This window comes from Salvelinus namaycush, chromosome 16 (assembly GCF_016432855.1).
Source record: "Salvelinus namaycush isolate Seneca chromosome 16, SaNama_1.0, whole genome shotgun sequence".
NCBI lineage: Eukaryota > Metazoa > Chordata > Actinopteri > Salmoniformes > Salmonidae > Salvelinus > Salvelinus namaycush.
The window spans coordinates 11,426,726-11,570,904 of NC_052322.1; the positions used below are offsets into that span (position 1 = coordinate 11,426,726).

General features: G+C 42.2%; 3 protein-coding genes across 3 annotated transcripts in view; 2 read left to right on the plus strand and 1 right to left on the minus strand.

The window, feature by feature from the left end:
• Window positions 1–8,195: 8,195 nt before the first annotated feature.
• Window positions 8,196–8,612, minus strand: LOC120060933 (LHFPL tetraspan subfamily member 4 protein-like). The gene has a single exon (XM_039010372.1). The coding sequence runs from the start codon at window positions 8,607–8,609 to the stop codon at window positions 8,196–8,198; it is 414 nt and encodes a 137-aa protein (XP_038866300.1). The 5' UTR covers window positions 8,610–8,612.
• Window positions 8,613–15,003: 6,391 nt separating this feature from the next.
• On the plus strand, window positions 15,004–105,458 carry cpne5a (copine Va). The gene is made up of 20 exons (XM_039010377.1): window positions 15,004–15,080; window positions 21,066–21,106; window positions 40,681–40,727; window positions 46,038–46,141; window positions 56,824–56,863; window positions 57,989–58,065; window positions 71,936–71,999; window positions 84,821–84,924; window positions 85,124–85,228; window positions 85,597–85,638; window positions 85,727–85,802; window positions 86,692–86,745; window positions 86,862–86,923; window positions 87,208–87,254; window positions 87,421–87,602; window positions 99,795–99,922; window positions 103,378–103,480; window positions 103,615–103,672; window positions 104,555–104,628; window positions 105,276–105,458. The coding sequence occupies exons 1-20, from the start codon at window positions 15,004–15,006 to the stop codon at window positions 105,456–105,458; spliced, it is 1,668 nt and encodes a 555-aa protein (XP_038866305.1).
• Window positions 105,459–132,993: 27,535 nt separating this feature from the next.
• LOC120060980 (Krueppel-like factor 15) overlaps window positions 132,994–144,179 on the plus strand; it is a 14,324-nt gene continuing 3,138 nt past the window's right edge. Inside the window, exons 1-3 of the mRNA XM_039010439.1 lie at window positions 132,994–133,183; window positions 135,316–136,591; window positions 143,606–144,179. The exon at window positions 143,606–144,179 is cut by the window's right edge and continues 3,138 nt beyond it. Coding sequence (XP_038866367.1) covers window positions 135,402–136,591; window positions 143,606–143,774 — 1,359 coding nt within the window. The 5' untranslated portion in view covers window positions 132,994–133,183; window positions 135,316–135,401 and the 3' untranslated portion in view covers window positions 143,775–144,179. The remainder of the gene's footprint in view (window positions 133,184–135,315; window positions 136,592–143,605) is intronic.

The following is a 144,179-nucleotide window of genomic DNA, read 5'->3' on the forward strand; positions in this document are numbered from 1 at the left end:
TATTTGAACTTTGAGAAATTAAGCTTATTGATTGCACCCAAATTGGCCATTTCAATTCATAGGATTCATATCATATTCAATAAATATAGTACCCAACATCCGATTTGGACCAAACATTTTCTTAACAATGACTAATACGATGTCATGTATTCTCTGGGAATTTTGTGATGCTTTTTTCCCCTCTGTTCAGAGAAATTAGCCATTCAAGTATGAATGCGTTTCCCTCCATAAATCACTGTGAAAGTACCAGGTTTTGCACACTATATGCTGCTCTTCCGGCTGTTACTGCCACACAATTTTATACATTTTTCTGGTCTCTTGTATTTATTAAATTGATCACAATATTATTTTTCAACTTTGGGTAGAAAACCAATAGCTTTTGCTCATGATGAAAATACATTGGTCATCCGCACAAGTCAAGCCAGTCCTCCATGAAAGCAATTCAGTTTGTCATTCTCTCAGCAACCTAATGCTTTAACCCAACTCTTCTCGAATAGTCCAACAAATGACAGCTCTCTGAGAGGGCTATCCCTATGATGCAATTATCATATTAAGACTTTTCCTACAAGACCAAAAATGTGATGGAGAAATGGGCTAGTGACTAAAATGTTGTGAAAACCCAAATAAAACAATTATAAACCATTACATAGTACGTGTTCATTCTCTTTATTTATTTAACGAACACCGACAACAACAAAACAAAATACGAACGTGACGTTCTGCAGGGCAAAATACCAACCAATGCAAAAATAAGAACCCACAAATGAAAGAGGGAAAAAGGACTACCTAAGTATGATTCCCAATCAGAGACAACGATAGACAGCTGCCTCTGATTGGGAACCACACTCGACCAAAAACAAAGAAATAGAAAACATAGAAATAAAGAAACTAGAATGCCCACCCTAGTCACACCCTGGCCTAACCAAAATAGAGAATAAAAGCCTCTCTATGGCCAGGGCGTGACAAGCAGTCTTATGTTTTTCCCTAAAATGATTAGAAAACATCTCCCATATGTTGTTTGATGAGTGAAATGTACCATTAAACCCAATACATTCCATTACCATTACAGTGCTTTCAGAAAATATTCACACCCCTTGACTTTTTCCACATTTTGTTGTCTTAATTTAATCCATTTAAATGATTTCTGTGAGCATTTGTTTTGTCACTGGCCTACACACAATACCCCATAATGTCAAAGCGAATGATGTTTTTCTACATTTTTACAAATTAATAAAAAATGAAAAGCTGAAATGTATTGAGTCAATAAGTATTCAACCCCTTTGTTATGGCAGTAGTAAGTAAGTTCAGGAGTAAAAATGTGCTTAATAAGTCATATAATAAGTTGTCTGGATTCACTCTGTGTGCAATAATAGTGTTGAACCTTTTCCTCCAGTGGGCTAAATCAGGCTCACACAGAGCTCATGGGACTATGAAGTTGTTGTGAATTGTGACAATGGCTCGAATTGGCTTGTGTTTTAAAATGGAGGCAGATGTCCGAAGGTGGGACCAGATGTGTTTTAACGATGGTGTGCTCTACACCTTTTTAGCACGTTCATATTAGAAGTATTACACGCTCATATAAAAAAGATGACTGCTATGGTGTGTGGTCATCCACACCCCCTCCCAAAATGGCTGCTGTGCCACGCAGTTGACACCCAAAATAAATACAAGGCTTTAAAAAAAACGTTTTGTGTGTTTCCTGAAGATTTCTTGCATAGTCTTACTATTATTTTTGAAAAGAGTGTTTCTTGGTAGTCTTAGTCACATCTACTTTGAAACAAAAGTATACACCTCACACACATGATTATGTGCTTAAAAATATAAGACACCTGTTGTCACGCCCTGACCTTAGTTATCTTTGTTTTCTTTATTATTTTGTTTAGGTCAGGGTGTGACAAGGGTGGTACAGTGGGGCAAAAAAGTATTTAGTCAGCCACCAATTGTGCATGTTCTCCCACTTAAAAAGATGAGAGAGGCCTGTAATTTTCATCATAGGTACACCTCAACTATGACAGGCAAAAGGAGAAAAAGAAATCCAGAAAATCACATTGTAGGATTTTTAATGAATTTATTTGCAAATTATGGTGGAAAATAAGTATTTGGTCAATAACAAAAGTTTATCTCAATACTTTGTTATATACCCTTTGTTGGCAATGACAGAGGTCAAACGTTTTCTGTAAGTCTTCACAAGGTTTTCACACACTGTTGCTGGTATTTTGGCCCATTCCTCCATGCAGATCTCCTCTAGAGCAGTGATGTTTTGGGGCTGTTGCTGGGCAACATGGACTTTCAACTCCCTCCAAAGATTTTCTATGGGGTTGAGATCTGGAGACTGGCTAGGCCACTCCAGGACCTTGAAATGCTTCTTACGAAGCCACTCCTTCGTTGCCAGGGCGGTGTGTTTGGGATCATTGTCATGCTGAAAGACCCAGCCACGTTTCATCTTCAATGCCCTTGCTGATGGAAGGAGGTTTTCACTCAAAATCTCACGATACATGGCCCCATTCATTCTGTCCTTTACACGGATCAGTCGTCCTGGTCCCTTTGCAGAAAAACAGCCCTAAAGCATGATGTTTCCACCCCCATGCTTCACAGTAGGTATGGTGTTCTTTGGATGCAACTCAGCATTCTTTGTCCTCCAAACACGACGAGTTGAGTTTTTACCAAAAAGTTATATTTTGGTTTCATCTGACCATATGACATTCTCCCAATCTTCTTCTGGATCATCCAAATGCTCTCTCGCAAACTTCAGACGGGCCTGGACATGTACTGGCTTAAGCAGGGGGACACGTCTGGCACTGCAGGATTTGAGTCCCTGGCGGTGTAGTGTGTTACTGATGGTAGGCTTTGTTACTTTGGTCCCAGCTCTCTGCAGGTCATTCACTAGGTCCCCTCGTGTGGTTCTGGGATTTTTGCTCACCATTCTCGTGATCATTTTGACCCCACGGGGTGAGATCTTGCGTGGAGCCCCAGATCGAGGGAGATTATCAGTGGTCTTGTATATCTTCCATTTCCTAATAATTGCTCCCACAGTTGATTTCTTCAAACCAAGCTGCTTACCTATTGCAGATTCAGTCTTCCCAGCCTGGTGCAGGTCTACAATTTTGTTTCTGGTGTCCTTTGACAGCTCTTTGGTCTTGGCCATAGTGGAGTTTGGAGTGTGACTGTTTGAGGTTGTGGACAGGTGTCTTTTATACTGATAACAAGTTCAAACAGGTGCCATTAATACAGGTAACGAGTGGAGGACAGAGGAGCCTCTTAAAGAAGAAGTTACAGGTCTGTGAGAGCCAGAAATCTTGCTTGTTTGTAGGTGACCAAATACTTATTTTCCACCATAATTTGCAAATAAATTCATTAAAAATCCTACAATGAGATTTCCTGGATTTTTTTTCCTCATTTTGTCTGTCATAGTTGAAGTGTACCTATGATGAAAATTACAGGCCTCTCTCATCTTTTTAAGTGGGAGAACTTGCACAATTGGTGGCTGACTAAATACTTTTTTGCCCCACTGTATGTGTGTTTTTGTCTGGTCTAGGGTTTTTGTATGTCTAGGTTGTGTGTGTAGTCTAGGCTGTGTGTGTAGTCTAGGCATACGTAGGTCTATGGTGGCCTGGATTGGTTCCCAATCAGAGGCAGCTGTTTTTCGTTGTCTCTGATTGGGGATCCTATTTAGGTTGCCATTTTCCAGTTTGGTTTGTGGGTGATTGTCTATGTGATGTTGCATGTCTGCACTCGTTATATTTAGCGTCACGGTCGGGTTGTTATTTTTGTATTAGTTTGTTTATTGTTCTTCGTTTTCAGTAAAGAAGATGTATCCACATCACGCTGCGCTTTGGTCTCCTTCGTATGATGAACGTGACACCTGTACCATGTCAGATATAGAGTTGAAATGTATTAAATGTAGAGTTGAGACTGAAATATAACAAAACCTTTTCATATAGAAACACCAGATTTTCGGCGGGTTTATTTAAATCATTTGTATTAATTATGAAATTATTAAAAACATTAATAACATTCCACCCATGAGGCCACTAGAGGGCTATTTGGTCATTTGACTGCAGGATATGGCTACCTGTACCATACACAATTATCTGTAAGGTCCCTCAGACGAGCACTGAATTTCAAACACAGATTCAACCATAAAAACCAGGGTGGTTTTCCACGGCCTCGTAAAGAAGGGCACCTATTGGTAGATGGGTAAAAAAAGCAGACATTGAATATCCCTTTGAGCATGGTGAAGTTATTATTAACACTTTGAATGGTGTTCAATACAGGAATAGGAGTGGTTGTCTTGCTAATTGCCTATAATTTCCACCTTTTGTCTATTCCATTTGCACAACAGCATGTGAAATTTATTGTCAATCAGTGTTGCTTCCTAAGTGGACAGTTTGATTTCACAGAAGTGTGATTGACTTGGAGTTACATTGTGTTGTTTAAGTGTTCCCTTTATTTTTTTGAGCAGTGTATTTATTTCAATTGACTGATTTCCTTAAACGAACTGTAACTCAGTAAAATATTTGAAATTGTTGCATGTTGCGTTTACGTTTTTGTTCAGTGTACTTTCTGAAGGCATTGTATTTGGGATTTTTACCATTGAAGACCATAACATTTAAACCATTAGAACTGCTGTAGCCTATTGGTTTGCTTGTTCAAAAGGAATGGTCTAACTAATACAAACCTTTATTGAAGGGAATAAACAACACACACTTGGGCCATTTCCCAGATACAGCTTAAGCCTTAGGCAGTCAACCCAACACTAGCAGATCTCTGTTGGTGTGTGGGCACACAAAAAAAGGTGCTATCTAGAACCTAAAAGGGTTCTTCGGCTATCCCCATAAGATAACTCTTTGAAGAACCATTTTGGGTTTCATGTCGGGTTCTACACGAAACCCAAAAAGGTTCTACCTGAAACCAAAAAGGGTTCTACCTGGAAACAAAAAGGGTTATCCTACAGGGACAGCCAAAAAACCCTTTTGGAAATATTTTTTCTAAGAGTGCAGCTAGTTACACAGATTGACTTCATTGAGCAGATTAGATTCAAGAGAAGGAAAGTTTGTATGTGTTTGAATTGCTTTCATGGAGGACTGGCTTGAATTGAACGGATGATCACACCATTTATTTCCATCTTGAGCAAAAGCTATGGGTTTTCTACCCAAAGTTGCAAAGGGTTCCATTTAATACATGGATAAAAGGGTGTGGCAGTAATAGCAGAACAGCAGCATCTAGTGGGCAAAACCTGGTACTAATTCACTAAGAATACATTACATAGTATGAATAAACAATACTCCAAGCCACAGCTTCATATAACTTGTCAAACATAGAGAACTGATACTGTTTACTGGCCGTTGGGGTGGGCTTGGTGTGGAGTTGGGGCGTCCGCAGGTGGCTTTCGACCATTTATTTGGATCCCTGAGATCTTAGTCATTGTTAAGATGTGGTTTGTTCCAAATCGGATGTTGAGTACTATATTTAATGAATATTAAACAGTGCCTTCAGAAGGTATTCACACCCCTTGACTTTTTCCACATTTTGTTCTATTACAAAGTGGGATTAAAAGTGATTTTCAATTGTAATTTTTTGTCAATGATTTACACAAAATACTCTGTAATGTCAATACATGTTAGAATCACCTTTCACAGCTATAACAGCTGTGCGTCGTTCTGATTAAGTCTGGAAGAGCTTTGCACTCCTGGATTGTACCATATTTGTCCATTATTCTTTAAAATATTCTTCAAACTTGGTTGTTGATCATTGCTTGACAGCCATTTTTAACTCTTGCCATATATTTACCGATTTAAGTCAAAACTGTAACTAGGCCACTCAGGACCATTCAATGTCGTCTTGGTAAGCAACTCCAGTGTATATTTGGCCTTTGTCACACCCTGATCTGTTTCACCTGTCTTGTGCTTGTCTCCACCCCCCACCAGGTATCTTCCATTTGTCCCCATTATCCCCTGTGTATTTATACCAGTGTTTTCTATTTGTCTGTTTCCAGTTCGTCTTGTCTCGTCAAGCCTACCATCATGTTTTTCTGTACTCCTGTTTTTCTGGTCCCTGTTTTCCAGTCCTCCTGGTTCTGACCATTGCTGCCTGCCCTGACCCTGAGCCTGCCTGCCATACCATTCTGCCTTCCCTGACCTCGAGCCTGTCTGCCGTCCTTTACCCATCTGACTCTGACCCGGTTTACGAACTTCTGCCTGTCCTCAACCTGCCTCTTGCCTGCCCCTTGCCTATTAATAAATATCAGAGACTCGAACCATCTGCCTCCTGTGTCTGCATATTGGTCTCATCCTGTGATGTTATAGCCTTGTGTTATAGGTAATTGTCCTGCTGAAAGGTGAATTTGTCTCCCAGTGTATGTTGGAAAGCAGACTGAACCAAGTTTTTCTCTAGGATTTTGCTATGCTTAGCTTTATTCCATTTCTTTTTATCAAAAATAACTTCTGAGTCCTTGCCAATGACAAGCATACCCATAACATGATGCAGACACTACCATGATTGAAACTATGAAGAGGTACTCAGTGATGTGTTGTGTTGGATTTGCCCAAAACATGACGCTTTGTATTCAGGAAAATGTCATTTATTTGCCAAATGTTTTGCAGTATTACTTTAGTACCTTATTGCAAACAGGATCCATGTTTTGGAATATTTTTATTCTTTACAGGCTTCCTCCTTTTCAATCTGTAATTTATATTAGTTGATCCTTCCTCAGTTATGTCCTACCACAGCCATTAAACTCAGTAACTGTTTTAAAATCACCATTGGCCTCATGGTGAAATCCCTGAGCGGTTTCCTTCCTCTATGGCAACTGAGTTAGGAAGAACTCCTGTATCTTTGTAGTGACTGGGTGTATTGATACACCATCCAAAGTGTAATTAATGACTGCTCAAAGGGATATTCAATGTCTGTTTTTTGTTTTGTTACCGCCCTACCAATAGGTGCTCTTTGCGAACCATTGGAAAAGCTCCCTGGTCTTTGTGGTTGAATCTGTGCTTGAAATTCACTGATCGACTGAGGAACCTTACAAATACTTGTATGTGTGGGGCACAGAGATGGGGTAGTAATTGAAAATCATGTTTAACACTATTGTTATTGAATCCATGCAACTTATTATGTGACTTGTTAAGCACATTTATACTCCTGAACTTATTGAGGCTTGCCATAACAAAAGGGTTGAATACTTATTGACTTGAGACATTTCAGCTTTTCATTTTGAATGAATTTTTCAATCATTTCTAATAACAGACTGACATTTTGACCTTATTGGGGTATTGTGTGTAGATCAGTGACACAAAATATAAATGTAATCAATTTTCAATTCAGACTGTAACACAACAAATGCAGAAAAGTCAAGGGGTGTGTGAACTTTCTGAAGGCACTGTATGAATCATATAAATTGAACTGTCCGAATTTGTTAAGAGTTAAAATTGTCTTTCAACAAAATAACATTGCAGGAATGCTTACCTTATATTTTTCTAACTACATAAACCATTTAAAAACAATCTGAGATGGTGGGTGTCTTGCTGAAATGAAATGGAACGACCCGCATTGATGAATTTATAATCCACTCTGGGAGGTCCTTGAGGTATAGATCTGAGTGGGAGTGAGTGAATTAAGTTCCATAAATGACCTGTTTTCATTTCCCCCCTACCTCTTTCTTCTATTTATCAAGAGGGCAACTCTCTATGTGGTCAGGTCATGGTTGAAGGAATGCATCCACCCAACAGACAGAGGCCTTTTGTAGTGGGTTGGCTGTTTTTGAGACTGATTTGTTGAGCAAATGAATGCTTCATCTGCAATCGCTAGAGCTCAATGTGGGTCCGTGTGGCAGCCTATAGTATATCTGTCTTCCTCCCACAGTTCCATGACTCTGAGTGACAATGGAAAATGACATGAAGTCATCCAACTTCCACTCCCAGTAAGCCCGGAGAGTTTGGAACCTGTGTAGAAATGTGGAGTCAAAATGATTTTGCAGCGAGGTGAATCTAATCTGCCTGTAGATATAACCCATCATCCTTAGCAATAGCAACAGCACAAGCAGCATGTTGCAATTGTTTTGACAAGGTTGTTTGCATGTAACTTGTAACCAGTAGATCCATGTGTTTGCAGTCGCCTGTGACATACCAGTGAAAAATCCTATCCACCAATATATTAATGTGCTGAAACAATATTGTGTAACTGAGTTTCCATTGGTTTTACGTACCACATAGGAGCTGCATCCAGGCACAAGTCTTGTAGACGGTAGCGGTGTTGCAGAAGAAGAAGAGCGCCATGCAGGCGATGCAGCCCAGAATCAGCACCATGGACAGAAACACGAAGACCGACGCCGATTTGAAGGCGCCGGAGGGGATGGAGCTGAACTCGGCGAAGCTTCCGGTGCAGGTGAGCTCTCGGTTGGGCGGTCCTCTTCCAACGCACTGGTGAAACAAGCCGAAGTAACCCACCTGCGGCGTGCTCACACTGTCCCCGATCCAGTAGGGCTGAATGAAGACCACCACGTTGATGATGGCAAAGCATATGGTGAATATCGCCCAGAGTACCCCGATGGCGCGGGAGTTCCGCATGTAATTATCATGGTAAATCTTGGCGGCTTCTTGTGAAGGCAACATGTTTTCCACTATACTGTAGCTTTCTTTTCGTTATTTTAATGACTCACTCAGTCTTTGCGCGTCTCCGTTTGTGAAAGCTGTGATTGTAAATTTGGTAGCAGTGTAGCTATTCAGAATAAATCTATTATTAAAATACGTTGATTAATTATTATTATTGACTAGCCTTTATTTATTTTTGGCTACCATATCATTGTAGATTCATCCTGCGAACCTACAAGCCTACACATATATACATGTATGTATAATACTGGTAATTAATAATGTATCGTTCCTTAGAAAAGAGAAGTGGAGTCCGAAATAGGATATTTCACGGTAAAACGGTTTTGCAATATCCTCAACCAATGCTATCTTAAAAAGATGTCCTTTAGTATCCTCATCCAAGCCCACCAGAAATGATAAGCTGTTGCCTAGTGCCAGTGGTGGATCCCCCGTTTACGTGTAGCATCTGAGGCACCCGTGGAGGGCTTCTTTGAGCTGGAGATATTGGTGCACAGTCCCTAATTATAGAATTTACATCCAATTTTGAGAAAATGAAAACGTCAACTATGACCAGTCCGAGCTCGCGAAAACGACCTCCTCCGCCGCCACTCCATTATTGGGATTTTCCCTATTTGTCTCGCGCCCTCTTCCTGCCTCTCCCCTCGTCGTCCTGTCTCTCCGTGGATCTCTCGCGCGCTCTCAGAAGACGCTGAGCACTGTTGATTGCGGCGCGTTCACGTACCGCACAATAACCAACAGAGATTTGCATGAAAAATGGTATTCTCCCCTCCTTATTCTTTTACTACAATTATAACGATTGTTTGTGTGCAGATTTAGGTTAACCATTTTGATTAGACATAGGCCTACGCACAGAAGACAGAATGTTTATTTTCTAAAGATGATCCCACTAAAGATCAGCAAGTAATATGGGAATTGATTGAATTGAATGTTGTTTTAATCTTGTTGGTGATTGAATAGTTGTTTTCTCTCAAATCGAAATCTGGCACTAACATTTTCATGAATATCTAGGTCAAGAGATCATGCCTCAGTAGACCTACACAGAGGGGTTGATAAGAGAATCACACAATAATTTGAATCTTTGTGTTAGGAAAAGCCTAGAATGTCTTTTTTATTATTATTTTTTATTTAACTAGGCAAGTCAGTTAAGAACAAATTCTTATTTTCAATGACAGCCTAGGAACAGTGGGTTAACTGCCTTTTTCAGGGGGAGAACGATAGATTTTTACCTTGTCAGCTCTGGGATTCAATCTTGCATCCTTATGGTTACTAGTCCAACGCTCTAACCACTAGGCTACCTGCCGTCCCACAAAAATTGGTCAGAGGCGCCCCCTTCTGAGACAGCACACACACGGTTTATTAACAAACAAACAGGACATAGCCAATGGAGTTCCACTGCACCGTACACACACACACACACACACACACACACACACACACACACACACACACACACACACACACACACACACACACACACACACACACACACACACACACACACACACACACACACACACACATACACACACACAGGGGAATAACAGAGTAACGGAGTTTCCAGTGTGAAGCTTTGCTAGCCAGTGTGAGAGAGGCCTGCAGCACAGCAGTTGATTTAAAGGACAGGACACAGAGTGGTGGGATGCCTTCATCCTTCACAGAGGTTGTTACTACTTTTGTGCATAGCATGCACTGAGAGATCCGACTGCAACACACACTTGTGTTTCTGTGCCACTGTGCACCATACAACATTTAACAGCATCTAATATGAGATATTGTCTGTATATATATGTTTTTGGTACATTTGTGTGTGCTGTGCTCAGGTTTTTGTCTTGAGTGTCAGTGTTATTATGTATGTGCGTGTTTATCCTTGAGTTATCTGTGAACTATATTTGTGTGTCTTTACGTTTGTCTGTGGCTACTCTGGGGTCTCTAGCTACATCTGAAACACGTTCCCTCAGTGTGAATTCACACTAGTCTTGACATACGCTGCCATCTGCTGGATATAAAACGAATTGCAAGAATATTGTGTCTCACAGAGATACAAAAAAGAGGCGCTTGTGTTTTATAAAACCAGGGGGCAGTATTTCATAACATCTATTTCAGTAAATGTCTGGTAACAATTGGTTTAATCTCGACAACAAGAACCGAATCTGCAGCTTGATTTTGTTACGGCTGTGATCAGAGTCTGAAATTTGTCTGGTATCTTTTCTTTAATTGTTCATGACTCAGACTGAACTGCTTGATGGAAGAAAAAGTTAGTACAACAAAAGCAAGGGCATGTTGTCTTTATGCATGACAGAAGTAAGGAACCGTTAGATAACGTCCAATCTCGATTTTTTTGCTGTACAAATGGAGCTGTAGACTCTTTCCTCATACCACTTCTGACCTTAAGCTCTGAAACAATATTACTTCCAAGAAACCAGCCATCAGAATATTGCTTCCTCTAAGGCAGCATTCAGGCAGCCATCCTAATAATGTATCATACATTGCTCACTTTCCTCAAAATCACAGTCAAGTTTCTGTAGTTCGGACAACAGAAGGCATGGTGAGTCATTGTTATCCATGTGTTTGACTATGCCAGTCCAGATGCTGTCTGATAGGATAGTGATGTTGGTTGATGCCGAATCTGAAGTGTCAGAGGTAGGCACGCTATCAGACACGTTGTCTTGTTGCCTTATTCCCATGCAGTCCCCTCCAACTCTTATGTGCCCTAGTGTAACCGATGTGAAATGGCTAGCTAGTTAGCGGTGGTGCGCGCTAATAGCGTTTCAATCGGTGACGTCACTTGCTTTGAGACCTTGAAGTAGTGGTTCCCCTTGCTCTGCAAGGGCCGTGGCTTTTGTGGAGCGATGGGTAACGATGCTTCGTGGGTGACTGTTGTTGATGTGTGCAGAGGGTCCCTGGTTCGCGCCCGGGTCGGGGCGAGGGGACGGACTAAAGTTATACTGTTACACTAGAACTGGTGCCTGATTTCAGAAACAACCCACAGTAGATCTGAGATCATCTAGACACTTGGGCTGTCTGCATTCCCCCCCAGAGATGTGCACTGCGTCTCAGATTACTTGTATGGTATGGAACACCAATGTAAAAAGGTAATTGATTGTAGATATATATATACTGTATATACCGTCAAAGGTTTCAGAGTCCATTTCAGTATCATGCTGTGAATTGCATCAGATCATTCTAGAAATGGATCATAGTACAAACTTGTTGTCAGTGATGTATTGGGGGAAACAAAGGCATCTTGAGTCCGTGCTTAGAGGACTTGTGTGGACATTTGCATCTAGCTTCTGTGTGGCAGTGCCTGTGGCACTTGATGGGACCTGACCAGCATTTTCAATCTGATGAATAAATGAGGTAAAGTCAGGAAAGCACCCAACAGAACCCAGTGCAGCCAATAGAACTTTGTGTTTGTACATTACTTCATTAACTCTGATTCACGAGCTCCACTCTCCTAACTTAGTCCTTGTCATTATACTATTCATGCCTGATTGCACTTTACCTTGTTTTGTGTGTGTGTGTCTGTGTGTCTGTGTGTGTGTGCTTCATTATCTACCCTGTGGAGATTGTAGTGGAGTGCCCTATTTTGAGCATCCAAACTGGCCTAAAGGGTACTAGAAATTAAGCTGTATTAAAGCCCTAAAACATCTGTGGGTTATTGTTTGGGCACAGTTTTGTGATATAATGTGATGACTAGTAACTGTAATGTGCTCCAGGCTATCCTCTGACAACTGCCCATGTTGCCATTATGATATCATTTGACCTCAGCAAGACTTGTGTGGTTGCATTGTACGAGTGCACAGGACGATGAGGACAATAAGGACCAGGGATAGTCTTTCTCCCTGCTGTCTCGATAGGGAATTAGGCTTCTTTGGAACATGGTTTACCTCCTCTATCAGGGTTAGGAACTAGCTGGTGCATTGGCATCTCAAGGGTATAAAGACACTGCACGTCCTTTGTTTGCAGGTGTAATGACAGTAACTTTCAGCCCATGCGTTTTCTCTTCCCTGGCTAGCCCCTGGTCTGTGACAGGAAAACTAAACAGGAATTCACCCTGAGGGCAATTAAGTATTCCAGCAGCCAGTGAGGCCAAAGCAGAGTTTATCATTCTTTCACCCAGAAGATATAGAGGCTCCCCAAAAAGAGAGGAGTGGAAAATGGGCAGATAATTATTCTCTCTCTCTCTCTCTCTCTCTCTCTCTCTCTCTCTCTCTCTCTCTCTCTCTCTCTCTCTCTCTCTCTCTCTCTCTCTCTCTCTCTCTCTCTCTCTCTCTCTCTCTCTCTCTCTCTCTCTCTCTCTCTCTCTCTCTCTCTCTCTCTCTCTCTCTCTCTCTCTCTCTCTCTCTCTCTCTCTCTCTCTCTCTCTCTCTCTCTCTCTCTCTCTCTCTCTCTCTCTCTCTCTCTCTCTCTCTCTCTCTCTCTCAAAATGTTTTTCCTGCGTGAAGAAAATCAATTTCTGCCTGATTAGCTGCCAAATTGAGTGTGCCAGCAGGTATAAATAACATTTTTCCATCTTCTAGTTGGCGACTGGAGCAAAGATACCATCACATTCGCTGAAGTGGACTAAGGATGAGGGAGTCTATTACGCTTAATGGATCAATACAACAATTGGTCCTCTTGTATGTGTAAGTCATTAAATGGTCCGGGTGTTTCAGAGGTTTAGCTTCAGTCTCTTATCTCTGGCTGTTTCTATTTTAGTAAGGTCTAATTGATTATTTCTGTCTGATTGTTTGTAGCAGTGAAAGGCAAGTGATTCATCTCAACAATCCTGCTACATACATCACTCTGTAAATGATTAAGTGAAACTAAATTGTAGTTGTGTACCTTGTTGGAACTCTTTAATTTGGAAAATAAATAACTCATAAAGGGAAACGTATTTCCTCTAATGATGGATGTGATTAATTTTCTTCCCCTCATACAGAGCTTCTGGACACCTTTATCTTCATCCTCAAACCCTTCCCTCTGGGTTCCCTTGGAGCAAACGGTGTGATAAGAACCAAAACACGCACAACTGAGCCTTCTCTCTACCAGCCATCCTCTCTCAGTTCAAGTTCCATCCCCTCCTTGCATCAGTTGATGTATCATAATGCAAACCAAGTCACGTAGGGTGGCTTTCTTACCAACTTATAAAAACAACCTACAGGGAGGTTGCTGGATTCAATGAAACCTGTCTTACTGAGCAATGTTTCTATTTGTTTATGAAAGGCTTTGGTGTGAGCAGAAAATACGTAAATGTGATTATAGTAAATGCCTCTGTGATCCATAACTTTGATTACCTCTGAGACTAGGCTGCCTGTGAGACTTTGCTCCTGAATTTAGGTTATTTGAATTTTCTTCATTAAATCTTAGCCGTAAACATACCTAAGTTTCAGTATTCTTTAGATTGATCAATCACAGACAACGGTTTTTGTGACCAATCTGCCTCAACAGTACTACATTCTGTGAAAAGTACAGGTAGGCCTACAAAATGGCTCCCGAGTGGCGCAGCGGTCTAAAGGCACTGCATCTCAATGCTAGAGCTGTCACTACAGACCCTGGTTCGATCCTGGGGTGTATCACAACCGCCCATAGGGTGGCGCACAATTGGCCCAGTGTTGTCCGGGTTAGGGTTTGGCCGGGGTAGGCCGTCATTGTAAATAAAAATTTGTTCTTAACTGACTTACCTAGTTAAATTAAAAATATATATTTTAAAAAGAGGTGATTGGAAGAGAAACAACAATCCATTAAAACAAATACAAATATTTCAACAAACAAAGCACAAGGTCTGCATTACTAGGTGGCCTGTCTTAGAGGAGGGAAATTATAAACAATTCAAGATACTCAAGAATAAGTTCTCAAATGAACGAATGGGTTTCAGTTATAGACTTATTTTTTGTTCTGTATCCAGGACAAAAAATAAGGTGTACATTTAAATATGCTTTGATTCGTTGCATAATTGCTGGATACAATGTATGTATCCTGTATATTTGTGTCAAGCAAGCCAATAATAATATAAAATAAAAATAGATACAACAAACAAATAGATTGAAGGTTGAAATAGTATCAGAGAAAGAAACAAATAGTATAATCCAAAAAAAATCCTTCTGCAAAAGTGTATCCCGTGCTTCTAACACCACCTGTCGAAAGCACTGGAAAAATAGAAGTTGGTGGGTGTGGAATCCCTCTGTACCGAGACGCTCGCGCTTAATTTCTCCTGTAGGCTACACTGTGAAGGATGAATTGCTTCCTCTCCAATGCAATGTATTTTACTCTAGGACTCGCTTCTTTCCAAAACTCAATGAAGACGGATATGGCTCTACAACTAACATGTGGTTTGATTTAAGTTTTTAATGGTCGAGAATATACTTGAGATATTTCACCAAAAGAGCTTGAAACGTGCACATTTAAAGAGATGATGGCATCAATAGGGGAGTTCGATCCGCTGAACAACATCGTTCCTGCAACTAAAATTGAAGTAACCGTGTCATGCAGGTAAGATCATGAATGTATCATAAAATGTTAAATGGCATGATTATAAGTGAAACATCTTGTATTGAAAGGATGCAGATGAGACACTTGTGTGCTAATATAATATTTCAATTATTTACAGCAAATTTTCTGTATTCATATGAAATAAGTGTGCATACCAAGTTAAATATTTATCTTAATTTAGGCAACATTCGTATTGTTTTAGAATACCAAGCATAGAGTAGAAATATGATAAAACCATTGTTTCACCTCATGCATGGATTCTCATTCACCTCCTTCCTGATACACCTTCAAAGGTGCGCCGAGACGTGCCTGACCGCAGTGCATCAGCCCGGTGTAGTCAACAGTGCTAATGCATACTTTTCAGGCACTGAGACTGGATAGTGTTGTGGTATGGCTATCGATTAATCACCTCTCAAGCAGGTGTAGCCTATGTAGAACCATGTCTACAATAGACCTTGGCTACTTGTGAACAAACCATTACATGTGTGGAGTATACGTAATTGTCTTCATGAAAACTTTTGTCACGTTATGTCTTTCTCGTAATATAGTACTTCATAGAAAGCAGACTCCTCTGCCTCTATGCAGCCCTCAGTATCAAATGTGCCTGTTGTTGCCCCCTCGACATCCTTTTCACGGTCAAATGTTTAATCCCATCAGTTTACAGTGAGTGTACATGTGATTAAAAAACCCTGGCACTGTACATAATCTGTAAAATCGGTTGATTAATTGACACAGCAATCGATTTGGAAAAATATTCATACAATGGCAGGTCCAATATGATCTATACAGTCAGGCCCTAAGCCTTTTTATATTCATACAATGGCAGGCCTTAAACCTTTTTATATTCATACAATGGCAGGCCCTACCTATGGAAAACTTCTTGTTTTCCATAGAAGTATGTGTTTGTTTTCATATGCATGTTATTTCCAGGAAAGGTCATCAGATAATCGCACTGAGACACTGTGAACTGTCAACCACAGATACAATTTGGTGTAGCATAACCTACGGTATGTACCGTAACCTACAATGCTACTGTACAAAACCAACAGCACTTATAGAGGTTTCACAAGGGATCTGCAATATGACAAAATAATGTGAGTTTATAACGGCCTCTAATAACACTTAAACAGGTGACGTGTGTTCATGAACTTTCAACTAAGCCTACATACAAAAAGAAAAAAAGAGATAGCAGGTAGGTATTCTGTATTGGCCCTATAAGCTGTTTAAGGGTCCCTGAGCTCCAGAGGAGGTTGGTGGGAGGAGGTATAGGTGGACGGGCTCTATGTAATGGCTGGAATGGAATGAATGGAACGGTATTGAAAAACATCAAACATATGGGAACCACGTTTGACTCCATTCATTACAATGAGCCTGTCCTCCCGCTAGCCTCCACTGCTGAGCTCACAATCATTAACCTGTAGCTACTCATATCCTACTAGCCAGGTTACATTCCTCATATCTGATACTGACATAGAATGTCATACTAACTGTTTCAACTTCATTTGTCAACGTATTGTGACGTGGAATCTACGTGGAAAATACATTGGATTTGAAAAAACTCATCAACATAAACTGTTGTTTTGAGGGTGAAAACCAAAAACCAATATTCAACATAGACAAACCTTGTATAACAAACTGTGCATTTGGAAAGTATTCAGACCCCTTCCTTTTTTCCACATTTTGTTACGTTACAGCCTTATTCTAAAATGGATTAAATAAAATAAAAAGTCATCATCAATCTACACACAATATCCCATAATTACAAGTAAAAAACAGAAAAACCTTATTTACATAAGTATTCAGACCCTTTGCTATGAGACTCGAAATTGAGCTCAGGTTCATCCTGTTTCCATTGATCATCTTTGAGATTTTTCTACAACTTGATTGGAGTCAACCTGTGGTAAATTCAATTGATCAGACATGATTTGGAAAGGCACACACCTGTCTATATAAGGTCCCACAGTTGATAGTGCATGTCAAAGCAAAAACCAAGCCATGAGGTCGAAGGAATTGTCCGTAGAGCTCTGAGACAGGATTGTGTCGAGGCACAGATCTGGGGAAGGGTACCAAAAATGTTTTGCAGCATTGAAGGTCCCAAGAACACAGTGGCCTCCATCATTCTTAAATGGAAGAAGTTTGGAACCACCAAGACTCTTCCTAGAGCTGGCCACCGGCCAAACTGAGTAATCGGGGGAGAAGGGCCTTGGTCTGGGAGATGACCAAGAACGCGATGGTCACTCTGACAGAGCTCCAGAGTTCCTCTGTGGAGATGGGAGAACCTTCCAGAAGGACAACCATCTATGCAGCACTCCACCAATCAGGCCTTTATGGTAGAGTGGCCAGACGGAAGCCATTCCTCAGTAAAAGGCACATGACAGCCCGCTTAGAGTTTGGCCACTAAAGGCCACTAAAGGACTCTCAGACCATGAGAAACAAGATTCTCTGGTCTGATCAAACCAAGATTGAACTCTTTGGCCTGAATGCCAAGTGTCATGTCTGGAGGAAATCTGGCACCATCCCTACAGTGAAGCATGGTGGTGGCAGCATCATGCTGTGGGTATGTTTTTCAGCGGCATGGAATGGGAGACTAGTCAGGATTGAGGGAAAGATAAATGGAGCAAAGTACAGAGAGATTCTTGATGAAAAGAGTGCTCAGGACCTCAGACTGGGGTGAATGTTCGCCTTCCAACAAGACAACAACCCTAACGCAGAAGTGGCTTCGGGACTTGAACCCGATCGAACATCTCTGGAGAGACCTGACATTGTCTGTGCAGCGACACTCTCTATCCAATCTGACAGAGTTTGAGAGGATCTGCAGAGAAGAATGTGAGAAACTCCCCAAATACAGGTGTGCCAAGCTTGTAGCGTCATACTCAAGAAGACTCGAGGCTGTAATCGCTGCCAAAGGTGCTTCAACAAAGTGTGCTGACACCCAAACACAGTTCAATTACACTTTTGAAATACAGTTAACAGCCTATATTACAAATTCTAGGCTCCAACTAAACCAAAAATAAAAGTTAAAGAATAGGATTAAGCCAGTGGCTCAGATGAAACTATCTAAGCATTAGATATCCTTTAAATGTTGATATTTGGCTGTGTTGTCAGCTAAGCAAAATGTAATAATACTTTTGTAATACAGTAAATAGCCTACATTTAAGGATATCTTACAAACGAATGAAACAGGATTCAACCTTAAAACGAGTAACCATGGCCACACTTTGAGGTTAGCCAACTGTAACTATAAATGTCTTCTTATGTAATCATAGAAAGTGTGCATGTTCAGGATACCATGCAACGGTTGCAGGTCTGTGGAGATCTTCACAATTGCTTAAATAATCTGTGCAGAATCTTAAACAGCTTGGATCACTTGCACTTTCTGCAATCCAGATCATTTGGTTGGGCTATTACATGAAGCACAGTGATAACACATTAAGTTGTTGTATAAATACAAACATCTGACATTGTATTCCCATTTTATCTTTGTTGTGCTTTAAAATGGTTGAAAGCGCAGTAATAACACATAGGGAATTCAACAAACTTCTGGCAGACTTTTTGAGTGGTTGAATAAAGGTTGAAATCTCATTGATCAATGCCTTAACCAAATATTACCCACCAAAAATGACATGGTGCCCCCAGTGGGATGGGATTATACACTTTTGGCTGAGTGGCCTTCGTGTTGTCTGTCCAAAGAAAAGAGTCACTGGGATGGTCAGAAATCCATGGTCACAAACCCAGCCACCACTGGCACCAAACAATAATCCTCCCTGCCTCTGAATAGCGAAGGGAACGGCAGATGGTGCCACCTTGGAGATTACAAAGCCTTAACTCTGGATTTCCTCCATGCTTAGAAACAAGTGGGTGGTTCTCTGTGAGACACATCTGCAACTTCTCCTCTTATCACAGCTAATAAAACATTGCAAGTCTCAAGCGGACTACACAATCAGCCACAACATTGATTTCATTCGTCTGCCTCTCAACAACCCATTTCCTTGACGTGTTGTGCATCTGGCAAACTGCCAACCTAAAATGAACCTGAGGTATGAGTTCAAAAAAATGGAAAAGAGTTGAGGGATTCTCAAAGTAGTGCAGCCAAACAAAAAGGTGTAATGGGTTCGCATTCAAAAATATGTCACATAAAGCTTACTTAATTTAAAAAATATATATTTTCACTGCATCAGGGATAACATACACAGACGTTTCGGATTCACAACCTTCTTCAGACTCACAGAGACAGACACTAGCAAGCACAGACAGTTCCCTTCTCTGAAAAACATGTCAGCTGGGGAGTGCAAATGTACCTCAGCTCAGTGGTCCAGAGCTCCTCAGAGAGACTCAGTGTTTGTGCCATTTCTGTCATTGGGAGTAGTTGTTTCCCCTTTGATATAATATGAAACATGAACCCAATGGCAGTGACTCAAATACTGACGATATAGAAATGGTCCCACGAGACTGTCCTCATCTGCGGAGGAAAGAGTTGGTTACTGTGACTGATAATTTTACACTTATCGCACCATGCATTTTATCCTATACATAGGGGATGATGTTGAACTCAGACCAATTATTGTACTATAGTAGTGACAGCAAAATCTTATCTCCTACTCAAAGGTACCTTAATCAGGATACAGTACCTGTAAATGGACCAAACTAGTGCTATTATCTTGGGACTGTCATTAGTGGAGGTTTACACTTTGTGTGCCTCTAGATTGGGTTGTTAGTCTATTTTGTCCTGTAAATACCTTATTTTACTGACATTTTCTTTAGGTGTGTAATATGAAATAAGGTCGTTATTATTCATGCACTGGGCCAAAATTGGTGTAGGAACAGTTGTTCATGTGTCACGTTCGTTGTTAGAAATGGACCAAGTTCCACATGTTTTAATAAATGAAACTCACCAAAAACAATACAGAACAAACTAAATGTGCCGTAAATGCAGTGTTCACAGGCACTATACAAAAACAAGATCCCACAACAAACAGGTGGGAAAAGGCTGCCTAAATATGATCCCCAATCAGAGACAACGATAGACAGCTGCCTCTGATTGGGAACCATACCAGGCCAACATAGAAATACAAAAACTAGAGTACCCACCCTAGTCACACCCTGACCTAACCAAAATAGAGGATAAAAAGGCTCTCTAAGGTCAGGGCGTGACATCATGTTCCTTATCAGGAAGTTCAACCCACTGATTACGATGCTGTGTGATCTAATTGATTATGTATGTCACTTCAGTCTTACACATATATTTAGCCAAAAATGTTCTGGTGTCACCCTATGCACACTGGCTGATTTGTTATGTATTTTGTTTAACAATACATTTTTCAGTTGTGCTGAATATTACATTAAGTATTATTAATTTGTTGTCCTCACAGAATAAATATATTTCTACAACAGAGGAAAACACTAAACATAAGCAAAATGTTAAAGGGATACTGCGATTCTGGCATTTAAGCCATTTTCCTACTGATGCTGTTGGCTATCATTGAAGAACTGGAGGCAGAATTCAAGAGAGAAAACAATAACGCTGAACTTACTTACGTAACTGTAGACTTCCAGTTATTGTGCTAATGCTAGTTAGCATTGGCTCTGGAAACTACCTCTAACCTCCTTCATACTGTACGCAGAGGAATAAAAATGGTATCCATGAGTTCATCTGACTCTGGCTAAGTAGAATCTCACATAATGACAATAATGTTAATGATAATCAGTTCAGTCTGTTTAGCGCTATTGTTTTCTCTATTAAATTCTGCCTCCAGCTCTTCAATGATAGCCAACAGCATTTGAAATGATGTATACAATACATTTTGTTTTGAGGAGGGAAAACTACCTAGTGTTTTCCATGAGAAATGATGTACTAACAAGTGAACAAAGACTCCATTGAAATATGTTCAAGTGGGTGCTGCAGTGACATTGAATACATTCTATGGAAAGAATAACAGCCTGATTAAAGTATTATTATTTTATTTCCCCTGTATATTATTTCCATAGGGATCTTCTGGACGTGGACAAATTTTCCAAGTCTGATCCTGGTATGTGCCTCTCTTTTTGAGTGAATGTTTATCAGAATGTGTGAAATTCCATGCATGCATTTGTCCTATCTGTCCTGAATGTACTCATGTAAATTCTAGAGAGTTGATTCCGTCATTTTTACAAAAACTTCAGGGATGTTATAAACATTCCGTTATGCAGTTAAGCTGCATTCGTTTCTTTTGTAAAGCAGTTTATTTTATCCGGATACAAACATTTGTAAAAAAAATTATAAGGACGATTCTGAGATTTGGAATATGATGACATAGGATAAATTGTAGCGGTTCCACATCACAAGTTCATAGTCAGTTTTAGCTGTTTTACTCAGCATTTCTCCTATATTTTGGTCTTCAAAGTCACATAGGTTACCTTATCTATTCCCTACATCTCAGTTTGTCACTCTTTTCTGCTTGTCTCCAATATTTAGTCTCAGTCACACAACCACAGCTGCAGTGTTATCTGTTTGCGTCCTTAATAAGAGTTTTTGATCATATCTATTTCATGTGTAGACATGTGTTCATGGCCTCTCATTTCACTGCGTTGTGAGTATGTCTTATTGCTCCCCAAACTGGACTTCCAAAATGCACAGGTCGCTTTGGAGCACAGGAATGAAATCACCTTCCACTTGGAACTATATTTTGTTCCGTGCTTCAAATGCTTTATACAACACATACATTATTATTGCTATAGTGTTGTTTGGAGAGCTCTACTATGTGTTTGTCAAAAGTCTGTCAGGTTGAAGTCATACCAGGGTGAAAGCTTTGAGCTGTCAGGACAGGGCTCAAGGGTCTCTGGGTTGAAGGCAGGGAGAAATGGGATTCAGCTGGACAAACAGAGCCAGGCTCAGAGTGACTCGTATTAAGGCTACTATCACAACTGCAGTCCCACAGAGCCAGAGAGACCAGGGCTCTGATGAAATTTCACAATAGCAACAGCCATCTAAAGATGGAGCTGGAGAGAATGGCTGCCGTTTCATGGGCTCTTAACCAACTATGCTATTTTGTTTGTTTTTTCGCATTTTTTGTAACTTATTTTGTACATAATGTTAATGTTACCGTCTCTTATGACTGAAAAGAGCTTCTGGAAATCAGAAGAGCGATTACTCATGTTGAACTGGATGAAGAATTTCTCTTTAATGAGTCGGACGAGAGGGATTTACTCCAAACACCCGAACAGGCACCCATCCCTGTCATTCGCAGGAGAAAGAGACGGAAAAGATATTGTGGAAAGAGATCGGGGTGCCTTGGGATGCAGGGAAACTTAAATCTGTTTTAAATTATTTCTATCAGCATGTTAAATGTGCAACCCGAGTGAAAAAAAACTCTAGACCACCTTTACTCCACACACAGAGACGCTTACAAAGCTCTCCCTCGCCCTCCATTTGGGAAATCTGACCATAATTACATCCTCCTGATTCCTGCTTACAAGCACAAATTAAAGCAGGAAGCACCAGTGACTCGGTCAATAAAGAAGTGGTCAGATGAAGCAGATGCTAAGCTACAGGACTGTTTTGCTAGCACAGACTGGAATATGTTCCGGAATTCTTCCGATGGCATTGAGGAGTACACCACATCAGTCACTGGCTTCATCAATAAGTGCATCGATGACGTCATCCCCACAGTGACTGTACGTACATACCCAAACCAGAAGCCATGGATTACAGGCAACATCCGCACTGAGCTAAAGGGTAGAGCTGCCGCTTTGAACGAGTGGGACTCTAACCCAGAAGCTTATAAGAAATCCCGCTATGCCCTTCGACGAACCATCAAACAGGCAAAGCGTCAATAGAGGACTAAGATCGACTCATACTACACCGGCTCCGACACTCGTCGGATGTGGCAGGGCTTGCAAACTATTACAGACTACAAAGGGAGGCAGCCCAGTGACACGAGCCTACCAGACAAGCTAAATTACTTCTATGCTCGCTTTGAGGCAAGTAACACTGAAACATGTAGCCATAAAGTGCTTTGAAAGGCTGGTCATGGCTCACATCAACACCGTTATCCCAGAAACTCACTCCAATTTGCACACTGCCCCAACAGATCCACAGATTATGCAATCTCTATTGTACTCCACACTGCCCTTTCACACCTGTACAAAAGGAACACCTATGTGAGAATGCTACTCATTGACTACAGCTCAGCGTTCAACACCATAGTGCCCTCGAAGCTCATCACTAAGCTAAGGACCCTGGGACTAAACACCTCCCTCTGCAACTGGATCCTGGACTTCCTGACAGGCCACCCCCAGGTGGTAAGTGTAGGTAACAACACATCCGCCACGCTGATTCTTAACACGGGCGCCCCTCAGGGGTGCGTGCTCAGTCCCCTCCTGTACTCCCTGTTCACTCATGACTGTACGGCCAGGCACGACTCCAACACCATCATTAAGTTTGCAGATGACACAACAGTGGTAGGCCTGATCACCAACAACGACGAGACAGCCTGTAGGGAGGAGGTCAGAGACCTGGCCGTGTGGTGCAAGGACAACAACTTCTCTCTCAATGTGATCAAGACTAAGGAGATGATTGTGGACTACAGGAAAAGGACAACCGAGCATGCCCCCATTCTCATCGACGGGGCTGTAGTGGAGCAGGTTGAGAACTTCAAGTTCATTGGTGTCCAAATCACCAACAAACTAAAATGGTCCAAGCACACCCAGACAGTCGTGAAGAGGGCATGACAAAACCTATTCCCCCTCAGGAGACTTTGATTTGATTTGAGCAACAGCCCCGCAAAGTACTCATTACTCAGAGCTGGGGGTCTGGGATTCTGAGTTTGGTCCTTAATTGATTTAGGTAGTTACTTGGTTTGATTATATTCATCTGCATGATGTGCCTAATCTCCAACAAGTTCTGTGATGAAGAAATGTGATATGGATGTTTTACCTCTTCTAGTTTGTGCTATCTACATAGCCAATCACTTAGATTAGATTCACTTTGTGTATTTGTGTGCAGGCTTTGTGTAAATGGACGAATATGTTCTGAATACACAGTAAGCTCCCTCCCCCTGATCTAATTTAAAGATGGCTCAGACATCAAAGTACTTTATCCTTGTACTTTTCTGTGAAAAGTAAATAGATTGTGGTGTGTGAGTGTCCATGATTACCCATGTGTCTAAGAGCTTTATGTTGTGTTTGTGCCAAATCAAATGTTATTGGTCACATACACATATTTAGCAGATGTTATTGCCGGTGTAGCGAAATGCATGTGTTTGATGCTGTATAATTTTGTGTTCATGAGTTGTTTTAGTTTCTTGAATTTTAGAAACCAGTTATACAGAGTAACCTACAGGACGTTATTGGCCATGGACTTTTTTTTGTCATGGACAGTGCTGTCAAAGTGTCATATAAATTCCACTAAGATGTTCATGAATTTGTTTGGTTAACTCACCTAGGGGTTGATGCTCCATGGAGAGAACATATACCATTAACCCATTGTCACACTATATTCTTGGCATGCGTAGTGCTGGCACATTTCTACCATATAACCACGTAACCGACTGTTATGGTTGATGACTGCCATGAAAATAATAAAACTTTTCTTTTGGTGGAATGAACTACGCAGCGCCCCCCTCCCTGCAGCAGAAGCACACATAGAAATAGAATAAATAGAACGTGCTTGGAACCTCTAAACCTGGCAATTTGACTGGTAAACTCATGGGTACACTCGCAATGGCTGCCTGGGAATGTGATGCAATAATTTCCATATGTAATGTAGAATGTTCATTCAAATGATGTTATCTGATGTGGCTCATGCAATGGAATGTATTTTGTTTAATAGTTGAGTTGAATCAACAAATCACAGCACATATTGATGGGTACACATCTTGCTTTTACTTCCTGCTTTGCTCCTATCCACCTAATTTGCTAACGTTAGCTAGGCCTACTAGTAGGCTACTTCTGTTGTCATAATAACATTAGTTGTGTTGCGTCAGTTAAGTGCCATCCACCAAGCCAATAATGATAACTATACCGAACAAAAGTATAATCGCAACATGCAACAATTTTAATCAGTTTCAATTCATATCAGTAAATCAGTCAATTGAAATAAATAAATTAGGCCCTAATCTATGGATTTCACATTGGAATACAGATAATAATCTGTTGGTCACAGATACCTTAGAAAATTTGGGCCTCACATTGGGTTCGTCATGGCATCTCTATGCATTCAAATTGCCATCAATAAAATGCATTTGTGTTCGTTGTCTGTAGCTTGTGCCTGCCCGTACCATAACCCCATCGCCACCATGGGGCAATCTGTTCACAATGTTGACATCAGCAAACCGCTCGCCCACCCAACGCCATACACGTGGTCTGCGGTTATGAGGCCGGTTGGAATTCTCTAAAATGACGTTGGAGGCGGCTTATGGTAGAGAAATTAACATTCAATTCTCTGGCAACAGCTATGGTGGAAGTTCCTGCAGTCAGCATGCCAATTGCACGCTCCCTAAAATGTTTAGACATCTGAGGCAAAGTGTTGTGTTACAAAACTGTACATTTTAGATGTACCTTTTATTGTCCACAGCACAAGGTGCACCTGTGTAATGAGCTTGCTGTTTAATCAGCTTCTTGATATGCCACACCTGTCAGGTGGATGGATTTACTTGGCAAAGGAGAAATGCTTACTTAGGGATGTAAACAAATTTGTGCATTTGAGAGAAATAAGCTTTTTGTGCGTATGGAATATTTCTGGGATCTTTTATTTCAGCTCATGAAACATTGAACCAACACTTTACATGTTGCGTTTATATTTTTGTTCAGTGTATAATGATAAACTATAGACTACATACAGTAACTGCCTTAATGTTTCTGGACCCCAGGAAGAATAGCTGCTGCCTAGGCAGCACCTAATGGGGATCCCTAATAAATACAAACCTCTGGTATTGACTTTTTTTTGTTCACCTGAAATTATGCTTAAGTAATAATAGTCTACTTGTTATTAAGATGTCTAACCTTTACTTATGAGTTAGCTTACTTGTACACTTTGAAATTATATGAACACAAGTGTTGATTCTTTGAAGTAAAGTGTTTAAACGTTTAATTGTTTTAATTGTTAACTTAAAACTATTATTCAAGATGAACTAGTGTCAATGTGGATTAATCACAGATCACAATCCTGCAATAAGGAGGGGAAGGGAATCTGTCTTTAATTTGAATTTCTGTTTCTGTGTTGTATTTTCAAATGAACATGACCTTTTTGTTTAGTTGAAAACTCTCCAGTTAGTTTTATTTGTTTGTCAATCTTTCTCAGGATATCAGCCATGTGAACCCATTTTGCAGCTGATAATGGCAGTCAACGGCAATGTAGCCATAGGCCTACAGCAGTGGTTCTCAACTCTAGTCCCCGGGTACCCCAACAGCACACATTTTTGTTGTAACCCCGGACAAACATACCTGATTCAAAACATACACACAGCTGCTACTACCAAGTTCAATGCCAGATACTGAGGTCTGAGTGGCACTTGGATGTGCCACTGTGATAATGAAGATTGTTTGCCTAAGACTACCACAAAAATTACATTGTCTATGCTAAATGTGCTTAAATTGTAAAAGAAAGAATAGTTAGCTATAAAAAAATAAATGTTTTCAATGGGGCAAGGCAAAGCAGGGATGACAGACGAAAAAAGTTTCATTTCACCCATACAACAATATAACTTATTACTTAAAGTACGGTATGTTTCTAATATGATAAACAATAGTATTTTACATGTTGTTGTAAATTATTGTGGAACCCTTCATCGGTTTAAGGGGGCACTTTTGTCATGACGACAAGGAGAAGTTGCTCTCTACTGAAATGGCACAACAGAATCATTCAGATTGACCAAGGCACAGCACATGACAACCATTTTGTCTAACTGAGGGACGACTCCTTTCATATCTGGAAAATAATGAGGTAGTAGAAGTAGAAACTGATGCTGCTGCAGAATTGCTCATCTTCACGGTGGGAATCCACTCGATATGGGTGTCTTGATAGAGTTCAGCTGGTGAACCTACAGTACATAAACAAATACAAAGTACACTTGATGTTAAAATATCCCTTCCTAAGGTCACCTATACCATCAGGGCTCTTGAATGTTTGGTTGTGTTTAATTCATTCAGCTATTTTAGTGTCATATATAAATATGTCATATTACATCTGTTGTTGGGCTAATAGTCAACACAGCAGGTTGTTTTATCCCACTGAGGCCTTTGTACTATGCTGTAATGTCCGTACATTTGACCTCCTTATGAATAAAGTTCTAAACAAATTATCATTGGATGAGTGCGACTGGAATTTTTTGGGACAATAATGTCCTCTTCCAGGCTAGATGGACGTCATATTGTACCATTTGTGTCTCCCCTTTTCGTGGGCCTAGATTAGATAGTTGCGTTGAAGACAAGGTCGTTTTTATTTATCTGTTTGTCATTGTCAGTAGAGTAGGCCCAGGCTACCCCTTGATTTGTCGGATTAAAAAAGATTCTGCTAACGTCTCCAGTCATATAAAGTGTAGTAGAATTATGAAATGTGTTTATCAAAGGCCACATTTTTTGAGAGCAAAGGAAAGAAAAGAGACGTCTCTGATATAGCCTATAGGTCTATGCCACTAGACGATCAGCCATGCATGGTGAGTAGATTGAGTTATATTAATAGCCTAATAAATTATGACTATCCAATCTGCTTATCACATTAGGAATAGTAGGATTAAATTTGTATGCAAATGTGATGATAGATGCATGCATTGCTTTACTATAAAGTTGTATTTTTATGGTGAGAGTGATGCATGCTAGACTACAAGCTATTTAGCTAGCTAATGTTGGCTAACTTAGTCTTGTTGTTAACACCTGGTTAGCAAAACAGCTAACAGCTAAACTCAAAATTGATCAGACTGACCAGTGATGAAGTGATCGGTGCAGACCCTGTACTGACAGGGTTCAGGTCTTTACAGGCAAAAATGTTTCTTCACTTTTCTGACAGTTCTCGAGTCTTATTTCCTTGGTTTTTCATGATTGCGGGTAATCTGTAAAAAATATTTCTTTCCCTCTTATTTCCCTCTTGTTTCCCTCTTGTCACAGAAATTCCCTCTACACAGAAATTGACCATGGTGATGAATCAACTAGTTTTTGGCACTGTTATCGTGCAGCTTTGGGTAGCCACTCAGCTGTTGTTGGAAGAATTGATGCAGTGGTCTTCCAACATAGCCACCAATATGGCCGTACGTCACCTGGCAACCCTCTATGGCAGTGGTCACCAACCTTTTCTGAGTCAAGATCACTTTCGCAGTCAAAAAGCAAGCCGAGATTAGCGCTCAGATGTTTTTTTAACATTACAAGTCAGAGATTTCCCAGTTCCAAGTTCTCAGTTGTTTTTAACTTGGCATTTGTCTCAGAGGAGGGAGGGAGAGAGCAGCAGATGGTCCGCCTCTCACGGTCTCTTCCTTTCCTCCGGTGAGACTGACCAGAGACACCGTCTTCCACCTGATGGGGAAACTCGAGTTGCACCGCATCCGCATCATGCACAAATTCATGTTGTTCCTATGACCAGAGAAAGTGAAATACTCCTAAATATTAAAATAGACAAGATGAGCTGCTAATAATAATACAAACGCAGAGCTATCAAGACACGTGGCTACTAATTCATAGTAGCTGCAGCGCGAGTGGAAGTACGGAGAAGCGCGTTTTGTAATAGTGTTGACAATGCTGAATAAAAACTTAAGCATGGACTCATTCATAAAAACACCAGCTCTTTGCTGTATTCTTTGACAGTCTCTCTCTGGTCATGGTAAGTGTTATGAAATAAAATGTAGGCTAGTATCAAACTTAACCTGGAAGCTGTAGGCACTGATGATTTAAGCTATCCGATTGGCCAGCACAGTAGGCACATTCCACTGCCAGATAGGTGGAGTTTGTCTTTTCAGACATATTAAAAGGTTCAAAATGGGAACACTTTGCCTACTCAGTGCGCAGGGCTTCTGAATCAAGCGGGCTCCCGAGGCACGCAGCGGTCTAAGGCACTGCATATCAGTGCAAGAGGTGTCACTACAGTCCCTGGTTTGAATCCTGGCTGTATCACATCCGGCCGTGATCGGGAGTCCCGTAGGGCGGCACACAATTGGCACAGCGTTTGGTGGGGTAGGCCATCATTGTAAATAAGAATTCGTTTTTAACGGATTTGCCTAGTTAAATAAAGGTTAAGTAAAAACATGTAAACATTTAAAAATAAATAAAGTGCACCTACCGCCAACTGCGCAACACAAATATTTAAAAAAAAGGAGCGCAAGCCTTTATCGTTGGCTTTTTTACAGAAGTGTTTGGTGATCGACTAGAAAGGTTATCGCGATCGACTGGTTGGTGACCACTGCTCTATGGGTACACACGCAATGGCCGCCAGTCCACCCATTATGCCATCAGTGACTTGAATCGGGACTCCCGTTTACTTTATTCTATTTCTATGCCAGCACATGCAGTCAGTAGCGGAGGAGAGGAGAAAATGTGCGTCTTACAAAAAACGCTATTCAAACGGTTATTATGGTAACCACAGTTATTTGGCTAACCAACAACCATCATCCAAAATTCCATGAGCGTCACAGCCCTAGGCATACACTTAACCCAAGCATGGAATTTGCTCTTCCAAATTCCTCTAATTGACTTAAATCCATTCTGCGTTGTGATTGCTTCTTAGAGGAGTTGGGATCCCGAAAAGAAAATTGAGTGCCAAGTATAATCTCTTTCATTGGAATGAGATATACATAATGTGGTTTGAGATATTTGATGTTATTGTTTGAGAGCTCTTCACTGTACTGTATATTGCTCGTACTTGTCCCATTGTACTTCCTTGCATTTAAAAGGCCTCATTTATGATATCACTTTCATCTCTGTCCAAACTAGTTAATCACTATGACAGTCAAGAACGAGTCAAAGCTTTAAAGGAACAGTGTTGAGATTTCTCTCTTTACTCCACGTCAGGGACCACAAACAGCGTTTGTCAGCTACCCGTTGGTCCATTTTGGAACGAGTCGTTTCTATAACAATGATTTAAAGATTTCTCATTTTGCATATTGTAAATTGGCCAGAATGAGTCAATTGCTTTTAATTGCTTACAAAAGCTGATCTGTATGACTCAAGTAATTGGACTCCCACACTGATGCAGAACCGTCAGCCTCTTGAATATGAAGGGAGTAGGCAGTGTGGAAAACCCTATTGCCCCCAATATGCATGACCACCTCAGTCCATTTAGAAGGTAAGCGACCCAAGGACTGCTTCCCTGCTGAGATCCTTGCCCAAAATAAATTAAAGGTATTATAAGGAGGTCCAGTACTGTATTTGTTTCCTATCACAAACCTATAATTCAATTCATTAAGTTATACACTCTGATCGAAGCTTGGAAACGCTAGTCCCTGTAGCGTGAGTCGATTTGAGATGGTAATGATGTGCGTTCATTTATTAAATCTTATTAAGTCACTCAAGGTGCTTTTCAAAAGGTAATATTTGAAATTGTAGTGAATAGGTCTCCCCTGCAGATTAATATAAAATCTGCAATTTCACCCACACAGACTCTGTCATTCATCTCTGTTTTGCATGGCTCTTGTAAGTGGGAATAAATCTTTTATGAAACTGAATCGTGCAGGCATGGTAATTTATATTTATAAAATGTATATTGACTCCTCCACTCTTAGAAACATCACTCAGCTATAATGTACCCTTTCTAGCCACCTACTGTCACGTCCTGACCATAGTTCTTATGTGTTTTGCTTGTTTTAGTGTTGGTCAGGACGTGAGCTGGGTGGGCATTCTATGTTGTGTGTCTAGTTTGTCTGTTTCTGTGTTCGGCCTAATATGGTTCTCAATCAGAGGCAGCTGTCAATCGTTGTCCCTGATTGAGAATCATATATAGGTGGCTTGTTTTGTTTTGGGATTTTGTGGGTGGTTGTTTCCTGTGTCAGTGTTTGTGCCACACGGGACTGTGACGGTTAGTTCGTTTGTTATTTTGTATAGTGTCTTATCTTCGTGTATATTAAATCATGGAAACATACCACGCTGCACATTGGTCCTCCGATCCTTCTCGCCTCTCCTTGTCCGAGGAGGAGGAAGAGCTAGACTGCCGTTACACCTACACCACCCTTTCATTGGCAGCCTTACACTACCGTTCAAAAGTTTGGGGTCACTTAGAAATGTCCTTGTTTTTGAAAGATAAGCAAATTTTTTGTCTATTAAAATAACATCAAATTGATCAGAAATACAGTGTAGACATTGTTAATATTGCAAATGACTATTGTAGCTGGAAACGGCAGATTTTTTATGGAATATCTACATAGGCGTACAGAGGCCCATTATCAGCAACCATCACTACTGTCACGCCCTGACCATAGTTTGCTTTGTATGTTTCTATGTTTTGTTTGGTCAGGGTGTGATCTGAGTGGGCATTCTATGTTGTATGTCTATGTTAGTTGCTTGTGTCAGCACTATTCTTATTATAGCTTCACGTTCGTTGTTCGTTTTATTGTTTTGTATAGTTCGTTCAGTGTTCTTTGTTTATTAAATTCATGATGAACACATACCACGCTGCATATTGGTCCTCCGATCCTTCAAACTTCTCCTCCTCAGAAGAGGAGGAAGACGAACGTGACAACTACTGTGTTCCAATGGCACGTTGCGTTAGCTAATCCAAGTTTATCATTTTAAAAGGCTTAATGATCATTAGAAAACCCTTTCGCAATTATGTTAGCACAGCTGAAAACTGTTGTCCTGATTAAAGCAGCAATAAAATTGGCCTTCTTTAGACTAGTTGAGTATCTGGAGCTTCAGCATTTGTGGGTTCGATTACAGGCTCAAAATGGCCAGAAACAAAGACCTTTCCTCTGAAACTCATCAGTCTATTCTTGTTCTGAGAAATGAAGGGTATTCCATGCGAGAAATTGCCAAGAAACTGAAGATCTTGTACAACGCTGTGTACCACTCCCTTCACAGAACAGGGCAAACTGGCTCTAACCAGAATAGAAAGAGGAGTGGGAGGCCCCGGTGCACAACTGAGCAAGAGGACAAGTACATTAGAGTGTCTAGTTTGAGAAACAGACACCTCACAAGTCCTCAACTGGCAGCTTCATTAAATAGTACCCGCAAAACACCAGTCTCAACGTCAAAAGTGAAGAGGCGACTCCGGGATGCTGTCCTTCTAGGCAGAGTTGCAAAGAAAAAGCCATATCTCAGACTGGCCAATAAAAGGAAAATATTAAGATGGGCAAAAGAACACAGACACTGGACAGAGGCTGCTCATAAACTGCTCCAGCTACGTCAAAACGCCCATAGAGTAGCAGACTACGCAGTGAATTTTCACACGTTGGCGGCTCAGAATGCCTGGAACCCGGAAGCATTGTTCGACATGTTCCTTCACGGATTATTAGAGGTGATCAAAGATGAGCTCGCAGCTCAGGAGTTGCCAACGGACCTCGACTCCCTCATAGCCTTGACCATCCGGATCGATGGGCGGCTACGAGAACGTAGGAGGGTGAGGGAATCTGTCCCCTGTCGCCTTTGCTCGCCCTCGATTCCCAACTCGACTCAGAGGAATCCCCGAAACCCCCGAAGGCATTTCCGAGAGACTCCGATGTCACCCGAGTGCTCACGGGAATTGCTGAGGGCGGTAGACTCCCCTCCTCCAGAGCCCAAGCTACTGGGAAGAGCTTGATTGTCTCCGGAGGAACATTTACGCAGACTGAACACCAGAAGCTGTCTGTGTTGCGGGACTACAGGACATTATATTTCCACCTGTCCATTGAAAAGACCAGGCTCATCAGTAGGCCCGAGTACTCTGGTTAGCCTTACGAGAATTTTCCAATCTCCCATTACCCGCACCCATCTCCATTCCACCCTGTTATGGGGTGACCAGGCCAAATCACTTATCGATGCTACCTTGGTGTCAGAGCTTGGTATCACAACACAGCCCCTCTCCATTCCCATGGACGTCAGAGCGCTGGATGGGCGCTCTATTGGCCGAGTCACCCGCAATACGATTCCTATCGACCTACGGGTATCAGGGAATCACAGTGAGTGTATGCAGTTCCTGCTCATCTAATCTCCATATTTCTTTCCAAGATGGCGTAGCAGTCAGACGTCTTTGTCCTTGTCTTGTCCCGTGTATATATCTTTTTTCTTCGCATATCTTTTTTATATTTTTTTCCTAAACATCAACTTCAATATACTCTCCTGCAACCCACCTCACCCAATGTGGAATGCTATTTTCTAAAGTATTTTTCTGTACTTTCGAACCGGATTCCCCCAACAGAAGCTAGCCAGCTAACTAGCTACTAGCTAGTAGTCAGCTCACCACTGTTAGCGGTCATCAGCTAACCTCTAGCTAGGAAATCTCTCGCCAGTTTGCACAACGCGATTCAAACCAGAACATACCAGACTTATTTTCTCTCCATATTCCTGGATTCCTACCGCAAGCTCTGAACCTTTTCACCTGGATCATCGCAGCTAGCCAGCTGCAATCCGAGTTGCTACTCCTGGCTAACGTCTCTGTCCCGAAGCAAGCACCAATTAGCCTGGAGCTAGCCGATGCTAGGCCCATCTCCCGGCTAGCTGAAGAGGTCCATCAGCCACTCCTTGGGCTACAATACATATTATGGACCGCTTTTACTACATAAAATCCTGCTAATCCATTACGACTGGACTACTGACATAATCTGCCCGAGGGTTCTTTTTGCAACAGGCCCCTCTGTCTTCGACGTCCCCTGAATGCCCATCTGCTAGCCGCGGCCCGCTAGCTGAATAGGTCCATCAGCCAATTTCTTGGGCCATTATACCTATTTTGCCAATTGGACTGGGCAGCTTTACTACACGGAAACCTACTAATCCTTCACGGCTGGTCTGCCGACGGAACTGCACGAGGAGGCTACAACAGACTTCTTCAACAGACGCTCAAGGTCCTAAACGATATCATAACTGCAATCGATAAGAGACAATACTGTGCAGCCGTATTCATCGACCTGGCCAAAGCTTTTTCAAACAGAAATTTGCATCCTGTAGCACAAACTCAAAAAAGTTATTGGACACTGTAAAGTCCATGGAGAATAAGAGCACCTCCTCCCAGCTGCCCACTACACTGAGGCTAGAAAACACTGTCACCACCGATAAATCCACAATAATTGAGAATTTTGATAAGCATTTTTCTATGTCTGGCCATGCCTTCCACCTGGCTACCCCTACCCCGGTCAACTGCCCTGCACGCCCCACAGCAACTCGCCCAAGTCTCCCCCATTTCTCCTTCACCCAAATTCAGATAGCTGATGTTCTGAAAGAGCTGCAAAATCTGGACCCCTACAAATCAGCTTGACAATCTGGACCTTCTCTTTCTAAAATTATCTGCCAAAATTGTTGCAACCCCCAAAGATTGGAAAGCTGCCGCGGTCATCCCCCTCTTCATAGGGGGAGAAACTCTAGACCCAAACTGCTACAGACCTATATCTATCCTACACTGCCTTTCTAAGGTCTTCGAAAGCCAAGTTAGCAAACAGATCACCGACCATTTTGAATCCCACCGGTATTCTCCGCTATGCAATCTGGCTTCCGAACTGGTCATGGGTGCACCTCAACCATGCTCAAGGTCCTAAACGATATCATAACTGCAATCGATAAGAGACAATACTGTGCAGCCGTATTCATCGACCTGGCCAAGGCTTTCGACTCTGTCAATCACCACATTCTTATCGGCAGACTCAACAGCTGTCACGATCGTTATAATGAATGGACCAAGGCGAAGCGTGCGTAGAGTTCCACATGTTTATTTAAATGAAACTCCCAGAAAACAATAAAGCGCAAAACGAAACGTGAAGCTAATGTAGTGCTCGCAGGCAACTATACATAGACAAGATCCCACAAAGCACAATGGGGAAATGGCTGCCTAAATATGATCCCCAATTAGAGACAACGATAAACAGCTGCCTCTGATTGGGAACCATACCAGGCCAACATAGATATATAAAAACTCCGGACCGTGGATCGTTGCCGGGGACTCCGGACCGTGGATCGTCGCCGGAGGCTCCGGACTGGGAACCCTCGCAGGAGGTTCTGGACTGGGAACCCCCGCTGGAGGCTCTGGACTGCAGACCGTCGCTGGAGGCTCTGGACTGCCGACCGTCGCTGGAGGCTCTGGACTGCCGACCGTCGCTGCAAGCTCTGGACTGCCGACCGTCGCTGGAGACTCTGGACTGCAGACCGTCGCTGGAGACTCTGGACTGCAGACCGTCGCTGGCATTGCCAGATCTTCCGGTGACAGTTCCCAGTACAGAGCTTCCGGCGACAGTACCCAGTCCAGAGCTACCGGCGACAGGACCCAGTCCAGAGCTTCCGGCGACAGTTGTTCTATGTTTAGTTGCCTGTCTGCACTATCCATATAGCTTCACGATTCGTTTTGTTATTTTGTTAGTTTGTTCAGTGTTCATTCGTTAAAATAAATAAGAATGTACGCATATCACGCTGCGCCTCCTCCTTACAACGGCCGTGACAGGAACAAAGACACAGCATTCCCTGATGTCCCTCTGCAATTACAGCCTTGCTCTGAGTTCACAAAGTTTATTTTCCAGCGATTGGACATTAGCCATCAGGATACTAGTAAGAGGAGGAGGTGTAGCCCATCTTGTCAGCCTAGCTTTTGTCTTCCTCTGCCTTTGGTCATCTCGGTCAGGAGCAACAAGTAAGCCCGCAGTGCGGGAAACAAAGGAGTGGATGTAGTATTCCAGATCTGGGAGGCTGAGAGATAAATGTATAGCTTCCGATTCATGTTCCAAAAGTGTTTGTCAGTCATAGGAAATGATTGCGCAAACATTCTGAGCAAACAAGGTAATAATTAATGCAAAAAGAGCAATAAAAAAAGCTAGGTCGAGCAGGTGCCTCAGTGCCCCAGGTTCTACTGTAGATACCATGTTTTTTTCTAAGCGTGTAAGATTGATTGAATTTAATTTCAGTTCACCTGGTTACCCGGTCCTGAAGCCAGAGTAGAAAAGTTGGCGTGCAGCTCCTTTTGATTTGACTCTGCACTTTCCCACCAGATGGGGTATCCTCTACCAGTCACATTCCATAAAGCAGACTATCCGTCTGATGCTGGGAGCCAAGCTATGGGTTTCTCTCATCTGTCCCCAAATTTAGATTAATCTGAAGGAGTACTACTTTCTCTCTCATCCTGGATGATTCCTATAGCACGGGGATACACTTCTCATCTTCTCAGAATGATTCCCTCCATGTTGTGGATCAAACTTTAATGGCTGTTTCTGTAAGGCACCCCCGATATCCACTGAAGCTGTTTACTTTGTTGACTGGGAAATACCTGACAGAGTTAAATTTTTGAATGGGCTGCATTGCTAGGCGCTAACTAATGCTCAATCAGGCCCTGTAGCATTTTGGAATTAGACTATTTTAGTCATTTATTACAGCTTTTCTTTTTACTTAAGAGACAACAGGGCACTACTGGGAGCTCTCATATATCTGCCTTGTCCTGTCTATCTCAATCTCACTTCCTTTACCTGGCATGCTTACAAACAGAGTCAACTTTGGTAGACTTTATTTGGTAGACTTCTTCATTGCACTACCAGTGATTTACATGATCAGAATACCCTTTATTAGCCAAGTACACAAAGCCAGAACTTGACTTACTGTGAAGGTGCTGCCAGCTATATGCAATATACAAACAGAATACAGACAGAATATATCATATCAGTACAGGAAACATAAAACATAACATTCTGCAGTATAGGCTGGTGTCAGTGGGAATATACCATTTATAGAGGGGATATCTCTATATAAGCAGAGGGAGGGATGCTGCCATGGTGAATATATACAGTGTTGTGCGAGGTGTACATAGTGTACATGCAGTATAATGCAGATTAGATTACAAGGTGCAGTAATCGGCCCAATTCAAAGTCACATAATCCCTATGAGCCTGATGGCCGGTTGGTGAGGGCCACAGCATGTGGGAAGAAACTGTTCAGGTGTTGAGCGTTTTTGGTCATGATTGACCTAAACCGTCTGCCAAAGCGATGTCTTTGAAAGATGGGAGGGCAGGGCCGGCGATGATCTTACCTGCATGCTTCCTTATCTTGGAGGTGTGCAGGTCCTTGATGTTGGGCAGGTACAGCCGATGCCCTTCTCCACAGACCGGATGATGCACTGAAGTTTGCCCTTACAGCGGGCAGACGCAGACCTAAACCAGACGTTGAAAGAAGGGGTGAGGATGAGCTCAATGATGGACGTGTAGAACCGAACCAGAATTGTCAGAGAGAGTTTGAGTTTCCTCAACTGGGGCAGATAGCACATTCTCTGCCAAGCCTCCTTGGTCACCTCTGTGATGTTGTCCTCCCACTTGAGGTTGTGGGAGATGATAGTCCCCAGGAATTGTAATGACTTGGCCGTATATTTCTTGAAGCCATTTCTTGAAGTCAACCAACATCTCCACTGTTTTGACTGTGTTGAGTTCCAGGTTGTTGTGACTGCACCAAGCCACCAGGCGGTCAACCTCTCCATAGTACTTGGACTTGTCGTCGTCGGAGATTGACTAGTGTGGTGTCATCAGCAAACTTCAGTAGTTTGACAGATGCGTCGCTGTAGGTGCAGTCATTGGTGTAGAGCGAGTAGAGGATGGGGGAGAGCATGCAACCCTGTGGCGCCCCCGTGCTGGTAGACAGGGAGCCTGAAAGATGTTTTCCCATCTTAACATGCTTTGTTCTCTTGGTCAGGAAGTCGGTGAGCCACCGACAGATGGAGTCCGAAATGTTCAGCTTGGTGTGTTTGTGCTGTAGCAGGTCCAAAATGATTGTGTTGAACGCTGAGTTTAAGTCCACAAACAGTATTCTCACGTATGTCCTTGGATTGTCGAGGTGTTGAAGGATGTAGAGAAGCCCATGTTGAAGGCGTCGTCCACAGACCTATTGGCTCTGTAGGCAAACTGCATGGGGTCAAGGAGGGCGTCGGTGGTGGTTTTGAGATGGACCAGGACCAGGTGCTCAAAGGTTTTCATGAGCGCTACAGGTCTGTAGTTGTTCAGGCCGGTCAGCTTTTGTTTCTTCAGGAATGGGATGATGGTGGAGGATTTGAAGCGGGCAGGTACAGTGCATAGTTCTAGAGACTGATTGAATATGTGCTTGAAAACGGGAAAGCTGGTCAGCACAGTTCTTTAGTGTGGCTGAGGAAATCCGGTCTGGACCTGCAGCCTTCTGAAGAGCTTGTTCACCTCCTTTTCGGTGATGACAAGGAGGAGGGCAGTCTGGGGTAGGCTAGAGGGAGGGAGGGAGGGAGGGAGGGAGGGAGGGAGGGAGGGAGGGAGGGAGGGAGGGAGGGAGGGAGGGAGGGAGGTGACAGGGAAGAAAGTAGTCAGTGGGGGAGTGCGGGGAGGGAGAGTCCAGATGGCTGAGGGTGTTGTCAGCTGAGGACCAAGATAGCTGAGGAGACTCTTGATGGCTGAGGGCTCTTTGTGATTCAAAACGACATTAGAACTCAGACCCTTCCAGACAGACAAGCAGTCGTTGGTGGCGAATTGTTGTAACGACTTTTGGCCACTTTAATCTCCTTGTTGTGCAGCAGTTTAGCAGTTATATATTTCTCTTTGTTGTTGCTCCTATGTGTCACCTCTTTGGCTGAGTGCAGTACTCTGAGTTCAGCAGTGAACCAGAGTTTGTCGTTGTTGAATTTGAAAAAAGTGCTGGATGGAATTCAGTTTTCCTCACAGACACTGATGTAAGATGTGACACTGTCTGTGTAATTGTGAATGTTGGTGTTTTCATCCCAATCAGTGTAGGCCAGGCAGCCCTTTAACTCCTCTATGGCCTCACTAGTTTATTTCCTCACTGTTTTCTTAACAGGCTTGGTGGGTTTCAAACTTTGAAAATGTTCAATGATATTCACTATGCCCTGGATAGGAAGCTGCATTGTTTATCTGTTTTCATAGACTTGACACTGTGGACCATAATGTCTTGGTGCAGAGATTGAAGTGTGTTGGGATTACTGGTCAAACCTGTCAAATCAAACCCAGATGACACTGTTCTCTATTCAAGTGGCAGCAGTTTGGCTTTTGAAAAAACAAAAACATCATTCAACATAATTTGTACGATTTGTAGCTCGTTCTGAATTCCTCTAAAACAAAATGCATTGTATTTTCCAATACTAAATTCTCAGAAAACCATGTAATTACTACCTTGGAAGGACGTTCTATAGAGCAAGTGTAGGTGGATGACAAGTTGAGCTCCACCACCCATATAGAGAACTTAAACTGCGTATTGGGTTTTATTCCCGGCACAAAGTTAGTTTTTCCTTTGCTGCCAAAAAGGAGTTGATTCCTTGTACTTTTCTCTCTGTATTGGACTATGGTGATACTATTTATGTTGCAAGCCTCAAGCTCTACACTGAAAGCTCTTGACTGTGTATCATGCAGCCCTTTTATCACCAATCAGAGATGTCTAACTCACCATTGTGATCTCTACTGTGCTGTTCGGTGGACATCACTAGCAACACGCAGGCTCAAACACTGGTACATTCTTATTTATAAGCCCATTTTAGGAAAGTTGCCATTTTGTCTCTCCTCTCTTCTAGCTCGAAATGAAAACACATACAAGCTCAGATCTCAATCTTGTTTTTGACTAAGAGTCCCGAATGTTTTAACCGAACAGGAAAAAGGTCCTTTCATTACTCAGCCCCCTAGTCTTGAAATTGTGTCCTGGAGTTCAAAGCATATATAGATGAACAGGTTGTTGAGACATGTACTGTAAATGTTTCTAGTTGTCACCCGATGTCACTAGTTTGCGTTGCCTTATGTAAGGAAGCATGTTGTTTTACTACAGACACACACACACACACACACACACACACCACACACACACACACACACACACACACACACACACACACACACACACACACACACACACACACACACACACACACATACACATCCACTGTTTGTTTCCTGTTGTATTTGTGCTGTTGCCAGTGTCTTCTGTCTGTGTTGTCCGTTTGGTCTTACATATTTAATTTAATTTTTTAACCCCCGTCCCTACAGGATAATTTTTTCTTAATTGACTTGCCTGCTTAAATAAAGGTTAAATAACATTTTTTTTAAACTATTGTCCAAGGGATTTTGCTCTCTAGTGTGGCATTTCACAAGTGGTTTGTATCCGGGCAGCTCGTTGGCATAATCGTTGCCAAAGTGGTTTCTAGTTGCATTAGCTAGCAAAAATCCTCAGCGTGACAAACCTACCATGAGTGCAGTGAACAGCATCTACAAATACAGTAACGTTGCCAAGGTACCCGTACACTTGCCCTGATGCTGTTATCTCAATGTTCTTAATTGGTCATTAGAAGAGATCCTTTTTTAATTCCCTGCACGAAGTCAGAGCGAAGTGGATTATACCGCTAATGCCCAAAATTCAACCGCTGATGAGCTGTTTTAAATGAATGTGACCAACCTGAACCTATTCTACCAAATTAGTTTTCTCTTCTAAGTTAATGTTTTGACATTTTGGTTTTAGTTTGTTGAAGACTGGCCCATTATTGAATACTCTACATTCAGAAGTTCTCTTATGGCCTTCTTTTAACTCTGTCTCTTTCTATGCAGTGGTTGTGCTGTATGTTCAGGGTATCGGGACCAAAGAGTGGATGGAGGTGAGTGGAAAATTAAGTTCTATTTTCAGCTTTTTGCATTTTCGTCTTTAGTCACTGTTCTGCTAACTTACAGGTTCTGATTTCTATGATTGGGGGAAAATGTAAGAACCCTCCGGACTGAGACTCATGTTGTTCCATCTTCTTCTTTTCCCACTGGTCATAAACTGGTTGAATCAACGTTGTTTCCACGTCATTTCAACCCCCAAAGAATTGATGTGATGATGTTGAATCAACGTAGAAAACTCTTTGGATTTGCAATAAGTCATCAACATAAAGGCATTTTGTCTTTTTTTCACCTAACTTTTAACCTAAATGTGAATCAAAACTAGACTTTGAACTGACACCTATTCCCAGTAGGTAGCTGAGCCACTGACACTGAAATGATTTCCTGATATTATTCTATTCGGATTGTTCCAAAATCACATAAGTATGCCGAAGGTGGTTGCATTTGTATATCAATGAGCAGTATTAATTAGAAAACATTTGAGAAATGAGTGTCACTTGCCCGAATGCCACAAGTCCAAACATCCTGCACTGTCCAGCACATTTCCCTAACTAACTAGTGGGATAAGGCACCACTAGCCATGATCAGTAATTGGCATGGATTTTACCATCCTTCCTATTAGTGTAGAATGGCCTGGGGTAAGAAGCAGACAGGATAAGATAGGTTCAGGTAGTGAACAAGCCACATTTTCCCAAATGTCTAGAGCTCTAGAGGGGCTCATTAAATATTTCTCTCTCTCTCTCTCTCTCTCTCTCTCTCTCTCTCTCTCTCTCTCTCTCTCTCTCTCTCTCTCTCTCTCTCTCTCTCTCTCTCTCTCTCTCTCTCTCTCTCTCTCTCTCTCTCTCTCTCTCTCTCTCTCTCTCTCTCTCTCTCTCTCTCTCTCTCTCTCTCTCTCTCTCTCTCTCTCTCTCTCTCTCTCTCTCTCTCTCTCTCTCTCTCTCTCTCTCTCTCTCTCTCTCTCTATATATATATATATATATATATATATATATATATATATACACAGCAAGACGTCTTCCACCTGCGTATTCAATGCGAGGGCATAATTATTGTAACGCAATCAGCAGAGTAAACTTCCCATAACCAACTGCAGACATATTTGCACCATTCATTTAGTGAAGACTCACAAGCCAAAGCACCTTGCCTGATTCCCCTTCTCTCTATTTCTGATCACTACCACATACACTGAGACACCAACGCTAAGGGTTGAAAACGATACGCACTTAAGTGTTAGTGTAAACTAAGATTAAAAGGGTGTTGAGTAAATCTATTTGTTTCCTCTGTACTGTAGTGTTGACATACCATAACTAAGACCTCTTAGTTTCAGTCACTTCACAATAATTGAAAGCGTTTCCCCTTTAACAACACAATTTAAATTCTAACATTCCCAGCAGGGCTCCACTACCCGTTAACCAATCGTACCTCAAAGAACTCCGCCCAAAATAGTAGAGGTGGAAGTGTATCATGGGACGTTCCTTGGTCGATCGATACCAGGTAGGCTGGTAGGGTTCCAATAAACTAACCTCCCAGGCCTAATAATGGCTTGGGAGGGACAGAGTTGATAGCTGGAATTATGTGCACTGGGCACTAAGGACATGAGCTGGGTATTGAGGCAGTGCAGGGTGTCTGATTGTCAGGCAGATAACATATGCAGTTATTGCTAGTGAAGTAAACTTTCATATGTTTAGATTTATAGTGACATTGTGTCATTGATTATCAAATGAGTTATACTGTGTGGTGGCTTATTTCTGTATTTACCAAATGAGGAGAAACAAACTTCACACACCAGTCAGAGTTATACTTAAACTACATTTTTAATAATAAGAGCTTTGCAATAGCATTTTGACTTTCAATGGTGCGCCATGTCGAATGAGCCATTGAAAGTGACAACAGAAAATTACAAATATCTTTCATAGCCAAGATACACCCCTCTCAACCTACATGACAAACCACAGATCTTAGGAACAGTTCACAAAGAAAGACTTTTACTTGACAGAGAGGAGAATCCCATAGCCAGATAGCATTCGCTATAAATTATCATTCAGTTTGGTCCCTAAGACGAGGTTCTAATCTCGTTCCTGGTACTTCATAGCACAGAACCATTACCTCATCCAATGACATAACAAATGTTAACTCCAGATACTCCCATCTCAAGTAAACCCCCTCTTGACCCCACTCCTGGACAAGCTCACTGAGGGGAGTGAGCCTCTAGGTCATACACTATCCCAGGATATGTACAACATCAGAGAGGACATATAATGGTTCCAGACACTGCCATAATCCTCCCCCAATGCAAAAGGAGGGAGTGACTTGCGCACAGGCATTGTGGAGACAAGTAATTGGTTCCCCATTAATCACGCCATCCCTTCACATGGTTTAACAGATACATTCACATATGAAGACAATGTTCCATGCTGTCCTCTTCCCTTTCTGATATTCTGCATAGCACCAGAGACATGTAAAAGACAAGCCTGACCTCTCCCCTCTCTGGGCCATAAGTGACTGAGCCCCAGCTGAGGGAAGAAATGCAACTGCCAACACTAGAGTCCATTAGAAATACATTCGAATAAAAAATAGGGGTTAGATCATCTTTAATATTGCAGATAGATTGTGGGTTCTATCAATGCAATTGTCTGCATAATTTCCAATACCTGATGTGTATTATTTTCCCCTAACCCTACCACCCCTCCCCTTATTTAAGTAAACTAATGAACAACAATACTTAGGCTTCTACTTCTAGCTTAAACATACTATATACATTTTACGGACACAGTGTAATTTACATGAGGTATCTTTTTTGTTTGTTTTTAGTCCCACACTTCAGCTACCCTCAACCCCTCCCATCTATCTCTAAAAACCATCCAGTTTTGATTTCTAATTGCCATATATTTTTCAACTGTACTGTAATGTTTCACAAAAGTTCTGAGCCTTTTTTATTATCATAATTTCTACAGATTGTAAATTAAAGATGAACATTTTTACTAAGAGTGTTATAATATTATTGATCGATTGACTATGGATTTTCAAGTCACCCAGTAGTGCTATTTGGAGAGTTAGCTCCAGGTAAATGTTGCAATTCTTCAGCTATTCCTGAACCTGCGACCAAAAACAAGCTACAGTGGCTTGCAAAAGTATTCACCCCCCTTGGCATTTTTCCTATTTTGTTGCGTTACAACCTGGAATTAAAATTGATTTTTGGGGGGGTTTGTATCTTTTGATTTTTACAACATGACTACCACTTTGAAGATGCAAAATATGTTTTATTGTGAAACTAACAAGAAATAAGACAAAAACACTGAAAACTTGAGCGTGCATAACTATTCACCCCCTGAAATCAATACTTTGTAGAGCCACCTTTTCCAGCAATTACAGCTGCAAGTCTGGGCTATGTCTCTATAAGCTTGGCACATGTAGCCACTGGGATTTTTGCCCAGTCTTCAAAGCAAAACTGCTCCAGCTCCTTCAAGTTGGATGGGTTCCGCTGGTGTACAGCAATCTTTAAGTCGTACCACAGATTCTCAATTGGATTGAGGTCTGGGCTCTGACTAGGCCATTCAAAGACATTTAAATGTTTCCCCATAAACCACTCGAGTGTTGCTTTAGCAGTATGCTCATTGTCCTGCTGGAAGGTGAATCTCCGTCCCAGTCTGAAATCTCTGGAAGACTGAAACAGGTTGTAATGAAACAAAATAGGTAAAATGCCAAGGGGGTGAACACTTTTGCAAGGCACTGTACATATTAGCAGTACCAAAACAAGTGATCTAGTAATGATTCTGCAGAGCTGGGATGGTGGTATCCCACATATACATAACATTCTATTGGTTGCAAGAATTTTGTATAATCATTTAAATTGAAAAACTAAAAGTTTTGAATCCGGCGATGTTTTGTGTATCAGGTCATAAACCCTGTGCCATTGAATTGGCACATCAAAAATCTCTTCCCAACTATTTTGCCACATGTATGGCACAGCTGTACATGTTTTGGTCCTTAAATGAAACAGGTAAACTTCTTTATTTATCACAATATTCTTTAACCAATTTTGGATAAAGAAAAGTTCATCACCTTCTCCCACTTGCCTCCTACATTTTTACGGTAATGCTGCAATCAGTTGGTTGTATTTTGCATAGAGCAGACATTTCCATATATTGTTTTTAGCTGCATGTGTGACATAACTCCACCAGTACTTTTTATGAGATCATTTGCAAAGATTATACAGTAAAAAAGATATATACACTACCGTTCAAAAGTTTGGGGTCACTTAGAAATATACTTGTTTTTGAAAGAAAAGCACTTTTTTTTTGAAAGAAAAGCACAAGAAAAGCACATTTAAAATAACATCAAATTGATCAGAAATACAGTGTAGACCTTGTTAATGTTGTAAATGACTATTGTAGCTGGAAACGGCAGATTTCTAAGGAAATATCTACATAGGCATACAGAGGCCCATTATCAGCAACCATCACTCCTGTGTTCCAATGGCACGTTGTGTTAGCTAATCTAAGTGTATAATTTTAAAAGGCTAATTGATCATTAGAAGACTCTTTTGCAATTATGTTATCACAGCTGAAAACTGTTGTGCTGATTAAAGAAGCAACAAAACAGGCCTTCTTTAAACTAGTTGAGTATCTGGAGAATCAGCATTTGTGGGTTCGATTATAGGCTCAAAATGGCCAGAAACAAAGACCTTTCTTCTGAAACTCGTCAGTCTATTCTTGTTCTGAGAAATAAAGGCTATTCCATGTGAGAAATTGCCAAGAAACTGAAGATCTTGTACAACGCTGTGTACTACTCCTTTCAAAGAACAGCGCAAACTGGCTCTAACCAGAGTAGACAGAGGAGTGGGAGGCCCCGGTGCACAACTGAGCTAAAGGACAAGTACATTAGAGTGTCTAGTTTGAGAAACAGACGCCTCACAAGTCCTCAACTGGCAGCTTCATTAAATAGTACCCGCAAAACACCAGTCTCAATGTCAACAGTGACTCCGGGATGCTGGCCTTCTAGGCAGAGTTCTTCTGTTCTTTTGCCCATCTACACTGTATTTCTGATAATTTTATGTTATTTTAATGGACATAAAATTAGCTTTTCTTTCAAAACATGGACATTCCTAAGTGACCCCAAACTTTTGAACGGTAGTGTATATCCAAATATAATTGTTTTGTGTCAATTAGTATATTTGAGTTTAACCATGAATATTTGTTGTAATATTTGTTCTGTCTTTTCTGGTGGATTAAACAGAAATTCGAGGTTCTGTTACATGTAGCATCACTCTGTCACCTCTATATTTTCTTTCCCTGCTGCTGTTTTAGTTTGGCAGAACAGAGGTGATTGACAACACGCTGAATCCAAACTTTGTGCGGAAGTTTTTCCTGGACTTCTTCTTTGAAGAGAAGCAGAACCTCCGCTTTGATGTGTAAGTGACCAACCTCTCGGTCTCCATGCCAACTGGGAAATACCTACTTCTAGACACTTGGAACCGGTTGCACCAGTTGTGTGTAAACAAATTGGTCTTAAATGCTAGGTCGGGCATAGCTACAGCCGACTTTGGGATCAGAATTTACACCTGTTGCACCAACCCAAAGTAAGACTCGTCGTAGCTAAGTCTGGCTTAAGCAATGCGGGTTCATGAGATGTGATGCTTCATAATGATGGTATTGGTAGTGCCCATTACTAGGTTGTTACCATCCTTGTGGCAGTTCTAAACTTTACGAGGCAGGTCCTATCACTTCGCAAAGCCCACCACTACGCATGCACGTTTTCTCAACCACAACTGGATGGATCAATCAATAAATACTGTGGGAATGAATATAAAAAAATATTGGAATAAAGTAGGCTAATTCTATTGTAGGCATTTATCATTATGTTGCTTACTGAAACTACCAAAGTTATCCAAACGTTTGGTTTTTGTTTCATTGAATCTCCGTCTGTATATTTGGTTCCTTGACATCTGGCTGGGCAAATAAGTGGAGGTGGCAGCTCATCTATTAATTTGCTAATATCTGATCAGACACAAGTGTATTATTTTGCGATTGACTTGAAAAGATGAGGTTGTGAAACACAGTTGAAGTTGGAAGTTTACATACACTTAGGTTGGAGTCATTTAAAATTGTTTTTCAACCACTCCACAAATTTCTTGATAACAAACTATAGTTTTGGCAAGTCAGTTAGGACATCTACTTTGTGCATGACACAAGTAATTTTTCCAACAATTGTTTACATTTCACTTCATTTAGATTATTAGATTATTTCACTTCACTTAATTATTATTTCACTTCACTTACTCAAATGATGTCAATTAACAGAAGCTTCTAAAGCCATGACATCATTTTCTGGAATTTTCCAAGTTTAAAGTTTAAAGGTTTGCAACTGCACATGGGAACAAAGATTGTCATTTTTTGGAGAAATGTCCTCTGGTCTTATGAAACAAAAATAGATCTGTTTTGCCATAATGACCATCGTTATGTTTGGAGGAAAAAGGGGGAGGCTTGCAAGCCGAAGAACACCATCCCAACCGTGAAGCACGGGGTTGGCAGCATCATGTTGTGGTGGTGCTTTGCTGCAGGAGGGACTGGTGCACATCACAAAATAGATGGCATCATGAGGATGGAAAATTATGTGGAAATATTGAAGCAACATCTCAAGACATCAGTCAGGAAGTTAAAACTTGGTTTCAAATGGGTCTTCCAACTGGACAATGACCCCAAGCATGCTTCCAAAGTTGTGGAAAAATGGCTTAAGGACAACAAAGTCAAGGCAAAATCCTTCAAGAAAACCTTGTTCAGTCTGCTTTCCAACAGCCACTGGGAGACAAATGTACCTTTCAGCAGGAAAATAACCTAAAACTCAAGGTTAAATATACACTGAAGCTGCTTACCAAGACTACATTGAATGTTCCTGAGTGGCCTAGTTAGTTTTGACTTAAATCGACCTGAAAAATCTATGGCAAGACTTGGCTGTCTAGCAAGGATCAACAACAAACTTGACAGAGCTTGAAGAGTAAAAACATTAAGTAATTGGCAAATATTTTACAATCCAGGTATGTAAAGCTCTTGATGTGAACATGTATAGACTCAGGGGGTTGAATACTCATCTAATCAAGATATATTAGTGTTGTATTTTTCTGGTTCGATTCCAGGCTGTATCACAACCCGCTGTGATTGGGAGTCCCATAGGGCAGCGCACAATTGGCCCAGTGTCGTTGCCTAGTTAAATAAAGGTTAAATAAAAATATGTGTGTAGCCAGTTGATGTGATAACTGTCTTGTTGGTTGACAGAAATACTTTCCCCAAAACCTTGTCAATTAAATGTTAACTGTAAAGTAGGCTTACCTGGCAGAAGTACATAATTAGTTATTTGCAAACTTTGCCATGAATGAGTAGCAGCAGTACAGAACCATCGCTAAACCGGCACATTAGACGGCACATTCATCACTCGCTAGATGCTCAATAAAGGGGGATTACACAAAAAACAAAATTAGTTAGTTTTCTTCCAGACCTATACATTATTTTATTCTGATGTGATTTAAGTATTGACTTGGACTCAGAACATCCAATTTCGTTGTTTCTCTATGAACAATTGTAAGTTGGGGCGTGAAAAAATAACATTCTAAAACCAGGAAAAATAAAACTGAGAACGTATTTTGGGAAAATATAAAACAACGTGGGGGAAGAAATCACAGCTTTTATAAGGTCCCACTTAGAGTTTTTTAATAACCATTATTTTACCAGGTGTATTGACAGAAAACATAGTGCATTACTTTCTCTTTTACACTAAAGACTTGGGGAAGAGAAGAATGTGCTTATCTGAAAAGAAGAAAAAAATTAGTAGCTCTCATGCTAGAAAAGGTTGGAGACCCCTGCTTTAGAATGCCTGAAGCTGTAACAGTATGTGTGTGTGTGCGCAGAAGTGTTCAACTTCAAATGGGAAAATCTTTCTTTAGGGCCAAATTTGAGCAAATAAAAAAATTGTGATGAAATGCGATTAACAATAGAAATTCATGTTATTAACCGTTTGACAGTCCTAGTAAAGACCCATCCCAATATCATGTTGTGGATAATACTGACAATATAAATAGATTAACATGTGTGACATAGAATGTAAATGGAATTGTGCAGCCAGCCAAAATAATTAAGGTATTTTCTTTTTTGAAAAGAATAACGCCAACATCTGTTATTTACAAGAAACTCCCCTATCACTAGTGCTGTCACGATACCAGAATGTTGACTTCGATACCAGGTTTAGTATATCGAAATACTCGATACCATAATGATTCTCGATACCAAAACGATAACACAGCAAAAAAAGAAGGCATATTAGCCAAAGCCACAGAATGGAATTTCTGTTGTCACGGCCGTTGTAAGGAGGAGACCAAGGCGCAGCGTGGTAAGCGTACATTCTTCTTTATTTAAAGAACGAACACTGAACAAAACGAACACTGAACAAAACGAACACTGAACAAAACGAACACTGAACAAAACGAACACTGAACAAAACAAAAAGAAACCGTGAAGCTAATATGGATAGTGCAGACAGGCAACTAAACATAGATCAAGAACCCCCAAAACCAAAAGGGAAAATGGCAACCTAAATATGATCCCCAATCAGAGACAACGATAAACAGCTGCCTCTGATTGGGAACCAATTCAGGCCACCATAGACATACATATCCCTAGACTTACCAAAACCCCTAGACATACAAAAAACCCTAGACAATACAAAACAAGCATACCCACCCTCGTCACACCCTGACCTAACCAAAATAATAAAGAAAACAGAGATAACTAAGGTCAGGGCGTGACATCCGGACAGATAAACGCAGCTACTGCTCTGTTTTACATAAACATTTTTCAGACAGCCATGTATGCATTCATTAATTAATTATACAATTATACAATCAATTTGACATTGTTTTTACCTATCTAACTACATCTATTTGAGTGGTAAATCTCTATTGATAAACTGGATACATCAAGATATAGCCTAGGCCTATCCACAATACAGTTGAATGCATATGCAATAGGAGTGTGTTCGTGCATTGAGTTATTGAGCTTGTTTTGGCTTATTTCATGGGGATACAGATGACAAAAATCTGTTTCCCTTCCATTTGGGACTTTTTTATTGTACTGATCAACAACATTTGGATAGAAGAAGCTTCTTTTATAAAAAAATGTGTGATGTCTCTTTCACCAGTAATGACTTTATTCACCATCATTTTTGGGAGAGGGGGAAGACTATAAGTACACAGTTGACGCTTAAACAGACTAGCAAAAACCTAAAACGGACCCTTACCTTAACTCTAACCTTAACCAAACCCTTAAATCTGACCCTAACCCTTACCCTAACCGTAACCTAATTTTGATCAATTCTGAAATGATATATTGGTTTATGCATCAGGCGTGTCATTATAGCCTTTTCCTTGGGAGAGATGTGAGAGAGACTGAATAAGTGAATGAATAAAGGTTTTGGTGGCAATTAGCTTTGAATCAACATATTTTGCTTTATAGTTTGCATTATGGTTATCATAAACAAAGTACTAGGGTAGTGAATTAATGTTAGCTTTAGCTGTAAGCTAGCAAGGAAAGTTAGCCTACAAAGCTGGAAGCTACCAGTATCATGTTCTATTGTAAAGTGTTCTAGCCTGTATGGACATTGTTTTGCAGACAGTAATTAACAGTTTCAACATTTCTACATGCCCTGTCCCATTATTCAAGTGTATTAATTCAAGTGTGTTCTGTGCAGCATGAGTGGGGCGCTATCATGATGCATCACAGACTCCCAGTGCAGGCTAGCAATGAGTAAGTGGAGCAGGCATGATGCGTGCTATAATAAGGGGTCGTCTGCACTGATAGACAGGCTTGATCCGTGAGACACATTTGACAGAAGTACTGAAAGTAACAACAATTCTAGTACCGAACCGTTTTTCATGTTCAAGTATTGAATAAGTACAGACGTTTCGGTATACCGTGCAACACTACCTATAACCAATAGAAAGTGAAAGGTTTGGGCGAGCTTGGGATGGGTTGGCATTTTCCTCCACCTACTCTTCAAGATCCAGAGGCGTATCATCAATTCTCAATGATAAAAAAAATGACAGAAATTACTACAGGCCCAAATGGACGTTGTATAATGGTAAAAGGAAACCTGGCGCAAGAAAAAGTAACTTTACTGAATTGCTATTGCCCAAATGAAGACAACCCAAAGTTCATTAACGACCTTACACTGAGTATACAAAACATTAAGAAAACCTGCTCTTTCCATGTCATAGACTGACCAAGTGAATCCAGGTGAAAGCTGTGATCCCTTATTGATGTCACTTGTTAAATCCACTTCAATCCATGTAGATGAAGGGGAGGAGACAGGATAAAGAAGGATTTTTAAGCCTTGAGACATGGATTGTGTATGTGTGCCATTCAGAGGGTGAATGGGCAAGACAAAACATGTAAGTGCCTTTGAACGGGGTATGGTAGTAGGTGCCAGGTGCACCGGTTTGTGTCAAGAACTGCAACGCTACTGAGCTTTTCACGCTCAAAAGTTGTGTATCAAGAACGGTCCACCACCCGAAGGACATCCAGCCAACTTGACACAACTGTGGGAAGCATTGGAGTCAACATGGGCCAGCATCCTCGTGGAACGCTTTCGGGCGGGTGCAACTCTATATTAGGAAGGTGTTCCTAATGTTTGGTATACTCAGTGTATATTAAAACTATCTCAATGTAACATCAATATTATATGGGTGGTGACTTTAACTGTGTGCTGGATGCAACACTAGAGAAGTCATCAGCTGAACTATATCATCTTCCTAATATGTCTAAGGTATTCAACCACAACATCAAAGAGATGGGTCTATGTGAACTGTTGAGCTATAAACATCCAACTGAATCAAAATACTATTACTCTCATGTCCACAACTTATATTCAAGAATTGACTTTATTGTAAACTTTCCTTTAACTGACTGTGTCTCTGAATGTAAATACTACCTTCCTAGAATAGTTACAGACCATAGCCCATTGTCCTAAATGTTTAAGGTCAAGCCTCCTATGTCAGTAACAAAGACATGGCGAATGAACACAATGATACTTGGAGATAAAGAGTTCACCTCATATCTCAACACACAGATAGACATGTTTTTGGAAATAAATGTAGATAATGAAGTATGCCCAGCTGTTGTCTGAGAAGCTCTTGAAACTTATATGAGAGGTTGTATCATGTCTTACTCTTCTCATAAGGAAAAGAAGACCAATAAAGAATTATAAATACTAGAACAGAAAATGCACAACTTAGAAAGAAAACACAGCTTAGATAGAAACAGTTGAAAACTTTGAAGCTTGAATATAGCACAATAAACTCTCGTTCTGCAGAGATTGCTGCTCTGAAATCCAAACAACACTATATTGAGCAAGTTGAAAGTGTGGGAAAATGTGGGTTATCCAGGGCCAATTTCTTTAAGTTCTTACAACTAATAAATTGTATTCAATTGCTTCAACATAATCTGGATGAACCTAAAGCATCTAGCATTGAAACAATACTGAAAGAAGCTGCTATGCCAAAGAAGTTGATTGCCAAGTTATATCAAGGGTTACTAAATCTCTACCTGATAGCTCAGAACCTATAAGGAAAAAATGGGAAACAGATCTGAAGGAAGAAATTGATGAGAACTATTGGTCACATATATAGTATGTGAGAGTGTTCATATCTGCTCCTACAACTTCAGACATAAATTATTGCAATTTAAGATAATCCATAGGATTTACTACACCCCTGCCAGGATGCATGTAATGCACCCAGACATGTCATATACTCTGTTGGAGATACAAAAAAACTAAAAGGAACCCTATTATATATGCTGTGGTCCTGTGACAAACTGATGCCATTTTGGGATAATGTCTGTGCCATTATATCATTGTGTTGGAATTTATATCCATCCATCTCCACAGTCATGTTTGTTGTAAAATGTCTACCAATATCAAAGAAAGTTTTGTAACCTGGATCTTATTGCTGCAAAAAAATGTATAGCTATCAATTGGAAAGCATCACACTCACCTTCAATAATGAACTCGAGGGCGATGTAGACGATGTACACTGTTTACTATGTACACTGAACATAAATAAGAATGCAACATGACACAATCTCAAAGATTTGACTGAGTTATAGTTCATTAGGAAATCATTCAATTGAAATAAATAAATAACGCTCGAATCTATGGATTTCCCATGACTGGGAATGCCGATACAGTGGCAAGAAAAAGTATGTGAACCCTTTGGAATTACCTGGATTTCTGCATAAATTGGTCATCAAATTTGATCTGATCTTCATCTAAGTCACAACAATAGGCAAACATAGTGTGCTTAAATTAATAACACACAAAATATTGTATTTTTCTTGTCTATATTGAATACATAATTTAAACATTCACAGTGTAGGTTGGAAAAAGTATGTGAACCCCTAGGCTAACTTTTCCAAAAGCTAATTGGAGTCAGGAGTCAGCTAACCTGGAGTCCAATCAATGAGACGAGATTGGAGATGTTGGTTAGAGCTGCCTTGCCCTATAAAAAAACACTCACAAAATTTGAGTTTGCTATTCACAAGAAGCATTGCCTGATGTGAACCATGCCTCGAACAAAAGAGATCTCAGAAGACCTAAGATTAAGAAATGTTGACCTGCATAAAGCTGGAAAGGGTTACAAAAGTATCTCTAAAAGCCTTGATGTTCATCAGTCCTTGGTAAGACACATTTTCTATAAATGGAGAAAGTTCAGCACTGTTGCTACTCTCCCTAAGAGTGACCGTCCTGCAAAAATGACTGCAAGAGCACAGCGCAGAATGCTCAATGAGGTTAAGAAGAATCCAAGAGTGTCAGCTAAAGACTTACAGAAATCTCTGGAACATGCTAACATCTCTGTTGACGAGTCTACAATACGTAAAACACTAAACAAGAATGGTGTTCATGGGAGGACACCACGGAAGAAGCCATTGCTGTCCAAAAAAAATCTTGCTGCACGTCTGAAGTTTGCAAAAGTGCACCTGGATGTTCCACAGCGCTACTGGCAAAATATTCTGTGGACAGATGAAACTACAGTTGAGTTGTTTGGAAGGAACACACAGCACTATGTGTGGAGAGAAAAAGGCACAGCACACCAACATCAACCTCATCCCAACTGTAAAGTATGGTAGAAGGAGCATCATGGTTTGGGGCTGCCTCAGGGCCTGGACAGCTTGCTATCATCAACGGAAAAATTATTTCCCAAATTTATCAAGACATTTTGCAGGAGAATGTTAGGCTATTTGTCCGCCAACTGATGCTCAACAGAAGTTGGGTGATGCAACAGGACAATGACCCAAAACACAGAAGTATATCAACAACAGAATGGCTATATCAACAACAGAAAATACGCCTTCTAGTCAGAGTCCTCACCTTAGCCCGATTGAGATGCTGTGGCATGACCTCAAGAGAGCAGTTCACACCAGACATCCCAAGAATATTGCTGAACTGAAACATTTTTGTGAAGAGCAATGGTCCAAAATTCCTCCTGACCATTGTGCAGGTCTGATCCGCAACTACAGAAAACGTTTGGTTGAGGTTATTGCTTTGGTTGAGGTTCACATATTTCTTTCACCCTTCACTGTGAATGTTTCCACGATGTGTTCAATAAAGACATGAAAGCGTATAATTGTTTGTGTGTTATTAGTTTAAGCAGACTGTGTTTGTCTATTGTTGTGACCTAGATGAAGATCAGATTACATTTTATGACCAATTCATGCAGAAATCCAGCTATTTACAAAGAGTTCACATACTTTTTCTTGCCACTATATGCATTATATGCATTTGCCACTATATGCATTTTTTTCGTCACAGATACTGTACCTTAAAAAAAAAGTAGGGCCGTGGATCAGAAAACCAGTCAGTATCTGGTGTGACTACCATTTGCATCATGCAGCGCGACACATCTCCTCGCATAGAGTTGATCAGGTTGTTGATTGTGGCCTGTGGAGTGTTGTCCCACTATTCTTCAATTGCAAAGAAAAAGCCATATCTCCGACTGGACAATATAAAGAAAAGATTGGGCAAAATAACACAGACACTGGAAAGATATGGCTTTTTCTTTGCAACTCTGCCTAGAAGGCCAGCATCCCGTCGCCTCATCAAGGTTAACGTTGAGACTGGTGTTTTGGGGGTACTATTTAATGAAGCTGCCAGTTGAGGACTTGTGAGGCATCTGTTTCTCAAACTAGACACTCTAATGTACTTGTCCTTTAGCTCAGTTGTGCACCGGGGCCTCCCACGCCTCTTTCTATTCTGGTTCGAGCCAGTTTGTGCTTTTCTGTGAAGGGAGTAGTACACAGCGTTGTACGAGATCTTCAGTTTCTTGGCATTTTCTCGCATGGAATAGCCTTCATTTCTCAGAACAAGAATAGACTGACGAGTTTCAGAAGAAAGTCCTTTGTTTCTGGCCATTTTGAGTCTGTAATCGAACCCACAGATGCCGATGCTCCAGATACTCACCTAGTCTAAAGAAGGCCTGTTTTATTGCTTCTTTAATCAGGACAACAGTCTTCAGCTGTGCTAACATAATTGCAAAAGGGTTTTCTAATGATCAATTAGCCTTTTAAAATGATAAACTTGGATTAGCTAACACAACATGCCATTGGAACACAGGAGTGATGTTTGCTGATAATGGGCCTCTGTATGCCTATGTAGATATTCCGTAAAAAATCTGTTTCCAGCTACAATAGTCATTTACAACATTAACAAAGTGTACACTGTATTTCTGATCAATTTGATGTTATTTTAATGGACAAAAAATTGGCTTTTCTTTCAAAAACAAGGACATTTCTAAGTGACCCCAAACTTTTGAATGATAGTGTATATGTATTGACATTGTATGAATTTGAAATGTCTGATTTATATGCCATGGAAAAACAATTGTTCTGCGCTGTGACAAAGTTCTTACAAACAATCAGTGTAACTCAGGTGTTAACAGGGTCAATATTCATTTTTAATTAACAAAGGGCAAATAATCAATCAGTCTACTTGTCAATGGTGTGCGTACTGGGAGCGGAGACAGGTGCAGGAGAGCAGAGAGTTGTGAACAGGCGCACACTTTATTTAGGCAGGAGAAACCAACAGACAGACGCCACTGCGTCAACCTCCAGCCAATTGGCAAAAGTGCAAAACGCGCAAACAGTCACAATAATTATGTACAAACAAATAAACATACCTCGTGAAATAAAACACGGAAATAAACACATACCATTATAGTGCGTCAAAATAGACACGTAACACAAAACAATCTCACACAAAGACATGAGGGGGAACAGAGGAATAAAATCATGTAGTGTGATTGGGGAATGAAAACCAGGTGTGCAGGAAACAAGACAAAGCAAATGGATAAATTAAAAATGGAGCGGCGATGGCTAGAAAGCCGGTGACGTCGACCGCCGAACACCGCCCGAACAAGGAGAGGAGACGACTTCGGCGGAAGTTGTGACACTACTCCAGCATAACAGTCATGCTACAGACAAACAGATAACTCCCAAATGATGGGACTCAATAATGTTCTATACCATTGAACCAATGAAAACAAGCGAGTTCGAGCAAGGGAATGTTTAAGCAAGCATCGAAGCCCTGAGCCCGAGGTGGAGGATTGGCTTCATATCCACAGTGAATAGGATTCAGGAACAGTCAATGGACGTTGACTAGTCCAACAGTCAATGGATGTTCTCGTGTTGGGAGACAAGGGATGCATCCCAAATTGCATTCTATTCCCTGTATAGTGCACTACTTTTGACCACAGTCCAATGAACTCAGGTCGAATGTAGTGCACAATGAAAGGGAATAGGGTACCAATTGGGACTCATGCAAAGAGAATATTCTCAGCCCCTCTACTGTGTATCCCTCCTTCATGCAGAAACGTCCCTGTGAAATGTTAAGGTTAATTTAGAGATCATTTGATTTGCTCATTTAGTTCAGGACGACACATACAGTATCCAATACTTAAACTGATAGTTAAGGACATATTTCCCTAGCTCACTAGTTATTCACACGGATTTTGTCATTTTAAGTGATTTATACCTAACTATGTTTGGTTTCTTGCAGATACAATGTGGACTCCAGAAGTTCAAATATTTCAAAATTTGTAAGTGTCTCCCCTCACAGTATAAAACACGCTGTTAATGTTATGTTGTTAATTATGCCATCGTGACTCAATACTGACAGTACAGAGGAAGGATAATTATCAGAAGGATGCTTGTTGTCTTTGTATGAATACAATAGTCTACAATATTATATTCTAGATTTGACCTCTGACTGTGTTTTATTGCCTTTCTGCTCAACAAAATACGGGAGCGTAGAAGGTTAGTATTGATACAACTAGTAAATACATTTACAGCTGTAATGTCAGTCATTATGGCATGTTATGTATCGTCTCCTTATTTGCATTTAGAGACAGCCATTCATGATGTGAGATTGGTGTGTTTTTCTGTACTTCTGCAGTCACTTGTCCAATATCTGTGTGTGTTTTTTTCTTCCAATCAACCATAGTATCAACCATGGTATCATTAAGCCATCCCATTATATCAAATGCTCAGCTAAAGCACTTTGAGAGACGACTTCAAAGCCAAAGCTACCGTAGGCTAGTTGCTTTTTGAGACAGCATAATGTAGTGTGTCAGAGAGCGAACACAGAGCTCTGTTGTTTTTATGTGTCTTGCCATGTCTGTGCTTCTCAATGTCCTCATCTGCTTCTCTGTGTTGTGTGGACAGATGTAACACCAGCTTGAAATGTTAGCTTGGTAAAAAAACAACTTTGGACAATGAGATGTATCGGGTTTATAAGATACACCTGCTAGATTGGATTATTTGAACCTTTTTGATAACACACTGTATGCCCATGTTTAATTGTGGAGTTTTCAGTGTCACAATAGTTTGCAATGTCTTCAGCCACTTTGTATATGATATGTACGCATATACTGTATTCTACTGTATTTTAGTCAATGCCACTCCGACATCGCTTTAGATTTGTGTGTATTGTTGTGAATTGTTAGTTACTTCTAAACTGTTGGAGCTAGGAACACAAGTATTTTGTAACACCCGCAATAACATGTGCTAAATATGTGTGACCAATAACATTTGATTTGATTTGTATCACTTAGCTTTCAACCTGACATGTGGGATGTATGATAAAGCATTGTATGTACTGTACTACTGTGAACTGCCTGGCTGTCAGACGTGTCAAATGACTAACCCCAGGCTCTCTGCACCAGGACTTCCTGGGTCAGACCTTCTGCACTCTGGGGGAGATCATTGGCTCCACGGGCGGACGGCTGGAGAAGAGCCTCTCGTAAGTCTTTTATTTGATTTATTTAACTAGGCAAGTCAGTTAAAAACAAAATCTTATTTACAATGACGGCCTACCAAAACCCAAAAGGCCTCCTGCGGGGATTTAATAATAAAAATATAGGACAAAACACACATCACGACAAGAGAGACAACACTACATAAAGAGAGACCTAAGACAACAACATAGCATGGCAGCAACACATGACAACACAGAATGGTAGCAACTTAATATGACAACAACATGGTAGCAACACTATATGGCAGAAGCCCAACATGGTAGCAGCACAAAACATGGTACAAACATTATTCGGCTCAGACAACAGCACAAAGGGGAAGAAGGTAGAGACAACAATACAACCCGCGAAGCAGCCACAACTGTCAGTACGAGTGTCCATGACTGAGTCTTTGAATGAAGAGATAAAACTGTCCAGTTTGAATGTTTTTAGCAGCTCGTTCCAGTCGCTAGCTGCATCGAACTGAAAAGAGGAGCGAGGCAGGGATGTGTGTGCTTAGGGTATCTTTAACAGAACGTGACTGGCAGAACGGGTGTTGTATGTGTAGGATAAGGGCTGCAGTAGGTATCTCAGATAGGGGGGAGTGATGCATAAGAGGTTTTTATAAATAAGCATCAACCAGGGTCTTGCGACAGGTATACAGAGACGGCCAGTTTACAGAGGAGTATAGAGTGCAGTGTGGTGTCCTATAAGGAGCATTGGTGGCAAATCTGATGGCAGAATGGTAATGGCACCCTTACTTGCCGATCTATAAATTACGTCTCCGTAATTTAGCATGGGTAGGATGGTCATCTGAGTCAGGGTTAGTTTGGCAGCTGGGGTGAAAGAGGAGCAATTACGATAGAGGGAACCAAGTCTAGATTTAACCTTGATACGTACTGAGAGAAAGACGGTGAACCATCTCGCCATACTCCCAAGTACTTGTATGAGGTGACTACCTCAAGCTCTAAACCCTCAGAGGTAGTCAGAGTAGTATTCTCCCTCCTTGACTCTCCGGCATTTAGAAGGCCACATTCCTGGGGGACATGTAGCAAGCTGTGACAGAGAGAGAGAGGGGGACGGGTACAGAAGAACCAACAGCATACAGAGCCTGCCATCCCAGAGGGGATCTGCAATGACAAAGCCTGGAGACAACTCCTCTGCATGTTTAGTGTGTTTCACATGGCTGTCAAAACCACCCCAAAAACACATCCTCCCTGCAACATTTACTTGGAGTTAACTCTGCAAATAGCACTGCTGGGTGGTCTGAAAAGTCATAGTCAATCGATCAATAATATAATAATACTCTTAGCAAAAAAATGGTATCTTTAATTTACAGTCTGTAGAAACTATGAGAATAGAAAGGTTCAGAACTTGTGAAACATCACAGCATAGTTGAAAAATATCTGGGGAATAGAAATCAAAACTGGATGGTATTCAGTGATAGATTGGAGGGGTTGATGGATAACTAATGCATAATATACTGTGTCCATAAAATGTACAGTGCATTCGAAAAGTATTCAGACCCCTTGACTTTTTCCACATTTTGTTACGTTACAGCCTGATTTTGAAATTGATTAAATTAAAAAATATATCAATCTACACACAATAACCCGTCATGACAAAGCGAAAACAGGGTTTTAGTCATTTTAGCAAATGTATTAAAAATAAAAAAACAGATACCTCATTTACTTAAGTATTCAAGATATATTCAAGTATTCAAGATATAGCCATCTCTTAGCCGATAGACTGACCTTTGTTGCTTACAGACACTTCTGGATGTTGTTCAGGACGTCTTCGTAGACAGCGTTGTACAGCTGTTCCTTTGACTTAGTTCCATCTTCCATCACCTGTGGGGAGAGGGGTATTCTTCTTACCAAACCACATGACCTTTGTTTTGGAGGTGTTCAGAACAAGGTTAAGGGTAGAGAAAGCTTGTTGGACACTAAGAAAGCTTTGTTGTAGAGCGTTTAACACAAAATCCGGGTAGGGGCCAGCTGATTATAAGACTGTATCATCTGCATATAAATAGATGAGAGAGCTTCCTACTGCCTGAGCTATGTTCTTGATGTAAATTGAGAAGGGCGTGGGATCTAGGATCGAGCCTTGGTGTACTCCCTTGGTGACAGGCAGTGGCTGAGACAGCAGATGGTCTGACTGTATACACTGCACTCGTTGAGAGAGGTAGTTAGCAAACCAGGCCAGACTCCTCAGAGACACCAATACTCATTAGCCGGCCCACAAGAATGGAATGGTTTACCGTATCAAAAGCTTTGGCCAAGTCAATAAAAATAGCAGCACAACATTGCTTAGAATCAAGGGCAATGGCACTCTCTCTCCCACTATCCATGGAACCACTACAGTCCTAATGAAGTGAGAACTGGCCATACCTCTCTTTGGCTGGATGTCATGGCCCATGTGATTGGCAAATGTTGGTTCGGTCTTGAGGGAGGGACTATCTGTCTGTAGATTGGAAATGGAGCACAGCACTGTAGCTGAGCAATACACGTTGAGAATGTATTATGCTATAAACCCGTGGCAATATTCCATACTCTATAGCCTCAGAAAGAAACTAGTGAAAAAGCATTGATTGCCAAAGCACCTCTGGTGCACGACATAGTAACATCTTGTAATCAACTTCTTGATAGGGTCATTTTGTGCAGAAATTGTCATGTGAAGCATAATTTCTTTTTCTACCGATTTCAGAAATCGACATTAAGGTGTTGTTTGTGCAGTGTGCCTGTATGTTATGAGTTCGCCAGCTGGAAAATATGGTAATTGCAGAATCGGAGATGAATTGTTGAGACCTATTTTCTCTCAGACTGAGTGTACTTAGCTTTTTGTCTGTGTGTTCGTGAAGAGGTATGTATGTTCTTATTTTGGGGGCATAAGGAGCGACAACATTTGTAAAAACAGAGGCCAGTCATTGACTTTACACATGACCATGGGAGCCAATGTTCTCGATTACCATAAAAGATCCCGTTGGACATCTTCATCCATTTGTCTATTTATACGTTTTCGGGCGTATCGTCCCCATGCAGCCAGCACTGTGTATCTCCCAGTTCAAATGACATAGCCTTGGCAGAGCTGAGCTGAGCTGAGCTGAGCTGAGCTGAGCTGAGCTGAGCTGAGCTGAGAGAGAGAGATGTATAGCCTTTGGAAGATGCCACTGGGTTTGGGCCTGCTGCACTTTCTCTATTGGCGAGATAAAAATGTGCTCTGCCTTCTTGGCGTTACCAGAGTGAAGCGTTACCCTCCCCTGTGCCTGTGCACACACACTTATACACAAGCGCACATGCGTGCACGCAGGCACACACACACTCACCAATGGTCCTGCTCACATACTGTACCGCCACATTCTGAAAAGTAAAGCATGCAAGTTGCATCCTCCATCACAAACTAAAAGTCTTGTTCAAACAGAAATTATTTGCACGACATATAATTTTGAGAATCCTTTAGAAAAGCCTTAAAAAATGCTTCACCCTGAAGAAAAGCCTTGCGTTCAACAATAAAAACAATCGCCATTCAGCCTGTCTGGTTGGTCACTCAAAAGACAGCTATTTAAAACCGACAATGGATGAAGCTACAAAGATGCCAAGAGCAGCGAAGGAAAAGGATGTGGGTTTTGTTCCAAAATGTGCCATTCTCCCTCCTTGACTCTCCGGCATTTAGAAGGCCACATTCCTGGGGGACATGTAGCAAGCTGTGACAGAGAGAGAGAGGGGGACGGGTACAGAAGAACCAACAGCATACAGAGCCTGCCATCCCAGAGGGGATCTGCAATGACAAAGCCTGGAGACAACTCCTCTGCATGTTTAGTGTGTTTCACATGGCTGTCAAAACCACCCCAAAAACACATCCTCCCTGCAACATTTACTTGGAGTTAACTCTGCAAATAGCACTGCTGGGTGGTCTGAAAAGTCATAGTCAATCGATCAATAATATAATAATACTCTTAGCAAAAAAATGGTATCTTTAATTTACAGTCTGTAGAAACTATGAGAATAGAAAGGTTCAGAACTTGTGAAACATCACAGCATAGTTGAAAAATATCTGGGGAATAGAAATCAAAACTGGATGGTATTCAGTGATAGATTGGAGGGGTTGATGGATAACTAATGCATAATATACTGTGTCCATAAAATGTACAGTGCATTCGAAAAGTATTCAGACCCCTTGACTTTTTCCACATTTTGTTACGTTACAGCCTGATTTTGAAATTGATTAAATTAAAAAATATATCAATCTACACACAATAACCCGTCATGACAAAGCGAAAACAGGGTTTTAGTCATTTTAGCAAATGTATTAAAAATAAAAAAACAGATACCTCATTTACTTAAGTATTCAGACCCTTTGCTATGAGACTCAAAATTGAGCTCAGGTGCATCCTGTTTCCATTGATCATCCTTGAGATGTTTCTACAACTTGATTAGAGTCCACCTGTGGTAAATTCAATTGATTTGACATGATGTGGAAAGGCACACACCTGCCTATATAAGTTCCCACAGTTGACAGTACATGTCAGAGCAAAAACCAAGCCATGAGTTTAAAGGAATTGTCTGTAGAGCTCCGAGACAGGATAGTGTCGAAGCACAGATCTGGGGAAGGGTACCAAAACGTTTCTGCAGCATTGAAGGGACCCAAGAACACAGTGGCCTCCATCATTCTTAAATGGAAGAAGTTTGGAACCACCAAGACTCTTCCTAGAGCTGGCCGTCAGGCCAAACTGAGCAATCGGGGGAGAAGGGCCTTGGTCTGGGAGGTGACCAAGAACCCGATGGTCACTCTGACAGAGCTCCAGAGTTCCTCTGTGGAGATGGGAGAACCATCTAGAAGGACAACTATCGCTGCAGCACTCCACCAATCAGGCCTTTATGGTAGAGTGACTAGAAGGAAGCCACTCCTCAGTAAAATATACATGACAGCCCACTGAAGGACTCTCATACCATGAGAAACAAAATTCTCTGCTCTGATGAAATCAAGATTGAACTCTTTGGCCTGAATGCCAAGCGTCATGTCTGGAGGAAATCAGGCACTGCCCATCACCTGGTCAATACCATCCCTACGATGAAGCATGGTGCTGGCAGCTTCATGCTGTGGGGATGTTTTCAGCGGCAGGGACTGGGAGACTAGTCAGGATCAAAGGAAAAATTAACGGAGCAAAGTACAGAGAGATCCTTGACGAAAACCTGCTCCAGAGTGCTCAGGACCTCAGACTAGGGCGAAGGTTCCTCTTCCAATAGGACAACGACCCTAAGTACACAGCCAAGATAATGCAGGTGTGGCTTCTGGACAAGTCTCTGAATGTCCTTGAGTGGCCCAGCCAGAGTCCGGACTTGAACCCAATCGAAAATCTCTGGAGAGACCTGAAAATACCTGTGCAGCAATGCTCCCCATCAAACCTGACAGAGTTTGAGAGGATCTGCAGAGAAGAATGTGAGAAATTTCCAAATACAGGTGTGCCAAGCTTGTAGCGTCATACCCAAGAAGACTCTTGGCTGTAATCGCTGCCAAAGGTGCTTCAACAAAGTACTGAGTAAAGTATCTGAATACTTATGCAAATGTCATATTTCAGTTTGTTTATTTTAATACATTTGCAAACATTTCTGAAAAATAAATGTTCTTTGTCATTATGGGGTATTGTGTGTAGATTGATTAAGAAAAAAAAACAATTTAATACATTTTAAAATAAGGCTGTAACGTAACAAAATGTGGAAAAGTCAAGAAGTCTGAATACTTTCAGAATGCACTATATAGTATGTATAAGCTGGAAGTAGAAGCCTAAGTGTTGCTGTCCGTTCGTTTTCTCCAATTAGGGGAGAGGTGGTAGGGTTAGGGGAAAATGACAAAGGAAAATATATTTAAAAAAAAAATATATATATATATATATATATATGTGTAACGGATGTGAAATGGCTAGCTAGTTAGCGGTGGTGAGAGCTAGCAGCCTTTCAGTCGGTTACGTCACACCGCGGCCTTTGTGGAGCGATGGGTAACGACGCTTCATGCGTGTCAGTTGTTGATGTGTGCAGAGGATCCCTGGTTCGCGCCCGTGTCGGGGCGAGGGGACGGTCTAAAGTTATACTGTTACATATATATATGGCTGGATTGGAAATGATGCAGACTATTAGATTGATAGAAGCCAAAATCTATTTGCAATATTAAAGCTGATCCACCTACTATTTAAACATTTTTAAAAACACATCCCCCCCCAGCATTGCCTTTATTCCACACACACCCCCTAGAGTGAGAGGCGGAGGAGAGCCAATCCGAAATGCCTGGCGATGGCCTCCGCGCGGCGGTGGGCGTCTTTTTGTAGGTCACTGTTTTGAGAATGGGGTATCATGCTGTGGAGGAAGAAGCACTTCTCTACCACTTACCTGTTGGTTTCTATGGTAACTGAGAAGGACTGTAAGCTCTCCCATAGTGTAAAAGCATGATTGGGCGAATACACTTAATTTTCCCCTTTTGAAGATCAGATATGTGCTCTACGTGACATTGCATGCTGGTCGTATTTTTATCTGTAAGATTTGGTGTGAAGAGCATACCCCATGCTTCCACAATTTCACTCCTGCTGCGAGTTCGCATCCTCACACACACTCACACACACTCACACACACTCACACACACTCATACACACTCATAATCATGGAGGTGCAGTCCTGGCAACTGTAATTAAGGTTTTACTGTGTATTATTAGTTACACACTTTACACCGCCCCATACCACAAGTTGGGAAACAACTATTTGCATACATGATATAGATGTACATACAGTGTAATTGCATATCTATGTAGATTAGCCTTGGGATGTTACGACTGTTACATTTTCATAATGAGGTTGTGATTTGGAGATCAACCACAGTGACTTTTATCTACTATATATAGGATAGTAATTGCACACAAAATTCATGTGGACATACTGTAAGTTAGCAGTGTGTTATGAACAAAGAATAGGTTGCCTGTAATGCAATTAATAAATAGTGATGCATAATAGCTCATGGTGAGCTATTTTCTCTCTGCTATAAGGTTAATGAAGCATCTACCTTCAATATAGCGTTACTTCAATATAGTGTTACTATATTGAACATCCCATGCAATTCACCTGTGATAAAACTAAATGGGAGAGACTCCAGCTAATTCAAATCGATTGACAAATAAACCCAGTTCTTAGTTTGCTATGACAAATCAGCTCATATTGAAAATAATAATTTAGTTTCTACAAACCGGAGCAAAAGTCCTTTCCAATAAGCTGTCGGAGAGACAAATTAAAAAGTCAAACCTCATAGAAGATTCAGTGTTTATAGATAGAGGACATAGAAAATACTCCCCCAGTCCATTATCAAAGCAACAAGCTACCGCCACAAGAGTAGATGGAGATATATGAGGTGGAAACATAGCTAAATAAGCTGTCACAGGTGATGTATTGTTCATTTTAGAAATGTATAGGGCACACATTGTGAAATTACACTTTGGGATTTCTCCTGCAGACATCAGGCAATCAAATCACACGTAATATGACAGGTTGTGTATAGATGCACATTTCGGTAAATGCTCTGCTGTCCTTTCAGCTCAATGTCAAATCTCCCACATGGTCAGACCTCTTGAGGATCACATTTCGATGCTGTCAAAAGTGTGAAACGATACACGATCAAGGTTCACATGATAAATGTTTTGGGATCCCTGGCAGGCAGTGTGCAACTGAACAACCTGCCATATGTTCCCTCTAGCTACCTCTGCTGTGACATTACCAATTTCTGCCTGAGCTACTTTTCCTCAAGTCTTCTTGTGTTTCTTAGGCAGTCATGAGCCGTTGGCAAGACTTGGGTGTCTTCCTGCTCTTGTGCTCTTGTTAAATCTATTTTAGTTCATCGGCTTTACATGTATTCATGAAACAACAATGCATTCTTTTGGATCCATAGCTACAGGGAGTGGAGTTTATGGGTGCGTGTAGTTTGTGTGTGCCTCTCAGAGGCAGCTCAGAGGCTCCCTGGGAGAGCAGTGGGTCTCCAGATGTGAGGGGATGGGGGGTAGGAAGTGTGGAGGGAATGGGGGATATTGAATGTGTGGAGGGTGTGGGGGTGTTGGATGTGTGGAGGGGATGGGATGGGAGGTATTGGATGATAAGGGAAGTGTAATTCTCTAGCAGATTATATTTAGTTACTGGGAGGACACCACCTGTCTGTCTCACACACAAATGTGCAGCCAGTTTATGATGTCTACAGCACAACTTTGTGGGCTACTTTGGCTACAGCTCATCATTGGTTAATTTCTTTGGTCATTTTTGGGGATTTTATTTTCAACATTTATGTGGCGGACTTTTCAGGACACTAAGTCCAGTCTAAATCCAGACAGTACAATAGCGCTAGGTAAAGATGGATTTTACTTTTGTCATAAATAATCCCCCAGCTGTCAATGTGTCACGTACATGGAAGGTAAGGAACTATGTTCTCCCAAAGTGCATCACAGACGGCCCACTGTCTCCATGTCAGACATAGAGTGCAGGAACCATCCCATTTCTTTTCTCTGCCTGGCCAACTGAATCTTTGTCTCCTGAAGTTGTTCCAGTATTCTGGTTTATCCCACCTCTGGCTCAACCCATCTGAATCTGGGCCATGGTCCTGAAATATTGAGGACTGTTGGCGCTAGCCGAGCTGACACATCCTGAATGTTGTATTCGACCCCTTTGGGTAAGGCCAGCTGCAAAGATGGAACAAGGCAGCCAAATACATGCATATTTGTTTTCTTTCTTCTTTTAATGGCTACTTTCTCATATGTCCACATCTGTCTGTCATTCTCTAGTTCTTGTGGACTGCAATTCAAAATACATAGGGCTTTGTTTCGCCATAATGCCCTTACTATAAGTGTATTGTTATTACAAATACATGTTTTTAACTTTGATCTGCACGGTATACACAATACGTTTCAATAGAAATGCAGCTCTGAAATACACTACATGACCAAAAGTATGTAGACACCTGCTCATCAAACATCTCATTCCAAAATCATGGGCATTAATATGGAGTCGGTCCCCCTTTGCTGCTATAACAGCCTACACTCTTCTGGGAAGTTTTTCCACTAGATGTTGGAACATTGCTGAGGGGATTTGCTTCCATTCAGCCACAAGAGCATTGGTGAGGAAGGGCATTCGCAGTCGGCGTTCCAATTCATCCCAAAGGTGGTCAAAGGAGTTGAGGTCAGGGCTCTGTGCAGGCCAGTCAAGTTCTTCCAAACCGATCTTGACAAACCATTTCTGTATGGACCTCGCTTTGTGCAAAGGGGACATTGTCATCGCTGAAACAGGAAAGGGCCTTCCCCAAACTGTTGCCACAAAATTGGAAGCACATAATTGTCTAGAATGTCATTGTATGCAGTAGCGTTAAGATTTCCCTTCACTGGAACAGTTGGCAGCATGGATTCGGGCAGGTGTCGTTCCGTTCTCCTGCCGACCGCCAAAGCCAGATTTGTCCGTCGGACTGCCAGATGGTGAAGTGTGATTAATCACTCCAGAGAATGCATTTCCACTGCTCCAGAGTCCAATGGCGGCGAGCTTTACACCACTCCAGCCGATACTTGGCATTGCGCATGGTGATCTTAGGCTTGTGTGCGGCTGCTCAGCCATGGAAACCCATTTCATGAAGCTCATGACAAATAGTTATTGTGCTGATGTTGCTTCCAGAGACAGTTTGGAACACAGTAGTGAGTGTTGCAACCGAGAACAGACAATTTTTACGCGCTACGCACTTCAGCACTTGGCGGTCCCGTTCTGTGAGCTTGTGTGGCCTACCACTTCATGGCTGAGCCATTGTTTCTCCTAGACATTTCCACTTCACAATAACAGCACTTACAGTTGACTGGGGCAGCTGACTTGTTGGAAAGTCACTGAGCTCTGCCAATGTTTGTCTATGGAGATTGCATGGCTGTGTGCTTGATTTTATACACCTGTCAGCAGCGAATGTGGCTGAAATAGTCAAATCCACTCATTTGAAAGGGGTGTCCACATACTTTTGTATATACAGTGGGGCAAAAAAGTATTTAGTCAGCCACCAATTGTGCAAGTTCTCCCACTTAAAAAGATGAGAGAGGCCTGTAATTTTCATCATAGGTACACTTCAACCATGACAGACAAAATGAGAAAGAAAAATCCAGAAAATCACATTGTAGGATTTTTAATGAATTTATTTGCAAATTATGGTGGAAAATAAGTATTTGGTCAATAACAAACGTTTATCTCAATACTTTGTTATATACCCTTTGTTGGCAATGACAGAGGTCAAACGTTTTCTGTAAGTCTTCACAAGGTTTTCACACACTGTTGCTGGTATTTTGGCCCATTCCTCCATGCAGATCTCCTCTAGAGCAGTGATGTTTTGGGGCTGTTGCTGGGCAACAGGGACTTTCAACTCCCTCCAAAGATTTTCTATGGGGTTGAGATCTGGAGACTGGCTAGGCCACTCCAGGACCTTGAAATGCTTCTTACGAAGCCACTCCTTCGTTGCCCGGGCGGTGTGTTTGGGATCATTGTCATGCTGAAAGACCCAGCCACGTTTCATCTTCAATGCCCTTGCTGATGGAAGGAGGTTTTCACTCAAAATCTCACGATACATGGCCCCATTCATTCTTTCCTTTACACGGATCAGTCGTCCTGGTCCCTTTGCAGAAAAACAGCCCCAAAGCATGATGTTTCCACCCCCATGCTTCACAGTAGGTATGGTGTTCTTTGGATGCAACTTAGCATTCTTTGTCCTCCAAACACGACGAGTTGAGTTTTTACCAAAAAGTTATATTTTGGTTTCATCTGACCATATGACATTCTCCCAATCTTCTTCTGGATCATCCAAATGCTCTCTAGCAAACTTCAGACGGGCCTGGACATGTACTGGCTTAAGCAGGGGGACACGTCTGGCACTGCAGGATTTGAGTCCCTGGCGGCATAGTGTGTTACTGATGGTAGGCTTTGTTACTTTGGTCCCAGCTCTCTGCAGGTCATTCACTAGGTCCCCCCGTGTGGTTCTGGGATTTTTGCTCACCGTTCTTGTGATCATGTTGACCCCACGGGGTGAGATCTTGCGTGGAGCCCCAGATCGGGGAGATTATCAGTGGTCTTGTATGTCTTCCATTTCCTAATAATTGCTCCCACAGTTGATATCTTCAAACCAAGCTGCTTACCTATTGCAGATTCAGTCTTCCCAGCCTGGTGCAGGTCTACAATTTTGTTTCTGGTGTCCTTTGACACCAGTCCTTTTGGTCTTGGCCATAGTGGAGTTTGGAGTGTGACTGTTTGAGGTTATGGACAGGTGTCTTTTATACTGATAACAAGTTCAAACAGGTGCCATTAATACAGGTAACGAGTGGAGGACAGAGGAGCCTCTTAAAGAAGAAGTTACAGGTCTGTGAGAGCCAGAAATCTTGCTTGTTTGTAGGTGACCAAATACTTATTTTCCACCATAATTTGCAAATAAATTCATAAAAAATCCTACAATGTGATTTTCTGGATTTTTTTTTCTCATTTTGTCTGTCATAGTTGAAGTGTACCTATGATGAAAATTACAGGCCTCTCTCATCTTTTTAAGTGGGAGAACTTGCACAATTGGTGGCTGACTAAATACTTTTTTGCCCCACTGTATAGTGTATAAATCTCTGGACTCTTCCGCTCACCTGTTGCTACTCTTGCCATCCCATTTGCCTGCAGACAGGGAGGGGAGTGACGGGGAGGAGATAGGTTTCTGAAGGGCATCCTTCTCTCCAAGGTCTAATCACATTGAGATGTGGTGGGCCTCTAGCTAACGGGATTTCTGCCCTAGTGCTCAAGTTGTCTGCTAAAGGGCCTCGATGGCTGTTTCTATGACGTAATTAGATGACGTGTCCTGATTGCTGCTGATACTGTGACTTCAGTTACCAAGGAAACATACAGTAATTTGTTATTTTCTCTCCGTGTCCAGAACATCATCGTATATTATCTCAGGATGGTGAAGACGGAAACTCTGTTTTCCACTTCATTTTCCATTTCCTCACCAATTTACTGTGATTATTCACAATGTGTGCTATAACTAGGGTTACAAAAGGGAGGGTATATTACTGGAAACTTTCAAAGTTTACCAGTAAACTACCAGAATTTTGGTAACTTTCAAGGTTTATATGGAAATTTATAAGATGACATCTAGTGACATTTTGGGGTACTTCAGATTACCACAGGTCTCTGTAATTATCTCTGGCCCTCTGTGTGGCCTTATTACATGTACAAATATTAAATAACATGATTTTTAAATAAAACATTGAATATCAAAGCCATAAAACAGTATCCTAAATATTAACCATCAACTTAGTGAATACAATTAGTGTTTAATATGAGGATTTCAACATTAAATATCTTGAATACATTTTTTTTTTACACACTTTTATTTATTTAACTATGTCAACATATATTTGTTGTCAATGTTTTGGCATCAAACTGGTAGTAGTTGTAAGAAAAGTCAATAGTTGGAAGAGTTGCAGAGTTAAAACAAATAATGTCATTATTCATTAGATGTTTTTTTTGTATTAATTACGTTATTTTCTCTTGAACCTTATGGTCTATCCACTAGAAACTCATGGACAATATGGATACGGATATAAAAATGTATACTATATATGAATACATTTTGTAAAAGTTAGTCATGTATAAATGACCAAAGTTATCATAGATTGCCATAGATTGTCTATTAATTACAAAAGATTACGTTCATTTTGGTAAATTACCGATAGCTTTGCAACCCTAGATATAACACCTTATAGTAAAAACAGAGGGTTGTTTAATGAGGGATGCCCAATCGCAGTCAGACTTGCACAATGTGGTACATCGCAAGACTGTTGCCTCTGTAACTCAGTGAGCACGCTATGAGATTGGACATGGTTTGATTGGACAGCTCTGTTATGCAGGAAATACCAATAGAAAAATGTGTGTCAAGGTGGAAGATTGAGACATACCTGGATAGGTGACCCATCAGCACCCTGTACCACTGTGAGACAAGGCCTCTGCTCAGTGTAGGTGATAAGGTGATGTGCTAGGAGGTCGCCCCTGTCAGAGAGAGTGACGTGCTGGATGTGGTGAGAGGATGAGCTGCACCACGGGAGAATCTCAATTGCATTTCCTTGATTCCTCACATCCTTCTCAAACCTCATGAGATGAGAAGCTCAGAGGTCCCTCCCTTCTGACCTTCTCATCCAATGGGTTTTGATAAAGAGGCAAGGAGAGAGGATGCGAGGAATCAGAATAATGCAATTGATATTCTCCCCAGAAGTTCACTCTACTAATGACTGGAGGAGGGGAGTGGAGCGAGCTATAGCTGGCCCAGAGTTACCCAGATTTACCCACTGCACAGTAATTGACCAGCTTGCAGGTTTGACCTCGCAAGCCCCTTACTGTCACACAGCCTCTTGCTCACCCTCTCTCGCACTTCTTCGGCTTGTCTGCTCTGGCTTTCTCTACCCTCGCTCTCGCTCGCTATCCTTTCAGTTCATTGAATCGTGCCTTAATTGGAATAAATTGAATCGACAAAGTGAAAGTAAGTTTAAATGAAGTAAAAACAAAAGCTTTAACCTTCATGTGATGGCAACTGCATTAAAGCAGAACAAGATAGGAAAGATGGCTGTGTGAACGTGCTATGCAGTATGTGTTGCATGGTTAATGAATTCTGACTCAATATTCCGAGGAAGAGCGGGACTGTGACTATATGACAAAGTATCATATTGTCATTAGTATTAAAAGATATCTCACTCTGTCTCTCTCTCTCTCTCTCTCTCTCTCTCTCTCTCTCTCTCTCTCTCTCTCTCTCTCTCTCTGTCACTCTCCCTCCCCCCCTCTCTCTTCCATCATTTTCTCTTTTTCTCTTTCACAGTGGGATTCCTGGGAAGAAGTTGGGGGCCATTATCTTTGCGGCGGAGGAGCTCAGTAACTGTAGGGTCAGTACCTGACAAGTCACCTTTTCCCCTCTGAGGCCACGAAAGTCAGCTTTTGTTTCAGCCATTGTTGTGCCAAGGCAGCAGCTACTCTTCCTGTGGTCCAGCAACATTAAGGCAGTTACAGTATATACAATTTAAAATATTACATGACACTGCATTTCATAACACTTTTCACAACACATTAAGTATGTGCCCTCAGGCCACTACTCTAGTATCACATATCTACAATTTAAAATCCCTGTGTACGTGTGTGTAGAGTGCGTGTCTTATCATGTGTATGTGTGTCTGTGTGTGTGTCTCTTCACAGTCCACGCTGTTCCATAAGTTATATTTTTATCCATTTTTTTAATCTGATTCTACTGCTTGTATCAGTTACCTGATGTGGAATAGAGCACCATGTAGCCATGGCTCTATGTAGTACTGTTCATCTCCCATAGTCTGTTCTTGACTTGGGGATTGTGAAGAGACCTTTGGTGGTATGTCTTGTGGGGTATGCATGGGTGTCCGAGCTGTGTGCTAGTAGTTTAAACAGACACCTCAGTGCATTCAGCATGTCAACACTTCTTACAAAAACAAGACTAGGAGAGAAAGGAGCGGGAGAGTTCATCTCCATGTTTGTTTACCCCAGAAATAACTGAGAGGGTTTTTCTCAGAGAGCGAGAGAGAGAGAGAGAGACACTGCTTAGAAATTCAGATGAGCGTGGGCGGAGCTCGCCACTCTGTCACTGAGGAACTGGCTGCTAAGAGATTTCCCATGATGCCCCTCTCCTGCTATCAGCCACCTCTGAGTCTGCCCCTGCGTTGTACTGCGCTGGAGAAGACTAACTTATTACAGTGGCTCCATGCGTGATGCTTCAGTCCCGGGGCGTCTCCACAGGGACCTGTCCTACTAGTCCTTCTACCCAAAGCAGAGCAGCGGACCAACCAACGGATGCACAACCACTGACAGACCATAAACAGCCATACATATTGTTAAGCCCTCAGACTGAATAATAGCTTCCATGTGATGAATTCTGTACGGTGTTGTTTTTTTATTTCCTCTCGAGGTAAAAGGGGTTGGCTCCAAGTCACTATTAAAGCTAAACATGTTTTCTGTGGTTATTATGCTGTACGGCTTTCTTCACATGTTGGAGCGCCTGTTAGTTAGTTGTGCTGTAGAGCTTCTGTCCAGAAGCATGTTCCTTATTTTATGAATATCGCTATCTGCAACAGAATATCATTGTGGATAAAAATGTTATGTCTCTGCGTCGAGTATGAAGGAAGTTAGAGGTAGTTTCACAAGCCAATGCTAACTAGCATTAGCGCAATGACTGGAAGTCTACAGGAACATCCGACTCTGGGAAAGTAGATAAAGGGCTTCATTTCCAAAAACTATTTGTGACCAACCGGTTGGATTGGGTCTCTTGTAGCAAAATTTGAAATTATGTTTTTTACATTGGATAAAAGTAGAGACTGGTAAAATGTAATATCATACACAACAGTTGAGGAACAATGGGAAAGTCATTCTACTTTGAAAGTTGATAAACTTGTAACCCCACTTCTGAGAAAATGACCCTTGAATGTTTTGGTACACCTACTGGAGAGCTCTTATTTGTATACACTCATTCAGGATCGTTCACACCCTCTTTAGCCTTAGCCCCACCCATCTCTTTAAGGATTCAACTGTGAGGCAACGTCTATTGACATGTCTGTAGACAGTTCTCGTAGTGACATCATGTACATTCTAGTGTCGTCCGACATCAAACTTGTCGTTGTCGTTATGAAAAAGTATAAACACAAAAACGACAGGCTGCGTGACATCAGCAGCCTGGTGGTCCAAAATAGCATAACTGGTGGGGTTTTTTAACCAATAAACCCATCTGTTTAAAAATGTATTTAGTATATGTCAATCTAGCAAACCAGGCAACTAAAAGCAACTTTCTAAACAATGTTTTGGTTAGTTTCTAGTTTGTTAGCTAGCTAGCTAACATTAAGTTATATACTCACAACAAGATCATTATTTACAAGATAATGGCAAGCTAAATACAAAAAAATTGTTTACGGTTGTGAGTGTGACAAAATAAAAGCAGGTCATTCTACCAGTGAATTTTAGAACTTGGACACTGTCTCATTGGCCTAACGTTACATCCTAATTTGACTTTGGTGCAGGTCATGTTGTTCTTCACATTGCCATCTCTGGTAAATGCACACTATATCAAATAAAATCAAAGTGTATTGGTCACATGCACAGGATATAGAAGGTGTAAACGGTTCAGTGAAATGGTTACTTGCATAATGGAGTCTTTTGTTTAGAAATGTAGCTAGCTAGCTAAACAATGAACCATAAACCCAACTCATAACATTACTACCCTGCATGAATCTGCTGGCAGCTAAAGCTAACAAACTAGCTAGGTTCAATGTTAGCTACCTAGCTAACGTTAGGCTATAACTAGCAATGCAAATGGCTCTGTGATATGAATAATATTACTACACAGATCATTCACGTAACGTTAGCTAGCGAGCCAGCCAGCTAATGTTAGCTAGCTAGCTAACAGTATTGGGTTTATAAGCGCAAATATCGACTCTGCGCTTGAGCATGCTTTTGCGGCACAGTCGATAGCGCGCTGGACTTCGGGCTAAAAGGTCGAGGGTTCGAGGCCTGCTCCCTGCCTGTTTCATTACATTGGTGTCAGAAGTGATCGGACCTTGCATCCACGACAGTGCGTGTGCTTGGCTGGTGAGCGCGTTCCTGGTAGACGTAGAGTCGCAAGCTAGCATGTATAAATGTATAACATCTGAAAATGTAGCTTGTTCGACTCTCTTACCCGTATACATGAATGAACGCTTCTCCCTCTCTGTCATGGATGCCATGGTTGCCCTTTAGTTTGAAGATATAATCTCGGAGACAGGTGTTTTATACAACAGCCTTCTACTGTCTGTTCTCTTTTCAACTCCCTCCACATTATTTTCAATCAAACGGCAGAATTTTCTCCATCTCCTTAGATATCATACTCTGTTTCCACCGAGCATTACACTGATTTCAAAACTCGGTCCTCCAGAAAGTGGAGAGCATTAGCAACACTTATGCAGTTCTTCATGATATCTTTCAAAATAGCCGCGTTAGAGTCAGGTGTGATTACCAAAAAAGATCGGTAAATCTGAAGGATCTATTTGAGCAAATGAGAAAGATGAATACGACTTTGTTGGGTGTTGCATCCGATGTCGCCACGATAAAAACAACTACCGAGCTAAAGGAAAAAGTTGATGCGATACAAGAGAGGATGGATGGGGCAGAGTGGCAGTGTGTGCCTGATGTTCTTCTCATGTAGTTGTTTCCTCGCTGTTGCAAACTTCTTCCTCTTCATTGCCAGTTCCTGGAAAGGGCCGGGAAAAAAGACAGCCGGCGGCCTTCCCACTGAAAGCCACCCTTTTCTTTCGCCGCTTTAAGTACCTTGTCCCGGGCTGTAGATTGTAGGAATCGTATGAGAACCGTTCTTGGGGGCCCATTCCCGTCAGGCATGGTTAAACTGCGATGGGTTCGTTAAATTTCAAATTCATGCCTGCAATGATTTTCTGCACACACACAAGATTAGTCCACCGCCAGTTTCACTAACCTCTTTCAGATGAACTGATTTCCCCGTATTTCTCCTACTTCTGTTCTCAAGTTCTTCGACACGATTCCACAATATATCCAGCTTTTTCTCATGATTCTCATTACCCTTCTCCAGACGGGAGACGGAATCCTCGCCGTTGAAATCTGCCATTCTCAGCGACCCTGCTCTATACTTGGAAGGGAAAGAAAATGATGTTCAAGGACAACGTGGAGGCAGAAAGTTTATTGCAAGAGCAATGTGTTTAGCCTAGATAAAGAAGACGAGACAAGGTAAAGTACAAGTTGAATTATAGGCTGTTTACAATACAAATGAAGGTAGCCTATTTGTTTGAGGGACTCTGGGGAGTGTTGCTAATTTAGCCTTTCATGCACCTCACGGACCACCTTACTGACCATAAGGGCTCCCGAGTAGCACAGCAGTCTAAGGCACTGCATCTCAGTGCTAGAGGCATCACAACAGACCCTGTTTCGATCCCGGGCTATTACACTACCGGCTGTGATCTGGAGTCCCATATGACGGTGCACAATTGGCCCAGCGTCGCCGGGGTAGGCCGTCATTGTAAAATAAGAATTTGTTCTTAACTGACTTGCCTAGTTTAATAAATATTTATATATTGTTTAGTTGATACTGCAGCATCAAAGACAGTTCTGTGATGATTGATTCATCGAGAAGCAACGTTACGTTGCTTTGTTTTATTTGGGGATTGGTTTTCCATGTTTATTTACACTGTTTTTTTTCTACAGCAGGAGCATATATTGTGCAATTTTATATAATGATGTTTATTAGAGTTGTAACGTGTTAAAAGGGGCACTTCATGCTCACAGGCTATAACTTCTCAGAGCAAATATGGATACTTGGAACATACTGTAAATGGTTGTGGTAACCAAGTGAAGAGAAAAAAGATTTTGACATATTTAAAATCAAAACAGGCAGATATTATGTTCATACAGGTATCACATTTAACAGATACAGAGGCACTGAAATTTGGAGGAGGCTAGGTTGCAGAAGTTTATCATAGCTCATTTAATTCCAAACAAAATTGGGTGATTATTCTGATAAGCAAAATACTTCATTTTGTAATGTTGAAGCAACACTCTGATGAGTCTGGCAGGATTATCTGCATTGAGGCTCTTATAAATGGGATTACGGTAGTGTTATGTAACATATATGCTCCCAACAAGGAGGACCCACATTTTTGTCATGAGGTCAACATTATACTGGGAAATATGGAGGGACAGATCGTCCTTCCTGGAGACATCAACCAAGTGATGGACAATATGATTGATAGAAGTAAATTTACAAGTAACTCCGCGCCAAAAGATAGACTTGCAATACATATGCTAGCAGAAGATATGGGCCTTACAGACATATGGAGATTAGTCCATCCTAATGATAGAGAATATACTTTTTTTCTCCCACTGTCATAAGACACACTCCAGAATAGATGTATTCTTGATATCTAATTTCATGTTTAATAATGTGATTGATTGCAAGATTGGGCCCATCGCCCTCACAGATCATGCTATAGTGGAGTTACATGTTGATATAAACTCTGAAAATGTAAGGAAGGGTAGATTTAGACTCAACACCATTGCAAGATTAGATATTTAGCCAATCACTAGCACATGATCTTAGATCCTTTTTTGAGATCAACGTAGGCTCACCTATAAGGATTTCCACAGTATGGGAAACCTCTAAATCATATATTAGATGCAAAATAATAGCATATGCGTCCAAAAATATGAGGGAAGGGGCTGAAGCAGTAAAAAGATTAGAAACAGAGAAATGTGTATTGGAAAGGGATTTGGCAATACATTGCACAGATAGCACGTTTCAAACTGCCTGCAAACTGAAATTTCAGTTGCACAAAATGTATAACAAAAAGAGAGAATATGCACTGTTTAGGCTTAGAACCAGTTTTTATGAGGAAGGTGAGAAGACAGGCCGGCTACTAGCAAGACAACTAAAAATGCTTCTAACGTAATCCCAGCATTTAAGAAGGGCAATAAGATGGTGACCTCATCCAAGAGAGAAACAATGTTTCAATGTTTTTATGAAGATTTATATACAGTACATCCTCCTGTTCGGCGAGCCCCATAGATATGGATACTTTTTTATCTGGTATAGAATTACCTAGATTATCAGATAGCAAAGTAGAGGACCTAGACTGTACTATAAAAGAACAGGAAGTTCTTGGTCTGGATGGCCTTCTTAATGTGGATTGTAAGATTCTTACTAAGACCCTTGCAATACGCTTAGAGAAGATCATACATAGTGACCAAGTAGGATTTATTATGAACAGGTAGGTTCTTACACCTCATGTGGTTAAACCGCTCAAATATAGTTCCTACCGTTGCTGTCTCCTTAGCTGCTGAGAAGGCATTTGATAGGGTAGAGTGGGCTTTTCTCCTAAGAACCCTAGGAAAATGTGTTTTTGGTCCTGGCTTTTGTAAAGGGATAAGTGTCCTTTATTCCAATCCTAAAGAAACAGTTCTTACAAATGGAATTATGTGTCCTTTTTTTAGTCTTTCTAGAGGCACAAGGTTGGGTTGCTTTCTTTCCCCTCTCCTGTTTACCATAGTTTTAGAGCCTCTTGCGACAATGATAAGTACAGATACAGAAATTGGGGGTGTCCATGGAGGAGGAAAAGAACACAAGCTGCTTATGTATGCAGACGATATTCTTCTGCTGGTCTCTGATCCTCTTTAGTCTCTTCCACAATTACTTACTTGTATTGAATCATATTCTAGTTTGTCAAGCTACAAAATTAATTGGGATAAGTCGAAAGCAATGTCAATTAATGCCATATGTTACTCTGGAAATGTTAAATGGGTTCCTACTGGGATGAAAGATTTGGCTTATACATTTAGTTCAAATTTGGAGGAAGTGATGGGACTAAATTTTGAGCCACTGCTAGACAAGATTAAGACCAATATAGAAAAATGGGAAGAGAGAGAACTTTCTTTATGGTGAAAGATCAACGTGATTAAAATGGTTGTGGTCTCAGAATTTAATTATATCTCTGCAATGTTACCTATGAATATTCCAGACCGTTTTTTAAAAACTATATGACATAATAATTAAATAAATACTTTTTTGTGGGACGTAGTGTGCTTCTCCATTTTGTGCCCATTTGTACCTTTAATACAACTATAGTAGTAGGTGTATGTGTGTTAGTATCTTTAGGTGTGAATATGTGGACTAATCTGTGTTTCATGTGGGGGAGAGGCAGAGAAGGGAGGCAAAGAAAGGAGAGTGGGAGCAAATGCGGTTAGAGACCACTGTCCCAGGGCCCTATTAACTCAAAATCAGCTCCTGCGTTTCAAGGATAAGAGCAGCATTTCAAAGGGTTGGGGCTGATTGTGCAGCCAATCATGCTTTTGATTGGCCTAAGAGCCAAAGCAGGACTCAATCACGGGCTAGGAATGTGCTGGAAGGAGTCTGGCATTGCGGCAGAAGAGGTCTTTAGCCATAGCAGCACCACAGTGAAGTCTATTAATTCAATTATACAATGGCTGGGTCTAATCCTGGATGCTGATTGGTTAAAACCGTGTTCCAGCCAGTGTCTATTCCACCTCTTACCATCGGCTAAGGCTATGACGGCGAAATACCTATTTACTCTTCCATCTCACTGCGCAATCCACTGTCTCATCAGACCAGCAGTGGTGAACGATGGCTATTGGACCTAGTGGGAGAAACAAAATCTTCCAACACGTTGTACCAACAACAACCAAAATTACAGAAACATAGCATCACTTAATGCGTCCAACTGAATCTAACAGGCCTGAGGTTGAGCCACGCTTTGGTCTGCCACTAACAAATAAAATAAAACTTATTTGTCACATGCGCCAAATTCAACAAGTGTAGACCTTACCGTGAAATGCTTACTTTCAAGCCCTTAATCAACAGTGTAGTTCAAGAAGAGTTTAAAAAATATTTACCAAATAAACTAAAGTAAAAATAATAAAAAGTACACAATAAAATAACAATAACGAGGCTATAATACTTTTTTGTGGGACAGGAAAAAACCCAGGATTAATATGAAGAAGGTGTGCTCACCAAGTGATGTAGGAGGATTGGCTTTACCAGATGTTAAATTGTACAATTTACCATTTGAAATGGCAAAATTTGCGAAGCATTGGTGTAAAGGGGATGCTGGCTTGTATTTGATAATAATAGATCGGGAACTAAGTTATCCTTTCCCCCCTGTTGATATTCAGTCACATAGTCTTACAGTGGAGAGGTCAGTTGAAACTACCAAACCCAATTGTCTTACACTTGTATTGAGGTGTGGAGAACAGTACACAAGATATGTGGAATTTCACATCTGAACAACGATGTTCATTATTGTAGCACAATCGTAGGCTACGGATAGGAAAGAAGTCTGTGTACTGCTCAATATGCCTCAGCTAGCCCTTTTGTTCCACCTCCTGCACACACCTGGTTTAAATGGTGTCTAGAGATTAAACCTCTCTCATCGTCACTCAATGCCTAGGTTTACCTTCACTGTACTCACATCCTACCATACCCTTGTTTGTACATTATGCCTTGAATCTATTCTTCCGCGCCCAGAAACCTGCTCCTTTTACTCTCTGTTCCGAACGCACCAGACGACCAGTTCTTATAGCCTTTAGCCGTACCCTTATCCTACTCCTCCTCTGTTCCTCTGGCGATGTAGATGTTAATCCAGGCCCTGCAGCGCCTAGCTCGACTCCCATTCCCCAGGCACTCTCATTTGTTGACTTCTGTAACCGTAAAAGCCTTGGTTTCATGCATGTTAACATTAAAAGCCTCCTCCCTAAGTTTGTTTTATTTACTGCTTTAGCCCACTCTGCCAACCCGGATGTCCTAGCCGTGTCTGACTCCTGGTTTAGGAAGGCCACCAAAAATCCTGAAATTTCCATCCCTAACTATAACATTTTCCGACAAGATAGATGTCAATGGCGTGCGTACTGGGAGCGGAGTCAGGTGCAGGAGAGCAGAGAGTTGTGAACAGGCGCAGACTTTATTTAGGCAGGAGAAACCAACAGATGGACACCACTGCGTCGAAGCCTCCAGCCAAAGCAAAAGTGCAAACGCGCAAACAGTCACAATAACATACCTCGTGAAATAAAACACGGAATAAACGCATACCAGTGAAGCACGTCAACATAGACACGTAACACAAAACAATCTCACGCAAAGACATGAGGGGGAACAGAGGATTAAATACATGTAGTGTGATTGGGGAATGAAAATCAGGTGTGCAGGGAACAAGACAAAACAAATGGATAAATGAAAAATGGGGCGGCGATGGCTAGAAAGCCTGTGACGTCGACCGCCGAACGCTGCCCGAACAAGGAGAGGGGCCGACTTCGGTAGAAGTCATAACAATAGAATTGCCCAAGGGGGACAGAGTTGAAATCTACTGCAGAGATAGCCTGCAGAGTTATGTCATACTATCCAGGTCTGTGCCCAAATAATTCGAGCTTTTACTTTTAAAAATCCACCTTCAGCCCCCAGCTGTGCCCTGGACACCATATGTGAATTGATTGCCCACCCTCTATCTTCAGAATTCGTAATTTTAGGTGACTTAAACTGGGACATGCTTAACACCCCGGCCGTCCTACAATCTAAACTAGATGCCCTCAATCTCACACAAATTATCAATGAACCTACCAGGTACAACCCTAAATCAGTAAACACGGGCACCCTCATAGATATCATCCTGACCAACCTGCCCTCTAAATACACCTCTGCTGTCTTCAACCAAGATCTCAGCGATCACTGCCTCATTGCCTGCATCCGTAATGGGTCTGCGGTCAAGCGACCACCCCTCATCACTGTCAAATGCTCCCTAAAACACTTCAGAGAGCAGGCCTTTCTAATCAACCTGGCCCGGGTATCCTGGAAGGATATTGACCTCATTCCGTCAGTAGAGGATGACTGGTTATTCTTTAAAAGTGCTTTCCTCACCATCGTAAATAAGCACGCCCCATTCAAAAAATGTAGAACCAGGAACAGATATAGCCCTTGGTTCACTCCAGACTTGACTGCCCTTGACTAGCACAAAAACATCCTGTGGCGTACTGCATTAGCATCGATTTAGCCCCCGCGATATGCAACTTTTCAGGGAAGTTAGGAACCAATATACACAGCCAGTTAGGACAGTAAAAGCTAGCTATTTCAAACAGAAATGTGCATCCTGTAGCACAGACTCCAAAAAGTTCTGGGACACTGTTAAGTCTATGGAGAATAAGAGCACCTTCTCCCAGCTGCCCACTGCAATGAAGCTAGGAAACACTGTCACTACCGATAAATCCACGATAATTGAGAATTTCAATAAGCATTTTTCTACGGCTGGCCATGCTTTCCACCTGGCTACCCCTACCCCGGTCAACAGCTCTGCACGCCCCACAGCAACTTGCCCAAGCCTCCCCCATTTCTCCTTCACGCAAATCCAGATAGCTGATGTTCTGAAAGAGCTGCAAAATCTGGACCCTTACAAATCAGCTGGGCTAGACAATCTGGACCCTCTCTTTCTAAAATGATCCGCCGCAATTGTTGCAAACCCTATTACTAACCTGTTCAACCTCTCTTTCGTATCGTCTGAGATCCCCGAAGATTGGAAAGCTGCCGCGGTCATCCCCCTCTTCAAAGGGGGAGACACTCTAGACCCAAACTGTTACAGACCTATATCTATCCTACCCTGCCTTTCTAAGGTCTTCGAAAGCCAAGTTAACAAACAGATCACCAACCATTTCGAATCCCACCGTACCTTCTCCGCTATGCAATCTGGTTTCAGAGCTGGTCATGGGTGCACCTCAGCCACGCTCAAGGTCCTAAACGATATCATAACCGCCATCGATAAAAGACAATACTGTGCAGCTGCATTCATCGACCTGGCCAAGGCTTTCGACTCTGTCAATCACCACATTCTTATCAGCAGACTCAACAGCCTTGGTTTCTCAAATGACTGCCTCGCCTGGTTCACCAACTACTTCTCAGACAGAGTTCAGTGTTTCAAATCGGAGGGCCTGTTGTCCGGACCTCTGGCAGACTCTATGGGGGTGCCACAGGGTTCAATTCTCAGGCAGACTCTTTTCTCTCTATACATCAATGATGTCGCTCTTGCTGCTGGTGATTCTCTGATCCACCTCTACGCAGACGACACCATTCTGTATACTTCTGGCCCTTCTTTGGACACTGTGTTAACTAACCTCCAGACGAGCTTCAATGCCATACAACTCTCCTTCCGTGGCCTCCAACTGCTCTTAAATGCAAGTAAAACTAAATGCATGCTCTTCAACCGATCGCTGCCCGCACCTGCCGGCCCATCTAGCATCACTACTCTGGACGGTTCTGACTTAGAATATGTGGACAACTACAAATACCTAGGTGTCTGGTTAGACTGTAAACTCTCCTTCCAGACCCACATTAAGCATCTCCAATCCAAAATTTTATTTAGAATCGGCTTCCTATTTCGCAACAAAGCATCCTTCACTCATGATGCCAAACATACCCTCGTATAACTGACTATTCTACCGATCCTCGACTTCGGCGATGTCATTTACAAAATAGCCTCCAATACTCTACTCAGCAAATTGGATGCAGTCTATCACAGTGCCATCCGTTTTGTCACCAAAGCCCCATATACTACCCACCACTGCAACCTGTATGCTCTCGTTGGCTGGCCCTCGCTTCATATTCGTCGCCAAACCCACTGTCTCCAGATCATCTATAAGTCTTTGCTAGGTAAAGCCCCTCCTTATCTCAGCTCACTGGTCACCATAGCAGCACCCACCCATAGCACGCGCTCCAGCAGGTATATTTCACTGGTCACCCCCAAAGCCAATTCAAATCAAATCAAATCAAATTTATTTATATAGCCCTTCGTACATCAGCTGATATCTCAAAGTGCTGTACAGAAACCCAGCCTAAAACCCCTAACAGCAAGCAATGCAGGTGTAGAAGCACGGTGGCTAGGAAAAACTCCCTAGAAAGGCCAAAACCTAGGAAGAAACCTAGAGAGGAACCAGGCTATGAGGGGTGGCCAGTCCTCTTCTGGCTGTGCCGGGTGGAGATTATAACAGAACATGGCCAAGATGTTCAAATGTTCATAAATGACCAGCATGGTCAAATAATAATAATCACAGTAGTTGTCGAGGGTGCAGCAAGCCAGCACCTCAGGAGTAAATGTCAGTTGTTTTTTCATAGCCGATCATTAAGAGTATCTCTACCGCTCCTGCGGTCTCTAGAGAGCTGAAAACAGCAGGTCTGGGACAGGGAATTCCTCCTTTGGCTGCCTTTCCTTCCAGTTCTCTGCTGCCAATGACTGTAACGAATTGCAAAAATCACTGAAGCTGGAGACTCATATCTCCCTCACTAACTTTAAGCATCAGCTGTCAGAGCAGCTTACAGATAATTGCACCTGTACATAGCCCACCTGTAAATATCCCATCCAACTACCTCATCCCCATATTGTTATTTCTTCTTCTCTTTTGCACCCCAGTATCTCTACTTGCACATTCATCTTCTGCACATCTATCACTCATGTGTTTAATTGTTAAATTGTAATTACTTACCCACTACGGCCTATTTATTGCCTTACCTCCCTAATCTTACCTCATTTGCACACACTGTATATAGACATTTATATTGTGTTATTGACTGTACGTTTGTTTATTCCATGTGTAACTCTGTGATGTTGTTTGTGTCTCACTGCTTTGCTTTATCTTGGCCAGGTCGCAGTTGTAAATGAGAACTTGTTCTCATCTGGCCTACCTGGTTAAATAAAGATGAAATAAAATAAAATAAAAAAACTAGAAACTATGGCTAATGAAAGGAATTCATACAATAGGCAGTGGTGGGAAAAGTTCTCAAATATCATACTTGAGTAAAAGTAAAGATACCTTAAATAGAATATGTTCTATACACTGCCAAGATACCTTTCTAGCTAACAGGCTATGCTAAAGTTTACACTTCCTCTTCCAATGAACTTTGGGAAGGTCAAAATGAAACTGTCTACCAAATTGCCATTATCATTCACCTGATGATAAGACGAGATGTCAAATGTTTTGGTGCGAACATATGTTGGAGCTCCCTGGGTCACAGGTTTGCCTGGGTGGGGGACCCCGGGCAAGAAAAGTAAAAAAGAAAACCTGCCTTAGGGCTAGACTACAGTAATATGTTGATTATGTGCTACAGTGGGACGCTATCCAAAAGTTCTCTGTTGATGTTCTTCTCCAGGACATTGCTACCATGCAGCTGTGTGCCAACAAGCTGGACAAGAAGGACTTTTTTGGGAAGTCTGACCCCTTCCTGGTCTTCTACCGAAGTAACGAAGATGGAACGTGAGTGTACCTGCCGAGGGAACATCCAATGTCTAGTTCCATCTGTGTTTTCAATGTTCTACCATGTACTTGGACTGAGTATCTAGCTCTCAGTATCCCATTTTCTTGGGATTCTCTCAATGCTTGTGATATTTCCTCGTTTCACAGGTACGTACATTGTGAGTTCCTCTCTGTAACTTTCTCTACTACTCTGTTCCAGGTTCACTATCTGTCATAAGACGGAGGTGGTTAAGAACACCCTGAACCCTGTTTGGCAGCCCTTCACCATCGCAGTGAGGGCCCTGTGTAACGGGGACTATGACAGGTTAGAGAAAGACACTGTCTGGGGGGAGCCAATGGGGAACCTCTACAGCAGGGTCTCCCAAACTCTGTCCTGGGGCATTCAGAATAATGCCAGCAGTCGGCCGTGGTGTCCCAGTGGCCAGCACTGGTGTTATTGGAATTGACTCAGATGATTTTACACTACATCTCACACCAATCAATGTTAACGATGCTGACGGAGTCTCTGTGAGTCAGTGTGTACTGTTGACAGGATATTAGCCTACCTCTCTTGGACATGTATCAGCATGACACTTTTTCCTTAGGTCACGTAGGTCTGTGGTGGTTGTGTCTAAGGTCATGTTGAACAAATTAAATACGTTTCTTGAATTGTTTTTTCTGCTTCCCTACTAGAACGGTTAAAGTGGATGTCTATGACTGGGACAGAGATGGAAGGTACTTTTTGTGCTCTTTTTGATGAACACATGAATGTCTATAAGGCTTTGTGAATATGTGTCAACCCTTCAGCTATTCTTCCCTTCAGCCATGATTTCATCGGTGAGTTCACCACAAGTTACAGAGATTTCTCGCGTGGACAAAACCAGTTTAATGTCTATGAGGTGAGCCACAAATGTTTGTGTATTTTCAGAAGCATATACACTGAGTATACCAAACATTAGGAACACCTTCCTAATATTGAGTTGCACCCCCCTTTTGCACCTTAAAGCAGCCTCAATTTGTCGGGGCATGGACTCTAGAAGGTGTCGAAAGCGTTCCCCAGGGATGCTGGCCCATGTTGACTCCAATGCTTCCCAAAGTTGTGTCAAGTTGGATGGATGTCCTTTGGTTGGTAGACCATTCTTGATACAAACAGGAAACTGTTGAGAGTACCCCGTTCAAAGGCACTTAATTATTTTGTCACGCTCTGAATGGCACACATACACAATTGTCTCAAAGATTAAAAATCCTTCTTTAACCTCTCCTCAACTTCATCTACACTGATTGAAGTGGATTTAACAAGTGACATCAATAAGGGATCATAGTTTCACCTGGATTCACCTGGTCAGTCTATGTCATGTTTTGTATACTCAGTGTACATACACTACCGTTTAAAAGTTTGAGGTCACTTAGAAATGTCTTTGTTTTTGAAGGAAAATTTCTTTTTTCGTCCATTAAAATAACATAACATTTATCAGAAATACAGTGTAGGCATTGTTAATGTTGTAAATGACTATTGTAGCTGGAAACGGCAGATTTTTTATGGAATATCTACATAGGCGCACAGAGGCCCATTATCAGCAACCATCACTCCTGTGTTCCAATTTCATGTTTTCAATTTTCATTACTATTATCAGGCATATCCTTTCAGTTGTCAAGTTTGTTGTACCTTGAATAGATATGTACATCCACATTATGCACAATATTTACCACAAGCATCTTCAGTTCATATTGCTTTAATAATTTACTGTAATCGTTTTCTTATCCATTCGTTTATTTTCCACAAACCAGGTTCTAAATCCAAAAAAGAAGGGCAGGAAAAAGAAATACATCAACTCCGGCACGGTACGTACCTTCCTCATATCTGCCTGTCAGCTTCACCATTGTATTGATTTATAGGGGTAATTATTGTTATCATACTATCCTTCTCCCCATCCCCCCACCCTCACTACGATCACCAGGTAACACTGCTGTCCTTCAAAGTGGAGTCAGAGTATACGTTTGTGGATTTCATCCGAGGCGGGTGAGTTGAATTTTAATTAGCCCAGTGTTAATTCGGCCCATCGCTATGTGGATTAACAGCTTGAGAACCCCCCAGACTAAAGGTCTTGGACATGGACTTATTTGCATCACATTCACACTGCTCCATCTAACCAGTTTGTCAATTTGGCCCGTAGGACCAGGGCCAGAGTAATAGAACTACTCAATAAACTATTGATCAAAGTCCTGGTTGAAGAGGTTTGGTCCTCTCAGACGCCAGAATTCTAATTTGGATCAAGTTGATCTATTTTATGTCCTTCCCACCAGGACACAACTCAACTTCACAGTAGCCATCGACTTCACTGCTTCTAATGGTAAGTCTGGAGCTTAGGGCTGTCATAGGCCATATCAAAAATATATTTATGCACATATTATATAACACAGTGGAATAGGTCACGACAGGAATCAGCAGTGAGTGGACATTAATTTATCTTCATTTCAGTTGTGTCTCTATGTGTGTTTGTCTGTGCTCTCTGACAGGTAATCCGTCTCAGCCCACTTCCCTCCACTACATGAACCCGTACCAGATGAACGCCTACGCCATGGCACTCAAAGCTGTGGGGGAGATCATCCAGGACTACGACAGTGACAAGCTTTTCCCAGCCTATGGCTTCGGAGCCAAGCTGCCCCCCGACGGAAAGATATCCCACGCCTTCCCTCTGGTTAGACACACACACACAAGCACTGCTACTAGACACACTCTGATAGATCCAAATCCAGAAGTGCATACACATATTTTGTATCAGATTGGAGTAAGAAACCTCTAGCTATATTTCAGATTCTTTCTCATGGTGTGCTTCTCTATTTTGTGCCCATTTGTACCTTTAATACAACTATAGTAGTAGGTGTATGTGTGTTAGTATCTTTAGGTGTGAATATGTGGACTAATCTGTGTTTCATGTGGGGGAGAGGCAGAGAAGGGAGGCAAAGAAAGGAGAGTGGGAGCAAATGCGGTTAGAGACCACTGTCCCAGGGCCCTATTAACTCAAAATCAGCTCCTGCGTTTCAAGGATAAGAGCAGCATTTCAAAGGGTTGGGGCTGATTGTGCAGCCAATCATGCCCTTGATTGGCCTAAGAGCCAAAGCAGGACTCGATCACGGGCTAGGAATGTGCTGGAAGGAGTCTGGCATTGCGGCAGAAGAGGTCTTTAGCCATAGCAGCACCACAGTGAAGTCTATGAATTCAATTATACAATGGCTGGGTCTAATCCTGGATGCTGATTGGTTAAAACCGTGTTCCAGCCAGTGTCTATTCCACCTCTTACCATCGGCTAAGGCTATGACGGCGAAATACCTATTTACTCTTCCATCTCACTGCGCAATACACTGTCTCATCAGACCAGCAGTGGTGAACGATGGCTATTGGACCTAGTGGGAGAAACAAAATCTTCCAACACGTTGTACCAACAACAACCAAAATTACAGAAACATAGCATCACTTAATGCGTCCAACTGAATCTAACAGGCCTGAGGTTGAGCCAGACTTTGGTCTGCCACTAACAAATAAAATAAAATAAAACTTTTTGTCACATGTGCCAAATTCAATTACCATGAAATGCTTACTTACAAGCCCTTAATCAACAGTGCAGTTCAAGAAGAGTTAAAAAATATTTACCAAATAAACTAAAGTAAAAATAATAAAAAAGTAACACAATAAAATAACAATAACGAGGCTATATACAGGGGGTACCGGTACCGAGTCAATGTGCAGGGGTACAGGTTAGTCAAGGTAAGTTGAACATGTAGGTTGGGGTGAAGTGACTATGCATAGATAATAAACAGAGAGTAGCAGCAGTGTACAAAAGAATGGGGGGGTATCAATGTAAATAGTCCGGTGGCCATTTGATTAATTGTTCAGCAGTCTTATGGCATGGGGTACAAGCTGTTAAGGAGCCTTTTGGTCCTAGACTTGGCGCTCCGGTACCACTTGCCGTGCGGTAGCAGAGAAAACAGTCTATGACTTGGGTGACTGGAGTCTCGGGCAATTTTTTGGTCTTTCCTCTGACACCGCCTATTATATAGGTCCTGGATGGTAGGAGCTTGGCCCCAGTGATGTACTGGGCCGTACGCACTACCCTCTGTGGCGCCTTACGGTCAGATGCCGAGCAGTTGCCACACCAGGCGGTGATGCAACCGGTCAGGATGCTCTCGATGGTGCAGCTGTAAAACTTTTTGAGGATCTGGGGACCCATGCCAAATCTTTTCAGTCTCCTGAAGGGGAAAAGGTGTTGTCGTGCCCTTTTCGCGACTGTCTTGGTGTGTTTGGACCATGATAGTTCGTTGGTGATGTGGACAGCGCTCCACTACAGCCTCGTTGATGTTAATGGGGGCCTGCTCGGCCCTCCTTTTCCTGTAGTCCACGATCAACTCCTTTGTCTTGCTCGCATTGAGGGAGAGGTTGTCCTTGCACCACACTGCCAGGTCTCTGATCTCCTCCCTATAGGCTGTCTCATCGTTGTCGGTGATCAGGCCTACCACTGTTGTGTCATCAGCAAACTTAATGATGGTGTTGGAGTCGTGTTTGGCCACACAGTTGTGGGTGAACAGGGAGTACAGGAAGGGACTAAGTACACACCCTTGAGGGGCCCCAGTGTTGAGGATCAGCATGGCAGACGGGTTGTGCCTACCCTTACCACCTGGGGGGGCGGCCTGTCAGGAGGTCCAGGATCCAGTTGCAGAGGGAGGTGTTTAGTCCCAGGGTCCTTAGCTTAGTGATGAGCTTTGAGGGCACTATGGTGTTGAACGCTGAGCTGTAGTCAATGAACAGTATTCTCACGTAGGTGTTCCTTTTGTCCAGGTGGGAAAGGGCAGTGTGGAGTGCGATTGAGATTGCGTCATCTGTGGATCTGTTGGGGTGGTATGCGAATTGGAGTGGGTCTAGGGTATCCGGGAGGATGCTGTTGATGTGAGCCATGATCAGCCATGAGTGCTACTGGGCGGTAATCATTTAGGCAGGTTACCTTCACTTACTTGGGCACAGGGACTATGGTGGTCTGCTTGAAACATGTAGGTATTACAGACTTGGTCAGGTAGAGGTTGAAAATGTCAGTGAAGACACTTAGTTAGTTAGTTAGTTAGACACTTAGTTAGTTCGCACATACTTTGAGTACACGTCCTGGTAATCCGTCTGGCCCCGCAGCTTTGTGAATGTTGACCTGTTTAAAGGTCTTACTCACATCGGCTACCGAGAGTGTTATCAGACAGTCGTCCAGAACAGCTCGTCCTCTCGGGTATACTTCAGTGTTGCTTGCCTTGAAGCGAGCATAAAGGGCATTTAGCTCATCTGGTAGGCTTGCGTCACTGGGCAGCTCACGTCTGGGTTTCCCTTTGTAGTCCGTAATAGTTTTCAAGCCCTGCCACATCCAACGAGCTACAGAGCCAGTGTATTAGGATTCAATCTTAATCCTGTATTGACGCTTTGTTGTTTGATGGTTCGTCTGAGGGCATAGCGGGATTTATAGTGTCCCACTCCTTCAAAGCGGCAGCTCTAGCCTTTAGCTCGATGCGGATGTTGCCTGTAATCCATGGCTTCTGGTTTGGATATGTACGTACGGTCACTGTGGGGACAATGTTGTTGATGCACTTATTGATTAAGCTGATGACTGAGGTAGTATACTCCTCAATGTCATTGGATGAATCCCGGAACATATGATACACGTTACTTGTGGAGGAGTACTTAGTCCAGGCTACAAAGAGGTTGAGCTGAAGACGACTGAGGACGACATCAGGGCCTTCAAGCCAACACCATCTCCATCGCCTGGAATCATAGGATGGCTACAGGAAGGCTACAAAGAAGCTGAGGACAATATCAGGGCCAGCCACCCAATTGCATCATCTGGCATTGATAATCTGGCATCACCATCATCAAATAATTTAACCTAACTCCAGTGGGTTGCCACTTTCCAGAAGCTCCAGTCTCCGCCATAAGCGGGCACACTCCGCTGTGAAAGAACTCTCCGAAGCTGGCTCCATTACCATTAAAAGCACATTCTTTGTTTTGTTAATCTATACAATTGTTGTGTCTACCTTATTTATTTCTCTTTATCTGTAGGCCTGTACTGCAATTCAGATTTTAGCTGCGTAATAATACAATAAACCCTTCATAAAAAAATCACACTATCAGTGACAACAGTGTCAGATCAAAGGATGTGATTGTGACAGTCTCGTGATGCTGAAAGGACACTGACGGTAATACGCAGCGCATTCCACTCAGACATAATAAGCCAGTAGGTCCCAATCATAAGAACACAAAAACACAACCATTAAGCATTTCCCAATCGAAATGTACAACTGTTACTTCCCATTGCAAACATCTTTTTCAGATTCCGCACACAAAGTAACCGGTGATCTAAAGTTTGAATGCAACGGTGTTTCACACAGATAAGTTATTTTCAAAGAGATAGCTACGACAGCAAGCGAGCTGCAATAAAAAAAAACACAGTTCCACTCACTAGATGATGATCATTTTACACTGACACTACATGACCAAAAGTATGTGGACACCTACTGATCGAACATCTCATTCCAAAATTGTGAGCGTTAATATGCAACACCTATCTCAACAAACCATTTCTGTATGGACCTCACATTCTGCAAGAGGGCATTGTCACGCTGAAACAGGAAAGGCCTTCCCCAAACTGTTGCCACAAATTTGAAAGGACAGAATTGTCTAGAATGTCATTGTATGCTGTAGTGTAACGATTTCCCTTCTCTGGAATGAAGGGGCCTAGCCCGAACCATGAAAAACATCCCTATTGGCACTATACATTCGGGCAGGTAGCGTTCTCCTGGAATTTGCCAAACCCAGATTCGTCTGTTGAACTGCCAGATGGTGAAGCGTGATTCATCACTCCTGAGAACGTGTTTCCACTGTTCCTGAGTCAAATAGCGGCGAGCTTTACACCACTCCAGCCGACGTTTGGAGGCTTGTGTGCGGCTGATCGGCCATGGAAACCCATTTCATGAAGCTCCCTATGAACAGTTCTTGTGCTGATGTTGCTTCCAGAGGCAGTTTGGAACTCGGTAGTGAGTGTTGCAACCGAGGACAGACGATTTTTACGCGATACGCATTTCAGCACTCAGCAGTCCCATTCTGTGAGCTTGTGTGGCCTACCACTTTGCAGCTGAGCCGTTGTTGCTCCTAGACGTTTCCAATTCACAATAACAGCACTTACAGTTGGCCGGTGCAGCTCTAGCAGGGCAGAAATTTGACGAACTGACTTGTTGGGAAGGCGGCATCCTATAACGATGCCATGTTGAAAGTCACTGAGCTCTTCAGTAAGGCCATTCCATTGACAATGTTTGTCTATGGAGATTGCATGGCTGTGTGCTCAATTTTGTCAGCAATGGGTGTGGCTAAAATAGCCAATCCACTAATTTGACGGGGTGTCCACATACTATATATACAAAAGTGTAACTTTTTCTTGAAAAGGACGAAGCTATACAAGAGTTAAAGTTATCCATCACTGTGATGAGTTCCCTCATATGGATTCTGGAGATGCTAATAGATACTATACTACAGACCCCTCAGACTTAACTCTAGACCTCAAAGACAGTTTTAGGGTGTTGTTTTCATTCTTTCCCTCCAATCAGGGACTGATGTAGACCTGGGACACCAGGTGGGTGCATTCAATTGTCAGGTAGAACAGAAAACCAGCATGCTACGGACCTCGTAGGGTAAGAGTTGAATACCCCTGCTATAGACTATGCATAGGCTATATGCATGGTCCAATATGCGAAAAAAAATTGTTTACCAATATGTTATTGGGCTCGTTTGTGGAGCTGAAAATTATATTTTATATTATTTTCATTCAAATGATCCTTTTCCCTAAAAGCATGATGGTCATTACTTGTTTAATGAAAGGGGAGGTTAACTTGGCCCCGCAGACAATCGATCTGAGATCGACTTAAATTTCAGTCAAGGTATTTATTTTTGTTTCAACCCCTGTAACAATTTAGCAATAACCTCCTTTCGATAACTCCTGCTGCAGCCGCTGCACACTAGCCTACAGCAAAAGCTAGCTAGACCATGGGAAAACTACTGAGTTTCCATATGTTTTTGTAAAAAAGGACAAAACGTGATTGGTAAAATTCTACTGTCCTAATACAGTTGAAAAGCAGATGCTTTTCTATCTAGCTGCTGAGGGCCTGAGAGACCACCAAAGAACATTTCTGATTGGATGTTTTTTTGTCTTCAGTGTTAACCCTTTTCTTTCCAACACAAACTCTGCTATTTTTAAACTGTTGCGCAAGGATTGGTAATTTACCTGTCTTATGTCAGCTCACTTGCGCTCAGATGGGAGGGATGGAAATATTTGAGCAACCCAACCAAATTCACATATAAAGTAAATTATAGATCTGTCATTCTCATTGTAAGCAAGTCTAAGAAGCAGTACTGTAGGTCTGTTCTATGTGCGCTATTTCTATGCTTTCTGTTCTCAAGTTTCGTTTTTGCATCTTTTACTTTTGGTTTTGTACACCAGTTTCAAACAGCTGAAAATACAATACTTTTGGTTATTGAAAAGGTATTTCACAGGAGTTTAGATGGTTATTGAAAATATATTTATCTCAGGGGCGCAACTTTTGTTTTAGAAGTGGGGGGACATAATTATGTCAAATAAACACTCCAAACAGCCTACCTGACCGCTAGGAGTCGTCCGCATGGTCCTAAAGCACACCGTTGCCTCGTTTTGTATAACATTACAATGATAAAACTGGGGGAGAAAAAATGCAATTTCAGAATGTGTGTGTCCCCCCCCTGTCCCCAGTGAAAGTTGTGTCCCTGGATTCTCTACACCAGGGGTGTCAAACTCATTCCATGCAGGGCCAAGTGTCTGCAGGTTTTAGTTTTTTAAGACACAGTACAAGGATGGAGCGAAACCCTGCAGACACTCGGCCCTCCGTGCAATGAGTTTTACATGTGTGCTCTACATGCTTGTTTTGTCACATAAACTGACATTAGGCGAACTATTAGAATTTTTGCAACCAGGGAATGGCAGAGTGATTTCTGCATATTGCACCTTTAAGACCAACCAAAAGCTGGTTTTAGCGGTAACGTGGTTCATTATAGCATGAATTTTGACAGCGGAAATGCAGCCTATCCAGCCGTGACGGACACTGCCCATATGCACATGGAACAAGAGTAATGAGCTTTTGGTGCCTGTATACTTAGTATTTAGAAACATTTTTTAAAAACTAGAGTTTTTTTCCCATTTCGTTTTATTTGATTAACAACCAAAGATAGCCACCCCTAATCTCCAATTAAGACTTTTTTTGTTCAACCCAATGCAATAAAGGGTTTGGCTCGTGAGATCACTTAGAAATACATCTAAATCATCAAAGCTTGTTTAAAAGATCAAGTTTGAGAGAAGCAAAACAGTGAGCTGACATTCGATTTCTATCTCTGTATTGTAGGCAGGCCTACATATTTTAAGCCTTGCAGCTCCCGTTTTGGGAAACCCCCTCCATGATGTTGGCTACATGTGTCCATGCTCATCATGAAATCGAGAGTTGAGAACCTCAATGAATACCGGTGAACTTCGTAATTATAAGTTATTTTACTGTAACAATTGCTTGTTTTCCATTTCTTATTTTCAAAACCCAAGCCCTAGGCCTACTATAATGAAGGCTGGTTCAACAGCAATGGGTTGTAGATGTGTCGAGGCCTGACCCCTCACTGGCCCATCACTGGCCAATCAGAACATGCTCCATGGCTAAATATGTGGTTGTGTATTTACGGTATTTTATGTTTGTTAGCTACGGGGAGAGAGCCTCCATAGCAGCCGTTTTTGCCTTTCTAATATACAGTGTCTATGGGGTCATATTGCACTTCCTAAGGCTTCCACTAGATGTCAACAGTCTTTAGAACCTTATTTGAGGCTTCTACTGTGAAGGAGGGGGGAATGAGAGCTGTTTCAACCAGGTGTCTGTCATGGCCGTGAGAGCGACCTGCGTTCCATTGCATTTCTAAAGACAAAGGAATTATCCGGTTGAAACATTATTGAAGATTTATGTTAAAAACATCCTAAAGATTGATTCTATACATCGTTTGACATGTTTCTACGAACTGTTATATAACTTTTTGGACTTTTCGTCTGAACCTTCGCCTGGACTTGCCCGCGCCTCGTGAGTTTGTATTGTGAACTGAACGTGCTAACAAAAAGGAGGTATTTGGACATAAATTATGGACTTTATCGAACAAAACAAACATTTATTGTGGAACTGGGATTCCTAGGAGTGCATTCTGATGAAGATCATCAAAGGTAAGTGAATATTTATAATGCTATTTCTGACTTCTGTTGACTCCACATCATGGCGGGTACCTGTATGGCTTGTTTTTGTGTCGGAGCGCCGTACTCAGATTATAGCATGGTGTGCTTTTTCCGTAATGTTTTTGGGAAATCTGACACAGCGGTTGCATTAAGGAGAAGTATATCTTTAATTCTGTGCATAACAGTTGTATCTTTTATCAAAGTTTATGATGAGTATTTCTGTAAATTGATGTGGCTCTCTGAAAATTCGCCGGATGTTTTCGAGGCACAACATTACTGACCATAACGCGCCAGTGTAAACTGAGATTTTTGGATATAAATATGAACTTTATCGAACAAAACATAAATGTATTGTGTAACATGAAGTACTATGAGTGCCATCTGATGAAGATCATCAAAGCTTAGTGATTAATTTTATCTCTATTTCTGCTTTTTGTGACTCCTCTCTTTGGCTGGAAAATGGCTGTATGTGTTTTTGTGACTAGGCTCTGACCTAACATAATCATATTGTGTGCTTTCACTGTAAAGCCTTTTTGAAATCGGACACGATGGGTAGATTAACAAGAAGTTAAGCTTTAATTTGGTGTATTGCACTTGTGAATGTTTGAAAGTTACATATTTCGGAAAAAAAAAAAATTATTTCACGCTCTGCCTTTTCAGCGGAATGTTGTCGAGGGGTTCCGCTAGCCATAAGAATATGCAAACTTTAAAAAAAAAATGATGCTATAACTTTGTGAGCAGTTTTGAGTAGGGCCTTCAGCTTCAATGCTTGTGAAGCAGGCCTACAGATATACAGTGCATTCAGAACTTATTCGGACCCTGTTACTTTTTCCACATTTTGTTACGTTACAGCCTTATTCTAAAATTGATTAACAAGTTTTTTCCCCTCATCAATCTACACACTATACCCCATAATGACAAAGCAAAACCATTTTTTAAAAATGTTTGCTAAATGATATTAAAATAAAAATCACATTTATGTAAGTATTCAGACTAATCAGTACTTTGTTTAAACATCTTTGGCAGCGATTACAGCCTCTAGTCTTCTTGGGTATGACGCTACAAGCTTGGCACACCTGTATTTGGGGAGTTTCTCCCATTCCTATCTGCAGATCCTCTCAAGCTCTGTCAGGTTGGATGGGGAGTGTCAAATAGCTATTTTCAGGTCTCTCCAGAGATGTTCGATCGGGTTCAAGTCCAGGCTCTGGCTGGGTCACTCAAGGACATTCAGAGACTTGTCCCGAAGCCACTCCTGCGTTGTCTTGGCTATGTGCTTAGGGTCGTTGTCCTGTTGGAAGATGAACCTTCGGCCCAGTCTGAGGTCCTGAGCGCTCTGGAGCAGGTTTTCATCAAGGATCTCTCTGTGCTCCATTCCTCTTTCCCTCTCCTGACTAGTCTCCCAGTCCCTGCCGCTGAAAAACATCCCCACAGAATAATGCTGCCACCACCATGCTTCACTGTAGGAATGGTGCCAGGTTTCCTACAGACGTGATACTTGGCATTCAGGCAAACTCCAAGCGGGCTGTCATGTGCCTTTTGCTGAGGAGTGGCTTCTGTCTGGCCACTCTACAATAAAGGCTTGATTGGTGGAGTGCTGCAGGGATGGTTGTCCAACTGGAAGGTTCTCCCATCTCCACAGAGGAACTCTGGAGCTCTGTCAGCTCACCTCCCTGGCCAAGGCCCTTCTCCCCCGATTGCTCAGTTTGGCCAGGCAGCCAGCTCTAGGAAGAGTCTTGGTGGTTCCAAACGTCTTCCATTTAAGAATGATACCCTTCCTCAGATCTGTGCCTCGACACAATCCTGTCTCGGAGTTCTACAGACAATTCCTTCCACCTCTGGGCTTTGTTTTTGCTCTAACATGCACTGTCAACGGTGGGACCTTATATAGACAAGTCTGTGTCTTTCCAAATCATGTCCAATCAATTTAATTTACTTCAAGTTGTAGAAACATATCAAGGATGATCAATGGAAACAGGATGCACCTGAGCTCAATTTCGAGTCTCATAGCGAAGGATCTGAATTTATAAATTTGCAAAATATTCTTAAAACCTGGTTTTCGCTTTGTCATCATGAGGCATTGTGTGTAGATTGATGAGGAAAAAATATACATTACCGTTCAAAAGTTTGGGGTCACTTAGAAATGTCCTTGTTCTCCATGAAGAAATACATGAAATGAGTTGCAAAATGAATAGGAAATATAGTCAAAACATTGACAAGGTTATAAATAATGATTTTTATTGAAAGAACAGTTGTGTCCTTCAAACTTGCTTTCGTCAAAGAATACTCAATTTGCAGCAATTACAGCCTTGCAGACCGTTGGCATTCTAGTTGTCAATTTGTTGAGGTAATCTGAAGAGATTTCTCCCCATGCTTCCTGAAGCACCTCCTACAGGTTGGATTGGCTTGATGTGCACTTCTTACGTACCATACGGTCAAGCTGCTCCCACAACAGCTCAATAGGGTTGAGATCCGGTGACTGTGCTGGCCACCCCATTATAGACAGAATACCAGCTGACTGCTTCTTCCCTAAATAGTTATTGCATAGTTTGGAGCTGTGCTTTGGGTCATGGTCCTGTTGTAGGAGGAAATTGGCTCCAATTAAGCGTCGTCCACAGGGTATGGCATGGCTTTGCAAAATGGAGTGAAATGGAGTGATATCTCGTATGAAATAGCCTTCATTTCTCAGAACAAGAATAGACTGATGAGTTTCAGAAGAAAGTTCTTTGTTTCTGGACATTTTGAGTCTATAATCGAACCCACAAATGCTGATGCTCCAGATACTCAACTAGTCTAAAGAAGGACAGTTTTATTGCTTCTTTAATCAGGACAACCGTTTTCAGCTATGCTAAAATAATTGCAAAAGGGTTTTCTAATGATCAATTATAATTCATTATTACAATTACAAACTTGGATTAGCTAACACAATGTGCCATTGGGACACAGGAGTGATGAGGGACACAGGAGCCTATGTAGATATTCCATAAAAAATTGTCCGTTTCCAGCTACAATAGTCATTTGCAACTTTAACAATGACTACATTGTATTTCTGATCAATTTGATGTTATTTCAATGGACACATTTTTTTGCTTTTCTTTCAATAACAAGGAATATTTCTAATTGACCCCAAACTTTTGAACAGTAGTGTATATTTAATACATTTTAGAATAAGGCTGTAACTTAACAAAATGTGTAAAAAGTCAAGTGTTCTGAATACTTTCCCGAATGCATTGTATTAGAGCAGGATTTTGTGTAATGCTGCACATTACGGGTTGGTGTGGACAAGGCCAGTCGGCAGGGAGGCTTGTTATCGGTTAACCTTGCTTCGGTGAACCTTCTGTGTCTTATCCTGCTTAGTGATAAGCTCTCCCAATCAGCAAGACTCGGAGAGAGAGAGACGGAGAGAGAGACAGAGAGAGAGACGGAGAGATGGAGAGAGAGAGACAGAGAGAGAGAGGGAGAGAGAAAGAACACCTTTCCCTCCCCCCTGCTGTGTTTCTGTAGTTGTCACAGTGATGATGCAGCCTGTTTGATTTGAGACTTTTGAATCCAACCCTCAATCAGGAAGGGAGGGGGAGAGAGAAGGGGATCATCTGCTTGAGGATGTGGAGCGCTGCTTCTGGGAATCTCTCCCCCATGAGGAGGAGATGTGCTGATGATGAGAAAAGTGAACAAGCACTCAAATCAACTGGCAGACACATACAAGTCATTTTCCGTTGTTTGGCTTCATATACTTTCCCTCCACTTAAATCATTTATTTTAGGCAAATGTTTATCTCAGATCATTCAGATTCAGAAGAAAAGGACATTGTGACAATAGATAATCAATCAGAGAAAGCATGCCTTGCTTTAAAGTTGCTGTTCATCAAACCAAAAAGCTGATTTGCTTCCTGACACATTTTCCAAAAGTGAACATCTCAAGGTCAACCCTGAGGGTGTCTGCTGTCTGTCTGTCCGTATGATGGCAGAGTGTTCTCTCGTCACTCCATCACATCTCAAACACCAGCAGTAGACGTGCCCACTCATTGTCTCAGTGCAGCTGTGACAGCGGGTGTGGCGCAGGGGCCGAGTCTCATCACCGTGGTCACAGCTGGCCACACGCACTCAGAAGCCGTCTTATCTCTCAGGCATGCGGGGGCCTCCCAGCGTCCTCACTTCCTTCTGAGGAGCCTCCCCCAATCACAGGTTCCGCTCTACTGGCTGCTGTTGTCAAGCTAACAGAGCTCTCCGTCTATCTGACCTGCAGCATTACTTCCCAAACAACTACAAAAAAACGACAAACGCATGAGCGCTGTGAACACTGGGCTGATTGGTTCTCCAGTGGCTGTTGAATATTGAAGTCCCATATTAATTATAAAAATATCGTTATTTATTATTTACAATTTTTTTTGTTATTACGCTGCACATTTAGCTCTTACTTTTCATGGGCCTTGTTGTAGAAAGGAGTGGATGTGTAAAGGTAGGTTGATTGTTGAGGTTTTGATCACCAGTGAAACAATTTACCATAAAGTTATTGATAACTGAATGTCTTTAAGTACATTAAGGCTGACAACTGTTTCATGGTGACATCTCCTCCTGTCCCATGCAGAGTGGTGACAATGAAACCCCAAACTGTGTGGGGATAGAGGGAGTGCTGGAGGCGTACTTCCAGGGCCTCAGGACGGTCCAACTCTACGGACCCACCAACTTCTCTCCAGTCATCAACCAGGTGGCACGGTAAGGAGACCACAATGGACTAGACCTCTGGAAACCTCTGACACACTACATACTCATAATATGATCTCAGTAGACAATACAGGAATGGACTTGATTTGAATGCAAGGTGCAACACTACTATCTAATGGGCGGCAGGTAGCCAAACCGGCTTTAAACTTACTCTTGAAAGTTGTAATAGCAGAATGCACAAGGTGCAATTTAGAAATTGGGTAGTGCATCATCAATTCCTTTTGCCATGTTAGTCATTGCATACCTTAGAGAGCTATTTATAACTTGTTAGAAATGTCCAGATTAACTAGCCCATGTCAGCTAACCTTTTTTATTTAGTTTTTTAGCCCTTAGATATTGTTGTATTTTTTCGTCACTCAAATATCACATGAATACACATTAGACATGGAAAACTGCTAAATGTTATTTGCAACCCATGACAAAATATGTAGAATTGCAGGAAATAAGCTTTAAACATGCAAAATACTCTCCACCAATAAGAGGCGTGTGAACAGTTTGTGTCAGGAACATTGCTTGTGCCCATAGAAATAGGCGCGGTGCGTGCGCAGGGGAGGGGCACGGGATTTTCCCCAATGCTGGAAGAGGAGCCTCAAGTGAAAACATTTGGGAACCCCTGTACTAGATTAGAACGTACACATACACACAGCCCCTTGAGATGCAAGGCTATACTATGTACTTGAAGCTGTTATCTCTGCCAGGCTCTTTCTCCCCTAGGCAGCGATCCTCTCCCTCTTACGAGCAGATGGCTGGCGTACGTATTATTCATTCTAAATATTCCCTGTACAGGCAGGCTTCATACCTTACATAGAGCACACGCTCCTATTGCATAGATAATGTGCTACATTGTCTTGGACCAGAGTGTCTGGAGGAGGGTTGATACGGTATGAGTCTATTGGGGCTCATTGTAGGAGCGCCAACAGCACCATGTGGAGAATGTGTGTGGAGAATGTGTCTTTCGGACAACTGATGTTCCTCTGTCGCTTCTGCTCTGAGTAGTATGCATGTTTCTACGTGTGCTGAGAGCATTTGTCTTCTCCAGAGTGTTATTTAGAAGTTTTTGGTGCTACTCAAATCATGGAGGCTGTAATTTCAGGTGAGCTCTGGCTAAGAATACAATTTGAAAAACGGTTTTAGCATTCAGGCTACTGACCATGTGATTGCAAAGGGAAGAGGACAGTGCAACAGGGCATTGCAAGGCCATTCTATCAACTGTGTAAAGTGACCAGAATAATAACCAGTCACCCCTATAAGCACAAGAAGTTGAAAATACAGTACCAGTCAAAAGTTTGGACACACCTACAGTACTCATTTAAGGGTTTTTCTACATTGTAGAATAATAGTGAAGATATCAAAACTATGAAATAACACAATAGTAACCAAAAAAGTGTTAAACAAATCAAAATATATTTTATATTTCAGATTCTTCAAAGCAGCCACCCTTTGCCTTGATGACAGCATTGCACAATCTTGGCATTCTCTCAACCAGCTTCATGAGGTAGTCACCTGGAATGCATTTCAATTAACTGGTGTACCTTGTTAATTTGTGGAATTTCTTTCATTCTTAATGCGTTTGAACCAATCAGTTGTGTTGTGACAAGGTAGGGGTGGAATACAGAAGATAGCCCTATTTGGTAAAAGACCAAGTCCATATTATGGCAAGAACAGCTCAAATAAGCAAAGAGAAATGACAGTCCATCATTACTTTAAGACATGACGGTCAGTCAATCCGGAACATTTCAAGAACTTTGAAAGTTTCTTCTAGTGCAGTCGCAAAAACCATCAAGCGCTATGATGAAACTGGCTCTCATGAGGACCGCCACAGGAAAGGAAGACCCAGAGGTGTCTCTGCTGCGGAGTTCATTAGAGTTACCAGCCTCAGAAATTGCAAGCCAAATAAATGCTTCACAGAGTTCAAGTAACAGACACATCTCAACATCAACTGTTCAGAGGAGACTGCGTGAATCAGGCCTTTGTGGTCGAATTGCTACAAAGAAACCACTACTAAAAGACACCATTAAGAAGAAGAGACTTGCTTGGGCCAAGAAACACAAGCAATGGACTCATCAGACCAGTGGATATCTGACCTTTGGTCTGATGAGTCCAAATTTGAGATTTAACCAGTCAGTGATTTAACCAGCATGGCTACCACAGCATTCTACAGCGATACGCCATCCCATCTGGTTTGCGCTTAATGGGGACTATCATTTGTTTTTCAACAGGACAATGAACCAACACACCTCCAGGCTGTGTAAGGGCTATTTGACCAAGAAGGGGAGTGATGGAGTGCTGCATCAGATGACCTGGCCTCCACAATCACCGACCTCAACCCAATTGAGATGGTTTGGGATGTGTTGGACCGCAGAGTGAAGGAAAAGCAGCCAACAAGTGCTCAGCATATGTGGGAACTCCTTCAAGACCATTCGACAAGCATTCCAGGTGAAGCTGGTTGAGATAATGCCAAGAGTGTGCAAAACTGTGGCTACTTTGAAGAATCTCCAATATAAAATATATTATGATTTGTTTAACACTTTTTTAGTTACTACATAATTCCATATGTGTTATTTCATAGTGTTGATGTCTTCACTATTATTCTACAATGTAGAAAATAGTAAAAATAAAGGAAAACCCTTGAATGAGTATATGTGTCCAAACTTTTGACTGCTACTGTATGTATTTTGGGTTGAAAAGATGTTGAAAAGACATCTTTCAACCAATTTTGATCTTTGAGATGTGTACTAGCCCCTGTGTCATCCCACTACCCTTACAGCTCACTGTTACCTGTCTAACATCCCGTAGGCCTTTATATGTCTCTGACACCCCTGGCTTTTAGATATATTAGAGCGCAGTAAATCCCTCGGTCAGGGGGGGGGATAGTGGTCATAGCTCTGGTCTCACTCAGACAGGGATCGATGCTACACTCAGCCAGGTGGAACATCTTATTTACCTTTATTAGGAATGTAATCTCGGAGCCTAAACCAGGTGAAGGATACTCCAGGGAGAACATCGCCGACTCAGACAAACAACTGTGAGACGTGTCTTGGATCTTGTCTAACATAATAACACATCGGGCCTGAAATGTATCGACTGTCTCTTGTTGTTCATTTTATTCCTCACAGTGCCTGTGGCTCACTTGGTGAAATTGGAATGAAGAGGATTTGGAAAAAATGTCATTTTTCACTTTTGTTTTTGTTCGCTCCTCTCGTTCTGAGATGAGAGGTGCCAACTGGGTAATGCCAGAGGTCAAAGTGTCATGGCTCACTGGATAACGGTCCTTAATTACAGTATCACTCTAGTGAGAGGCTGTAAACATTTGCCATCACATATAAACTCACTCACTCTCAATCTCACTCAGGCACACACTCCTAACACTGCTTGTTAATGCTCTTGTGTGTGTGTGTGTATGTGTGTGTGTGCGCATGCGTGCGTGCTTGCATGTGCTCCCTCAGATCTGCACAGGATGTGACAGATGGCTCTCAGTACTTTGTGTTGTTGATGATCACAGACGGAGTTATCTCTGACATGGTGCAGACCAAGGAGGCTGTGGTCAACGTGAGTGGAGTACACAGTACAGTTCCTCCTTCAGCAGGGCCATCTTATCTGCAGACAGTGCACTATCGGGGCTGTCTGCAAACCAAGCATAGCCTACTACTGTTTGTCTGTAATTACTCTTTCTTTCCCTACAGGCAGCTGCTCTCCCCATGTCCATCATCATCGTAGGGGTTGGACCTGCAAAGTTTGACGGTGAGTGTGGCGCCCCTGAAGGTAGAATAGAGAAGCACAGTCGCTCCTGCACAGCTGTTATTATATTTTTAAGGGGCTTTTCTCCTTTGAGTGTTCCTTTAGAAAGTCAGTGTTGCAGAGTGTCAAGTATCCAGGCCCTCTTCAGATCAATGACTCCTTAAGGGGGAGGGAGGGAGGGAGGGAGGGAGGGAGGGAGGGAGGGAGGGAGGGAGGGAGGGAGGGAGGGAGGGAGGGAGGGAGGGAGGGTAGTCTCTGTTTCAGCCCAGTGAGGTGTAACTCTGGACATCATCTGCGCTCGATTCTGCTGAATTTTCCCCTTGGTTAGGCAATCGAACGCTGTGAAGTCAGTCAGGCATTGCAGAGGTCATGAGTTCAGACCGCTTGATGGCACTTCAGGAGAGAAACTCTTCAGAAGTAGCGATGTCTGAAAATGTGTGTTGATATGTGTGCTTCAAGGCTTGTTGTCTGGTTTATTTTCCTTTTGCTGCACTCCTGTGTGTGTGTGTGTGTGTGTATCTGTGCATTCGTGTGGATGTGTCTATCTAAGAGTTTGTGCACTGTAGTGTGGCAGGATTGTGTGCAGTTATGAATACTTGTTTATGTCTGGGTTGAGTTGTCTGAGTATCAGACACAATGAGATGAGTCCTCAATGAGATTTTTGATAAGCCAGCTGAATTCTGTCAGCCTTTTAGAATGACCTTTCTTTTCAAAAGCACTTACAGCATAAATGGGTCCACAGTGCTTAGCAGTGATTAGTCCGATTTTAAATATCTGCTCGTAGCACATAACATTTTCCTTCTAGTATCTGTAGATGTTTTGACTTCAACTGTTCCCCAGAGTGCTAGTTCTGAAAAGCTTATCATATGTTGTGTTTCTGTCTAGCCATGGAGGAGCTGGATGGAGATGAGGTCAGAGTGTCCTCCAGAGGGCGCTTTGCTGAAAGAGACATTGTGCAGGTAGGCTGTGGCCAGACAACAAGTGAGTATCTCAATTGTATATCATTGATTCCTCGCATCCTCTCTCCTCACCTCCTTCTCAAAAGCCATTGGATGGATGAAAAGTCCTCCCGGGTGGCGCAGTGGTCTAGGGCACTGCATCGCAGTGCTAGCTGCGCCACCAGAGTCTCTGGGTTCGCGCCCAGGCTGGGCTGGGTTCGCGCCCAGGCTCTGTCGCAGCCGGCCGCAACCGGGAGGTCCGTGGGGCGACGCACAATTGGCATAGCGTCGTCCGGGTTAGGGAGGGTTTGGCCGGTAGGGATATCCTTGTCTCAGTATGTAAAATGTAATAAAATGTATGCACTCTACTGTAAGTCGCTCTGGATAAGAGCGTCTGCTAAATGACTAAAATGTAAATGTAAAAGGTCAGCAGTCTGACCTTCTCATCCAAGGGGGTTTGAGAAGCAGCAGAGGAATCAAGGAAATGCAACTGAGGTTCTCCAAATTAGACTAAAGCAACAAATTCAAGTTTATGTTCAGTGTATTTGATGCTCATGATCAGTAGAGGGACCAAGAAGTTTATTCTCCCAGACATTCAATACTTTCAATACCCTACTACAGTAGTGTGTCCTGTCCCTGTTGTCATCCATCCCCCAACTCCCATACAGTTTGTTCCTTTCCGGGACTACATGGACCAGTCAGGGAACCAGGTCCTGAGCATGGCCCGGCTGGCCAAAGACGTGCTGGCTGAGATCCCCGAGCAGCTTCTGGGCTTCATGAAGACCAGAGGCATTGAGCCCCGGCCTGCTCTCTCCTCATCAGAGCTGCCCAAGCTCCACAGGCATATCTGACACCTATCACTGTAGTGGGACAACACCCTAACTGGGTCTACACACATTTGTTGTGCACATACACATACACTTGACATCTCTCTCATCTCTCCAAACCATATGCCATCTCATTGCAAGTCGATGGCCCCTCCCTAGCACATACTGTAGCTAAACACAGTACAGTACATACACACATAGAATGAGTCTATGTATACATTGTGTATTTGAACACATAGGGGTGAGTAGATATAGCACCCAATGCAATACCCACAAGCACAGTGACTTCTGAAGAGAAGGAATAAATATAACTTACTATGCCATGATGTGACACAATACAAAGTTCATATGCAGAAGGGGGAGTTACAGACTGTGAAAGTTACTGATGTAGAATATACATATCTAAGAAACTGAGAAACAAAAAGACTATTAGATTTTCACTTTCAGCTTCTGGAGTGTGTATATATATATACAGTATATGCAAAGCAGCTTAGCCATCAACTGAAGATAAAAACACATAAACAACTTGACATATTGCTTTCAGCCCATACCTCCAAACCCACACCCTCTTACATGAGGTTACTCTTTTTATACACATAAATCTGCTTGAATTACGGAATCCTATCCACTGGAATGACAGGAATAAATGCTCTCATGTAACAAACAATATGTTTTGTTTATGTTGACTTTCTACTTCATGCAGATGTTGGATCTTAATTTGATCACTCTTTTGTCGCAGAAAATATTCCTGCATATCAGGACATTCAAATGAGCCTTGTGATTTAGATATGTTCACTGAAAACCCACAGTTGTCTTTTTTCGCCACGTGGGGGTAGTCAAATCATTCTGACAATAGCCAGCTATCAAAATCATCATCCCTCACTCACTCAAAAGCTAAAAGCACCAGACAGAATATGAATAAATGTCCTACTGCTACTGTAGGCCTATAAGTCCTATTACCGCAAAATTCAAATGTATCCATACACATCAACAACCATCATCTTATATAGCTTAATAACACAACATAGATATAGGTCTCCACTATGACACAAGTGTATCCGAAATGTGTCCGTACTTTAGGCTACACCTAAACTATAGCTTACTGTAGCCTAGCAAAAGTAATTGCACACACAGGCCTATAATATCAGATGTAAAGACAAGATGAAATTGAGAATAGTGAGGTAGCCTACGGAACGGAGTGCAATGGTGCTTGAAAGAGACCGACTGATTTTAAAAACCAAAAAGACACACAAAAAACACAGCCCATGATTTTTCTTTATCTATAGTATATATACAGTATGACTCACCACCTGGATTTGGATCCTATGTAGCAGAAGTTGAATTTCTGTTTTTTTACGTTGGATAAAAATAGAGACTCAGAGCTACAAAATGGAATATCATACACTGCATTTGAGGACCACTGGGAAAGTAATTCTGCTTTGAAAGTTGATAAACGTGTAAACTCACTCTTGAGAAAATGGCATTTTAGTGTTTTGTGAGAAAGCTCTTCTTTGTCTACACCCATTCAGCATCATTCACACCCTCTTAAGCTTTAGCTCCACCCATCTCCTTGAGTTCAGAGCGCACAATTGATGCTCTGGCCAATGATTTGTTTACCTCTGGATAACATGAAAACAGCCAAACCAGCTCTGATGGCAACAATTTTATTATGCTTTTTTACAGATGTTTACTGGCACCGGCCATATTCAACAGGTGTTGTACACTTTAGCTTAAGACATGTAGCTAGCTACCTAGGTAAACAATTAACCTAGCTAGGTAAACAACATGTAAGATCACACACATCACGTCACGTCACCTAACATCAGCTAGGGAGCCAGCCAGCTAACGCTAGCTAACAGTACACTTTAGCTTGAAATGAAACCACTTTCTGTCAGAATTAGAAACGTGTAATATCTGAAAATGTAGCTAGCGGGACTATCTTACCCGTAAACATCATCATGCATGATGGACGCGTCTCCCTCTCACGGATCCATGCCACAAATGCCCTTAGTTTGAAGATGTAATCCAGGAAACAGGTGTTTCTCATCTCTTTAGCTATCATACTCTAATTCCACTGGTTTCAAAACTCGATCCTCCAGAAAGTGGAAAGCAAAAAAGCCACGTTCGACAGGATTACCAACACAGACTGACCAGCTCAAATAGACAAAGCCTTCAATATGGCAGACCAATCCGAACTCATCTCTCGGCATGTCAAGCACACTCATTATCTCAGCCAATCATGGCTAGTGGGAAGATTGCTATCTTTTTATATGGCTTAACCAACAAGGCTTGTAATTTAACCATTTTATTTGTATTTACAGATGGCATACAAGTTTGTTATTAAGGCACATGAAAGTTCACATGTTCAAGAAGGCATTTCTGCCAAAAACGCATTTTGGTTTAATAAAAATGTTTTACGTTCAAACAGCTCTCCTGTGAAGTTGTGACTTGCAACATACGCTTAGTTTCCTGAATCGGGTCACATATTATCGAAAAAGAGGGTTACGAATCAACTGTCAAAATTATGTTCAATTGTAGCCTGGGGTGGTCTAGCGGTCAGGGCTATGCAAATATAGTTTGATTCTGGCCCACTCCCTTCTAGCATATAACAAACATTAAAACAGGTTAATATGCCCCAACAACATTAAACAACTATACAGAGTGCCCTTAAAGTGTTGAAATAAGTAAATAAAATCAATGATGAGAGAATAGTCAAATTAACTGTTAACTGACATGGTGGTGTAGAAGGAAGACCTGAAAGCCATGAACCAAGAGGTTGTGAGTTCAAATCCCAGGTGTTTGATAATAATTACTGTATAAATGAACATGCACAATATAATCAGGTATGTCCAATACAGTGCCTTCAGAAAGTATTCACACCCCTTGGCTTTTTCCACATTTGTTGTGTTACAAAGTGGGATTTAATTGTCATTTTCTGTCAATGAACTACATAAAATACTATAATGTCAAAGTGGAAAAAAAATATAACACTATATCTTGATTTAATACATCTTTGAATCACTTTTTTCATTGATTACAGCTGTAAGTCTTTTGGGGGTAAATCTCTAAGAGCTTTCCACACCTGGATTGTGCAACATTTGCCCATTATTCTTTACAAAATTCTTCAAGCTCTGTCAAGTTGGTTGTTGATCATTGCTAGACAACCATTTTCAGTTCTTGCCATACATTTTCAAGCAAGTAAAAACTGTAACTCGGCCACTCAGGAACATTCACTGTCTTTTTGGTAAGCAACTCCAGTGTGGATTTGGCCTTGAGTTTTAGGTTATTGTCCTACTGAAAGGTAAATTCATCTCCCAGTGTCTGGTGGAAAGCAGACTGAACCAGGTTTTCCTGTAGGATTTAGCCTGTGCTTAGCTCCATTACGTTTAAAAAAAAATATCCTGAAAAACTCCCCAGTCCTTAACGATTCAAATCATACCCATAACACGATGCAGCCACCACTATGCTTGAAAGTATGGAGAGTGGTACTCAGTAATGTGTTGTATTGGATTTGCCCCAAATTGCTTTGCTACACTTTTTGCAGTATTACTTTAGTGCCTTGTTGCAAACAGGAGGCATGTTTTGGAATATTTGTATTCTGTACAGGCTTCCTTCTTTTCAATTAGGTTAGTATTGTGGAGTAACTACAATGTTGTTGACCCATCCTCAGTTTTTTCTATTACAGTCATTAAACTCTTTGACTGTTTTAAAGTCACCATTGGCCTCATGGTGAAATCCCTGAGTGATTTCTTTCCTCTCTGGCAACTGTGTTTGGAAGGACGCCTGTATCTTTGCAGTGACTGGGTGTATTGATACACCATCCAAAGTGTAATTAATAACTTCTCCATGATCAAAGGGATATTCAATATCTGCTTTTTATTTTTATTCATCTAGCAATAAGTGCCCTTTGCGAGGCATTGGAAAACCTCCCTGGTCTTTGTGTTTGAAATTCACTGCTCGACCGAGAGACCTTACAATAATCTGTATCTGTGGGGTACCGACATGAGGTAGCCATTAAAAAAATCTTGTTAAACACATAGAGAGTCCATGCAACTTATTATATTTTTACTCCTGATTTAGGCTTCCCATAACAAAGGGGTTGAATACTTATTGATTCAAGGCATTTCAGCTTTACATTTTTTATTAATTTGTAAACATTCCGAAAAACATAATTCCACTTTAACATTATGGGGTATTGTGTGTAGGCCAGTGACAAAACATCTCAATATAATACATTTTAAATTCAGGCTGTAACACAACAAGATGTGGAAAATTCAAGGTGTGTGAATACTTTCTGAAGGCATTGTATGCAAGCTAACCTTGCCAACAGACAAAAAGAGCTGTGGATCAGTGGTTCACCAATCAGGGCCTTTGATGGGCTTGGGACCATCAGGCGACGTGCTGACAACAGATACACAGAAATGTTCTTGCAACGTTCCCATGAAACGTGTCTTGAACATAAATACCTTATATTCTGAGAACATGGCAACCATGTTCTGTGTATGTTTGGTGGGACGTTGATAGAATATTCTTCTACCCCACAGAAAACTGGACACATGAATGTTCTTGCAACCTTCCCATGAAACACGTCTAGAACATTCATATCCTAAGTTCTGAGAACATGTTAACCACGTTCCAAGTTCTATTTGACATTAAGGGAATGGTCTCTTGGAATCGCTCCTTGCACATCACAGGAACATTCCTATGAAAACTTTAGTTAATGACCTAATGAGACACTTAAGGGAACATTCTCTAAAGTTGTGGGAGCGTTTGTTGTTAGCTGGATCAATCCCCTGAATGACTTGATTTTAGATACACATTTCCAAAATGGACAGTCCATGGATATTTTATCCCGATCTTGATAAGAAATGACCATACCAGACGTTTTTATTTTAAAGACAGTTGTATTTAATGGATAACAGAAATAGAAAACAGCTAAAATAATAATTGGCTAAACCAACATTAGTTTTTATTCAAACAAAGTGTCTGGTAAATTGCCACAGTAAATTTGCTGTGGTAAACGAGGAAATATGTTATTTATATTGTACTGAATTCTTTTCAAATAGATAAATCGCCCTTAGTCTTCAAAAAGGACTACATTGTTCCAATGATAATACCAACCAGAGGGGAACATATCTTGAAAGACTTTGGTTTTGTTGAGCTGAGACACTTTTCTTTGATGTGTAAATTATCAGACTATTTGTTTTACTTCTTGAAAACATTGAAAGAAATGCAATAAACTTGTGGGCCTAATGTAGGATATAGACAATCTAAATTAATTGACAAATTTACGATGGCAGTCCCACTCCATTTGTAATTTTGTAGCTTTTATTGAAGAGATGAACAGGGTCTGAAAAGGGGAAGATATTAGAAGGCATATCCGTGGAAAGTAGGGGTGATGACGGTGCTGCAGCTTCCCCTGATAAAAAATAAATAAAACAAATCAATATTATTTATATTATTATATATATTATTATTTTTACAAATGAAAAGCAAAATCACCAAATTAATGTACTAGGCCTTTATTATTACTCCTGTATGAGCTGAGAAAAATACTCACCAGCAGAGAGGGAAACAAAATCTCCCTAATGGAAAATAAATCTACCCCCTACAAAGATGTACATTTATTATAATTCACATAAGAATTCACACCAGATGCACGGTTACCTGCACATAGTCTACATAGGCTGCTTGAACCAGAGCCCCGTGGAACTGCAGTCTAAGGTACACTGCATGACCAAAAGTATGTGGACACCTGCTCGTCGAACATCTCATTCCAAAATCATGGCCATTAATATGGAGTTGGTCCCCCTTTGCTGCTATAACAGCCTCCACTCTTCTGGGAAGACTTTCCACTAGATGTTTGAGCATTGCTGCGGGGACTTGCTTCCATTCAGCCCCAAGAGCGTTAGTGAGGTTGGGCACTGATGTTGGGTGATTAAGCCTGGCTCACAGTCGGCATTCCAATTCATCCCAAAAGTGTTCGGTGGGGTTGAGGTCAGGTCTCTGTGCAGGCCAGTCAAGTTCTTCCACACCAATCTCGACAAACCATTTCTGTATGGACCTCGCTTTGTGCATGGGGGCATTGTCATGCTGAAACAGGAAAGGGCCTTCCCCAAACTGCCACAAAGTTGGAAACACAGAACCGTCTAGAATGGCATTGTATGCTGTAGCGTTAAGATTTCCCTTCACTGGAACTAAGGGGCCTAGCTAGAAGTATAAAAAAACAGCCCCAGACCATTATTCCTCCTCCACCAAACTTTACAGTTGGCACTATGCATTCGGTCAGGTAGCGTTCTCCTGGCATCTGCCAAACCCAGATTCGTTCGTCGGACTGCCAGATCGTGACTCATCACTCCAGAGAATGCGTTTCCACTGCTCCTGAGCCAAATAGCGACGAGCTTTACACCACTCCAGCCGATGCTTGGCATTGCGTATGGTGATCTTAGGCTTGTATGCGACTGCTCGGCCATGGAAACACATTTCATGACGCTGCCGACAAACAGTTATTGAGCTGACGTTGCTTCCAGAGGCAGTTCGGAACTCAGGAGTGAGTGTTGCAACCGAGGACAGAAGCACTATTTTTTACACGCTATGCGCTTCAGCACTCAGCGGTCCCATTCTGTGAGCTTGTATGGCCTACCACTTTGTGGTTGAGCCGTTGTTGCTCCTTAACATTTCCACTTCACAATAACAGTTGACCCGGGCAACTCTAACAGGAGGCCATTCTACTGACAGTGTTTGTATATGGAGATTGCATGGCTGTGTGCTCGATTTCATACACCTGTCATCAACGGGTGTGGCTAAAATAACCAAATCCACTAAGTCCACATACTTTTTTATTTATAGTGTACAATGTAGGTACGGTACTACATTGTATACAAACACAGCTTCCAGCTGCCCCTGGTGGCAATTCTAAATATTTCTTCAACTATTCAAATCATCCTGTTTAAGGATTATTTTCCTCCTAGGATGAAATGGGTCAAATTAAGATCAGACATCTGTATGCTTTGACTTTTATTTGCTTTGCTGAAACTAAATGCCCCAAAAAAGAGTCATATTATACAAACCACGTTCAAAAACACGAGCTCAGACAGTTGACTATCAGTGGGGAGGTGAACGAAGAGGTTATCCTTGACAAACTTGACATTCAGTGTTTTGTTGTTTGTTTTGTTGTTGATTGATCTGGTGCAGGAGCAGGTCCTGTGTTGTGAACCAGGAGAGTGTCGACAGGGCAGGTATGGGGCCCAGGTCACATGTTCATTAGTGCCAGTCACTCTCATCCCGCTCTATATCATACCATCCTGCCCAGCATGGGCTGAGGCTGGACGCACATTACTCCCTGCTGAAACACAAATGCCAGTCTCAGTGCCCCCCTGCAGAGATAGAGGGAGACAGAGGGTGGAGGGGAGGGAGGTTGAGGAGTGGGACAGTAGGGGTCCTGTGTTTTTTTTGTGTGTGGTTGTCAGAAAAGAAAGGAGAAAGAGAGAGGGAGATGAGATTTATTGGATTTGTTGCTAATTGTGTTACTATAATTAAGTGGAGAACTCAGGCTAGAACTAGGAATTAGAACCCTGTTGCTACCTGAAGCTCCAGGCTTAGTTCTGATCATAGAAATAGAATCCTATTCTATTTCTATGGTTCTGATTTGATTTCTATGGTTTTGATTCTGACTCATGTTCTATCAGAGCTGACATCACAGCATTACAATGTCAATAATCCCCTGGTTGTGACATCGTTAAAAAGTGGCTTGAAAAACATCGCAGGATACTGGAATCCCCATATGCCAAATGACAGCTCTCAAAATGTTCATTAAAATGAATACAGCAAAGCACTTTTTACACCAGTATGTGTTGACCACAGCAATTGACGTTGCCAATTTTGAGTTAACACTGTAGATCCTACTATTAATTGTATTTGCACAGTATCAGATGGAATGGAAACCAAATGAATCACTGATGCAGCAATAATTCAATAATTAATTCAACTGACTCCTTTGTAGAGTGGCTCAGAGCTACCACCTAGTGGTCACTGATAGTTTAAGGCACTTCTGAGAGAGTCTATCATATTAATTTGTTAGGTGCTTATACTTGTCCTATTGTGTACTTGTGAATAGGAAAGGTATCTTTTTGCATATTCCAACTCCCCCTGAAATACCCGCAGAGAGTGGAGTCACAGTATAAGGATATTACAGATCAACATGATTCCCTGGTAGATATGTGTTCAGTTGATATGCCTGCTGTACTGTGAGGTGAGGTTGACTCTGGCCCAAACTATACTGGTTAAGATGGGGACTGGTGTGTGGCCTTACAATCCCTCACTTTGCAAAGCCATGTCTGTCAGTGTGGCTAGGGATGTATTTGTGTGCCACAGTTAGTTGTGCGTCTCTGTAGGCCCCGTTGGTTAGACCTTGTCTTGTACAGTGACAAGAGTTAGCATGCTGGGACTTATATTATACAATCCTTGTTTTTTGGTGTTTGATTATAATGTTTCGTTAATTATGATTCGTCGCTGTCCACTAAAGCTATGTCGAAAACTATATATCTCCATCAGCGTAATATGCATTTAACTTGTGTTACTTAACATTTCCCTTTTGAGCAACATATTTCCCCTCAAACCGAGAATGCTAAATGTTTTGTACCATGGGATTTAGTTAGTGTTTAGAGCAACATATGTGAATAGATAAATTCATGTAAATGTTATCTCAATGAAGATGTATAATGCAACTGATGTGATTTGAATGTCCATCCATTGTAATATGAACATCAACTGAAGAGCTTGTTACAGTAATATGCTAGAATTTGGAGGTTTACTTTTTCTATGAGGTTGTCCTCTTATTTTGATGTGTCATGATTGCAAACGATACATATAGTAATCAGTTGTTGTTCCTGTCAAAGAGGTTATGCATTTGTCAATGTCCGGTTCTGTTATTATCAAATGTACAGTATTTCAAACAAGGACAGCTAACTAATTTGAATAACTTTAGTTTGCCATATTGGATATTCATCATTTTGATTGTATTTTAGCAGTTATTACATGTTTATAGGCTACAGAAGGTGGGAGAAAACTCCAAACGTATTTGTATAGATTGTGCAGTGAGTGTTAACTATCGGGTGATTTTAAATGAGGAGAGAGCCCTTAGTAATGCAAAATGCAAAATGAATGCTTATAAAAGGAATCTTTTTTTCACATATTATGTCTATGAATTGACGGTTTGGTTCTTGTGTTGAGATTCACACTGTCAGCCAATGTCTTGAAACCCATTCCAGTGGATTTTGGCTTCACATACCATAAAGCTGTGATTCAATCCGATCGCGGGTTATAGGCATTGCGGTTTTAAAAGGCGTTCACAAAGATCCCATTCACAGTAAACGCTGCATACGTCGGCACAATGGAGAATTGCCTTTCAAATCTGCGATGCCTATCACCCTCGATTGACTTCAATCGCAGCCTAACTCAGCTTTATGTGAACGCATCAGGTTACATTAAAGCTCTTCAAACAAAGTCCCAGAGTGTGTGGGTTTATTTGTGTTCAGTATTTCTAAAGACCTGTACTTTTAGTTTACAGGACCTTTCATGGTGTCTTCCTTAGCTTCTACATACTAGATCTAGGGATCTTGTGGTAGTGAAAATGCACTGGCAAAGTATCAACTCTCCACAATGAAGTAGAATATGCACATTCATAGCACATTTGTTTTAACATACAGAACACATTGTAAAAATGTCTGAACATCAGGTCCTGAAGATCCATTAATCCTTTTCTCAATAGGGGGTGCTGTTTGCACTTTGTAATAATTTCGTTCCCAAATTAAACTGCCTCGTACTCAATTCTTGCTCGTACAATATGCATATTATTATTACTATTGGATAGAAAACACTCTCTAGTTTCTAAAACCGTTTGAATTATATCTGTGAGTAAAACAGAGCTGGAGTTGGAGCAATTTTCCTATGAGGATGTGAGAATGCTGAATTCTGCAGGCTGTTCTGAGGTCGGTTTATTAATTTGCCTGTCTTCTATTGGTTGAGATGCACTGCATACGCCTTCCCCTGGATGTCAGCTTATAGTGAGAATTGAAATGGAGTTGCTGGGCAGATCTGAGAGCTTATAAATGGGCTGGCAACGTGGGGTCCTTCCTTTCTTCTCTTCGCCATGACGCAAAAAGGACCTCTGGATGTCGTTCTAGAAAGCTCCCGTTATAGCCCTTAGATATATCCGGCTCTGTTTTTATTCGATATAGGTGTTAAAGACATCATAATGTTGTTATTTTAAACAGAGTTATATCAGTTTATATCAGTATATTGCGATTTTCGGATATTTATTAGTGCTGCGTTATAGTGAGTTGGACACGTCTTTGCCACATGGCTAATGTTTACTGCTAATTCCAACGTTGAAGACTACATTCTACAACCGAGCAACGATTCTTTTGGACAAAGGACAACTTGCCCAAGATTCTGATGGGAGCTCATCAAAAAGTAAGAACTATTTATGATGTTAATTTGTTGTTCTGTTGAAAAATGTTAAACTCCTATTCCGCCATTAATTTCGGTGCGGTCTCGCTTTAACGCACGCTGTATGTCGTAGTAACGTTAATTTTAAAAATCTAACACAGCGATTGCATTAAGAACTAATGTATCTTTCATTTGCTGTCCAACCTGTATTTTTTAGTCAAGTTTAGGATTAGTTACTGATTAGATTAGGTGCCTCTCCCAAGATTTCTCCCGACATATTGTTGGCAGCTTGGCTACTTTTCTCATTGTATAACCACGATTTGTGCCGCTAAATATGCACATTTTCGAACAAACTCTATATGTATTGTGTAATATGATGTTATAGGACTGTCATCTGAAGAAGTTTGAGAAGGTTAGTGAAAAAATTAATATCTTTTGCTGGTTTATTCGTTATCGCTATTGTTGGCCTGAATCAATGCTGTTGTGTGGTTGGCTATTGTAGTAAGCTAATATAATGCTATATTGTGTTTTCGCTGTAAAACACTTAAAAAATATGAAATATTGGCTGGATTCATAGGATCTTTGTCTTTCATTTGCTGTACGCTGTGTATTTTTCAGAAATGATTTATGATGAGTATTTAGGTAATACACGATGGTCTCTGTAGTTATTCTAGTTGCTTTGGTGAGAGTTGTGATGGTGGCTGCAATGGTAAACTGTGATTTATACCTGAAATATGCACATTTTTCTAACAAAACATATGCTATACAATAAATATGTTATCAGCCTGTCATCTGATGAAGTTGTTTCTTGGTTAGTGGCTATTTATATCTTTATTTGGTCGAAATTGTGATAGCTACCTATGCAGGAAAACAATGGTGGGAAAAAAAAGTTGTGTCTTTTGCTAACGTGGTTAGCTAATAGATTTACATATTGTGTCTTCCCTGTAAAACATTTTAAAAATCAGAAATGATGGCTGGATTCACAAGATGTGTATCTTTCATCTGGTGTCTTGGACTTGTGATTTAATGATATTTAGATGCTAGTATTTACTTGTGACGCTATGCTAGGCTATGCTAGTCAGCTTTTTTACTGATGGGGGTGCTCCCGGATCCGGGATTGTGATGAAGTAGAAGATTAAGGTCCATGATGTAGCAGGAGGGGATAGTGGGTCCACATGAAGAAGTAGAGCTTGTGAATAGATCCATAGATAATAGATAGTGTGCAAAGCTGTCATCAAGGCAAAGGGTGGCTACTTTGAAGAATATAAAATATAATATATAATTTGATTTGTTTACTTTATAATTTGATTTGTTTGCGACCGCAGTCGCCACAGAGCAGGCTGACAGGCTGACAGGCAAGCAGAGCAGAAACTGGCTACTCTTTAGTTGACTGATGTAGCTGGCATGGTAACTTCTGTTTAACTTAACATTAAAAAACTAAACTAGTCTTTATTCGCAGTGCTGAGCTAGTATTGTAACTTACATGTAAAGTTAGCTAATGTTTCATCCCCTCTCGACTGCGGTGAATGAATAAGCTATGCTAGCTAGTAGCTACCATAGCTGGGTCAGTTCCAGTCTCTAGTTATCTGTCAGATAACTGCCCATGCTTCTCCGCCCATGCATAGACTATAACCTACTCTATTTAATTGACACCACACGCACACCTGATCTCGCAGGTATGGCTACTGAACTGGAAGCAGCGGAAATGATGACAGCGACAATTGCTACACACTACCCCCAGAGCCCCTGGCAGGTTGCGTCCTCCCCCCACTTCTAAAACCAAAGTGGCGCCCCTGGTATTGTGTATGTATTGTTGTGTGTTTCACTCACAGGTCTCTTGATGTCAGCCTGAGCTCTCTCCAGGGCTTTACGTAGGTGCTCCTCTTGCTGCATCTTCTGCACACGGCCCTTCTCCTGCCTTAGCCTGCAAATACGAACACATGGAGAGCCGTACCAGCCACAGTCCTATAGCTAACTCCACTCTGAAGACTTAATTAGAAAAACTATAGTACTGTATGCCAACCACTGTCAATTATACAGTTACAGCATAGTGGATCAATTAGTGTAGTACACACATGCAAATATACCCTGATATTTTAGCTAAACAATAATATATGCCATTTAGCAAACGCTTTCATCCAAAGTGAGTTAGTCATGCGTGCATACATTTTACGTGTGGGTGGTCCCGGGAATCTAAACTACTGTTTTGGCAATGCAAACACCATGCTTTATCATCTAAGCTACAGAGGACCACTGACTGAATTTTCTGTTGACCCACCTGAGTTTCTTCTCCTTCTTCTTGACCCTCTTGGCCATGGGCTAGCGGCCCCTGGGAACCAGCTCCACGTTCTCCAGCGGGCCTCGATGTTGGTCATCATCTGCAGCGTAGTCAGGTTGGCCTCACTCTTCCCATTACAGCTCCTGTATCCCTCCACCACCTTCCTGCCCAGGGCCTCCAATATCCCATCCTGCACATAGGGTTAATGGGCGTCCATCAGTACAAGAGCCATGTGAGGCTGAGTGAGTTCAATTTTCACTGCCTCACACTCCCACTGTACCTCATTGTCCTAGATTAGGACTCTATGATGACTTTGGTCCCTGTAGTGTTCACTTTGTGTACTGTATGCGTGTGTACATACTGTATGAATGCAAGCAGTTGTGTGTGCTGTCTGTCTGTGAACAGTTCACGTTTCCCAGCCCTGTCCTTCTCTCTGTGGATGGCATGGGTAATGATGTCAATCTGTTGGGTCAGCTGCTCGGTCTCCTGCTCCCTGGATACAAACAAAGTAAGTTTCAAATTTGACAGATTTTAAGTGCTTTGCATTCATGCATTCTTCACAGTATGCTCTCTCAGGTGTTCTTGGAAGATTAAGAATGGGAGAATGCAGAACACAACAACATATTTCTCTACACAGGTCATTTGAATACAGGTAGTTCAATCATTATTGGCACTATGTCTCCGTCTGCTGCAGCCTCTTCTCCTCCTTGGTGGCCATGTTGGACAGCTTCTGAATCACCTCCCTCTTCACGGCCAGGGAGTACTGGGGAATACACCATGAGTAGAGGTCAGTGACCACAGGAAGGAAAGAGAGGAGGGACTTGGCGTTGAAAACAGAAACCGACAACAGGTCAAAATAAGAATGGAGACCGAGAGTGTTAATTGTTGTGTTGTATAGCAATGGTAAGATACAACGAGGAAAGGTAACATTAAAGAGATAGCTGCAATTGCACTGAGGAACTAAAAGTGTTCTTCTTGCTGTGTTATTCTAATAAATGTAATCAGTTAAAGAGCTCTGTCTCTCCCTTGAGGCAAACAGACTCCTTAGCAAAGGAAGTATTTATAGGTTTGTAGGGTCTGGAGAATGAGTAATCTCAGGAAATGGAAGTGTATGCGGCTCTGGGACTTACGAGGGTGAAATGTGACGCCAGGGGACCTATTAGACACGCAGCTCGAGACCTGGGGATTGATGTCTTTTAAGTAAGCTACTGCCTCAAGGTGTTTTCATATTCATTTACCTATTTACTTTCTTTGAAACGGTTAGGACTGGACAACAACAAGCATATCCTGATGTAATTATGCCCTTTTTAAAAAAGATTTTTATGAGGCTGTGGAAAGAAATAAGGGGAACATCTGGCGAAAATGTGCGTTTTTACAGAGACTCAAACAAACCGGGTTTTGTCAGAGCTTGGGTAATAGTTCAGACAAGCTTAGCTCAGGGAAACTTTGGGCAAATATAAATGGAGCCTTCAAGCAAAAAGGAGACGCACACGAAGCTGAACCAAGCCATGTGCTGTGTTACCAATAACAACAATCGCACCTTTCTGTTTTTCCACTTACCTCATCCCCAAACTGCTTTGCGTATAAAACAGCTTTTGTTGTTTTTATTAACTCTAAAGCTAAGAAGCCTTGTGGTTTGAAGGGTTAGAAAATATATAATCCGGTGCCTCCCGAGTGGCGCAGCGGTCTAAGGCACTACAGACCCAGTGTCATTACAGACCTGGGTTCGGTCACTACAGACCCGGGTTCGATCCCAGGCTGTGTTTGAGCTGGCCGCGACCGGGAGACCCATGACACGGCGCACAATTGACCCAGCGTTGTCCGGGTTAGGGGAGGGTTTGGCTGGCCGGGATGTCCTTGTCCCATCGTGCTCTAGCAACTCCTTGTGGTGGGCCGGGCGCATGCACACTGACCGCAACACATTGGTGCGGCTGGCTTCTGGGTTAAGAGAGCAGTGTGTCAAGAAGCAGTGCGGCTTGGCAGGGTCGTGTTTCGGGGGACGCGTGGCTTTTGACCTTCGCCTCTCCCGAGTCAGTATAGGAGTTGCAGCGATGGGACAAGTCTGTAACTACCAATTGGATATCATGAAAAAGGGGTTAAGAAAATATATATTCCAGTGGTGAAAACAATAATGCTGTGTTAACTTCTGTTAGTGCAACGCAAATAGTCTGGGTAGCCATTTCATTAGCTGTTCAGGAGTCTTATGGCTTGGGGGTAGAGGCTATGTAGGAGCCTCTTGGACCTACACTTGGTACTCTGGCACCGCTTGCCGTGCGGTAGCAGAGAGAACAGTCTATGACTAGGTTGGCTGGAGTCTTTGCCGATTTTTAGGGCCTTCCTCTGACACCACCTGGTATAGAGGTCCTGGATGGCAGGAAGCTTGGCTCCGGTGATGTACTGGGCCGTACGCACTACCCTCTGTACTGCCTTGTTGTCGGAGTCCGAGCAGTTGACATACCAGGCAGTGATGCAACCCATCAGGGTGCTCTCGATGATGCAGCTGTAAAACCTTTTGAGGATCTGTGGACCCATGCCAAATCTTTTCAGTCTCCTGAATAGGTTTTGTCGTGTCCTCTTCACGATTGTCTTGGTGTGTTTGGACCATGTTAGTTTGTTGGTGATGTGGACGCCAAGGAACTTGAAGCTCTCAACCTGCTCCACTACAACCCGTTGATGAGAATGGGGGCGTGCTCGGTCCTCCTTTTCCTGTAGTCCACAATCATCTCCTTTGTCTTGATCACATTGATGGAGAGGTTGTTGTCCTTGCACCACACGGTCAGGTCTCTGACCTTGTCCCTACAGTCTGCCTCATCGTTGTTGGTGATCAGGCCTACCACTGTTGTGTCATCTGCAAACGTAATGATGGTGTTGGAGTCGTGCCTGGCCATGCAGTCATGAGTGAACAGGGAGTACAGGAGGGGAATTAGCACGCACCCCTGAGGGGCCCCCGTGTTGAGGATCAGCGTGGCGGATGTGTTGTTACCTACTCTTACCACCTGGGTGCGGCCGTCAGGAAGTCCAGGATCCAGTTGCAGAGGGAAGTGTTTAGTTCCAGGGTCCTTAGCTTAGTGATGAGCTTTGAGGGCACTATGGTGTTGAACGCTGAGCTGTGGTCAATGAATAGCATTTCCCACATAGGTGTTACTTTTGTCCAGGTGTGAAAGGGCAGTGTGGAGTGCAATAGAGATTGCATCATCTGTGGATATGTTGGTGCGGTATGCAAATTGGAGTTGGTCTAGGGTTTCTGGGATAATGGTGTTGATGTGAGCCATGACCAGCCTTTCAAAGCATTTCATGGCAACAGACATGAGTTCTACGGCTCGTAGTCATTTAGACAGGTTACCTTAGTGTTCTTGGGCACAGGGACTATGTTGGTCTGCTTGAAACATGTTGGTATTATAGACTCAGACAGGGAGCGTTTGAAAATGTCAGTGAAGACACTTTCCAGTTGGTCAGCGCATGCTCGGAGTACACGTCCTGGTAATCCATCTGTCCCTACGGCCTTGTGAATGTTAACCTGTTTGAAGGTCTTACTCACGGCTGCGGAGAGCGTGATCACACAGTCGTCCGGAACAGCTGATGCTCTCATGCATGTTTCAGTGTTACTTGCCTCGAGGCGAGCATAGAGGTTATTTAGCTCATCTGGTAGGCTCGTGTCACTGGGCAGCACTTGGCTGTGCTTCCCTTTGTAGTCTGTAATAGTTTGCAAGTCCTGCAACATCCGACGAGCGTCGGAGTCGGTGTACTATGATTTGATCTTAGTCCTGTATTGATGCTTTGCCTGTTTGATAGTTTGTCGGAGGGCATAGCGGGATTTCTTATAAGCTTCCGGGTTAGAGTCCCGCTCCTTGAAAGCGGCAGCTCTACCCTTTAGCTCAGTGCGAATGTTGCCTGTAATCCATGGCTTCTGGTTGGGCTATGTACGTACAGTCACTGTGAGGACGACGTCCATGATGCACTTATTGATAAAGCCAGTGACTGATGTGGTGTACTCCTCAATGCCATCTAGCAAAACAGTCCTGTAGTTTAGCATCTGCTTCATCTGACCACTTTTTTATACACCGAGTCACTGGTGCTTCCTGCTTTAATTTTTGCTTGTAAGCAGGAATCAGGAGGATATAATTATGGTCAGATTTGCCAAATGGAGGATGAGGGTGAGCTTTAAATGCCGTCTCTGTGTGTGGAGTAAAGGTGGTCTAGAATTTGTTTTCCCTCTGGTTGCACATTTAACATTCTGATAGAAATTAGGTAAAACTTTTCCCTGCATTAAAGTCCCCAGCCACTAGGAGCGCCGCTATGGATGAGCGTTAACCTGTTTGCTTAAATGTAACGCGATCTCTGGTTCATTCATCTCGATGGGTAGGGATATTGAACCTTTTCTTGAACAGTGTACAGTCGTGGCCAAAAGTTTTGAGAATGACACAAATATTAATTTTCACAAAGTCTGCTGCCTCAGTTTGTATGATGGCAATTTGCATATTCCTCCAGAATGTTATGAAGAGTGATCAGATGAATTGCAATTAATTGCAAAGTCCCTCTTTGCCATGCAAATGAACTGAATCCCCAAAAAACATTTCCACTGCATTTCAGCCCTGCCGCAAAAGAACCAGCTGACACCATGTCAGTGATTCTCTCGTTAACACAGGTGTGAGTGTTGATGAGGACAAGGCTGGAGATCACTCTGTCATGCTGATTGAGTTCGAATAACAGACTGGAAGCTTCAAAAGGAGGGTGGTGCTTGGTATCATTGTTCTTCCCCTGTCAATCATGGTTAAATGCAAGGAAACACGTGCCGTCATCACTGCTTTGCACAAAAAGGGCTTCACAGGCAAGGATATTGCTGCCAGTAAGATTGCACCTAAATCAACCATTTATCGGATCATCAAGAACTTCAAGGAGAGCGGTGAAGAAGGCTTCAGGGCGCCCAAGAAAGTTCAGCAAGCGCCAGGACCGTCTCCTAAAGTTGATTCAGCTGCAGGATCGGGGCACCACCAGTACAGAGCTTGCTCAGGAATGGCAGCAGGCAGGTGTGAGTGCATCTGTACGCACAGTGAGGCAAAGACTTTTGGAGGATGGCCTGGGGTCAAGAAGGGAAGCAAAGAAGCCACTTCTCTCCAGGAAAAACATCAGGGACAGACTGATATTTTGAAAAGGTACAGGGATTGGACTGCTGAGGACTGGGGTAAAGTCATTTTCTCTGATGAATCCCCTTTCCGATTGTTTGGGGCATCCGGAAAAAAGCTTGTCCGGAAAAGACAAGGTGAGCACTACCATCAGTCCTGTGTCATGCCAAAAGTAAAGCATCCTGAGACCATTCATGTGTGGGGTTGCTTCTCAGCCAAGGGAGTGGGCTCACTCACAATTTTGCCTAAAAACACAGCCTTGAATAAAGAATGGTGACGAACAATGCCTTTTCCGGCATGATGGAGCCCCTTGCCATAAGGCAAAAGTGATAACTAAGTGGCTCAGGGAACAAAACATCAATAGAACTTGTGGTAAATCCTCAAGAGGCGGGTGGACAAACAAAAACCCACAAATTCTGACAAACTCCAAGCATTGATTATGCAAGGATGGGCTGCCATCAGTCAGGATGTGGCCCAGAAGTTAATTGACAGCATGCCAGTGCGGATTGCAGAGGTCTTGAAAAAGAAGGGTCAGCACTGCAAATATTGACTCTTTGAATCAACTTCATGTAATTTTCCATTTGTTTTGTCTTTGTTTCACACACCTGTTTTCAATCCCACAATCACCTGTTCATTATTTATTAACCCTCTGTTCCCCACATGGTTTTTGTGAGTGATTGTTTGTTGTATTGAGGTCCGTATTGTGTGAACGTGTATATTACATGTATATATTTTGATTTTTGAGTAAAAGTGTTTTTATTACTCATATCTGCTGTCCTGCGCCTGACTCATCACACCAGCTACACACAGACGACGTTACAGAATCACTCACCCAAGAATGGAGTCAGCAGGAGCAGACACCCTCCCTGTTCCAGCGTGTTCAGCAGCACGCGATCATGTTGCAACGTCTGGGCACTGCCATGGATCACGTGCTGCAGACTATGGATCATTTGTAGAGAGGTTTTCCAGCGCCTCCACCAGCTCCACTACAACAGGTCCCACTGTCCACCCCTCCTTCCCCTGGTCCCAGCGGGATTCGACTCGCACTCCCGGTGGCTATGGAAACATATGTCTCCGAATCCCTGAGGCAGGGATACATTCGGCCCTCCACTTCACCTGCCTCCTCGAGTTTCTATTTTGTGAAGAAGAAGGATGGGGTTCTGCGCCCGTGTATTGACTATTGAGGGATCAATCAGATCACTGTGAGGTATAGCTACCCACTGCCTCTCATCGCCAGTGTGATCGAGTCAATGCACGGGGCGCGCTTCTTCACAAAGTTGGATCTCAGGAGCGCTTACAACCTGGTGCGTATCCGGGAGGGGGACGAATGGAAGACGGCATTTAGTACCACCTCAGGGCACTATGAGTACCTCGTCATGCTGTACAGGTTGATGAACGCTCCATCAGTTTTCCAGGCCTTTGTTGATGAGATTTTCCGGGACCTGCACGGGCAGGGTGTAGTGGTGTATATTGATGACATTCTGATAGACTCCGCTACACGTGCCAAGCCTGTGTCCCTGGTGCGCAGGGTGCTTGGTCGACTGTTGGAGCATGACCTGTACGTCACGGCTGAGAAATGTCTGTTCTTCCAACAGTCCGTCTCCTTCTTAGGGTACCACGTCAGAGGTGGAGATGGGGAGTGACCGCATTTCAGCCATGCGTAATTGGCCGACTACCACCACGGTAAAGGAAGTGCAGCGGTTTCTGGTGTTTGCCAACTACTACCGATGGTTTATCCGGGGTTTTGGTCAGGTAGCAGCTCCCATTACCTCACTACTGAAGGGAGGACCGGTGCGGCTGCAGTGGTCGGCTGAGGCGGACAGGGCTTTTGGTCACCTGAAGGCTCTGTTTACCTCGGCTCCCGTGCTGGCTCATCCGGATCCATCTTTGGCGTTCATAGTTGAGGTGGACGCATCCGAGGCTGGGATAGGAGCCGTGCTCTCTCAGAGCTCGGACACGCCACCAAAGCTTCGCCCCTGTGCCTTCTTTTCGAAGAAGCTCAGCCCGGCGGAGCGAAACTATGATGTGGGGGACTGGGAGCTGTTGGCTGTTGTCAAGGCTCTGAAGGCGTGGAGACATTGGCTTGAGGGGGCTAAACACCCTTTTCTCATCTGGACTGACCACCGCAATCTGGAGTACATCCGGGCGGCGAGGAGACTGAACCCTCGCCAGGCAAGGTGGGCTATGTTCTTTACGCCAGGCCGGTGGATCCCACAATCACCTGTTCATTATTTAACCCTCTGTTCCCCACATGGTTTTTGTGAGTGATTGTTTGTTGTATTGTGGTCCGTATTGTGTGAATGTGTATATATTTTTATTTTTGAGTAAAAGTGCTTTTATTACTCATATCTGCTGTCCTGCGCCTGACTCATCTCACCAGCTACACACAGACGACGTTACAAAAATGCTTGTAATTAACACTTCAGTATTCCATAGTAACATCTGACAAAAATATCTAAAGACACTGAAGCAGCAAACTGTGTGAAAATTAATATTTGTGTCATTCTCAAAACTTTTGGCCACGACTGTACAGCTCATTGAGTGTGGTTTTATTTGCCAGCATCAGTCTGTGGTGGTATGTAGACAGCTATGAAAAATACAGATAAACTCTCTAGGTAGATAGTGTGGTCTACAGCTTATCATGAGATACTCAGGCGAGCAAAACCTTGAGACTTCCTTAGATATCGTGCACCAGCTGTTGTTTACATAAATGCACAGGCCCCCACCCCGTGTCTTACCAAAGGCTGCTGTTCTGTCCTGCCGATAGAGTGTATAACGACTCATAGACAAACATTGGCAGTAGAATTGTAACGGGTGTCGTCGTCGGATGAAGAGGAATCGGACCAAAGCGCAGCGTGGTAAGTGTTCATGACTTTTTATTTAAACTGAACTGGCTCGGCCTGGCCTGGCTCGCAGTCTGCGTTCCAATTCATCCCAAAGGTGTTTGATGGGCTTGAGGTCAGGGCTTTATGCAGGCCAGTCCAAGTTCTTTCACACCGATCTCGACAAACCATTTCTGTATGGACCTAGCATTGTGCACAGGGGCATTGTCATGCAGAAACAGGAAAGGGCCTTCCCCAAATGTTGCCACAAAGTTGGAAGCATAGAACCGTCTAGAATGTCATTGTATGCTGTAGCATTAAGATTTCCCTTCACTGGAACTAAGGGGCCTAGCTAGAAGTATAAAAAAACAGCCCCAGACCATTATTCCTCCTCCACCAAACGTTACAGTTGGCACTATGCATTCGGGCAGGTTGCGTTCTCCTGGCATCTGCCAAACCCAGATTCGTTCGTCGGACTGCCAGATGATAACGCGTGATTCATCACTCCAGGGAAAGCATTTCCACTGCTACAGAATCCAATGGTGGCGAGCTTTACACCACTCCAGCCGACACTTGGCATTGAGAATGGTGTTTTTAGGCTTGTGTGCGGCTGCTCGGCCATGGAAACTCATTTCATGACACTCCTGATGAACAGTTATTGTGCTGACGTTGCTTCCAGAGGCAGTTTGGAACTCTGTAGTGAGTGTTGCAACCGAGGACAGACGATCTTTACTCGCTACGTGCTTTAGCACTCGGCGGTCTCGTTCTGTAAGCTTGTGTGGCCTACCACCTTGTGTGGCCTACCACCACACTTACAGTTGACCGGGGCAGCTCTCATAAATCTGACAAACTGACTTGTTGGAAAGATGGCATCCTAGGACGGTGCCAAGTTGAAGGTCACTGAGCTCTTCAGTAAGGCCATTCTACTGACAATGTTTGTCTATGGTGATTGCATGTCTGTGCGCTTGATTTTATACAACTGTCAGCAACGGGTGTGGCTAAAATAGCCAAATCCACTAATGTACACTCTTGTCTTGGAAAACATCATTAAGTAATCCTGGTCTTGGAAAACAGCAGTGGCTAAGTACTGTAATCCTGGTCTTGGAAAACAACAGAGCAAACATAATTTCATTATTCGTCAATTGTCATGTTCAGAGCAAACATAATTTCATTATTCGTCAACTGTCATATTAACTTATCCTCAATGTCTGTGGGGCGAATCCTAGCTTCCACTTCCAAGTGGAATTTTCACTGAGTCATGCATTAATGTCAATGGGACAATCAGTGAAAATGTGAAGTTAGGATTCACCTCTCTGAGGCTACAGTAAGAAAGCCCCAGAGAAGCATCATTTGCATCATTTAGCAGGCGCTCTTATCCAGAGTGACTTAAGAGAGCAATTAGGGTTAAATGCCTTTCTCAAGGGCACATCAGCAGAATTTGTATCCTAGTTGGCTCAGGGATTTGATCCAGCGACCGCTCGGTTACTGCCCCAACACTCTTAACCGCTAGGCTACCTGCCGCTCATAGTGGTCATGGAAGGCCTGATGGCCACTCACCCTGGATGGAATCTTTCCTCCATGTTGGATCATTTTTAAGGGGGAACACAGCCTTTCTGCTGGAGGTGGGTACACCTCATCCTGCCCCAGCCGCAGCTCCTGCCTCAGCTCCTGCCTCAGCTCCTGCCGCAGCTCCTGCCTCAGCTCCTGCCGCAGCACCTGCCTCAGCTCCTGCCTCAGGTTAGCCCGTTTGGCTTGTATCCTCCCAGGACTGTAGATGCACTTCTCATGGACCTTCAGAGTCTGCTGCCGCACCTATGGTTCAGTACACAAATGAGCATCGTCCTTGTATGTTATGTTAAAAGATATGGAAAGACGGCACTGAGGAATAGAGTTTGGTAAAAAAAAAATATATATATATATATATATTTATGGTCAGGTCCACATCCACAGTGGAAAGGGATCATGAATGCAGTCAAACCCTGATACAGTCAAACAGAGCATGGTCAAACACTAAAGACAACACAACATGGCTTCTTTACCAGCTTCCTCTGTTCATTCTCCTTGTTTCTCAGGAGGAAGATGTTGTTTGCTGGGAGTTTGAAGGGATTCCTCCTCACTGTCTACACTTCTCTCTTTCCCTATCCATAACCATGCATAAACATACCTATACTGAACACAACCGTACTGAACACTGATTGTTGCCAGGTGAATTCCAGATAGAGATAGTTGTCCATAGGCGCTAATGCACTAGGATGTCAGGCCACCTGAGACTGAAGGCTTGGTGTCACTGCCAGGGGTCAGAGGTCCTGCTAGTCTCTGTAGATAGTGGGGGTTAAAGGACTACAAAGTGATGTGGAGGCGCCAGAGAATCAGTGGGAGTTCACCATGTTGATATATCCAGTCCTTGAACTTGCCAGGTAAACCAAATGCAAATAATTTACTGCAAACAATAGCTTACCTTACCTTGTGAAGTTATTGTTGTAGCTATTCTCCCATAAAGAATATTAGCTTTTTGAAAAAAATAACTATTTAGAAAATGGCTTATCTATAGGCTATTGATAATGACACATTTTTTATTACGGATTTGCCAATCAGCCAAAGCAGGATAGCAGGATCGTCATAATTGATCAAGATGTAGAGCTACATGAGCTAACCCGACAGCAACCGATAGACGGCAATGAGCATGTCGGGTAGTGTACAATGAATAGGGAGTCTACAATGAATAGGTTGGATATTGGATACCTGTTGAATGAGAATTGGGCCTGAAGGCAGTGACACCATGTCAAACGTTAGGCTATAGTTCAATAAATAATGGTTGGCAGTATGGTTTTATACTTTCTATTTTTCCTATGATAATGTATTTGAATATTCACTCAAGCCATCCCTGGTGTGAAATATTTCCCCCCAGTTTTGTGTTGCGGTCGCCCACAAAATCGAATTTTGGGTTGCCTTCCTCATTTCAAATGGCAATTCTAGTTCTGAATTCTCTAATGCTGAATTCCTATGCCTAGAGCCTATACACATTGACATTCTTATCCTATCCAGCTGTTGCTGATGCAAATGGTATCTGAATATTTTATGTAGAACATATTATTAATGTATTTGTTTATGTACTGTAGCCTAGGCGTAACTACAGACCCTGGTTCGATTCCAGGCTGTATCACAACCGGCCATGATTGGGAGTCCCATAGAGCGGCACACAATTGGCCCAGCGTTTTCTGAGTTAGGGTTTGGCTGGGGTAGGCCGTCATTATAAATAATAATTTGTTCTTAACTTGCCTAGTTATATAAGAACATGTGCATTATTGTGCCGTGCTTATAGGCTATATGGTAAATAGGTAAATGACATTCCGCACATGGCTAATAGGAACGAGGAGAAGAAACAAGATGCTATGCAGAGGATGATACGTTAGTATTCATTCCCACTATGCCCGTAGAATAGGAAATTATATTGAATTATATTATGTTTACTGGATTAAGTTAAACGAGCATTCTAACCAGCCTTCCTGACTTAACTTTCGTAAACTACATAATGTGTTTTGTGAATGAATTTAGTTTGCCCAAGAAAGGTCCCTGCTAGTCACAACTGTTGATTTTCTCCAGCAGTCCAACATAGCAGTTAGCTTGTTTACTCATGGTTCTGTTCTCTCCTGTTTCCGGAGCTGTGTTTTGCTCCTTCATCCTTGAAATTAAAATCACAAACATTGCCCCCAATCGTGTTATTTTCCTGAATTATGAACTGAGGGGGAACAACTGTTTTTATTTGTTGACCACAACATTGGGATCATGCCCTTGAGAAGGTGATGACCTTTTCCTATTTTTATGGGTTATACCAATGAAAGGAGAGAAAGAGCAAACAATCCTCCAAAGTGGGGGGCTTTGGGGTTGGAGCTCCAGTTCAGTCATGGCCTCCAGAGGATATAGGTCAGGTCTCTCCCTCTCTCACACTCTCTGTCTCCCTTTCTCTGTCTCTGTCTTGCTCTCACTCTGTCTCTGTATCTGTGTCTCTCTCTCTTTCTCTATCTCGCCCTCTCTCTCTTTCTTGCTCTCTCTTGTGTGTGTGTGTGTGTGTGTGTGTGTGTGTGTGTGTGTGTGTGTGTGTGTGTGTGTGTGTGTGTGTGTGTGTGTGTGTGTGTGTGTGTGTGTGTGTGTGTGTGTGTGTGTGTGTGTGTGTGTGTCTAGGTATACAACTCTGATGTCATACATAATTGTGCTCTAAAATAATCACCTTTTAGACTGTACAAACAACATTTAAATGTCTATTCATGAAGTAAATGCATTCATCCATTAAATTACAATAACACATTTACACAAATCCAATGGCGCAAAAGTGAACACAGGTTTGTGTATGTATATATACACTATATATCCCCGCCAACATGTGTGGAAGTAGGCAAAAGGCGAGGGCCTAATCCATTAAAGAGGATGAGACAGCCCAATGCAACAAAAGCCCTCTAAGCTGTCTAATAAGTACATTAGATATAGGGGGCAGAGGGGAGAGCCAGGAGGGGCTGTGTTGTGTTTTTTTTCTCAACTAGAGGTTTTAGTACTGTATTTGACACTGTTTGTTGGGAGTGAGACCTCTTGACAGCAATCCAGCAAAGATCCTCTTCTGTGTAGGCGGAAGTATCTGTCTGCCGGTGAAGTCAAGTGTCCCGCTTCCCCTAATTGCCCCCTAGTTCCCAGAATAATTCCTCCTGTCTTAACTCCGAAGCTTGGAGAAAAACCTCAACACCGCAGCCTGGCCTGGCCACTACAGGTTCAAGTTCCTGTTGGGACTGGAGTGATGGGGGACCAGGCTTGTCTATTACCACACCAACCCCCTTTAAGGGCTGGCGTTGCGCTGGACAATGCATTTATGGACAGTAAACATGTCCCCAGTATCCAGCACTAAGCTTTATTGTCCTGTCTGCCTTTATTCTATACACAAAATGCCAATATTCTATTTACATCCAACCAACATTGTAGATCTTTCTTTACATGTAGGGCGTACATATAGAATAGATTAGAGTAATCCTGTCTAGAGAGAAGATTACCATTTCAAATGTACTAAGTCCATCATGCAATTGCTATGTTATTTCTTATGTAATCAATAAGCTAATGTGCAGGGATCTGTAAGTAGGCTATTGAAACAACATGTCCCTTAACCAGTCCAAAACAATTTATTTAGTGGGAGAAAGAACGACCAGTGTGAGACTTTTACTCCCATGTTATTCGGTAATCACCCATGTGTAATCTTGTGCTCCCTGAAGATACCATTAGCTGGTTAACTAATCAGGAGAGATCTAATCTGTATGGGAAATATAGACCGGCCACTGTGGAGCCTGCCTTATACTCTTTCATTATACTTTTGGACTATGCCATAGATGTGGCACTGACCTCAAGGAGCAGTCAGGAGGCACTTTAAAATGTACAATGTAAAAACAAATCTAGTTGTTTCAACTGAATATTAGTTTACTCAACTTAGTTTATGCAACTTTTCACCCAAATTTAGCTCCACCATGAGAAAATGTATGCAAAAATTATATTTGGGCACCTTACCAAAAAAAAGGCTGTGGAACTGGTTACCTAATAATAAATAATTTGAAACAGCTACATTTGTGGTTGTATTTTTAAATTTTTTATTGCAGTGTACAAATTGCCCATGACCAGATCTGCTAGATTACATATATTTTATGGAGCACAATCAATTTTAGATACAAACACACATGTTCTTATAATTAAATCGATTTCTATGTGGTATTCCCTATAATTGCATAAAACTTTCCAACAGTCTCTATTGCGTTTTAGCTGCAGGATGATGAGAGGGCATTAATTTAATTACAGTAGCTACGTTTCCATCCAATTAGCAACAGATTCTAGAATCCGCATAAAGAATATGAGCATTTTCCAACCAGGGGTGTGTTTCTGGCAAATGGACTTGTTGCAGATAAATAATCAGGTGCTGACCAGTTGCACCCTCTACAACCACTGTGATTATTATTTGACCCTGCCTGTCATCAATGGCCTTAATGGCCATGTACTCATATATATAATATAATATATAATAATATATAATAAAATCTCCACCCGGCACAGCCAGAAGAGGACTGGCCACCCCTCAGAGCCTGGTTCCTATCTAGGTTTCTACCTAGGTTCCTGCCATTCTAAGGAGTTTTTCCTAGCCACCATGCTTCTACATCTGCATTACTTGCTGTTTGGGGTTTTAAACTGGGTTTCTGTATAAGCACTTTGTGACATCTGCTGATGTAAAAAGGGCTTTATACATCAATGTGATTGATTGATAGAGTACGTGATGACCTAGTGTACACAACATTTACTTCATTTAAGTGTTTATGTACCTAATAAAAATCTAAAGTTCAATATATTTCCATGCATTTTCAACTCAACCAATAGTTTTTTCACAAAAACTGTTGCATTAAATAGCAAATGTGTCTACTCTGGTCTTGGCACGTGCGCTATAGCCAAAGGCTCGCAGATACAGTACCCGTAGGCTGTGCAGGTAGGCTAGTCTACGTGATGAAATTATTATGGATAAGAGCGAGAATATTTTTATTTGTCAAACGGCAGTCAACCATCGATCATCATGTCATCAGAATAATGTATTGGAAAGGAGCATCAAGATCACCGTGCACTTTCACCACCTTGTGAAGTTCATCATCATCATTTATTTAATAATAATGTTATTTTTATATATATACACCGTATGACTTTACTAGCATAAAAACTGTTGATGTGAACGTGGTCAGAGTCTGTCTGTAGAGAGTTTATTGACGACAAATTTGGAGCCCAGCCTCCAAGCGTTGTCAACCAATAGTAAGAGCAGAGCAGACGAGCCTTCATAAACCAACTGCCAACCCCTTATTTTACTTATAAGCTACACAGCACCAATCATGTAACGGTGTACTACTACCACAGTAGATCGTAGCTCCAGCTCTACCGCTCTGCATTGCGATGAGAAGCTCCTCTCAAGGGGTTATCCACAACCCTATTGACTATTGACGTCATCTCGTCACCGGAGAAGTGATCTCTTACTAAGACTTGGTGAAAGGACAAAAATTCTCTCGATACATAAAGGTAAGTGCATAATTGATGCCGTAAATAGTGTTTAACATGGGAAGTGATGGTAGAAAACGCATTGGTGCGTGCGTCCTCTGGTGCGCTCCCTCGGCCATCGCTGCACTGGACATTACAACATGTTTACGTCGAGAGGACGCATGGTGCTCCATGCTTTCTGCCTATGGGGCGCAGACAGCAGGGGGATAACGGCTACGTCGAATGAACAGGCTTATGCTGAGTATGTGGACATAATGTGCGCTGTATAGTGTAAGGACATATTTTTCACCGTGGATATGCGCATCAAAATGGCACTACTTTGGATAGGCTATATTTTAGATGCATAGGTTATTGCATTCAACTAGAAAAAGGTTTCTCACAGAAAGGGAATGAGGGAGACTGTCACATGTTATCAATGTGGTTAGGCCTACAATGTACATCTCTTTAACATTGCCTACACCATAGTTGTCTAGTTGTTACCATTTTATCTGCTACGTATTTTTAAATCATGTTTTTGGTTTATTCAAATAGGCTACTAGTATGACAGAAGTTAATTGCACCCAGCCCGATCCATTCAAAGTATTGGTTGTAGCCAAGTCAACGCTGTCAACGTTTTTATGATGTGCAGGTTATTATCGGTCAAATCACTGAAGGCTCTAGGCCTACGGAAGGGGGCGCTCAACTAGTTTCAAGCGCCCACATTTAGTACAGTGTAATACAGTTAAGTTTGAATAATGATTAAAGCCAATGGCAGAGAATCATTGCCAACAAAAGCTCTTAGATTTTACAGACAAGTTTTCTTACATTTGCCCAAGGAAAATACCAAGCGGATATTACTTGGAAGATAAAATACACCATGTAAATCCTCACTTATCATATATAATAATCTTATTGAATGAATAGTGGAAATATAAGTTGCCCATCACTTGATGATAAAATGCACTGAAATGTGTGGTTTAAGCAAGCCAATTATTTGAAGCCGACAAGTTAAGTTGACAGCAGCTGTTGCCTGCCCTGTAGTAACCTATGGGAATTAGACTAGGCCTACTATTACACTAGGCTAGTATTGCAATGATACACAGGTAACTGCCAAAAATAATGGAAACAGTTGAGTAAATGAGGGATACAAATTATATTGAAAGCAGGTGCTTCCACACAAGTGTGGTCTCTGACTTAATTATGCTATTAACATCCCATCATGCTTGGGTTCATCTATGAAAATGCTGGGAAGGCTATTATTTGGGCCATTATTTTGGCTACCATGGCTATTCCCCCATCCACAGAGCACGAGTGGTCACTGAATGGTTTGTTGAGCATTAAAACTATGTAAACCATATGTTATGGCTGTCTCAGTCACAAGATCTCAACCCAATTAAACACTTATTGGAGATTCTGGAGCGGCGCCAAGACAGAGTTTTCCACCACAATGCCAAGGTGCATTGAAGCTGTTCTGGCTCATGGTGGCCCAATGCTAAGACACTTTATGTTGGTGTTTCCTTTATTTTGTCAGTTACCTGTATATCTAGAAGAAAAGCTTTGACAATTGTGGTAGTCATCTATTTTCGACCTTGGTTTACGACCACATGTGAAAGTGAAGTGGAAACATACTCTTTAAATGGGAACGGCTATAAGGACACTCCTGACATGCAAAACAACTCATAAAAACAAAACAAAAATCAACAACAAAAAAGTTCAGTGGCATTGCTCCATGCCCAAGCTGAGGTTTAATAAGAACTCATTAACCCCCGGCAGGCCAGCTAATATTTACTGTCTAAACCAGTTGTTCACAGCTCCTCAAGTACCCCCATCAACACACATGCTTGTTTTAGCCCTGGACAAACTCACCAGATTCAGATCATTGAGGGCTTGATGATTAGCTGACAAGTTGAATCAGGTGTGCTTGTCTTGGGCTACAACAAAAATGTGTGCTGTTAGGGGTACTGGAGGACTGGAGTTGTGAAACGCTGTTCTAAATCCCCAGGCAGGCTCATGCTCTGGTGCAAGAGGGAGTGTTATAGAAGTGCTATGTAACTATCCTTATGACTCTTGAGTTATTGTTGTTAGCGGAGGATAACATGATCTCTCTTTCTTGTAATTCTCTCCATTGCCATGCCATTTTGCACACATGATGGACATCTATTCCTCTTTTCTAGGAAGAAGAGGAGAAACTGAATCATACACTTATAACTAGTATAAACCAGAGGGGAGCTAGCAGAGCTGTGACTGGCTCAGGTCAGGAATGGTAGATCACTTGCCGATGGGCGAGGAGACCTTCATGTATTACACCAACTCTCCGGCAGACCATCACGCATCGGACATGGTGACAGACACGGGTGTCTACCAGGCGCTGTCCTCCCCGTTCTCAGAGGACGACCTGAGTGACTCGTCCAGCGCTCGCTCCTGCTCCAGCCCTGAGTCCCAGGTGCTGGGTTCCAGCTACGGCAGCAGCAGCAGCAGTGGAGAGAGCCAGGACGGTCTCCTGGACTTCCTGCTCACCCAGGCCACACTGAGACGTGTAGTTACTCCCTCTCTATCCCCCTCAGTACCACCCATCCTCCCCATGGGTCTAGCATGGGAGTCAAAGAGGGACCGCCTGTCTCCACCAACTAAAGAGGAGTGCTTTGAATTCCCTGAGTTCCCAGCGGACCTGGATGATCACATAGGGCTGCTGTTTCAGCCCACCCTGGAGGAGATAGAGGAGTTCCTGGAGGAGAATATGGAGGTGGTGGCGTTGAAGAATGAGGCTTGCGAGGGTGGGATGTTGGATGTAAACAGTCAGGTGACAGGGTCAGTGCCTGGGCTAGCGCACTCAGACCAAACAGTACCTGTTGCCGGTGCTACTGACCTCACCACAGAGACCAAACACACACCAACATCCCCGATAACAGACTCCAACGTGTGTAGTGGGATTAAACAGGAAGACAGTGCTGGGACACCAGCATCAGTAGAGGGGTCCAGTGTGCCGCCTGTCATCCTGCAGATTCAACCAATCCAGATTAAGCAAGAGCCAATCCCAGGTGCGATACCAACACCAGTATCACAGCAGACCACCCAGCCCACCTCAGACATCAAAATCGCCCAGCTCCTGGTCAACATCCAGGGCCAGACTTTTGCCCTGGTGCCCCAGCTGATGTCCCCAGCTAATCTCAATGGCACATCTTCCAAATTTGTGCGCATCGCACCCGTACCCATAGCCGCCAAGCCCCTGGGTCCCGGGGAGGGTGGGCTTGCAGGTGGCCAGGCTGCAGGGATCCTGGTGGGAGGACAGAAGTTCCAGAAGAGCTCGGTAGCGGACCTTATAAAAATGCATAAGTGCACTTTCCCTGGATGTGCCAAGATGTACACTAAGAGCAGCCACCTGAAGGCCCACCTGAGGAGGCACACGGGGGAGAAGCCCTTTGCCTGCACCTGGCCTGGCTGTGGATGGAGGTGAGTGGGTTCAAGCACGTTATAGGTTGGGTTAGAGTCAGACTTCACAGGTGGAGCTCATAGGTATACCCTGTGTGGGGTTATTCATGTGACTATATGCACTGTGTGTTCAAAGTGAAGTCCAGGAGTGACAGTTAGTGCAGCAGGGTTGATGTTCAGCTATCAATTGTGATGGTCCATCCAGGAATGACAGTTTAGGGACACCAGTCCATGTTTTAGTTGCAGAAGCAACAGAGTATGCAACCATCTCTGTTGACTGTGGTTGTATTATCTGAGATGAGTCAATTCTTCACAGAAGTTAACATGGTTATCAACTTCCTTTGCTGGCTTGATTACCAGAGAGAAATATGATTCCATTCAAAGTCAATCCCTGCAGCTGTTTTGCAAAACACAGAGCTGAATTTTCCGAGAAAATATCATTAAGATTTACGCCATTTTGATTGGATATGATGAAGAACTAAAATGATTAGTTTCCCTCATATAAAATCCATATATAATTTGTTCTCTTCTCATGCTCTCTCGTCGTCTCCATATCGGTGTGTTTTCTTCTATTGCAGAGTTTGAGATTAGATTAAGGCCTTTGAAGTGCGGGCAGACTTTGCTCCCTCTACAGTAGCTGTCTCTCTGTTTGCTCTCTATCTGCACTCTGTTGCACACTTGCAGAATCAAGATATAAAAGTTTTGGTAGCAAGCAACACTTTGACTGACTTTCTGGCATACTAATTAGATTATAATCCATAACCTAATATTGGCCAAAGGCGTTTTAAGCACGTTTCTTTGTTTCCACTCACTCAGCAAGCATAAAGCATGCATTTGTCCCATATTATTCGCAGTTTAGTGTTTTTCGTCATGCATCTTGTTCTGGAGGCAGCTCTGCAGAGTGGTCACTAGCTGGCACAGCCACAAAGTTATCAAGTTAGATTTTAAACCAAACCTTAACCCTAACCGTAACCACCCTGCTAACCCTAATGCGTTTAAATTAAGACCAAAACACCCATTTTTGTTTTTATGAATTTTCACAATATAGAAGAAATAAATTATATTAAAGACTCATGACAATAAACATCAACCTGCATATCATTCATTCACCAGCCAGATATGTAATCCCACAAATAGGAAATCCAACATCCAGTTAATTCTTCAACAACCAAAGTTCAACCTATTGTATGGACCATGAACTTGCAGCCCTTTGGTCTTAAATCCATCTCCCTAACCTCTTCACCTGACACAGTTGCACAACTAAACACTAAACAATAGCTGGTTCTCCAGTCTGATAAGATTGACAGTGCTCAGCAGTCTGCCCTGGGACAGGACTGCCCTGGGCCTGTTGTATCCCCACACCTCCCCCAGGGCACAGTGTGGCCTTCAGAGGCTGCTCTCTGTCTGAGGGAACCCTCCTCCTTACGCCGTCCTGGTCAGGAAATGGAAGTGAGCTTGGGAAATATGCCCCTCCAGCCATCTGCAATTTGAGTGACTTGTGTTGTAATGAAAGAAAGTGTTTTTGACATTCCTCTGATTCTCTTCATGTCCATAAAACCAAATGACACATGTACTATAAAGCTGTGGATCCTTTTGCATTTTATCACACACAAAATATATACTGTACATGCATGCAGGCAAGCATAGACAGGCACAAACACATTTAAGCTGTTGTACTCACACTTTCACGTCGGTACAGAGTTGCAGGGGAACATTGGTATGGGGTTACTAGTGGACAGTATGTTTGAACCCAAACCGTTTATTGTGAAAACACCATGACGCTCTGAAAAAAGGGTTTGTCTTGTTTTTGTACCCGGTTCAACTTACAGTAAAAAGTTTTTTTTTAAAAATAAGATATGAATATAGTGTTCCTTAGTGTCCATTCTTCAAATGTTGAACTAAAGTGCTTTGGGGTTGCTGCGTACACGATTCTGTAATTGTAGCTTAATGAAGGTCCCAAGAGCTGGATAGTTGTGTGCAATTGGAACTTCTTATGTAGTTGGCTGAAGTTGTTATCGTTTAGCAAAATTGAGGAGCCTTCATACGCATGCACTGAGTTACAGTAACACTGTCCCTCCCTGTGGACTTACATGAGTTACAGTAACACTGTCCCTCCCTGTGGATTTACATGAGTTACAGTAACACTGTCCCTCCCTGTGGACTTACATGAGTTACAGTAACACTGTCCCTCCCTGTGGACTTACATGAGTTACAGTAACACTGTCCCTCCCTGTGGATTTACATGAGTTACAGTAACACTGTCCCTCCCTGTGGACTTACATGAGTTACAGTAACACTGTCCCTCCCTGTGGACTTACATGAGTTACAGTAACACTGTCCCTCCCTGTGGATTTACATGAGTTACAGTAACACTGTCCCTCCCTGTGGATTTACATGAGTTACAGTAACACTGTCCCTCCCTGTGGACTTACATGAGTTACAGTAACACTGTCCCTCCCTGTGGATTTACATGAGTTACAGTAACACTGTCCCTCCCTGTGGACTTACATGAGTTACAGTAACACTGTCCCTCCCTGTGGACTTACATGAGTTACAGTAACACTGTCCCTCCCTGTGGACTTACATGAGTTACAGTAACACTGTCCCTCCCTGTGGATTTACATGAGTTACAGTAACACTGTCCCTCCCTGTGGATTTACATGAGTTACAGTAACACTGTCCCTCCCTGTGGACTTAATTAAGTTACAGTAACACTGTCCCTCCCTGTGGATTTACATGAGTTACAGTAACACTGTCCCTCCCTGTGGACTTACATGAGTTACAGTAACACTGTCCCTCCCTGTGGATTTACATGAGTTACAGTAACCCTGTCCCTCCCTGTGGACTTACATGAGTTACAGTAACACTGTCCCTCCCTGTGGATTTACATGAGTTACAGTAACCCTGTCCCTCCCCGTGGACTTACATGAGTTACAGTAACCCTGTCCCTCCCCGTGGACTTACATGAGTTACAGTAACCCTGTCCCTCCCTGTGGACTTACATGAGTTACAGTAACACTGTCCCTCCCCGTGGACTTACATGAGTTACAGTAACACTGTCCCTCCCTGTGGATTTACATGAGTTACAGTAACACTGTCCCTCCCTGTGGATTTACATGAGTTACAGTAACACTGACCCTCCCTGTGGACTTACATGAGTTACAGTAACACTGTCCCTCCCTGTGGATTTACATGAGTTACAGTAACACTGTCCCTCCCTGTGGACTTACATGAGTTACAGTAACACTGTCCCTCCCTGTGGATTTACATGAGTTACAGTAACCCTGTCCCTCCCCGTGGACTTACATGAGTTACAGTAACCCTGTCCCTCCCTATGGACTTACATGAGTTACAGTAACCCTGTCCCTCCCTGTGGACTTACATGAGTTACAGTAACCCTGTCCCTCCCCGTGGACTTACATGAGTTACAGTAACCCTGTCCCTCCCTATGGACTTACATGAGTTACAGTAACCCTGTCCCTCCCTGTGGACTTACATGAGTTACAGTAACACTGTCCCTCCCTGTGGACTTACATGAGTTACAGTAACCCTGTCCCTCCCTGTGGACTTACATGAGTCACTGTAACAAATCAAATCAAGTTTTATTTGTCACATGTTACAAGCCCTTAACCAACAATGCAGTTTTAAGAAAATACCTAAAAAAAGTAAGAGATAAGAATAACAAATGATTAAAGAGCAGAAGTAAATAACAATAGCGGGGCTATATACAGGGGGTACCGGTACGGAGTCAATGTTCGGGGGCACTGGTGTCGAGGTAATTGAGGTAATATGTACATGTAGTTATTAAAGTGACTATGCATTGATAATAACAGAGAGTAGCAGCAGCATTCCAGCTGGGGGGGGGGGGGGGGGGGGTCAATGCAAATAGTCTGGGTAGCCATTTGATTAGCTGTTCAGGAGTCTTATGGCTTGGGGGTAGAAGTTATTTAGGAACATCTTTGAGCTAGACTTGGCGCTCCGTTATCGCTTGCCGTCCGTGCGGTAGCAGAGAGAACAGTCTATGACAAGGGTGGCTGGAGTAACACTGTCCCTCACTGTGGACTGGAATCTGTGTTCATTCATGAGTGTGTTTGTACATTATGTTTACAGGAAAGAGTTTAGGACACATTTACTGGTAGTTCTTGTAATTCACCACAGTAAGTCCCCTCCTTTTGGCCTTTGCCAGCTCTTATCAGTAATTACTGTATGCTACAGGGCTGAGATCAGGGACAAGCTCGAACAGAGCCAGAGTGTAGCCTAACTGAGCTGTGGAGGTGATGGGAATCATGGCTCCCCTCCCCATGCCTGGGTGTCCCACCCTGCCCCACAGGAGCTCCACAAGCAGCCTTACTGTCATAAGCCCAACCTCCATCACCTCCAAACCACTGCTTATATAACATAGTTTCATATAGCAGTTACAGTACCAGTCAAATGTTTGGACACACCTACTCATTCCAGGGTTTTTCTTTATTTTTACAATTTTCTCCATTGTAGAATAATAGTGAAGACATCAAAACTATGAAATAACACATATGGAATCATATAGTAACCAAAAAGTGTTAAACAAACCAAAATGTATTTTATATTGGAGATTCTTCAAAGTAGCCACCCTTTGCCTTGATGACAGCTTTGCACACTCTTAGCGTACTCTAAAACAGCATCATGTGGTAGTCACCTGGAATGCATTTCAGTTAACAGGTGTGCCTTATTAAAAGTTAATTTGTGGAATTTCTTTCCATCTTATGCATTTGAGCCAATCAGTTGTGATTTGACAAGGTAGGGTTGGTATACAGAAGAAAGCCCTATTTGGTAAAAGACCAAGTCCGTATTATGTCAAGAACAGCTCAAATAAGCAAAGAGAAACGACAGTCCATCATTACTTTAAGACATGAAGGTCAGTCAATACGGAAAACTTCAAGAACTTTGAAAGTTTCTTCAAGTGCAGTCGCATAAACCATCAAGCGCTATGATGAAACTGTCTCTCAAGAGGACCTCCACAGGAATGGAATACCCAGAGTTACCTCTGCTGCAGAGAATAAGTTCATTAGAGTTACCAGCCTCAGAAATTGCAGCCCAAATAAATGCTTCACAGAGTTCAAGTAACAGACACATCTCAACATCAACTATTCAGAGGAGACTGGGTGAATCAGGCCTTCATAGTCGAATTGCTGCAAAGAAACCACTACTAAAGGACACCAATAAGAAGAAAATACTTGCTTGGGCCTAGAAAGATGAGCAATGGACATTAGACCGGTGGAAACCTGTCCTTTGGTCTGATGAGTCCAAATTTGAGATTTTTGGTTCCAACCGCCGTGTCTTTGTGAGACGCAGAGTAGGTGAACAGATGATCTCCGCATGTGGTTTTCCCACCGTGAAGCTTGGAGGAGGAGGTGTGATGGTGTGGGCGTGCTTTGCTGGTGACACTGTCAGTGATGTATTTAGAATTCAAGGCACATTTAATGTGCATGGCTACCACAGCATTCTGCAGCGATACGCCATCCCATCTGGTTTGCGCTTAGTGGGACTATCATTTGTTTATCAACAGGACAATGACCCAACACACCTCCAGGCTGTGTAAGAGCTATTTGACCAAGAAGGAGAGTGATGGAGTGCTGCATCAGATGGGCTGGCCTCCACAATCACCAGACCTCAACCCAATTGAGATGGTTTGGGATGAGTTGGACCGCAGAGTGAAGGAGAAGCAGCCAACAAGTGCTCAGCATATGTGGGAACTCCTTTAAGACTGTTGGAAAAGCATTCCAGGTGAAGCTGGTTGAGAGAATGCCAAGAGTTTGCAAAGCTGTCATCAAGGCAAAGGGTGGCTACTTTGAAGAATCAAAAAAATATTTTGATTTGTTTGACACTTTATTGGTTACTACATGATTCACTATTATTGTACAATGTAGAAAATAGTAAAAAAAAAAAAAAAAAAAAACCTTGAATGAGTCGGTGTGTTCAAACTATTGACTTGTATATAAAATAGCCTTACAGTTTCCTACAGGGAAATACTTCATATCAAAATCCAGGAAGAGATAGTTTGTTGGGTCCCTTTTTTGGCCCCTTCAGTTACAGTCCTAAAGGTAAGGCTTATTATCTTAGAGGACAAGGTGAGGCTGAGTTTCGGTCAAAGACAACTGAATGAACTGTCTGAATCATGTCTCAACATGAAGGAGTTATAGAACAATATCAGCTTTGGGGTATAGAGGGTACTGACGCATAACGTATAGTACATAAGTAATATAATAGTATTACAATGAGGTTTCCTAATGTAAGAAAAATGTACCTCACGGTCTTCATGCCCAGAACCACTTATCTAGTTTACATACAGTGCCGTACAGTATTTGTTTTAGACTTACTTCTGCCCATACAGGCCCATACAGGCGATCCTCTGTTGCTAATGTAGCCTAGTCATACGTAACCATTTTACTACCATGTTATATACAGTATGTGTAGCACCTACTATTCCATGTGTGTATGTAGCCATATTACCACGTATCTTGCAGGGATCCTTTTATTTAATCTCAATAGCACAGTTGCAACATGGTTCATGGTCAATGTCAATGGAATGAATGTCTAGGAATTACTTAAAATCTCTTTAATCAGTATGTTACCATTGGGAATTAACACCTTCCTGGGAAAAGGGCATGCTCGCGATGTGTTAGGAAATCAATCCCCTGTTCCAGATTAAACAGCCTCAACGCACGCACGCACGCACACACACACACACACAGAGAGAGAGAGAGTCTGTCATGAGTAATGAGTTAACCCTTTACCCAGGGATTAGAGTGAAGACCAAAAACAGATCTGTTTGACTTTTCTGTGAAGATGTGTTAAACCCAAATATGGGTAGAGCTATAATATGGGTAAAACTCTTTTTTTGAAGAGTGTTGGAAAGATCCTTTATCCTGTGTTGTGTTCTGGTGTAGTCAGACAGAGAGAGGGGGCTTTTTTTTTTTTATCTCAGGGTGTTATGGCAAGCAGTTGCACTGATATAGGACTCATGTCTTTTGTGCTCTTGGTCTGTCTGTCTCTCAGGTTCTCGAGGTCAGACGAACTCTCCAGACACCGGCGCTCCCATTCTGGAGTGAAGCCTTACCAGTGTCCTGTTTGCGAGAAGAAGTTTGCCCGCAGCGATCACCTGTCCAAACACATCAAAGTCCACCGCTTTCCACGAAGCAGCAGGACTGTGCGCTCCGCAAACTGACCCTGCTGACCCCCCCCCCCCCCCCCCCCATATCCTGCTAGACTGAGGCCACGCCAGGGGACACACAGAGAGACAAGGAGAGGATATTTGTGTGAGAGAGAGAGTTGGAGGAATGAATGTGGGAGAGGGCATGAAGCAGAGGGGACAGTGGGACTGAACGTTCAAACAACGGTTAAGCGAGAGAGTGTTTGAATGTTTTGTTTGTTTATGTGTGTGTGTTTGTGCAAGATTGTGTGACGCACGTTGGTGGTCCTGTGATAATTTATTGGGTGATACAAAACAAAAACTCTTACTTGACATGACATCTTCACAGGTGTATTACGTCTTGTAAATAGCTTTTCTTTCATTTTGGGGGTTTTGTCAAATTTTAAAGATAACATTTGAGAATCGAAAAGAAGTTTTGTT

What these genes read in the sequence shown, in the direction of transcription:
- cpne5a (XM_039010377.1), top strand. Translation starts at nt 15,004, where the DNA reads ATGGCATCAATAGGGGAGTTCGATCCGCTGAACAACATCGTTCCTGCA. An exon ending in CGAAGTAACGAAGATGGAAC is followed by an intron (nt 84,925 to 85,123) that starts GTGAGTGTACCT and finishes ACTCTGTTCCAG; the next exon opens with GTTCACTATCTGTCATAAGA. An exon ending in AATACATCAACTCCGGCACG is followed by an intron (nt 86,746 to 86,861) that starts GTACGTACCTTC and finishes TACGATCACCAG; the next exon opens with GTAACACTGCTGTCCTTCAA.
- LOC120060933 (XM_039010372.1), bottom strand. Translation starts at nt 8,609, where the DNA reads ATGTTGCCTTCACAAGAAGCCGCCAAGATTTACCATGATAATTACATG.